This window comes from Cynocephalus volans, chromosome 2 (assembly GCF_027409185.1).
Source record: "Cynocephalus volans isolate mCynVol1 chromosome 2, mCynVol1.pri, whole genome shotgun sequence".
Taxonomy (NCBI): Eukaryota; Metazoa; Chordata; class Mammalia; order Dermoptera; family Cynocephalidae; genus Cynocephalus; species Cynocephalus volans.
This window is the reverse complement of record NC_084461.1, coordinates 141,727,891-141,872,069: the sequence shown is the minus strand read 5'-3', so window position 1 is coordinate 141,872,069 and position 144,179 is coordinate 141,727,891. Positions and strand designations below refer to the sequence as shown.

The 144,179-nt window shown below is 39.9% G+C and overlaps 2 protein-coding genes and 1 pseudogene across 4 annotated transcripts; 1 reads left to right on the top strand and 2 right to left on the bottom strand.

Moving 5' to 3' along the window:
* Positions 1–38,602: 38,602 nt before the first annotated feature.
* PWWP2A (PWWP domain containing 2A) lies at positions 38,603–73,311 on the top strand. 3 transcript variants are annotated; one of them, XM_063086339.1, is made up of 4 exons: positions 38,603–39,286; positions 57,395–58,359; positions 68,368–68,487; positions 70,995–73,311. In XM_063086339.1, exons 1-4 carry the CDS (start codon positions 38,703–38,705, stop codon positions 71,006–71,008), a joined length of 1,683 nt encoding a protein of 560 aa, XP_062942409.1. In that variant the 5' UTR covers positions 38,603–38,702; the 3' UTR covers positions 71,009–73,311. The 3 variants fall into 3 exon arrangements, with proteins under 3 accessions (XP_062942409.1, XP_062942410.1, XP_062942408.1); XM_063086340.1 differs by lacking the exon at positions 68,368–68,487; XM_063086338.1 differs by lacking the exons at positions 68,368–68,487; positions 70,995–73,311 and having other exon boundaries at positions 57,395–59,075.
* LOC134371252 (U2 spliceosomal RNA) lies at positions 54,749–54,955 on the bottom strand (annotated as a pseudogene).
* Positions 73,312–81,417: 8,106 nt separating the features above from the next.
* TTC1 (tetratricopeptide repeat domain 1) lies at positions 81,418–125,419 on the bottom strand. Its single transcript, XM_063086755.1, has 8 exons — positions 125,320–125,419; positions 123,886–124,251; positions 104,245–104,305; positions 102,535–102,647; positions 98,841–98,877; positions 94,566–94,714; positions 92,178–92,232; positions 81,418–82,047 (listed from the first exon to the last, which is right to left on the bottom strand). The coding sequence occupies exons 2-8, from the start codon at positions 124,216–124,218 to the stop codon at positions 81,914–81,916; spliced, it is 882 nt and encodes a 293-aa protein (XP_062942825.1). The 5' UTR covers positions 124,219–124,251; positions 125,320–125,419; the 3' UTR covers positions 81,418–81,913.
* Between the last annotated feature and the right edge of the window lie 18,760 nt (positions 125,420–144,179).

The following is a 144,179-nucleotide window of genomic DNA, read 5'->3' as shown; positions in this document are numbered from 1 at the left end:
GCCTTAGTCCATTTTCTTTTTGTTTTGCTTTGGGGTTTGGGGGTTTTTTGTTTTGTTTTGTTTTGTTTTTGACAGCTGGCCAGTACAGGGATCAAAATCTGGAACTTGGTGTTATCGGCACTAAGTTCTAACCAGTCTAACCAGCTGAGCTAGCCAGCCAGCCACAGTCTATTTTCTGTTGCCTATAACAGAAACTGGGTAATTTATAAAGAAACAAAATATATTTTTTACAGTTCTGGAAGCTGAGAAGTCTCAGGTTGAGGGGATGCATGTGGTGATGGCCTTCGTGCTGATGGGGACTTTCTGCAGAGTCCTGAGGCAGTGCCAGTGCGGGGCATCACATGGCCAGGGGGCTGAGTGTGCTAACCTGCTAACATGCTAGTGCTAGCTCAGGTCTCTCTTTCACTTTTTATGAAGCCACCAGTTCCACTGACATGATAACCCATTACACCATTAACCCATTAATCTAAGAATGGAGTAATTGCCCTCATGATCTAATCACTTCTTTAAGGCTCTACCTCTCAATACTGCCACATTGGGGATTAACTTTCAACATGACATTTATTTTTTTATTTATTTATTTATTTATTTTTTTTTAAAGATGACCGGTAAGGGGATCTTAACCCGTGACTTGGTGTTGTCAGCACCACGCTCAGCCAGTGAGCCAACCGGCCATCCATATATGGGATCCGAACCCGGGGCCTTGGTGTTATCAGCACCGCACTCTACCGAGTGAGCCACGGGGCCGGCCCTCAACATGACATTTAGAAGGGACATTCAAACCATAGCAACACCCCTCACCCATTCCAAACATCCCACTGGGGAAAGTGAGGCCCACCGTGAGCAAAGAACTTGAGCAGGGACCCAAGAGTTACAGCCCTGGAACCGAGAAATCCCTGGTTTCATATCACAGGGCTGCTTCTTATGAGCTGTGTGATCTTGGGCAAGTAAGGGAAGAACCCCACCAAGCCTCAGTTTTCTCATCTGTGAAATGGAGATAATGGCAGTACCTCATGAGGAATAAATTAGATACTGCACATTTAATATTTAGCACCATCCCTTGTATGTTTACAAGGAAAATACTCTTAATTTTGAATAGGTAGTACGTGTGGTAATATAAATGTTCTAGTTACTATTCACACACACTCTCTCTCTCTCTCTCTCTCTCTCTCACACACACACACACACACACACACACACACACACACACACACACACACACACACACACACACACACATTCCCACCCCAAAACTCCATGGCTTAAGACAACCATGTATTATTATCTCTTGTGATTCTGTATGTTGACTTAGCTCTGATAGGTGGTCCTCACCTGGGATCGTTGGTGCCGTTGCAGTCACATGGCAGCTGGGGATGCAGTCACTGGAACATCTGACTGGTGCTGAATTTCCACGATGGTTTCCTCACATGGCTGGCAGCTGGGAGCTCAGACAGGACTGTGGGCCATAGTGTCTCCATGGAGCCACTTCATGTGGCTTGGGCTTCTCAGGTTATGGTGGCTAGGGTCTGAGAGAAAGCATGCCAAGACCAAGCAATTCAAGTGAATGAACCAGCAGTAGCTGCATGGCCTTCTATGACCTAGCCTTAAAGGTCACATAATGTCACTCCCACCGTTCTTTATTGGTCTGTCTAATCAGTTGCAAACCCACTCATATCCGATAGGAGGGGACATAGGCCCACCTCTCAGAGAATTCTAGGACTGACCATGTTTTAAAACCAGCACAACATATATGTAAACAACTAAAAAATGTATTTCCCTTCCCATCCCCCCAGGGTTGAAATCCCCCTCCCAGCCCAGGCTGTGCCCCAGCAGCAATCACCACTAGCCAATTTCTTGTGTAGTTCACCAGAGAGAGTACACACACACACACACACACACACACACACACACACACACACACACACACGAGAGTTATACAAATATTCCTACTATCTACTCTGGCTATCCAAACACTATTTCAACGCAGAACCAGATGGATGCAAGATAACCTCTTAGATGAACTATTTGCTATCCAACCCTTGCTATTCGCTATCTGAAAAAAAAATGCAGGAGTTAAAGGTTCCAATAATATAGCATCCCTTGCTTTCTGAATCCTCGCTATCTGAATTCAAAAACTAAATAGATTTGGATAGCAAAAGATGTTTGTATAAATATACAGACAAACATCTCTTTTCTTCCTCCAGAATGTGAGTATACTGAGATACACTGTTCTGTGCCTTGCATTTTTCACTTAATAATTTATCTCAAAGATCAGCCTGTTTCAGCACACGTAGATGGGCCTCATTTCTTGTAAGAGCAAAGAGCATTTCATTGTTCAAACACACCATAATTTCTTTAATCCAATCACCTCTTATTGGCCACTTGGTCTTTTTTTTCCAGTCTTCTGCTAATCATAATCCATGCTGCAGTGAGTAGCCTTCTCCAGAAGTCTTTATGCACTTGTGCAAGATTATCTGAGTGATAAATTCCTTGAGACAGAATACTGCATCAAACGGAAGGGTTCTGTGACTATATTCTGCCAGAGCAGACTCAGACCCCACATCTCTTGTGTTCTGAATGAGATCTGTTGCCCTCATCACGCTGTCCTGTGAGATCCTGCCTGCTTCCTGGGCAGCAGGTGGCAGCTACTTCCTGGCTACTTACTGAGGTTATGCAGAGGCCTGCAGGGGTGAAGGGAACAAGGGAACCCAGCAGGGGGAATGATGATGGCTTTTGCAAAAGAGGACATGAGGACCTGGAGGCCCCTCACTTCACTTAATTGCCTCCTGATTTTTAGCAACTGCTGCATCTCTTTCTCTCAGACCCCAAAGCAGTTGCTGGAGTGATTCAGCCTGCTCCCACTTTCTTTAAAGAGAAGAGGAGAGAGCTTGCTTCTTGCAGCAGGTCTGCACCCAGTTGTGCGGAACTCTCCGTAGCAGCCTCCAGATGTGCAAAGGCCAAAGACAGGAGGCATCATCAGGGGCCCAGTTGCCCCTTCCCCTGCCTTTCAGGTATCACAGGATGTGCCATTGCTGGGTTCTACTTCTGCGCACATTGACCTCTCTGTGTGCCTCAATTCCTTCATCTGTAAAGTGGGAAGAATCCAGGCTTGCTGTGAAGGTTAATTGGACTAATAGTTTGCAAGATGCTTAGAATAGTGCCTCGAACATATTAAGCACAATATTATTGTTAACTTTATTTATTTATTTATTTTTCTCATTTAATCCTCACAACTTCTCTTGGAGAGACGGGGGCTATTATTGTCTGGGTTTTATGGATAAGGAGACAGAAACCCAGAAAGATAAAGTGGCCTTTCCGAGGTCACATAGCTGTAGCAACAGGATTCAGACTAGGTCAGTCTGCACCTATTCCTGTACCATGCACAGATCCAAATCCCATTCAGTGAACAGGCTGGGTGGGGACTTCCGTAGGGCTGCTGAAGCTCCCCAGCTGACAGGTGGGCAGTGGGCCGTTTGGCCTGCCTGTCACTGTACCCTAATCCCCAGCTCATTCTTGCAAATAGGAAGCCCACATAGCCAGCAGCCTGTTCCCCAGGTCAGAAGAAAAAGGGGTGAAACAGTTTCCTAGAGAGAGAGGGATGGTGGTGAAGGGGGGTGAGATCATTTTCACCCTCCTCATTATAGTGACTGTTCCTTGAGCCCCCTCCCTCCAAGGTCAAACATTCAGATCCCCATACTAGCCAGCCTGCAAAAAAATACAATAAAATAAAAAGAAAGGGTCAATGAATGAATTCATGACTGTTTTGCTATATACATGCATTACTTCCTTTAATCTGTACTATTTATCTTCATTCTGCAGAATGGGAGACAGATACATAGAAATCAAGTAAGAAGGTCACGCTCTTAATAAATGGCCCAGCCAGGAGTGGAACCCAGGATTGTCTGACCCACAAAGCACCTACTTTTACCCATGGTAGTTACCTATCCTCAAAGACCCTGCAGAGCTCAAGGACATGCACGGGGAAGGGAGGGGGAGGGGATCTAGGAGGAGTTAGAGACTGGGAGAGAAGACTGAAAATCTTTTCCAAGTGTAGCTGGAGCCTGACTTCAATGGCTGACAGTAATTTCCAACAGGGAAAGGTCCAAGCTTTCTCTGTGAGGAAGGAGCTTACCAGTGCTTGTGCTCAAGGGCTCTGTTGCACCCCATTGGCCTGGAGCCCTGCCTGGGGATCCTCCAGCTTGTTTTCTCTTCTTTGGGTATGAGTCGGACTTTGCCCTGGGCTCAGGCTTGGGACTGAGCTGTGTTGCGGGCCATCTGTGTGTTCTTACATGCAGGAAGCAGCCCTCATCAAAGGCGGCTTCTCAAACAGCAGCCCAGCCACCCTATTCCCTGAAGGGAATCCCCTGAACCTCTCCCCACAGCACCTTTACCCCAGCCAGTTCCTCTTACAAGCCACAGCCTCTCCCATCCCCTCGGTCTGGTAACTCCTGCTGCACCTTTGTTCTACCTGGGAAGCTCTTCCTCTATCCTCCCAGCTGACTCCTCGTCCCCTGGAATTCAGCTCAGAGGTCAGTTCCTTCAGGGAGCTTCTATAACATGCCTGCTGCTCTCCCCCAGGTCTAGTGGCCCCTTATGTGTATTTATTTCTAGTACAGCACTAATCCCATTCTCACAAAATTCTCTTTACTGGTCTGTTTTCCTCACCAAATCTTAAGGCCTCTGAGGATAAGATCTTCATCTCTGAACACAGTTGGTGCTCCAAAATGAGTGTTGAATTGACAAATGAATAAATAAAGGACACCACTGGGTCCTGTGACATCCCCTTTGTAGGTCTAGGCAGAAACCAGGGCTGCCTCGGGTGTATGTTGAGGGTGTGGGCAGGACAGGAATGCAGCCAGGACACTTGAAGCAGGGCCAGTCCTGATTTCAGAGAACTAGGGCAAGTTTTGTTTTATTTGTTTGTTTGTTTGTTTGTTTGTTTGTTATGGGGGGGCTGGCCGGTATGGGGATCTGAACCCTTGACCTTGGTGTTACAGCACCACGCTCTAACCAAATGAGCTAACTGTTTAGCCCAAGGGCAAGTTTTAAGCGGCCCAGGTCATTGCTGATTTCTTTCTTCTCTGAAGAAAATAAAGTAGAATTCAGACCTTAGGTAAATCATAGACTTGTGTGGAATGTTGGAGTCATGGAAGCTTATGTCGAGAGGGGATTTTTTGCTTATGTAGCTGATATTGAGGAGAAAAACCTTTTCCTCTATCCTCTTAGGTTTTGTAATTGGGGGCCTGTGAATTAAACTAATAGAAGACAGATTAGCAAGAGAAAAGACAAATTTAATCATGTACCTACAGAAATTCACAGAAAAATGTGACTTAAGGAGGTGGTTAGAATTTTGGGCTTATATACCATTTTAATAGAGGAAGGGAAGAGAGAGAAGGACACTTACAGGAAAACAACTGACTTTTAGGAAAGATAAATTTGTCCTTAGGAGAATAGATGGGAGATATGATCATTTTGTGACAATGTCTATTTAGGTGTGGTGACTTCTAGTCTCCAGTGATAAGAGTCAATCTTCTCTGGTTGCTCCTGGGAGAGGACTTATGACAATCGAGTTCTTTAGGGAGGCTCTGCTTTTAGGCAGATAAAAGATTTCTTTCTTTCTTTCTTTTTTTTTTAAAGATGACCAGTAAGGGGACCTTAAGCCCTTGACTTGGTGTTGTCAGCAGCACGCTCTCCCAAGTGAGCCACAGGCCGGCCCTCAGATAAAAGATTTCAGGAACTCAAATGCCTTCTGCTCAAAATAATTTTTGTGCTGTGCTAGTGTATTCTGGACCAGGTAGCTGAAAAGTCCAGGCATTAGATACTGACTGTATCAGTTAAGGCTGGATCCAGGGGCTCAAACCATGTCATCAAGTCTCTCTGTGTCTCTATCTCTCTGTCTGTCTCTCTCTCTCACACACACATCAATCCATCCATCAGTCTGTCACCCTTTTCATGCCTCCCTCCCTCTGCTGTCCTCTGTGATGGCTACCTTCTCAGGCAAGCTCCTCCCATGTTATAGCCAGATGGTCCCAGCACCTCCAGATATGCATCAAGCCAATTGCTGGCAATTTCACTTTTCCCAAGAGTTCCAGCAAAATTCCTTGGATAGGGTCTCATTGGATTCTGATCTGCACACATGCCCACCCTGGAGCTGTAGGGTATAAAGGCCAGGTCAGCTTCACCCAAGCCACATGCACTGAGCGTGGAGGAGGGGTGGCTTCCTGAAGGATAACTAGGGTGTGCTCACAGAAGGAGCAGAACAGATACTGGGCAAGAGGAAACCACAGATGTCCTCTACAGAGAGAGAATTCTGCAGTGTGAGAAAATCTAAATTATAACATGGTGGAATCACAAAGTCTCAGAAGGCTGGAGCTGAAAGATCCCTTAACTGTGGGCTCATCCAGCCCCTTATGTGACAGCTGCTTGCCTGTGCCCCGGGAGCCCCATCCTGTCCCTGGCGATGCCTGAGTGCTGGGCAGCCTGGGGGATCAAGGGAAGGGTCCCCCTGGCATTCCCCCTCCGTCCTCTCTGCTCTTCTACTGGAAGATTCTGGGTCACAGCTGCCCACCAGGCGCCTTGTTGATGCTCCTTCCCAGTTAGCTCCGGGCTCTGGCCATCTGCCCAGCTGGCAGTCAGCCACGCTGACCACGGGCTACATACTCTCTCTATGACACAAGCCCAGTCAGAAGAACATCCGGGGTTCCTCGGTGCACAAGCAAGCCAGGGAGCAAGAAGCAGTCCACTCTGAGGCCCAGGCCCAGGCCCAGGGCCCTCCTCTGGACTAGGATGCCGTATCTCCCCTCCCTGTCCTCCACCAGCCCCAGGAGCCACGGCCACACCTCTTCAACCACCAACTGGAGCTTCCTGTTCAGACCTGCTCAGACACTCCTAAGGCCTGGGGCCATTACGTTTCTCCCAAGTGAGAGCCGAAAGCAAAAGGAAAGGAAGGGTTAATCTGAACAAAGCCTTGTGGGATGGAAAGGCAGGCCTTCATCTCCTTCTCCCCCAACCCTCTGCCAAACCAGCAGATGTTCAGAGGCTCAGCAGAGGCTGAACCAGGTCTCAGAGAGATTCCCCAGTGGCTCCTGCCACCCCTTCTTCCTTTCCTCTTTATTTCCCTTCCACAGAATGTTCCAGCAGAAAGGGTGCTTTAAAAACACCTAATCCAGAGATTGCAGACTAGCGGCTCACAGTCCAGAACGTGTTGTATTTGGCCCTCCTACTGTTGAAGAAAAATTTGAGCCAGCATTTAAAAAGTTAGGAGATTTCACATAAAAATTCACGTGTCTGGCTTCTCTAGAAAGCTCGGATCTGCTAATGCTGGGCCTGCTTGTCTATGTGGCACCAATTAGCCAGTGCTGAGTGTCAGCTGCCCCTGAAGACAAAGAAGGCACCTACATGTGCCCTTACAGTCAGGGAGTGGGATACAGGCCCCTTTTCTTACCCTCGACTGAAACTAAGTGCCAGTTGTCATTTTCTTTCACCCTGGCATTTTCGTTTTTACTTTAGTTTGACTCTAGGGATCCATCAGAAACAAGAAATAAAAGACTGAAAGGGTGGCAAGTTTCAAGACAATCAGAAGAGAGTCTACCTCTTCATAGAGAAAATGAATATTTCTAGATGTTTCTAGCATTGGCTTGGCCCAGTAAACCTTTGGGTTTGCAATCCAATCTAATCAACCCCCCTAAGTTTTGCAGAAGGACTTATCTGGGCCCAGAAAGGTACTGTTCAATCTCTTGACTGAGGTTGCACAGCAAGCCAGGGAAAGGTATCTGGACTTGCACTTGAATAGTGAGGGTTTTAGGTTCCCTCTATCCCACCTGTTCTCAGCAGGGACATTTCTGTGCCGCTCACTTAGGAGGGAGCCTTTACAGAGGAGACAAGTCTCAGGATGAGGGGTCTTGACCCCTTGCCTATCAGAGCATTCAAGGAAGGAGGGGTGGGAGGGACCAAGAGCCATCATCTGAAGAGCTGTCTGGGACCTGGGAGTTGAATTGTTCTCTGGGGCTCCAGGGCCTGTGCAAGTCTGGGTTGAGCTGGGTTATTTTTTGGAGGTTCTCCAATAAATATCAGAAGCTTTGGGAACTCCCTAAAATCACAAAGACTTGTGTGTCTGAGGAGAGCATTTATGACTTTTTTCAGATTCAAAGGGTCACCTGAGCCTGCAAAAAGCTTATTGAAGTCTAGCCAGTTAAATGGATTGGTTAGAACGCCGCCATGTGACACCAAGATTAAGGGTTCAGATCCCCATACTGGCCAGCTGCCAAAAAAAAAAAGAAATAGAAAAGGTTATCAAGCAACTGGGTGAGTAGACTGCCAAAAGGCAGGACAGTGCAGACTTAGAAGCACAAGACTGCCTGTGGGCTGAGTTGTACTCTTCATTCCATTGATTTGCCATCAGCCATGTCATTCCAGTGGCCAGCTGCTTAACCTCTCTCTGCCTGTTTCTTTTTTTTTTTTTAAAGATGACCGGTAAGGGGATCTTAACCTTTGACTTGGTGTTGTCAGCACCATGCTCAGCAAGTGAGAGAACCGGCTATCCATATATAGGATCCAAACCCATGGCCTTGGTGTTATCAGCACCACAATCTCCCGAGTGAGCCACGGGCCGGCCCTCTCTCTGCCTGTTTCTGCACCCACAAGACCAGGATAATGGTACCTACTTTGTAGTCTTGTTTACAACAATACTTGGCACAGCATCAGTTATTATTTCTAATATTCCTTTCAACCCTGAGATTCTACTATGAACAAGTTCACATAGTTTGAATGTGTGCATAATTGGCAAGGCTTAATTGCATTTTGCAGGGGATGATGCTATGATCCATAGGCAGGACTCTCTACTAGTAGACTTCAATCTGTGGTGGGGCAAGGAGGGGAAGCTGCATAGCTCAGTTAAAACTTTTTTTTTTTTTTTTTTTTGTCTTTTTTGTGACTGGTATTCAGCCAGTGAGTGCACCGGCCATTCCTATATAGGATCCGAACCTGCCGCGGGAGCGTCGCCGCCCTCCCAGCGCCGCACTCTCCCGAGTGCGCCACAGGCTCGGCCCTAAAACGTTTTTTAAAAAATTAATTAATTTATTTATTTTTTGCTCCAAACCCTTGACCTTGGTGTTACAAGGCTGTGCTCTAGCCAACCAAACTAACTGGCCAGTCCAGCTTAGACTTCTTTTTAATATGGCTTTGAACTAGCTGGACTTCTAATGACCTTTGTTGCCACATCTGTAAAATAGGTGTCATAACAGCTACTACTTCCTAGATTTGGGGCACTCAACCAATGTCTTGCATACAGCCAGCACTCAGTAAATGTTATTTGTCACCATCATTCTGGGTTAGTGGTGTTCTTCCTGGAGATCTTAAAATCACAAAGCACAAGTCTACTTTATCACACACACAAAGCCTCAATCACCGTCCCTGTTTCTGAGATTTTTTTTTTTTTTTTTTAAACATATTCAGACTCCTCTCTTAAACTCTAAGGCCCTTGGGAGACAAGAAATGGCAGACACTACATAGAGTGGAAAAAACACTGAGGAGCCCTGGGTTCTAGACTAGGCTCTTCTACTAACTGGCAGTCATGTCTCTATGCTGGATCTCAGGGTTTCATTTGGATGAAAATATAGCTAAAAATTATTGGGCTGTTCTTCTGCTCCAAGTGCTGGGCTGACTTTTGTATGGCTGATCTCATTTAACCACAGGAGAACATTGTAGACTAGTTTGTATTATTACCCTCTTTTACAGATAAGGAAACTGAGGCTCAGAGAGGAAACAAATCTGACTCCAGATCATCCAGGAGGTAAAGGATGGAGCTAGTTTTGGACCCAGAGCCTATGTACTTTACCACTAAGCTACTCTGGTTCAACAAGACAATTTCTAAGAACTCAACACTTCAGCATCCTTCATGGCCAAGCATTGGAATCCTAGGAAAGCTGATTCAACTTTGGATCATTGTAATATTCCCTACCCTGTCTCTCTGTTCCACCCACTTCACATCCAACTTCCTGCCATCTCTCCCCCTAAAGCCCCAGTGCTTCTCCTCGGTCACCAGGACACTGGGTACTAGCAAAGGAGGTACAGGTATAAAAGTCTCTATTGTATTTACTCTTCTTTTCCAGGTCCTGTAGGTATGAACTGCTTCTTGTTCCACACAGCTAAATATCTCTCTCTTGTGCTGATGGCTTCTCAACAGTTTTTTTTATTTTATTTTATTTTTTAAAAGATGACCGGTAAGGGGATCTTAACCCTTGACTTGGTGTTGTCAGCACCATGCTCACTCAGTGAGCTAACCGGCCATCCCTATATGGGATCCGAACCCGGGGCCTTGGTGTTATCAGCACCGCACTCTCCCGAGTGAGCCACAGGCTGGCCCATCAACAGTTACTGAAATAATTCACCTAAAGTGTCCAACACGGACAGTTGCATGATGATTTGAAAAAACAAGATTTAGTCTCACCCTTGAGTGACTCTAGAGTGTCATTTATTCCACAAACATTTATTAAATGCCAGTGATATGCTGGACATGGCCCTCGCTGTTGGGCCAGAGTGGGGCAGAATTGCTTTGTAGTGAAAGATGGAGAAAAACTAAACCCACAATTACACACATAACCAGCTTCCGTTAAGGACAAATGTCAGGGTTGAGTGACAGTGAAGAGCCGGAGCTGTCGTAGACAGGATTGTCTGAGGTGGGGACAGCTGAGCTCCCCTCCTGCTAGCTGCCAGTGAGTTGAAACTCTACCATGGCCTTTACTCTTCAGAAGATCCCCAAGAGGAAGGTATTATTCTCCTTATCTTACTGTGGGGGAAAAAAGGCTTCCAGAAGCTAACCAACTTGCCTGGGTCTCAAAGCTTGGAAGTGGCCTGTTGGGATCCAAACCATCTCTCCCTTTGTGTTCCAAGTCTGTTTACTCCTCCGGCACTGTGTTTTGTGTGGTGTAAAATGAGGGGGCTGAACTAAGAGACTCCTAAAGGTCCTTCCTCTAAGATCATAGTACAAAGAATGTACAAAGGAAATCTGCCGGCAACTGACGCCTCTGAGAGCAGGTGCTGGGGCTATTTTCTCTCTACTCAAGGAATAAAATACTAATTATGACACAAAAGCTGGCAGGGCCAGGCTTACAGCTTTTCTATCTGCCCATGGGGGTTTCAGAGAAAGCATAGCAGTGGTTGAGCAGCTGCGGGAACAGGTCAGCAGTTAAGATACCAAATGCAAATACCTCAGGCCTAGAAATTCCTGCCCAGTTAAAACAAAGGACAGGACCTCGGGCGGTCTGGGAAGGGCTCAGCCAGGTGGACAAGCTATTAGCCCGGTGCTCAGGGTGTGGCAGCCTCCTTCTAGATGTTTATAGTGGGACGGTTTCAAGCTCCTGGGACCTTCCTCCTCCAGCTCTGCAGCACGGTCACACTTCATGTCATCTCAGCTGTGAGGCAGCCTCTGACCCAGACTACAGACAGCATCAGCCAATTTGCGTGTGCTGCTCTCCTGGCTCTTGGATTCTCCCTGTATCAGACCACTTCTAGGGAAAAAGTGATAATAATGAGTATTTTGCCCCGAGCTAAAACTATCTCATTTAGTCCTTTTTTATTGTAGTAAAATATAGGTAACGTAAAAATTACTATTTTAAACCTTTTTAAGTGTACAATTGAGTGACATTATTTACATTCATTCATATTGTTGTGCAACCACCTTCTGGAAACCACCATTCCACTTTCTGTCTCTGATTCTGCCTGTTCTGCATACCTCTTATATGTCCTTACAATATTTGTCCTTTTGTGTCTGGCTAATTTCACTTAGGATTCATCCATGTTGTTGCATGTATGAGAATTTCATTCCTTTTTAAGGTTGAATAATAATCCATTGCATCATTGCATGTGTATACTACATTTTGTTTATCCATTCATCCTTGATGGACATTAGTGTTGTTTCACCTTTTTTGCTATTGTGTATAATTCTGCTATGAACATGGGTGTACAAATGTCTGTTTGGGTCCCTGTTTTTAATTCTTTTGGATATATACCTAGAAGTGGAATTGCTGGATCCTTCATCTAATGTTATTTAGTCGAGAAGGGAGGTACCTGCATCATATGCATTTTACAGATGGGGAAACCAAGGCTCAAAAAATTAATTTGTCAAAGGCCAGGAAGTAGATGTCTGTCCCATTCGACAGAGCCTCAAGGGCCTTGTGTTTTTCTGCAGCTGGATGGACTTTTCCCCTCCTTGGCTGCCTCTTGTCTTGGGGACAGCAGCAACATCCCAAAGCCCAGGGCAGTTCATTTACTCAACAAACACTGCTGTGTGCCAGGCATTGAGTGATGCTGGAAATGAGGCTGCCAGAAAAGCAGCTGCCCCTGCCTTCTTGTAGCTTACAGTCTAGTGGGGAGAAGGAAGATATTAAGCAGCTAGTTATTAATTAATCAGAGCTGTGGCAAGTGCTAGGGCTTCCCCTGTTCCAGCAATCACCAAGCCCCACAGCTGCTCCATAGTTCTCAAGTCCACCTTCTTTTCTGTGTCTCCATGGCCACTACCATCAACAGCCTCCCCAGAGGTCTCCCAGCTGGGCCCTCCAACTCATTTCTCACCCAGCAACCAGAGGGGCCTTTTTTTTTTTTTTTTTAAAGATGACCGGTAAGGGGATCTTAACCCTTGACTTGGTGTTGTCAGCACCATGCTCAATCAGTGAGCTAACCGGCCATCCCTATATAGGGATCCGAACCCGGGGCCTTGGTGTTCTCAGCACCACACTCTCCCGAGTGAACCACGGGCCGGCCCTCAGAGGGGCCTTTTTAAAGTGCAAATTCAGTCCTGCCAATGAATTGGTTAAAATTTTCAGTGTCTTCCTGAAGACCTCAAGGAAAAGTCTAAACTGGCTTATAAGTTTCCTTGTGTTCCTGCTCATCTTCCCCTCTCCGTGATAGTCAGACTGAAGCTCAGGAACTGTAGATCCCCAAGGCAGCCCCTAGCCAGGGTTTCTCCTCCTTGACACTATTGACATTTTGGGTGGGATCATTCCTTGTTGTGGGGGGTCATCGTGCACATTGTAGGATATACAGCAGCGTCCTGGGCCTCTACCCTCCAGATGCCAGTAGCACCTCTCCCCTACCGCACCTGTAGTCATGACAACCAAAACTGTTTCCAGACACTGCTAAATGTCCCCTCTCACTCTGTACCTTCTCACTGTGTCCTTGGTGGCTGAGCACTGTGTCCTTGGTGGCTGAGGAGCGTTTTACCTACCTGGAAAAATCACACAGATTCTTCAGGTTTAACTCCTAGGTGCTCTCAACAAGCGGTACCTCGTGTTTCCACCCTAGCCTGCAAACATACTGAGGGCAAGGGCCACGTCTAACTCATCTTGGTATGCCAGCTCGTAGCTCAGAGCCAGGCTCTAGACTGAACGCAATAAAGATTTGTTGAGTAAATGAATACATGAAATATGACTATATTTCTCCTTGCAAGTAAGAACTTTTTTTTTTTTTTTTAAAGATGACCGGTAAGGGGATCTTAACCTTTGACTTGGTGTTGTCAGCACCATGTTCTCCCAAGTGAGCTAACCTCGGCCATCTCTATGTAGGGATCCAAACCCGTGGCCTTGGTGTTATCAGCACCACACTCTCCCAAGTGAGCCACGGGCTGACCCTGGACTTTTTTTGTGTGTGGTTGGCCAGTATGGGAATCCAAAGACCTGACCTTGGTGTTATCAGCACCACACTCTCTCAAGTGAGCTACCCAGCTAGCCCATGACTTTTTTTTGAGGAGAACAATCCTTCTCTGGGTCCCAAGTAGTTCCAGGAAGGCTGGGACATGGGTACTTCTGTTACCATTCACCTTTTCAATGCCCTTCATATCCCATGTCATAACTCACTATCACTGCCCATTGACAAATGGGTTGCTAAGGGAAACAGAGATGTTTGGGGATGACCTAACTTTTGAAGTTGATGACAAAGGGGCACCATAGGGTGGTGGTTCTGGGGCAGTGCTGCCCAATAGAACTTTCTGCAATGATGGAATGGTCCTATAACCTGTACTCTTCAATAGCCACCAGCCACAGGTGCCTATTGAGCACCTGAAATGTTGCAAATGTAACGGAGGAAGTAAACTATTTTATTTAATGTTGATTAATTAATGTTTATTATTAAATCTGGACAGGTCTAGAAAATCTGTTTCAGAGTTAAGGGACTTGGATTTGAGTCTTGACAGCCTTTAATTCACTTGGGCAGGTGTCTCCCCTTCTCTTGAGTCTCAGTTTGCTTTTGTTTTTTTTTTGGCTTCTGGCTGGTGCGGGTATCTGAATTGAATGTCAGTTTCTGACTGTGTAAAATGAAGGGTTAAGATTAGAAGAAGGTTGACAAATGTTTCCTCTAGCGTGCATGCCCTTATGGATTGCTGGTGGCAGTCCCGGCAGGGAGGAGGAATGCTGTAATGGGTTGGCAGTGTCTGCATGAGCAGTGTAGTGGATCCTGTGCAGTGCTACAGGTTTACTGCTTCAGGTCTGAGGTGTTCATTCCATTAGCTGCTGGGAATGTTGTCAAGGCAACTCAGCTGAGTCCCTCTCCAGGACTTACCCTTGACTAAAGAGAGCCACTGCCCTAGTAAATACGGGGGTGTACAGCAGGAGACAACTCTGCACAGGTCATTCCAGCTCAGAAACCCTCTGTAGGATCCACCACCAGGGTCTTTGTTGCACCTACAGCATCATTCAATCTCTCCTACTGCCCCATCCTGCTTCCTTCCCTCCGCACAGCTGTTGATCCTGAAAGTGTCACCAGTAATCTTCCTGCATGCAAATCTGTCTCTCAGAGTATACTTCCCAGGGAACCTGGCCCTAAGACAGCATGGTGGGGGTAGTGTCAATACTTGGGCCGTGGTTTTGCTGTCTAGGGCCTAAAGAAACTACAAAGCAGGGCTGGTGGGTTAGCTCAGTTGGTTAGAACATGGTGCAGTGGGCCGGCCCGTGGCTCACTTGGGAGAGTGTGGTGCTGAGAACACCAAGGCCCCGGGTTCGGATCCCATATACAGATGGCCAGTTCACTCACTGGCTGAGCGTGGTGCTCACACCAAGTCAAGGGTTAAGATCCCCTTACCGGTCATCTTTAAAAAAAAAAAAAAAAAGAACATGGTGCAGTGTTTGATCCCCATACTGGCCAGCCACCAAAAATAAGAAATTATGAGCCATATTTTCCCACAATAGCCCACGGTACCTATTCTGAGAGACAAAAACCAGCCCAGCTACAGCACTGTTTCTTAGGAAACTATATTCAAAGAACAAAATTGCAAATTAATTGAAGATCTCAATTGGTTTTACTGTGATTCTAGAATCAGGCAACACATTATTCCATAAAACAGAATAAGTGTTGCAGTGAGCCAAGCAAAGGAGATCGGTTTTACAGATAGAAAAAAGTCTAAAGAAAGCAGAAACAGGGCCCGCCCGTGGCTCACTTGGGAGAGTGTGGTGCTGATAACACCAAGGCCACTTAGCTCACTTGGAGAGCGTGGTGTTGTCAACACCAAGTCAAGGGTTAAGATCCCCTTACCAGTCATCTTTTATTAAAAAAAAAAGAAAAAGAAAGAAACAAAGGGCAAAAAGAGGATTGGTGCCATTTCAAAGTTACTTTCCCTGTTAAGGTGGGGACAGGAAGACAGAACAATAGAAAAATAACATAAGGTTACTCCAGGCTATCTCTTTTGTGTAAGAATTAAAGCAGAGGGAACTTCATTATCATACCTATCGAATCTAAACTGGCCTGTTCAGGAAATTGGCTATTATCTTTCTCCTGACTACTCAGAAGGTCAGACCACAGCCTAAGTGACATGGAGCTTAGCAGGGGTTACTCCATTTTGAATTTTAGTCTGGTCTTTTGGGACCTAATGCAGGAACTTAGTCTAAGACAATGGCCTCCTATGATTTTTATTTAACACTGTATTCCCACCTGAATCCAGTATTTGGTGCCTGCTGTTGCTAAGCAGAGGCTGTAAAGTAAGGCAAATCATAACTAAAGCCAAAATGTTTCATTATTTTAGTTATTTTAGTTATACTAAGTTTCCATTTATATTGTCAGAGCTAGGGCTCAGACCCTCCAAACCCGTTGTACAGACTGGGTCCCCAGACCCCTAACATGCAGGTCCATGCTAGGCAATTGGAAAAGATTCCAGGAGCTGTTGGCAGATGACATGAGCTCGGTCCTCAGCTTTCTCAGTGGCAGCAGCTTACAGGTCCACTAGCTTACAGGTCCAGCAGTGGCAGTGGCCTTGCAGAGGGTCCCAGGGGCACTAGCAGCAGCAGCCTCCAGCAGCAGTAGTGGCCTCCCCATGTCCCCCCCCCATGGGGGGGCATCCCGAGGATGTGAGGCTCCGTGGATCAGAGCCACTCATCCTTATACTTAGGTCCATAACCCAGGACACCTGGGTGCACATGTGCAATTACACTAGACGATAACCAAGGAACACCTGAGCACATATGCCTGTTTACATCAAATGCTCGGCAAGATTCTGAACATCTGAGGGGTCCTGACCATTTTTCCTATATTTTCCCAACAGAGGCCAAGCATGAAAGCCAGCAGGAAAGGCCATGGTTCACTAATTTTGGAAATTCTCTAGGGCTTCTACCTTGTCCAGAAAGCTGGGAGGCTGCTCTGAGTTCCCTGAAGTGCCAGCAGGTCCCAGAGGTCTCAGAAGGGCAGAGAACAATCTAACATCGGCAGTCTGCCCAGGGAGAAGGAGGATCCAGGCAGCACAAATCAGAAGGCACTTGTCAGGGCTCCTCTGCTCTGTGGAAGGGGGAGGGTAGTGGGATAGAAGACAAGTCTCTTGGTGTACACATTTGCTGGGTGTGTCTGTTTGTGTTTCATTTATGGAGTTCTTGCTATGTACAAGCAAAAGGTACGTTATAATCATTATCTAATTGAATCTGTACAGCCCCTTATGTGTTAGAGATTCTGATCCTGTTTTGTAAAGAAGACTAAACTGAGGCTCAAAGAGATATGACTCCCGCAAGATTGCATATAGCCAGTAAGTAGCACTACTGGAATTAAAAACCCAGGATTTTCTGATTCTAACGCCCATGCTCCTCTCATTCCCCCACCCTCCTCCATTGTGACTACAAACCTAGAAGCTCAAATAAATCAGCATATTAGAGTTGGAAGGGCCCCCAGAAACGGTCCAGTTCAGGCACATGGTTAGTATGTGCTAACCCATGTGCTAACTCTCATCCATTGATGGTAGCTGATTAGAAAATTATGCTGAAAAAGATTCTGAGGCTGATTACTAGGAGTGACGTGATCAATTAGTGACACCTGGGGCTGGCTGGTTAGCTCAGTTGGTTAGAGCATGGTGTTGTAACCCCAAGGTCAAGGGTTTGGATCCTCACACTGGCCAGCTGCCAAAAAATAAACCCCCAAAATAGCAACACCTGCCATGCCAGGGAGGTGTGTGGCAGAATGTAGGTCTGGTCTCAGGCATCTCAGAACTGATCCAAACCCCTCACTTCACAAGTGGAGAAACCAAAAGGGCATGAGAATTAACTAAGATATAGGGTTGGTTGGTGGCAGAACCAGGACCAGAACTTGGGCAACTGACATCCACTGCAATGCTCCTCTTGTTGTCTCCCGAGATCAGTCTGCCTCAGGTCCTGGCCAAGGGGCTTCTCACTGTGCTTAAGCTCAGCAGTACCCACTTCTGGTGGCATTCAAATTGGTGGTGACCTCTTGGGAGGTAGGGGTCTCAAAACCATCTGGTGCTATCTATTACTGGTTCTGCTGCTGACTGGGATCAGAGTTCTGATGGGGAAGACCATGAACTCATGAAGAAACTCAAAGAACTGTTCTGCACCTGAGTTGGGATCCCAGTGCCCACCGGAACTGCTGAGCAGAGGCCACCGCCTGACCAGCAGTTTCACCCTCTAGGACTCCATTTCTCATCGGTCAACCAGGTTTATACAGGATGAGGGAAAAGTCCCAGGAACTTGAAAAAAACCTATGTGTTTAGTCCGTGGCAAAAATGATGAGAAAATGTGTGCTTTATATTGTGCTTTCTTTCTTTTTTTTTTTTTTTTTTTGGCAGCTGGCCAGTATGGGGATCCAAACCCTTTACTTTGTTGTTATAACATCATACTGTAACCAACTGCGTAGTATGGTTTTTCTCTATAACTGTTGAATGATTTTTACTTCATCGTCCTAAGGGGAAGCAATGTTTGCTACCTCCCTTCCACCCACCCTCCAGACCAAGAAGAGAAGTCATGAAGAGGTTTCACAAATCACCCATTTGAGCAAGAAACAGACAAGTCAGAAAGGGTACTGGTTGCAGCAGAGAGTGAGAAATGGCATGAGTTCTATCACAGTGCCTGGTGCCATGTAGGAAGCCAGAGGCTGCTTGCTTAATGAATGAATGACTCAATCTTTTTTTTTTTTTTTTTGACCGGTAAGGGGATCGCAACCCTCGGCACGGTGTCGTCAGCACCACGCTCAGCCAGTGAGCGCACCAGCCATCCCTGTATAGGATCCGAACCCTCAGCCTTGGTGCTCTGAGCGCCTCACTCTCCCGAGTGAGCCACGGGGCCGGGGCCAGCCCATGACTCAATCAATTAAATGCCACCGCCTCAAAAATGCCTTGCTTGACAACCCTATTTAACCCTCTCTTCCCCTTTTATGCAGCCCCTTTTTATCTTAAAACCCTCATTTAATGTTGCTTTTTCCTTGGTGTTGGCCAATGCAGGGATCTGAACCCTTGATTGTGGTTAAGCATGTTACCATGTATCAATACCTCATTTCTTTTTTTTTTTTTTTTTTAAAAAAGATGACCGGTAAGGGGATCTTAACCCTTGACTTGGTGTGGTCAGCACCACGCTCACCCAGTGAGCGAACCAGCCATCCATATATGGGATCTGAACCCGGGGCCTTGGTGTTATTAGCACCGCACTCTCCCGAGTGAGCCACGGGCAGGCCCCATACCTCATTTCTTTTTATTGCCAAGTAATATTCCATTGTATGCACATATCACACTTCATTCATCAACTGATGAACATTTGAATTGTTTCTGGGTTTTGGCTATCAGAGTTAATGCTGCTATAATTTTTCACATGCAAGTATTTGTGTAGACATATGTTTCCATTTCTGTTGAGTATTTACCTAGGATTGGAATTGCTGGGTCATGTGGTAACACTATGTTTTAACCTTTTGAGGAATGGCCAGATTGTTCTCCAAAGAGGCTGCACTATTTTAGATTCCCACCAACAGGGTTCCAACCTCTCCACATCTGGCCCAAACCTGTTATTATCTGTCTTCTCTATATTATAGCCATCTAATGTGTGTGAAGTGGTATCTCATTATAGCTTTGATTTTCATTTACCTGATGGCTAATGATATTGAGCATCTTCTTGTATGCTTATTGGCCATTCACATATCTTCTTTGGAGAAATGTCTACTCAGTGTCTTTGTCTGTATTTAAATTAGGTTGTCATTTTATTATTGAGTTGTAAGAGTTCTTTATATATTCTAGATACAACTCCCTATCAGATATATAATTTTTAAAAAAATTCTCTCATCTGTGGTTTGTCTTTTCATTTTCAAAACATACTTTAAAATCAGAAGTATAGGGCCGAGCCCGTGGCGCACTCGGGAGAGTGCGGCACTGGGAGCGCGGCGACGCTCCCGCCGCGGGTTCGGATCCTATATAAGAATGGCCGGTGCACTCACTGGCTGAGTGCCGGTCACGAAAAAGACAAAAAAAAAAAAAAATCAGAAGTATAAGGGCCGGCCTGTGGCTTACTTGGGAGAGTGCGGTGCTGATAACACCAAGACCGTGGGTTCGGATCCTGTATAGGGATGGCCAGTTAGCTCACGGGCTGAGTGTGGTGCTAACAACACCAAGCTAAGGGTTAAGCTCCCCTTACTGGTCATCTTTTAAAAAAATAAAAAATAAAATAAAATCAGAAGTCTTAGGTTCCAAGTTCCAGTTCTCCTACTTACTAATTTGTGAACTTAGACAAGTTATTTAACTTCTCTCCTCCTTAATTTACTTATCTATAAGTAGGCATAAAAATACCTATCTTCGGGCCGACCCCGTGGCACACTCGGGAGAGTGCGGCGCTGGGAGCGCAGCCGTGCTCCCGCCGTGGGTTCGGATCCTATATAAGGATGGCCGGTGCACTCACTGGCTGAGCGCGGTACGGCCGGTCACAAAAAGACCAAAAAAAAAAAAAAAAAAAAACCTATCTTGCACGCATGCTGTGAAGATAAAAAAGAGGTAAATAGTACAAACCAATTGGCACATGGATAGATGCCATACATGGTAAATACTAGCATGGTTAAGTGTAATACGGAATCAAAGAGTAAATCAGAAAAGCAACAATACATCAAACTCCCAAAGGCTTCTGGAGCAATAATTCCCAAACTTGATGCAGGGACACTTAGAGAGATCTCTAATGACCTAGGAAGATTCTGTGAAAATCTCTCAACAGAGTTCATATCAATTTATTTTAGATCAAAACAAAACCCAATGCTGCATGCCATAAAACAGTTAGGAGAGTGAAGTATGTCCGTATGACAGGAATGAGTAGTGAGGAAGAGAGAGGAAATGATTAAAAATTAAGCGAGTCTAACAGACATCCACAGGCAAAAAAATGAACCTCAGTATAAAACTCACAGGTGCTTGTTAAAGTAACAACTCTGGATATCTTTAGGCTGGTTGCTGAAGTTTCCAGACTGCTGAGTGAGTAGGCCCTGCTAGCCTGTGCTCATCACATGTCCCTCTCACTCTGTGCAGCCACACCTGCCTTCTCTCAATCCTTCCTGCCAAATGTCTTCCCTCTGCAGGGCCTTTGCACATGCTGTTCATGCTAGCAGAAAAATCCTTTCCCTCTTGTCTTATTAATTCCTACCCATCCTTTAGGGCCTCAGCTTAAATGTCATTTCCTTAGCCGGGGATGTTATATGTAATTTCCTTTATGGCACTTTTCACAATATATTTAAATAATTATGCACATGCAATAACTTGTTTATTGACATCCTTCCTCACTATAGGGCAGGCTCCCTCAAGCCGGGGTCTGTGTCTATATGCTTATCATGACACCCCCAGTGCCTAGCCTGATGCCTAACATATAGAAGGGGCTCAACAAATATTTGATGGGCTGGCCAGTTAGCTCACTTGGTTAGAGTGTGGTACCCTAACACCAAGGTCAAGGGTTCGGATCCCTGTACTGGCTAGCTGACAATAAATAAATAAATATTTGGTGATTGAAATAATTCAAGGGAATGGAAATGTTTGGACTAGGAGAGCTGAGGTTATGTAATGCATGGGGGGAAAAGGCTTTAGTTGTACCAAAGAACCTGAGAACTGGGATGGGAAGAAAGCTTACTTTTCACTCTACTCCCTGAATAGTCTGAATTGTTCATTATGTGCACGCATTCATTGGAAAAAAGTGGGTTTTTTGTTGTTGTTTTTTTTAAAGATGACCAGTAAGGGGATCTGAACCCGTAGCCTTGGTGTTATCAGCACCACGCTCTCCCAAGTCAGCCACGGGCTGGCCCTGGAAAAAGTTTTAATCAGAAAAAGAAGAAAAAAATCAATTCTGTTTATAAGGAAGGACATTTAAACCTAGATCTTTTCCTAGATGCTCTTCCTGTACCCATTCCTCTAGTCTCACTGTTCCTTGGATGAGTGACTTCAGAAATCTAGTGGTCCATGGCCCTAGCAGGTGAGGTTTTGCCAGCTGCTGGCACTGACAAGCAGGAAGTTTACTGTCTCCCAAACAAAGACCCATGGGAAAGTACTTTCCATTCTAATTTTTTCCTTATGTATAAACATGCCACAATAGCCTTCCCCTGCCAAAACACTGTCCTTCCTGGCTTGCCATGGGTCCCAATCAATATCAGGTCACCTGAAGTCCCAAATCATTCAGTCCTTTAAAAAATACTGACATTTATTTAGAAAGAAAGGAAGAAAGGGAAGGAGAGAAGGAGGGAGGGAGGAAGGAAAAAAGAAAACTGAAAAAGAAAGGAGGAAGGAATAAAGAAACACTGCCCAGCTTAGATCACAGGATAGGGGTTGCTGCTCATTCCCAGCTGCCCTTTCCCTGGGACTCAGGTTTCTCCAGCCTGCCTGGTTCATCTTTCTACTTCTGAGCTGCTTAGGAGAGAAGGCTTTATGGGCCTTTCCCCAGCTCTCGGGACAAATTTTTCCTATTTATTCTGCCCTTTTCAGCTTCCCCATGTGTCTACCTGTCCAAGGCCTTGCCTTGGCCACATCAGGGGAATTCAGGGCCAGGCCTGAATAGCCTGTATTCTAGCTACCTCAGAAAAGGGGAAATGACCTTGGTGAGAGATAAGCTAGAAATAGACAGGTAGGAGTGTTTAGTGAGGGAGCAGCAGACACAAGCAGAGGCCACAGATGCCTTTGTACCTCAGCTGCAGAACAGTCGCTGGAACATTAGAGCCTTATTAGAATAGCCTTCAGATTGAGGTGACAGAGAGAGAGGGATTAATTAAAGACAGGAAACAAATGTGCTGTGTGCCTGCTATCAGGTATGCTGCATCATGGTAGGTTGTTTCAGGTCAATAATCTCAAGGATAGGAATTATTAACCCACATAGCAGATTGAAAACTGAGGCACAGAGAGAGCCCCAGAGAGGATATATGATAGAGCCAGGATGTAACGTCAAAGCTGCCCCCAAAGCCCATTCTTATCCAGGGTCCCCTGCATTTCTCTTGGGCCATGTTGCCTGGACACTCTCATCAGTTCTGCCTGCTCAGGCATTAGCTCTAGTCTCCTGTGGGTAAATTGGACCCAGCTGCTGCATAGGTCTGCTGCTTCTCAGACCATTCATTAAACCATCGATCAATCAACCACTGTAATATGAATTAATAGAGAGTTTCAACTTTAGATTGTCTGGGTTTAAATCTAAGCTTTGCCATTTACTTTGTGCCATTTACATAGTCTTTCTATGCCTCAGTTTCTTCATCTGTGAAATGGGAATTAGGCTGTTGTAAGGATTAAGTGAGATAATATATATGAAGTGCTTAGCACAGTTCCTGTCGCATAGTAGGAGGTCTACAAAGGTTAGATATTACTGATTGAGTGCCTACGATGTAGTAGGCATGGGGCTGGGGTTTAGAGATGAGCAAAACAAAATGTGGTCCTTGTCTCTTTGGTCTAGTGAAGGAAGAAACAGCAACTAAGTAATCACATGTAAATAGAAAAAGCTATGTTGGGAATACATAGCTAGATCTTATGACTTGGTGAGGAAATTGTGATCTGAAAGATAGATGGGTAGATGAAAAGGAGTGCAGGAGAGGGCACAGAGCTCCAGGCTGGGTGAAAGACATGTTTCCTGGCTTGGAAGGTATTACATCATCTGGGTATTAACACCCTTCCCATTAGAATCCTCTGAGTCTATGCACTGGTTTCCATGACTCCAAGGACAAAGCCAATGTCTTGAAAGCTGATCATTGGACCAAAGTCTTCACAAAAGCCATCAGTGGCTCTACCAAACAGATTCTTTTGGGGACAGTAAGAAAATATGATTAGTTCTGGGTCAAGGCAAGTGAGCAGGAAAAGGGTGTTTGGGGTTAAGAGTAAATTTGGACCACATCTTCAACTTTTGGTGGGCTTTAGGTCACCCATAGAGACTTTCTTTTCTTTTTTCATGTCATAAATTTATTTACAAACATATCTAGTAGGACATACGAGTTCAGGAGTCTGATCCATTTTTCAAAGAGATTGTACCTCTTAAAAGTGCTGTTCATATCTGTTAAATGAATGAACTAAAACATGCTTAAGCAGTTGGTGTCTTACTGTTAAAGAAAGGTGAAGTAAATCCAGATCCAAAGTACAAAGTCATCATAATTAGTAACTGCCACTGTTTTCCACTGAAAATGGCAAATTCTTCCCTGTGCCCTCCTCATGGTGGCTCCTCTGGGCCACAGAGGTTGTTTTTGTTTTTGTTTTTTCAGTTTTTGGTAATTTTAATTGTAAAACCCAAGACATTTATATAAATAAGACCACTGTGAAAAACATGATTCATCTTTCTGCTAAAACCCTTCTCCCTGGACTGCAGTGGTTGTGAACCTTGGGACACTCTATCCCTACGTGGTGCTGTTGGAAGCTCTTCAAAAGGCACAGAGACTGAAGACGGAATAAATGACCTGTAGAGACTTTTCGGTACATCGTAGGACCACACTGATAGGTTTTGAACATAACCAGTGCCATTTTGGGCAAGGCCAAGCACAAAATGGCCACCAGCCACCACCCCCCTTCCTTAAGAGAAGCATCAGGACCTCTGCGAAACAGAAACCCTTTTGGCTCCCACATAGGTGCAATTTTCCACCCAGTTGCATCAGCCAGGTGGAGCTTCCACACTAGCATAATGCTCTTCCTCGATTGCATCAGCCAGCCCTGGCATCCTACAGCGTATATAAGCTCTCCCACCCCAATACCTGGTGCTGTTCTCCACTTTGAGGGCAGCCCAGCAGATTCCTTTTCTTTAATGAAGCTTGATTGGTACCCAGCTTTTCAGCTCACTTTCTTTCACACACCTTGGGAAGTCTTGAGTTGGTGACTTTAGATGGAACCTGGTATTTCTATTTTCTCATGCTTAGACTGGGATGAAAACCATAGCATTCTCACCTTGAGACCTGCCTCCACCCCCTACCATCTGGGAGACCTTGGGCAAGTTATTTAACCACTCTGAGGCTCAGTTTCTTCAGGTATACAATGAGAATATCTACCCACAGGCGACTGTGAAGATGAAATGACACTAATACATGAGAAACGCTTATTAATACACAGTCATTGGCATGTAGTAAACATTCTGAATATGATAGCTATTTGTGTTAGCTTTTTTGTCTCACAATAGAATATTCTCTTGGTAAAAGTGACAATGGGAATTGTTTATTATGGGAATCCAGACCCATTGCAGGCTGCCAAATATTTCTTATACCAGATGCCAGGTAGAACAGAGATATTTTCAAATTAAATTCTTGTCCATCCCTTCTTGGGTTCTTTCCTTTGAACTACTGATTTTAAGAGAACATAACAGCACTTTGGCCTTAGGGGAATGTCAGGGTGAGAGTAAATTCATTCCCTCTACAATTATTGAGGCCGACTGAATGCCAGAGACTGCTCTAGAAGCAGGGGTGGGAGAAGTGAGGGAGATATACAGCAGGGACAACAATTAGGTACATAAGTAAGTAAAAGCTGTCAATTCATATAGTGATCAGTGCTGAAAAAAAGTCAGGTAAAGGGGTAGAAAGGAAGGGAAGGGAGCACTGTAGACTCTAGATAAATTTTTAAAAAATTTTCTTTATTTGGAATATAGTTGATTGTGCATATCTGTTGGAATCTAAATAAATTATCATGTTTCCTTCAAATTAGACACTTTGAGCTGCTTTATACTTATTCCAGAGACATTGTTATTATTCATTATAATTTTCCTTCTTATGGAATAGTTTTCAGAGACCAAAACACGTACTTTGGTATCTTTTTTTTTTTTAGGTGGCTGGCCGTTAGTTACAGGAATCTGAACCCCTGACCTTAGTGTCTAAGCACATACTTTTGAATATTTTGAATATTCATTTTGATGATCAATATTTATCTCCTAAGGGATATTCTTATGGAAAATCTTAATCATGCAGAAAAATAGAAAAATTAAAATGGCTCCATATCTAACACTCAAACATGACCATTACTAATATTTTAGAGTATTTATCCCTAGGATTTTTTATGCACTTTAACAGTATTGTAATACTTTCTATCCTTTAGCCTTATATCATAAATATTTTTCACATTAATGCAAACCTTAGTAAACATGACTTTTATTTATGATTTTTTAAAAAAAATTTTATTATTATTATTTTTTAAAAGATGACTGGTAGGGCCGATCCCGTGGCGCACTCGGGAGAGTGCGGCGCTGGGAGCGCAGCGACGCTCCCGCCACGGGTTCGGATCCTATATAGGAATGGCCCGCGCACTCACTGGCTGAGTGCCAGTCACGAAAAAGACAAAAAAAAAAAAAAAAAAGATGACTGGTAAGGGGATCTTAATCCTTGACTTGGTGTTGTCAGCACCACGCTCTCTGAAGTGAGCTAACTGGCCATTCCTATATAGGGATCTGAACCCGTGGCCTTGGTCTTATCAGCAGCACCACAATCTCCCAAGTGAGCCACGGGCCGACCCCCAATAAACATAACTTTTAAAAGTTGCATAATATACCATTGAGTGGCTGTACTATAATCTATTCACCAATCCTTATTGGTGAAATTTAAGTTGTTCCTTTTATCCCCTCTTTATTAAAGTATGTAGTGATAAACATCTTTATACATAAGTTTTTTTCAATTATTTCCCTACAAATGGAATTGAGCAATTAATATCCTTCTATATATTATCAAATTACTTTTCAAAATGGAAATATCAGAGAGCAGAGATTTGAATGCCTGAGAGAATGTTCATCTCGCCTCACCCTGACCCGTAATTGGTATTTGCATCTTTCATAATTTTTGCACTTTGCTGGGGAAGGCATGGTCTCTCATTTCTGTTTTAGTTGGGGTTTTGGTTCCGTCACTTACTAGTTATGACATGACCTTGAAGAAACTAGTTCACAGTTCTAAGCTATGGAGTCTGACAAATCATGTTTGGAATCTTGGCCATTACTAGCTGTGTGACCTTGGGTAAGTCACTTTCCTTTCCTTAGCCTCAGTTTTCTTGTCTGTATGATTTATAAGGTTGCTATGAGGACTACATAAGGCCATGTTTGTAAAGCACCTAGAAAGTAATAGTCATTCTTCTAACAAAGCCCAGTATGACAAAAAGGCATTATTATTATGGCCTCTCCTTATACTTATGGCTTTAAAATGCCAGCTCCCCTAATCCCCTCCCCTGCAAATCTGCACCTTCAGAGTTCGAATTTGGAATTGGAGAAGGTTAATACTAAGCAGGTTTCCCTTCAGCTTTAAAAGTCAGGAGTGACCTCCCTGAGGGCTGAGCTTCTGAAAGCCAGGCAGGAGGTGGACAAGTCAGAAATCAATAGTAACTCAGGCAAGGGAAACTCAGTCCCCAATCCCCTGTCAGGTGGCAAAGAGGCTGAAGTGGTGTGGTAACCACCTGGCAGAGTGGACCTCGCACAGCCCTGGTATCTGCTGGATGTGGGGACTTCTGGGTGGACTGGGTTTGGTCGCTAGAGCTTTCTGACATTACCCATCAGAAGTGAAAATGAGAAGGGCTGGTTAGATAGAAATCCTGCTTCCATATCCACGCAGGAGGAAGGCAGATGTGTAGATTTCCTTTTTTAAGTACCTGTGTCACTTCAACTTAATTACCTTTTCCAAATTCAAATACAGACTCGGGGAGGGTGAGGAAAGGATGTGAAGCTATAAGAGGATTCTACAAAAATGAAAACCTCATCAAATTTATTGATTTATTTGTTTATTTATTTTTGGCAGCTGGCCAATAACCACATCAAATTTATAGCCAAATGCAAACTTCAGGTCGCTCCCTGGGACAGTTATGAGAAGGCAGAACTGACAGAGAACAGGCTTTAGAGTTTCCCAGATGTGGTGCAAATCCCACAGCCCCCACTTATTAGCCAAGTGGCTCTCAGAGCCTCGGTTTTCTCATCTGTTAAATGGAGATAATAATAGCACTGATCTCCTGGCTTTTACAGAACTGAATGAGTTAAAGCATATATTAGTCCAATAACAGCAGAGTAGTAAGGTCTTAAAATTCCAGCTGCTTTTATTATGAGAGACAGTTGTGGGGGCAAAGTACTGTTTTTCATAGTTGAAAGTTTTAATTTTGTTAGTATTAAAAATGGTCTTTTTAATGAATGAATAGTACATAATAATCGGGGTGTTTTCGTGACCTTACCTGGCAAAATGAAGAGTTGGCATCCCTAAGCTTGTCTTCCAGGAGTAAAATGTAGATAACAATATCTTCTAGACAAAATTGTTGTTAAGAATTAAAGGAGACAAAGTCAAAGGTTTGGATCCCCATACCAGCCAGCCGCCAAAAAATAAAACCAAAAGAATTAAAGGAGAGAAATGTGGGAAGGTGCCCAACACAGGTTGGCTGAGCTGAAATCAGATTTTTCTACACCAGCTCTGTACTGCAGCAAAATATTGTGAGCCACATATGTAACTGAAAAATTTCTGGTAGCCATATTAAAAGCATAAAAAGAAATGGGTGAAATTAATTCTAATAATGTATTTTATTTAAAATATTATTCCAATATGTAATCAATGTGAAAATTATCCATATTTTTTTCCACACTAAGTATTTAAGGTCCAGTGTGTGTTTTAAATTTACAGCACATCTCAATTTGGGACAGGCATATTTCATGTGTTCAATTCCACATGGGGCTGACAGCCATCGTGTTGGGCAGCATAGCTCTGGAGGGTATCAACCACAAAGTTGTAGAGAGAAACCAGTTTCAGCTATTTCCTTCCCTTCCCTTGTCTGAGTCCTTTAAAAATTCAAAAATCAAGGTATGAAAGGCATCCTTCAAATTCACTTTACTCACCTTGGAATGTCTTTCTTTTCAAGCACTTATTTCCTTGCCTGACACAAAGGCCTTGGGCTGTGGGTGAGTCTGGAAGTAGGATGCAGATTTTGTCTTTTTGTCTTTGAGCAGCAGGTCAAGCCTGAGACTACAGGTACTTTCAAATCTTGCAATAACAGAAACTACTTATTAAGTGTCAGGCACAATACTAAGTGATTTACATACATTACTTAATCTCTGCAGTGATCCTGTGAAGTACGTTCTATTATTATTCTGTTTTTCCACAAGTATGTTTAGAGGCTCAGAGAAGTTAGGTAACTTGTTCAAAGTCCCACAGCAAGGAAATGGTAGGATTGGAATTCCACTGAGTCTGAAAGCCAGTGCCTATACTAACCAGTGATTTAGGCCATTATTTATCATTAGTAAATCTCATAGTTAAAATTCACATTCACTTCTGACTCCAAGTTGATCCATTCAACCACTCTCACTTTAAAAGGGAATAATAGTCACTTTGCATGGGAGTTTTGAGGATTAAATGAGCTAATTTACTTGCAAATCTATACTGGAAATGGAAGTCTTTTGACTGGCTACAGGAGTTCTCGTTCTTACCTTTCACTAGGGGCTCATAATCTGGCTACCATAAATTTTGGTAACGTTTAGTGACAATACTAGGAAGTGTGAGCCTAGCGTTTGGCACAAAAGGCCAAGAAGTTAGAAAATCTGGACCGAGACCATGGACCTTGCACGTCTCTGTGATGGAGTGCAGTTAAGCCCTATGCCAGGAGCCAGGCGGCTCTGGTTCCAGTCCTGGCTGTCCCTTGGGAGGGCTGAGAAACTTTGGGCAAGTCCCCTCTCCTCTGTAAAGTGAGGGGACAGGACCAGATGGGATGTGAATTCCCTCCCAGCCCTGACCCTTCCACTCTGACCAGCATGGGACCACCCCATCCTCTTGGACACACACTGTTTAAAGGCCCCAGTGCATCAGCTTTGTGACTTCCAATGCACACAGTGGTCTGTTCCCCAGTGGGTGGAAAACTCAAGGGTGGCCTTATTATGAATGAATATCGCGCAATAACCACAGGGTTGAGGCTTCAGAGAGAAGTCACTATGGTGACCAAAGCAGAACGAAAGAGTGCGGGCAACGAAAGAGTGCGGGCTCCAAGAGCCCTCCAAGGTCTCTTGCCTTTTATTTCAGAATTCTGCCAGGCTCCCTGCACAGTGAGCTCTGCTGAGCTAAGTGCCTCAAGGTCAAGGGAACAAAGAAAGGACAACTAAATTGGCTTCAATGGTTCCCTTCTTTGTCAGCATCCACAGACCTGGATGGAGAGGGCTGAATCTGGAAAGAATTCAGATTCAGATTCAGGAGCCAACAGAAGGGGGTCGCCTCTGAAAGTTCTGGGGGCTAGTGGGCTAGGACTGAGGGCAGGGACCTCAACTGGAGGCACCACAAAGACAGCCAAGACCCACGCCTCACCTCTGCTGGAAAATGAAAGCTCTTTGTGAATCATTCAGAGTCTCTGAAAAACTCTTCCGGGACTTGCGTCTCTCTTTCACTCAGCAAACATGCCAGACCAGAAAATGATGCAATGTGACCCACAGGAGAACAGGAAGGGCAGGCTGGTGGAGACTGTCCCTCCAGCCCATCAGATTCTGGGTAATCCCATCACATCCTGTGGCTCTGCACTCCCCTGGGGTCCAGAGAACCCTCATTTGGGATCCTCCTGTTACAAGGTGACTCAGGCCCTAATTTATTTACTTATATATGTATTTTTTTTTGCTGAAGAAAGAACATTTCCTAAGAAATAACTGTTCATTGTAGAAAAATGAGAAAATTAGGATAATGGGACATGTAGGTGTGCCAAAAAAAAAAAAAAGCAAAGCCACAGTGATCTTACCACCTAGAAATAACAGTTCACTTATTTAGTCATTTGTTTATGAATTCTACAAGTATTTTTTTGTTTTGTTTTGTTTTGTTTTGGTAACTGGCTGATAAGGGGATGGACCTTCGTGTAACCAACACCGCACTCTAACGGACTGAGTTAACTGGCCAGCTCCTAATAATATTTTCTGATGGCTTACTATATGCCAGGTACTGTATAAGAGGTGCAGTGTGAACAAGACAGATCTCATAAAGGCTTTTTTCTATGTACAGGTGCACACACATATCTTCCTAAAAAAAATCTCTGCAGTTTTAAAAACAAACAAATACAAATAACACAGAGAATAGGAATTTGGCATAAAAATGAACCAAAGCAACTTAGAGCTGAATATTCTGGCCATTTTTATGTTTGCCCATGGACAAGTCACTATATAGTCAGAGGAATGACTGGGGTTAAACACTGAACTAGCTGCTTGGGAGTGAATGGCTACGTTTGAATGCTAAGACTAGTACCCCCACCCAGTTCCTGGATTGGAATCTACATTGGGTGAACCAAATGACCTCCACACTCCCAACCCAGGCCTCAAGCCCCTTGCAAAGGAGAATAAGAATAGTTACTGCCTCACATGGATGGTCTAATGAAATGTACACTTCACAGCAACTATTTGAGGTAGAAATGATTATCATTTCCATATTACAGACGAGGAAACCAAGACAGAAAGAAACCATGATAACACAGAAGCAATTCTATCAAACTGATCTCGGGTTTCTAGTTTCTTTTTTTTTTCTTTTTCTTTTTTTTTGGCGGCTGGACCTTGGTGTTATTGACACCATCATGCTGTAACCAACTGGGCTAACCGGCCAGCCCCCCGAGGATGACTCTGTAGCTGAGGTTTCCACCCATTTCTTAGAATGCTTTGCTTAAGGCCTTTGCCTATCCTTCCCAGAGAAAACACAGAGAGCCCTTTGTAATCAATTAGCAAAAATGTATTACCCTCTGGTACCCATACTTACTAGCTGTGTGACCTTGGGCAACTTACTTAACCTCTCTGTGCCTCAGTTTCCTAATCTGCAATGGGGATAATTATGGGTTGTACCTCATAGGTATGGTGTAATAGTTAATTTATTTAATCCTGATATAAAGTAAGAACTTTATGAATAGTAGCTATTATTACTAGGCCCAGCACTATGCTAAGGAAACTATAAAATAAAGTCTTTACTTTATAAAGGTATAATAATCTAATAGTTATCCTTTATAAGGATTTTATAATCTAATAGCTGAAAGGAAAGTCAAATCAATAAATGTTCTTAGAATTTTTTGAGGGGGTGGGTACAATCAAGAGTGTTTAGAATCTAAGATCAGGTTTAACCTGCAGGCTTGGAACTAGAAAGTTTGACCAAAAGTGCACACCAATGAGCCATTTGTCCAAGGCTTATCATCCCTGTCTTAGGGGAATGGCTAAAGAAATAAAGAAACAGCCAAAAGATAAATGTTGCCAAGAGTACATTCTTTGGAGACTTACAGGCCTAGTTCCCATCCTATCCCAGTCTCCAGCTTTCAAAGTTTTCTTTGACTCCTGCTTTTTCTTGCTAGATTTGGCGTTCATTTCTGCAAGATATGCAGCACGAAGCCAGGTCAACTATCACAGTTTGTCCAGGACTGTTCCACTGTTAACACTGAAAGTCCTGCATCCCAGGAAACCCCCTCAATCCCAAGCAAACCAAGATGGCCAGCTTATAACCACTTCCTCCAAAGTAGTGACTCTGGGGTCAAGTTTTAAGGAATTATGTTGACATGGCAATTGTTAAAAATATACAAAGAAGGAGGGAGAGCAGTGTGAAAGAACACCCCAAGACTGTGGAATAAGATGTCTCAGGACAAGCTCATCTGGTTACTGTCTCTGCCTGGCACATAGTAGGTGCTCAAGAAGTGGTTGGATTAGTGGTAGCTCTCATTATGAGTATTGTTCTCAATATTGGGATTTACCTTTCTAAGATGATGGCCTCTTCCACCTGCCAGTCTGAAGTGAGAATCTGTTATCAGAGGGCAGGTTGTATGGGGGTGTATGGCATCCACACAGAGCATTCTTTCTTCTTCTTCTTTTTTTTTTTTCTTTTTATTTTAGAAGGTTTAGAAGGAAATTCCTTTTTTTTTTTGATGGCTGGCCAATATGGGGATTCAAACCCTTGACCTTGGTGTTACAAGGCTGTGCTCTAACCAACTGAGCTAACCAGCCAGCACAAACAAGAGGTTTTAAGAGAGTCTCTAGATGAGTACGTAGGGGGTGGGGAACCATCTGAAATACTTTTCCTTTTCACTTTTTTGAACCTTTAAACTGTGTGGTATCAGTTTCTGAAGTTGCTATTAATGATCTCTGCCTCTTGGGGCTTAGTCCTTTGTGGAATCCTCTTCTCTTGTGAATGACTGGACCTGGTAACTTACCTGCTTAGAATACAGCAAAAGTGATGGGATGCCTCTTCTGAGATTAGGCTATAAAATACTGTGACTTCTCTCTTGCTTGCACCATTTCTCTCTGGCTCTTCTCGTATGCTTGCTCTGATGAAGTAAGCTGCATACTTTGAGGTGTTCTATGGAACAGACTCACATGGCTAGCCATTAGCTGAAGACAGCCTCTGGTCAACAGCCATCAAGGAACCGAATCCTATCCATAATCATGTGAGTGAGCTTGGAAGTGGACTGTATTATTCAGGGCTCTCCAGAGAAACAGAACCAATGTGATACATATATGAAGAAATTCATTATGAGGAATTGGTTCACTTGATTATGGAGGCTGAGAAGTTGTATGATCTGCCATCTGTAAGCTGGAGACCCAGGAAAGCCAGCAGTGTTATTCCAGTTCAAATCTTAAGGCCTGAGAACCAGGAAAGCTGATGGTGTAAATCCAAGTCCAAGGGCAGGAGCAGACCAAAGTTCCAGCTCAAGGAGGCAGGCAGGAAGCAAAAGGAGCAAGTTCCTCCTTTCTCCATCGTTTCTATTCAGGCCCTCAATGGATTGGATGATGCCCACCCACTTTGGGGAGGGCCAGCCACCTTACTGAGTCCACTGATTCAAATGTTAATCTCATCTGAAGACATCCTCAAAGACACATCAGAAATAATGTTTAATCTGGGCATTCCTTCATTCAGTCAAAATGACACATAAAATTTATTATCAATGGATCCTTCCCCAGTTGAACTTTTAGATGAGACCATAGCCCCAGCTGACACCTTGATCACAGCCTTGTGAGAGACCCTGAAACAGAGGACCCGGTTAAACCATGCCTGGATTTCTGATCCACAGACACTGTGATAAATGTATGTTGCTTAAAACACTGAGACACTAGTATTTATAGATAACTAATACAAATCTACCTACAGAAAAGTGCAAATAAGTGCACAGCTTTATGAAGTTTTTAAAAATATTTTTTATATTTTTTTCTTTCTCTTAATTTTCCTTTTTTTAAAAAATTGATTAAGCATATTCATGGGGTACAAAGCTGACCATCACCACCTGTGATGACTTTATGAATTTTTATTTATTTATTTATCTATCTATCTATTTATTTATTTATTTAAAAGATGACCAGTAAGGGGATCTTAACTCTTGACTTGGTTTTATCAGCACTGCACTTTCCCAAGTGAGCCACAGGCTGGCCCTAACTTTATGAATTTTTAAAAGCTGAATGTACCTGTGTAACGAGTACTCAGATCAAGAAACAGAAATTATCAGAATCCCAGAAAATTCCACTCATATTCCTTTTTAGTCACAGGCTATATTGCTCCCCCTCATCCTACACCAAGAGTAACCCATATCCTGACATCAAAGAGCATACATTTGTTTTGCTTGTTTTTGTACTTTATATAGATGAGATCACACAATATGTACAGAATAGCTTTTTAGCAGATTCTCAGAGAGATCTCCTAATACATTCAGAACCACTGAGACACACACAGAGAAAGCCAATGGTTGACATACTTAACAATAGTTATCCATCACAGTCTTGGTCTGGGAGCAAGTGATCTGATTCTGGAAGAGAAATATTGGCTACTGAGACAGAAGTAGGCTAGCAGAGGAGGAGCAATTAATTCAGCCCCCATGGCTTGGCAGCCATGTCCTGCTGGTAAGTGTTCCCTTTGTCCTGAGTTGTTGACTCTCATGTATCTTCTGTCTATAACTCAATTTCCTCAAAGACCATGCCCAGAGAAAATAACCACTAAGCAATACTTAGCCATTATCTATCCCTCTCCATGAACCAACACTCTGGTATTTTTTTACTTAGTCTTTCACAAGTTTGGTTATTGGGGGTCACTGGCCCTCGAGTTTGATGAACCCCAGTTCATCAAAATAAAACTGAGATTCTGGACCTAGTTGCTAAGAGTTATTGAGCTATACTTACTGTGGTTGAGGGTCTATGTTAAGCACTTTATATATGTTATATAATTAGCAAACAAACAAACACTATTGGTAGGCAATTATTACTAAGATATTTTTTAAATAAGGAAACGGGTTAAGCAACTTGCCTCAGATCATGTTCAGATCATTTAGCTAGTCAGAAGCCAACCTGGGGGTCAGATACAGGTTTATTCACTTCTACTGAATTTTCATTTTTTAAAAATTTTAATTATTTATTTTTGTTGGTTTTTGGTGGCTGGCCAGCATGGGGATTTGAACCCTTAACCTTGGTGTTACTCTCTGAGTTTCTAGCCACCAAACTACAGTACCCTGCAGACCTTGAGATCAAAGTCTGCCTGTGACAGCGAGGATCTGCTTGAGCAATGAGCTAGATTTCTTATTTTTGCCACTCACCCATCCATCCATTCAATCATCTGTCTAATTCTCCAATTATTCACCCAATCTATCAACCCTCCATCCAACCCTCCATCCATACATCCATCCAACCATCTAGCCAGCCACAGATATCACAGGGCCACCTATTACACAAATATCAAGGGCCTCCTATATGCCGTTCCATGCGAGGAGGAGGGTGAATGCAGAGGTGAGTAGGATATGCAACAGCAAATGTAAGAACAAAATTCCCTACTAGATTTCGAGCTTCCTGAGGGCATAATCCCTTGCTTTTGTTTTGTTTTCTGAACACTTGACCTTGGTGTTGTAACACTGAGCTCTAATCAGTTGAAGGATCCGGCCAGCCCCCTCCTAGCTTTTGTATCGGCAGTACATAACACATGATTTGGGTCCTATTTTTCTTTCTATCTTCATCTCACCTACTGTCTTCTTGCTCATTCCTCTTCAACCACACTGGTCTTCCTTCTGTTTCTGGAACAAGCAACTCCCTCTTTTGCCTCAGAACTTTAAGCAATTGCTGTTCCTTTTGATCCAAATGTTTGTCCAGCAATGTCAATACCTGGTTCCTTTTCCTTTGCATCTTAGTTAAAATGTCCTGTCCTCAGAGAGGTCTTTTCTGACCACCTTATCTGAAGGAGATGCCCTTCTCCCCTCCCCCAGCTACTCTCTTATCATCTCACCCTGTTTATTTCTCTTATTCCATTGCTCACAATTTGTCATCATCTTGCTTATTCATTATTTGTTTATAATCTAGTTCCCCAACTAGAAAAATAAACTCCAGGAGGGCAGTTACTAAATCTTTCACGTTCTTTATTGCATGCCTTCTGCCTGCCTAGCTCAGTAAATGACACATTCTAGGCCTTCAATATTTATTTGTTGAATGAATGAATGAATGAATAGATGAAGGATGCATGAACAGATCTCCCCAGTATCAGGGGGCCTGAAGAGTAGTGGAGAATAGATCTTGAAAGATAGGATGCTGGCTGGACGGTTCGCTCAGTTGGTAAGAGTGCAGCCTCTCAACACCAAGTTCAAGGGTTCAGTTCCCCGGCAAGCCATCACCCAGCCAGCTGCCGAAAAACAAAAAAAAAAAAAACAAAAAAAGAATGATAAGGTGAGAACACAGAGAGGGCCTTGAAAGCCAGCAGAAGATGGTACACTTGATGTGAACATAGGGAGCCAGTAGAGGCTCTTGAGTTGCAGGATGAAAATGTTGGTTTAGGAGAGTGACTTGGAAATTAAATTTGATGAAATTAGGAGGGTTATTTGAAATTTAAATTCTTCACTGAAGCATCTTGCTATGAATTACTGCAAGAGGTAATCAGGTCCCAGGACCAGAGCTGTATTTTTCTCTGTGTGGGAGATTATACAATGTGGGAATTCAGGGTCTAAGGGTTATGTTCAATTAATTGATTATGGTAAACTATAGACAAAGTGCCATGGTGAAACCTTGTGAGGCAGGAGCTGCATCTGCTTACACAGGCATCTAGCGTGCTGGAGATGCCCTCCTGCATTCCCTCGCTGCTCCTCCCCTCGGTCCCCTTACCGGTATTTATTGAATGAAAGAATGAGTGAAACAGTCATGCACTTGGAAGGACTTGGGTAAGATAAGATCTGCTGCTAGCTAGGTGTGTGACCATTAAGATCTTTAACATGGCTAAGGCTCAGTTTCCTCATCTGTAAAAGAGGGAGAAGCCTTAACTCACAGGATTTTAAATGTGAACTTATGGGAAAATCTCTGGTATAGAGTGACTTTCTGGTACATTTGTTTCCTTCAGTCATTTTAAAGTGATTCCGAAATTGCCCTGACTGGGATCTCTTACTGGCCTTTCCCAAGAGCCACCTGGCTGAAAATAGGCAGAACATATGGTGATATTTGCTTATTGCCATTTTCAGTGTTTTCTATGTAAAACTGGAAATCTGGGACTAGCCAGTTTGCTCAGTTGGTTAGAGCACTGTGTTGTAACATCAAGGTCAAGGGTTTGGATATCCACACTGGCCAGCCACCAAAAAAAAGAAAAGAAAAAGAAAAAACCAGAACCCCCCCCCCCAAAAAAAAAATGGAATTCTGACTATGCAACTTACCAGCTGAGTGACGTTGGCACCCTTTTCGAGCATCAATTTTTTAATCGATAAAATGAGTATAATAATAGTACTTGCATGGCCGGCCCGTGGCTCACTTGGGAGAGTATGGTGCTGATAACACCAAGGCCGCGGGTTCAGATCCCTATATAGGGATGGCCGGTTGGCTCTCTTGGGAGAGTGTGGTGCTGACAACACCTAGTCAAGGGTTAAGATCCCCTTACCGGTCATCTTTTAAAAAAATAAAAAATAAAAAATAATAGTACTTGCCTTATTGTAAAGACTAAATGAGATGATATAGCATAGTGTTTGTACTAGTGCCTGGTACATGGTGTCGAGAGAAATGAGTTCAGCAGATGCTTCCAGACATTAAAAAAACCAAGAGACTTAAAGTAGGAGTAGAGAAGTGTGGGCATCAGGACAACAAAGAGTGAGAGACCTTTCGTACCGATAGCATAGGAGAGGACAGGAAAGAAACAGGCTTAGGCACGGAACCAGGTTCGTCCACTTTCCAGTGGGCGTGGCGAGAACAAGCAGGGTTCACACAGCAGTCCAGCTGTCTCAGGACTGTTCTCTGCATCATTCAACAGCTTAATCCAGTGTGCGTGGTGTCTCTTCTCTTTCATTAGCATTTTCCTTCTTTGAAATAAGTAGGTGCTGTGTTCCTAGAAAGTGGAGAGAAGGAAAACACTCCTTGTGTGGAGGCTGGAGTGGCTGCCATGAGGTTATGGGGAATGTCTTGTACATTATTCTATCCTCAGCACCTAGCACAGTGATTAGCACAGTAGGCGCTCAAAAAGTGGCTGTAGAATTATTTTTCAAACTTTACTTGTCCTTCCCAAAGAAGCTTGTCATGCCCACACGCGGCCGCAAGCAGGTCCGCGCCTAGAAATAACATTTATTCTAAGGATCTCTGCGCAGGGATTGTTGGGAAGCGGTTCCCCTCCTGCATTCCCTCGCTGCTCCTCCCCTCGGTCGCCTTTGAAAGAATTGGCACGCCACGTGATTCCCTCCTTTCTCCCACCTCCAAAGACGTGATTGATAACGGGCAGGAGCGTAGACCAACCATAAAACTTTATTTTCTATTTTAGCCAATAGGAAGAGGCGATAACTACATGGCTCAGCTTTTGTGACTTCCCCCGCCCTCTTTGAGCCCATCCCCCCCATTCCTCCTCTCAAATTCGGCATTTGACAACTCATCTGGCCAATGAGAAGTTCCTACTCTGTGTTAGAGGGCTGGACTGATTAGATTGATAGACATCACCGACTGGCCAACGGAATAGCATAAGTGCGGGAGGGGGTGTAGGACGGAACCAATGGCGCGGTGCCAATAACGAGCATCAGAGAAAGGGCGGGACGGAACTGTTCGCAGGAGGGAGGGGAAGGCCTAGGGAGCCAAGCAGCGCTCCCGCTGCCGCTGTCGCCGCCGCCGCAGCTCGAGTTGGAGGAGGGAGAAGCCAGGGAGAAAATGGCGGCTGTGGCTGCAGAGGCGGCAGCGACTGCAGCGTCCCCCGGGGAGGGGGGCGCCGGCGAGGCCGAGCCGGAGATGGAGCCCATCCCCGGTAGCGAGGCCGGCACTGACCCCCTCCCGGTCACGGCCACTGAAGCGTCTGTGCCGGATGGCGAGGCCGACGGGCAGCAGTGCGCTCCTCAGGCCGACGAGCCGCCGCTCCCGCCGCCACCGCCGCCGCCGGGGGAGCTCGCCCGCAGCCCGGAGGCGGCGAGGCCGGAGCTGGAGGATGAGGAGAAGCCGCCCGTTCGGGTGGCGGAGCCGGCGGCAGCCGCGCCTCAGGGAGGGCCCGACCTTCCACTGTCTCCTGCACCGCCGCCCGAGGAGCCCCCGGCCCCCGAGGAACGCGAGGAGACACAGCTGCCCCAGCCCGCAGCTCCGGCACTAGTGCCGCCGGCGGGCGGGGATTCCGCGGTGTCGCAACTGATCCCGGGCTCGGAGGTGCGGGTCACGCTGGACCACATCATTGAGGACGCGCTCGTCGTGTCGTTCCGCCTCGGGGAGAAGCTCTTCTCCGGGGTGCTCATGGATCTGTCCAAAAGGTACCGCGCCCGCCCCTTGCACGCCCGGGCCCGCTCGGTCCCTAGAGAGGGAGCGAGCCCGGGTGGCCCCGTCACCCCGGGCTCCCACCTCCTCGGCGCCCGGGGCCCGGTCGCCCGCACCGTCCTCCGGTGCTGCGCGGCGCGTGGCGCGCGAGGCGGGGATAGGGTGGTCCCTGCCCCAGGTGGGAGCCTGCGGGGCAAATGTACCATCGGGTGGGGGTCGCGCGGGTGCACATGGGCTCTGGGACTCACCCCTCTTCCCCGGCCTCCTCCTACGACTTGACCCTAGGTCACCCACATTGGGACGGGTGGGTTAATGCAAAATGCAGATGGATTTTTGCAGAGAATGGGGTGCTGGGAGGGGACTATGGCTTGTGAGGAGGCACTTGTCTGTCCTCAAACTAACCTTTAACTTTAACGGGGCTGGAGAAAGGGGTGTGTGCACTGGGGTTCCCAAAAGGTTACCTGTCACTCCTTACAAGGGGGAAAGCATTTGTTAAAATGAAGCTTTTAACTGTTATTACTACTGCTAAAAGTAATTTCCTTAGGTAATTGTTCAGTAGGGAAGCATATTTTGCTAATTTTAATGACAGTTTTAAGAAAAGTCTAAAGAGATCGGATATGTATTACTATTTTTTTTTAAATCCTTAATGTCGAGGTGGTGTGGCATAAAAGTGTTCAAATGATTTCTAATACTGTAGATACAATTTAAGTGTAAGTATTAAGGACAAGGTTGAGTTCACCTACAAACCATATTTTCATCTTTTGATTTGATTTAAAATTTTTACGGCCACTGCTTTAAACAGGTGAAGAAGATAATCTGTTCTAAATCTAGAGTTAAGTTAACGTTTTTATTCTCTTCTTTTGCAGATATGAAGTGCAGAGACTCCCATTCACGGCTCTTGGTTCTGTTTCCTCCAACAGCACACACATGGTATCTCACCTGTTTGGAAATGGCTTATTAGTATGTTTTACTTTTAACTTCTAGCCCTCCCATTTGGGAAAAAATCCTTTTAAAATTCACATTAAGGGCTGGCCTGTCGCTCATTTGGAAGAGTATGGTGCTGATAACACCAAGGCTGCGGGTTCGGATCCCTATGTAGGGATGGCTGGTTAGCTCACTTGGGAGAGCATGGTGCTGACAACACCAAGTCAAGGGTTAAGATACCCTTACTGGTCATCTTTTAACAAAAAATAATAAATAAAATTCATATTAAAATATGGTATTTGGGGGAAAAAGATGGGAGCCTTTACAATTACTCTGTATATTGTTTAATTTCGAAGCTTTTTGCGTTTTGTTTTAAAATTTTTGAGAACAAATTTTTGCACATTTATTTTCATAGTTAGAAAACAGTATAAGATCAGCGTGCTTTCTGATGTATTTAATAGCGAGAGAGAGACACTAGTGTGTGTGTATGCTGTTGAATGAAACAGAAGAGAAGGCCAGTGATTGTGTGAGAATCTGGATTTCAAATCTGCAAAAGGAAGGTGCAAAAAGGTAAGTTATTTTCAGAAATGGAGGGGATAGTGCTTTTCTGTTTTGAGGTGCTCATTGTGTCATTGTTTATTTTTTGAAAATCTTTGGGAGGGAATTGCAATTTTGAGTTTTTGTTTATTTTGCTAACTGCTTTTTAATATTAACAATGGTTGAAGAGCTGTTCCTAATGTGCACCTTTTACATTAGAATGTTTTGAAGTGAACGTTTCCTATAATGAAAGCATTTTTTAAAAAAGCCATTAAGAGAACTGTATCAACTTTTAATTCAACAAATATTTATTGAGCACATCTGACACACCAATTATGGAAATGGTGAGGAAAAAAAAGTCACAGAGTGACTTTAAAATTTAACCAATTCAAGGAATTATTGTTAGTGGCTAGACCCGTTAGCTCACTTGATTAGAGCATGGTGCTGATAGCACCAAGGTCAAGAGTTTGGGTCCATGTACGGGCCAGCTGCCAAAAAAAAAAGGAATTATTATTGGACCAATGATTTATTATTTGGGTATCTTTCTCATAATTTAATAAAATGGACCTGCCAGTGGATTTTGTAATCTGCTCTTACCTCAATTGCATACTTCCATGTGCAGTTGTGGGTTAACTGATGGATCCAGGAGATACTTGTTATAAACTGTACCAAGGCCATAACGATACTCATCAGTTGCTTTAAAAATAATTTGTCCTATTTGAATTGGGCATTGAATTAAAACCTGAGTAAAAATAATGAGAGTTTCCTATTGAGTGCCTGTTTATGCCAGGTATTGTACCACATGTATAGGAGGAAATTCAGGTTCATTTAATTTGGCCAGTTAGCTTGTAAATGGCAAAGTAAGGATTCAAATGTAGGTTGATCTGATTCTAAAACCTATGCTTTTTTTACTTTCATATTAGAAAATTAGTTGCGCTAGCAAGTTTTCTTTTATGCAGGAAGTGAAGAATTGTGTATTTCTGAAATTTAGTGCTTATCTTGATTTCCCTGGCTGTATGGGATAAATCAAAGGATATGGGTGTTGGAGGCAAGTAGATTCTTTAGTTAGTTAATAGCCATGGAACCTTCTGCTCTGGACACTTCCCATTTCCTTAGCTGAATATTGGGGAACACAGTTTAGCTCTGAAGTTTTGGTTTTTGCCTGTCTAGTGAGATAGGAAAGAGTTAACATTTGGAGACTAACTGCATCAAAGTATGTGAACTTTTCTTCAGTCTTCAAAAGGGCTAGGTTTTGCTTTTATTAATTTCTTCAATATTCTGCTATTATGCATGGTACAGAAATGTCTTTTAAAGTTGATCCTAGAGCACAGGGTTGTTAATCTATTTATATGGGTGCTTTTGTAAGCATTTGAAATTCTTCATCTCCCTGTCATTGGGTTATTTTTTTGCCTTATTTTCAGCGTTATTTGGTTGAAGAACACATTTTTGAGGAAAATCTTTTTGTGAAAAAAGGAGCAAGATAATGTAACTCAAGAAAGAAAAGAAAGAGATACTAATAGCACATTATTGACCTGGACAGCATGTCAGGGTACTTGGGTTCTGAATTCTAGTATTGGCCTCTTCCATATACACTGTGACTTTGGGCAAATCACTATGCCTGTCTGGGTTCCAGTCTCTCTAGTTCATATTAGATTAATTTGTTTGGCTTTGGGAACACAAACAAGCAAACAAACTTTATGCCTTAGTTTATATATTTATGTAAAGTGAATAGAGTGTCCAGGTGGCCTGGTTTTCCTGTACCATCCTGGTTTGATTGTTACTTCCTTCTGTCTTCTAGATAGCTTACTTTGGCCAAAAAATAACACGGTCACCCTAAAATGAGGGTATTTTGATTATGCTTTGTTTAGCATAGTACAGAACTTCTCTGTCTTAGGATGGTTTGATTTACAATTTTTCTTCTTTACAATGAGTTTTAAGTCACAAGTATCTTATTTGAAGATGAATGCTTTTAGGTGAAGTATGCATTCTCTAGTTTACTGTAAATTTTTCCACTATTGTTTTATACCCAGCCCTCTTACCTACTATCGATCCTCATTAGCAATGTCTGATGACAATAATGTAATACTAGCAGATGAGAATACTCAGTTAATCCTACAAATTCAGTTTTGGTTTTCCTATTCTCTTTTCTTTAATCTTATGCTTTTGTAATTTTGACATGCTAAACTGTCTTAATGATTACTTTAGACAGTAATAAATTAGTGGTTCTCTCATACTTTTTGTTGAACATTTTGTTATGGGAAATGAATCTTCCTTCATGTATGTATTGCCCAGCTTCAACGTTTATCAACTCTTAGCCAAGTTTATTACATCTTATAATGGTCTCCACTGGGTTATTTTGAAGCAAATCCCAGGCGTATCACTTTATCTGTAAATATTTCCATATAGATATCTAAAAAGATAAGGACTTAAAAAAACATAACCATACTACCATTATAACACCTAAAATGATAGCAACAATTATATCATCAAAGATTGAGTGTTAAAATGTCACAATGTCTCAAAGTTAACATCTCAAGACTGTTAAGTTTTGTTCAAGTTAGGATCCAAATAAAGTTCATACATTCAATTGTTTGATTTTCTTAAGTATCCTTTCATCAGTATTTCTGCTGATCAGTATTTGTGGAACTTTCACATTCTGGATATTTTTTTCCTTTTGCATCCCCTTGGATGCATTTCCGTGTATTAAAATAGTTCTTTTCCCTCAGGAGCAAACTGAAGGGTCAACACTGCAGTCCTCTGGGCCTCTTCTGAAGGCCTCTCTCTTTTGTTTGGGTCAGTAGAAATGATTGTGGATATCTCTTATCTGTCTAGATTTTTAGACCTATCTCTTAAACACACCTCCACCTGTAGTCATTCCAAGCATAGAAAAAGTTAACCAGTCAAGATTATCTGCAAAGAGCAAAAGCCTTCAGCCCAGGATTTTGAAAAAGTAGTTTCTCAGCTTTTTCAATCCATATCTGAAGAGGCATTATTTACAATGGTTTCTGCCTACATAGAGGGATTGTAGGATTAAACTTTATTATTTGCCACTTTGAAATCCTGAAAAATCTTTCTGAATCCATTTTTTTTTTATCTGACATGAATTAGGGAATCCTGAAGTAAATGTTTGTGCTTAAAATGCTTGTGCATTTTAATTTTGTGATACATGCATATTAAAGGTAGTAGTTGTATTTCAGAATTGGTCTTTTTATAAATACTGACTTTGCGTGTATATGTGGGAATAGTGTTGCATTAAAAATAATTGAGATGATTTCTTTAGAAAACTTCAGATTTCACTAATTTCCTAAAATAATTTGTAGAAAACTTACTTGTTTTTTAAGGAAATATAAACCAAGACAATGATTTCTTTTCTTTACAGAGACCATGAAACGTATGGTTACAATAGCTCTACTTTTGGTGGGAAAAAAATACAGCCATTCTGGTGAAGCAGTGAGTAGTGGTATCAGTAGCTTAAAGTGTCCAGGTTGAGAATTTAGGTCCTTAAAGTAGTATTCTTGAATGATTGTTGAGTTGTACATATTTAAAACACAAATTTTTTTTGGTGATTATTCTGCTGATTTCCCAAGGTGTCAATAAAGGGATCCCACAGTAAAATAGCAGAGGCCAGTGCCAATCACATTCTGACCCAGTCAGCTTTAGGATGTCCATTACTATACTGTATTGAGAGTGTGCTCTTTCATTGTTTGTTGCACCAATCAGATTTTTTTTTTTGGAAGTGATTAGTTGTTGAGCAGTAAAAACCTAGGTTGAATCTGAACATAAAGAATACTGTAACATGGTATTAAATAAATTTTATAAGTATATTTTATATATTAGATAACTAGATGTGTTATATTCCCACTATGCCAGGCATGTTTTTTATTGGGCTTGGGTTTCTGAGGTAATTTTCACCCTTTTAGATGTATATAAGACTTCTTCACTGTGTGTTGTTTTAAAGTAAAGCCCTTGATGAAGCTAGGTCTGATCTTTCTAAGATCACCTTTTCTGTGGGGGTTAATTAAGAGTTTGCATATTTTGTGCTTATCTTCACTGTTTTGGTTGAGTTAATTTCATATTGGTAAAAAATAAGACATTCTTAGTTAATTGTGCCTATGAAGTGCATCATTATTTCTTGTATTTATTGGCTGCCTGTACTGCCTAAACTGCCAAATTCAGACACACACTACCAATAGATCAGAAGCCTGCTGCAGAGGAAGATCTTGCAAGAAAGTAAGTGGAAATTGTTATATTCTGGGTGGATTTAATAAACAGATTTCTGAGCTGCACTCCACCAATTTATATTTTAAACAAGATGATTCTGATGCGGATGATTGTTGTACCATATTTGGAGAGAACTGATTTTTAGGGAGTAGTTTTGCCAATATAGTAGAATGATAAATTTGTTAAACTTGTTTTTAAAGTTACTGGTTAATTTAGAACAGAACGTAATTACAAACTAAGCAATGCATGTCAGTCAGGATGGTTAACTTAGGTGGCAGATCCAGATCTTGATCCTAATTATAGAACTGGTACTTAGGCTTGCAAATGGTTTCTTAAATCTGGTTGCCCACTGCAAGTTTAAGTAGTTCATGATTTTCATCTCTTTCCCCCTTGAACCATTCATCTCTTTCCCCTTATATGGTCGCCTTGCTGTAGGATAGTGTTTTTAACTTTTTAAAACTTATACCCCCTGTGATACTTAATTTCACTTTTCTAAAGCATATTTCTTCTATCTAAGAAAGTTGCCATGCTTTACTTTCTGTACTTAATAATAGCTACTGTGTATTTCCTATTCTATTCTAGGCCCTGTGTGAAGTACTTCATATACGTTGTTTCGTTTAAGACTGGAAAAACCAATGAAGTAAATTCTGTTAATCCCTGATTCACAGATAATGACACTGAGGCTCAGAGATTAAGTAAATTGCCTGAAATTATTATTATTATTATTATTTTTTAAAGATGACCGGTAAGGGGATCTTAACCCTTGACTTGGTGTTGTCAGCACCACGCTCTCCAAGTGAGTGAACCGGCCATCCCTATATAGGATCCGAACCCATGGCCTTGGTGTTATCAGCACCGCACTCTCCTGAGTGAGCCACGGGCTGGCCCTGAAAATCACCCTATTCTAATTAAAATGTACCTATATTTTATTATTACCACTTAGTTTATGGTTTTGGTGGGGAGTTAACCTGGTAGCTAGAAATGATAGAGCTCTCTGTTCCTGACTCACCTGGGTGACAGCCATTTGCTTTAAAAATATTAATTGCTCTCGGGCTGGGCCCGTGGCTCACTTGGGAGAGTGTGGTGCTGATAACGCCAAGGCCACAGGTTCGGATCCCCATATAGGGATGGCTGGTTGGCTCACTGGGTGAGCGTGGTGCTGACAACACCAAGTCAAGGGTTGAGATCCCCTTACCGGTCATCTTTAAAAAATAAATAAATAAATAAATTAATTAATTGCTCGTCAGTTCAGTTCTGTGAACTGTGGACATTTTTGGAAATTGGGTTTCTTTATACATGGTCCTGGGTCTTACGTTAGATTACATTCTGTTTTACCTTGATTAGCCTGTCCCTGGCAATAGTGAAGTCCACTTGTTCATAGAGAAAGCATGAACTGTCAGCTTTGAAGTATATTAAGCACAGATCAGTACTCAGTTGGTGCTGGATGACTGAATTTGAAAATAATTTAAAGACTAAAATACAATAAGTTGTTAGGCAACTGAAATAGGAATAGCAAAATAAATTGAATAAATTGCCCTTTTAAAAAAGTCTGTTGAGAAATGCTTAGACCTTTGTGTGGTGGATCCCATTAAACATAGTACAAATGAAATATTGAAAGTACGTAGAAATCATAATGGAAACACAGGAAACTTAACACTGCTTATTGGTATCTTAGAGCCAGGACCACAAAAATTTTGTTCAAGTGTTTGGAAACTGTGATGAGTATTTACATTAATAATTTAAAAAGGGGGCTGGCCGGGTTAGCTTACTTGGGAGAGTGTGGTGCTGGTAAAACCAGGGTCTCATGGTTTCAGATCCCCATCCCAGCCAGTCACCAGAAAAAAATAAATAAAAAAGAAGATTGTTTTATACTGGCATTCATTTTCTTGGGAGAATGTCAAGTATTTTCCTAGAAGTGATGTACAAAAGTGAAATCAATATTTATCTGATCGGGCGGGCTGTCTTGTTCAGTTGGTTAGAGCATGGTGTTGTAATATCAAGCGTTCAAATCCCCATACTGGCCAGCTGCAAAAAAAAAAAAAAAAAAAAAAAAAAAAAAAAAAAAAAAAAGAATGATCTTAAAAATACTTTGCCACTGTGCAACTATTGTAATATTCTTGAATGGTTATTTTATTTTATTTTTTATTTTTTGTTTGTTTTTGGATAGGTATTTTAAATGGAATTTACTATTAGGGAGTTAAATAATTTGAATGCTGTACAGATGTTATTACTATTTTTGCTTTTGTAAAGACTGAAGCATAAATGTTTTCTATATCTATAGTTGTTTCAATTTTTATTTCCAAACTTAATTATCCAGGTAAGGTTTTTTAGGGGATTGTTTGAAGGTATATGATTGAGAGTTTAAAATCTTAAGTTATTGTTTAAACCTTTTTTCCCCTCTTTCAAATCTACCCATGAATTTATAAAAGATAATTGAGTAGATTTTTTTGGGGTGGCGGGGGGTGGGGGGGGCGGTGCGGGGGGTGGTGCTTTTGGCTGGTACAGGGATCAAACCCTGGACCTTGGTGTCAGCAGCACCATTACCTAACTGAGCTAACTGGCCAGCCCTAGACTTTTCTTTTTTTAAGATAGAGTAAATTCTTATGGATAGAAAGTTCTTAAGAATTTTTTCATGCATCCCCTCTCCCCACCAGGTAATGTTAAAAGATATTTCTTGGGATCCTTGTTTCATTATCGGTACATGTTTTGTTTTTAATGTTGCTAAAGTCATCTTTCCTCCCCTCTTCTTCACCCATTTGGGTACCCTGCAGATTGCCCTTGTAAATACTTCGGACTAATAATGAAAAACATTATCCAATCACATACAGTTAATAAAAATGAGTACATTTTATTTATTTATTTATTTATTTATTTATTTATTTTGTTGTTTTTTCGTGACCGGCACTCAGCCAGTGAGTGCACCGGTCAGTCCTATATAGGATCCGAACCCGCGGCGGGAGCGTCGCCGCGCTCCCAGCGCAGTACTCTACCAAGTGCGCCACGGGCTCGGCCCAAAATGAATACATTTTAATTTTAATATAAAAATAATAACTACTATATATTGTGCCTCCTTCCTGTGTACTAGGCCCTGTGGTAAGCACTTATGTATATTCTTTAACTTTGATGACCATTGTATTTTTTTAACTGCAATTCCAAAATTCAAAAAGCTCTGAAAACTGAACTTTTTGTTTTGGTGGCAAAAGCTAACCTAACATGAAATTATGTAAGGCTATTTATCCATCCCATTTAGTGTGAATGTGCTTTCATTTCATGTCATTGCTGACATTAATATGCTTGGTGATAGGGTGCTTATTATCTTCTGAAAATGAGAAGAATTCTGAAATCTGTCTACCTCCACAGGATTCAGAAAAGAGCACGTGGACCTATTAGTTACTTCGCTCTCTTAGTGGAAAAGCAGATGTTGAGGGGAAAGAGGATAAGTAACTTGATGAAATGAGGGGAGGCAGTAGTTAAGAGCCTAACTTTGGGCTGACTGCCAGGATTCATATCCTGGATCTACGGCTTACTAGCTGTGTCATCTTGGGAAGGTCACTTACCCTTTCTGTGCTTTAGTTTCCTCAACTATAATATGGGGATAGTAATAGTACTTTACTAATACGGTTGCTGTGCTGATTAAATCAGTTAGTGTAACTAATTACATATTTAGAGTAGTGCCTGGCATATAGTAAGTACTATATAAATTAACTACTATTACTTTTATGAAGTAGTTACTAAGTGGAAGAACTAGGATTAATGTGACAACAGCCCTTGCAGTTCAGTCATTTAATATGGGTTTGCTTGAGTATCCACTCAATCTAAATTTTATTGTATGGTGGCCTACAGTATAATCTGCATCTTTAGAATGCTTTGAAAGTATCTGTAGATGATTCAGAAAATACTGGTGAACTATATATAACTTTCCCTTTTAAGAAGGAAGGATGACATTTATGTTTTACTAGGGAATGAGATAACAGAGTTGCTTTCATAATACAGCGTTAGGGGCTTTTCTAGATCTTTTTTTTCCCACTGGCACCTTGGGGCAGATGGCATAAGAGGAAATTAAGGTATTTGTCAGGAAGAGAATGTCTCATTAGGGAAATTTAGTACTTATAGTCTGCTTAGTATATGCTTTTTAAACATAACTGAAAAGGGCTCACCTTTGAGAATGATACATTTGAAAGTCAGGAAAAGGAAGATATTTTTCTGCTCTCCTTTGTACTTACTAAATTATGAGATCAGACAAGTATAACTGAGCTTAAGTTTTTAACAAAGCAATTTGGATACATCACTATACCATCAGAAGCCTTCTGTCCTCATCTGGTCAAGACACTAGTTACTATTCTCCATCTACCACAGTCTTAGCCTAACAACCCCCTACCCTTAGGCCCACTCACCAATATGCTCTCCCCTCTTTCTGCCAGATGGATTATCTTTATTTTATTACTTTAAGCCAATGAAGACTTGACCAACGTACTGCGATGAGTAACCAGTCTTTACAATTCACCACTCCCTGTTTTGCTCGTCATTAATCAGCTTGGGACATTCAAGGTCCTATTCGCTGCAAAGCCTATTTCCTGATTACTCTGATTACTAATCCACAGTGATTTCTTTCCTTCTGAAGTCTGTAATCTCTTTTGGCAATGACTGTTGCATCTGGGGTCATCTACTAAAGCTGAGTCCTAGGGCTGGGACTATGTTGTGTACTATCAGACTAATTAGTGTATTTGGTTTTGAACTTAGATTGTTGCTTAGTGGTACTTGAAGTGACTTTGCTGGCATTTACATTTAAGTGGGAGAAATTTTCTTTTATATATACTTTCTTTGCTTAAGTTTTGGTGGAACTGAGGTAAACTGAATTTAAGATTATACTTATAAAACAATTATTTTTAAAACTTTTTTTGAAATAATTTCAAACACAGCAGAAAACTTTTAAAAAGTCTTTAGAGTCACTAATTTTTAACATTTGCTTTATCATTCTTTTTTTTTTTTTTAAAGATGACCTGTAAGGAGATCTTAACCCTTGACTTGGTGTTGTCAGCACGATGCTCTCCCAATTGAGCTAACTGGTCATCCCTATATAGGGATCCGAACCCATGGCCTTGGTCTTATCAGCACCACACTCTCCCAAGTGAGCCACGGGCCTGCCCTGCTTTATCATTCTTGATGGAAACATATTTTTCCCGAACTGTTCCAGAGTAGATTGAAGACATCATTCTCCTTTACCCCCCTAATACTTGAGCATTTATTTCTAAGATAAAATATATTCTCTTACATAGCCATAGTACAGTTTTCAAGTTCGAGAAACATTGACAGAATTCTTTTTATCTCATTTGCAGCCCATACATATTTCATTATTTCATCAAATTTTCCAATAAAAATTTCCTTTAAAGCTTTTTTCCTCCTCTAGTAAATGATTTTGTCTTACATTTAGTTGCAATATAATGTAGAAATTATGTAATAGGGACTGTTCCACAGTTTGGGATTGTCTGATATTTACTCCTGAGAAGTTTGCGTTATATTGGCAAATGTGTTCTCAGCCTACCACATCTGTAGGCACGTGACAGCCACTTGCCCTCATTGGTGATGTTCACTTTGATTTTCCTGCGGTCAGGGTGTTGTTCTGTTTCTCCACTGGACACTGAAAATTCCTTTACTTCCTTTGCACTAAACTACATTGCAAATATACTGCTTCTTATTAAAGCTTCCCTTGTATATTTAGCTGGATATACATCTGTAAAAGTTTATTTATTTAAAAAAATGACTGGTAAGGAGATCTTAACCCTTGTCTTGGTGTTGTCAGCACCACGCTCTCCCAAGTGAGCCAGCCGGCTATCCCGATATAGGGATTTGAACCCATGGCCTTGGTGCTATCAGCACCACACTCTCCCAAGTGAGCCACAGGCCGGCCCTGTAAAAGTTTTTTTTAAATTGTGGTAAAAAACATACATAAAATGAAACATCTTAACCATTAAGTGTACAGTGCAGTAGTGTTAAGTACATTCATATTGTTATGAAACACGTACATATCTAGAACTTTTTTATCTTGCAAAACTATAACTCATTCCTCATTAAGCTCCCCATCCTCCGCCCTGGCAACCACCTTTCTACTTTGTTTCTATGAATTTGACTACTTTAGGTACCCTATAAGTGTATTCACACAGTATCTTTTTGTGACTAACTTACTTCACTTAGCATAATTTCTTCAAGGCTTATCCATGTTGTAGCGTGTGACGTGATTTCCTTCGTGTGACGTGATTTCCTTTTTAAGGCTGAAAAATATTGCATTGTGTATGTACATCACATTTTGTTTATCCATTTAAATGGGTAGCTTCCACCTTTTGGCAGTTGTGAATAATGCTATGAATATGGGTGTATAAATATCTCTTGCAGATGTTGCTTTCAGTTCTTTTGGATATATACCCAGGAGTTGGATTGTATGGAAATTCTATTTTTAATTTTTTGAGGAACAGATGTACATTGTTTTCGATAAAATTTACTATTGCATTTAGCTGACTATTGAGTTAATTTTATTTGTCCTGAGATTAAACTTTGACATCCCAAGCAATCTGAGTTGAAATACGAACCAAAATAATCTTGCTTCACAGTTTTCCCTCTTTTATAATTTAACCTGTTGCTAATTGTAAGGAGCAGTAGTTTCTAAAAACATCTTTTTTCTTACTGTAGTTCTTTTTTTGGGAGGAAAAGGAAGGAGGTTTGGTTCAGCCAGAACACTGGGATGTGTCTCAACTAACCCTCCAGAATTTTTTTCTGAGTGTTGAATTCCTTAGGACCTCTGTTTGCTTGCTCGAAGTTAGTAATACTTTTGCTTTTTATTTCTTTATATATTTCTTAAATGGGCTGGCTGGTTAGCTCATTAGAGCACAGTGTTGTAACACCAATGTCAAGGGTTCAGATCTTGCCAGAAAAAAAGAAAATTCCCTCCTACAGTGCAGCTTGGCAACTCGAATTGGAGGGAAGAAAATGAGAATCAGTTGTGCACTGTTAAACTGTTGTAAACAGCAAGGACTTGGTTAGAGTATGGTGCTGATAAACACCAAGGTCAAGGGTTCAGGTCCCTGTATCAGCCAGCAACTCCCACCCCCAAAAGGATGTAATCCTAGGTCAGAGGTGAGTTGATTGAGGTTGCTGTAGGAATTATCTGACTTTTAAAAAAATGGGTAGCTGTTAGTAAACATTTTACTTTTGTTTGAAGTATTCCTTTGGAAAGGAAATTTGGTGTGTGTGTTTGTGCGTGCGTGTGTACCTGTGTACCTGTGTGCGTGCGTGCGTGTGTGCGTGCGTGTGTGTGTGTTCATTCAATCTTGGCAGCTGGCCAGTATCAAGTTGAACCCTTGACTTTGGTGTTGTCAGTGCCACGATCTAACCAAGTAAGCTAACTGGCCAGCCTGGAAAGGAAATTTGGGTGATGATTATGAGCTTCACGCCGGAAGTGATGCATATTTAAGTATAGGATTGATTGGTAATGCTAGAAATCTTGAGCAAATATGGTAATTTTATAAAGCTTATCAGGAGGTGAGAAAAGGCTTATTCATTTAGTCAAAACTAGATTCATCAGTAAAATTCAACATCTTAAATGGAACCCAAACACTAGAAAATATTTTCATACTTCCTACAATAGTCACATTTTGAATTTTGACTAAAATACTCCACATTTATATTTGTTTCACCTTTGCTTGCATTAGGCTAAGGATTCTTTTTCACAGTGATTATCTCTTGCCTTGACAAAAAGTAGAGATTAAGCCCCAGTATTCTGCCCCCTCCAAATTTTGGCACTCATTACTCCTAAGTTATTAAGAAGATAGCTATTTTTAGAAAACATTTATTTTGAAGTAATTATAGTTTTACAGGAAGCTGCAAAGGTATTGTAGAGAGGTCTCTTGTATCCTTTACTCAGTTTTCCCCAGAAGCTATTTTTAATTAAGCCATAATACCTGAATATTTTCCTTTAGAATTTTTGGGTAGTGGTTAAAGAAGACTGAAAATAGGTAAGGGTTAGGATGAGTCACTAATATATTAATAAATGCCCTAATGTTGTACAAAAAAGGAATAGGGGAAACAGGGGAGATACTTTGCATCTTATTCAATTCTTGTAAAAAGTTCTTTTAGAAAAAGGTCAAGCAGGGCCGGCCTGTGGCTCACTCGGGAGAGTGTGGTGCTGAAGACACCAAGGCCACGGGTTTGGATCCCATATAGGGATGGCTCGTTCGCTCATGGGCTGAGTGTGGTGCTGACAACACCAAGACAAGGGTTGAGATCCCCTTACCGGTCATCTTTATAAAAAAAAAAAAAGAAAAGAAAAAGGTCAAGCAAAGGATACCAGTCAGCCTGTCACCTATCTATTTGCTTATTAAAATCTGTTTGCTTATAACAAAATATCTGGAACTGGGTGATTTATAAAGAAAAACATAATTTATTGTTTACAGTTTCTGAGGCTATGAAGTCCAAAGTCCATCTGGTGGTGGCGACAGTGAGCCAGGGAGGGGTCTTACATTGCAAGATGGTGGAAGCAGAGAGAGCAGAGAGACACTCTCTTCTTTTAAACCCCTCAGAGCCACGCCCCTGACCACCATTTTTAATCTGTTCACTACTGCAGGGTCCTACAATCCAATCACTTCTTCAAGGCTTCACCTTTCAATTACCATAATAGGATTTCTCACCCTCTTAACAGTCAGAGTGGGGGCCAAGTTTCTAATACATAAAACTTGGGGGACAACAATTAAGCTTCAGTGAGTTTTGGGGGGACATAATTCAATCCACCACAATCTTCTCTCCTCAGGTCATCCTTTGGTGAGCATTCACATGGGACATAAATGTCCTCACCTTAGAAAAAGCTAAAAGCAAAGGCGCTTGCAAAAAATTCAGACCCTGGGTTCCCCCATAAGAGTCTTATGATTCAGTGTTAGGGCAGGGTGTAAGAATCTCCATTTTCAAACACCCCAGGGTGCTGTGATGACAATTTTCACAGAATGTACTTGAGAAATTAGGATTTAGGTTTTCTTTTTTTTAGTTTAAAAAAAAATTGTTTTTTAAAAGATGACCGGTAAAGGGATCCTAACCCTTGACTTGGTGTTGTCAGCACCACGCTCTCCCAAGTGAGCTAACCGGCCATCCTGTGCAGGGATCTGAACCCATGGCCTTGGTGTTATCGGCACCACACTCTCCCACACTCTCCCAAGTGAGCCATGGGCTGGCCCAGGATTTAGGTTTTTTTAAGAGCCAATAGTCTTGTTGCTACTTTATGTTCTTATTAAGGTTACAGTTTCATAGACCAGTGGCTTTCATACTTTTGAACGTAGTTACAAATATATTATTACATATGGCTTCCTATATACATATATACTTACGTGAAACAGATTCATTGCAGTTACAGATATTTACTCTTATTGTTCTTATACACTCTGATTTTGTGACCCTTGAAATTGATTTTACAGCCAATGTCTCCAACCTGTTTGATAACACTGCCCTAGGTATTTACTGTTGTCCATGTAAGGGTGATAGCATGATTACTTAGATGAACTGAGGACATATGACCTCACTTTTTCTCTTAAAGTGATTTATCTTTCTGGTCCTTCAAGAACATTTTATTATCATTTAAAAATATTTTTCTGCTTTGCCAGTCATTAATCACTCACAGTTACCAGTTTTGTTTTGGTTTTTTTTGGTAGTCTACAATTTTCATTCATCATTATATAATTGAGTGCTTCCCTATGTTACTGAAAAACATTTAATGCTTGTTATTTTATATGCTTTTGAAGGAAAGGCAAAGAAAAAAATCCAGATGTGAAATGTTAATGTACTTATTGAACTCCATGAAAGTAAACATTTCAGATTCCACAACTTACTTGATATAGATAGCTTTAAAATAATCGGCTGGGTCATCCTCACATTATGAGTATGTATTAAAGATATGGGAAGGACCCTAAACTCTACACTTGATCTTAGCCAAAAGGCCGAGAAGCGATAAGGACCCTAAACTCTAATAAATTATTAGTTTGAAAATAAAATCAAATTACTTAAATAAAGTAAATTAGTTGAAGTAGATTTTAGCCAAGAAAAGTGGCTAACATTTATTCACCTTTAATTCTTACCTGAACGTTACTCATTTTACACATGCAAAAATTGAAGTTTAGAGGATTCAAGCAGTTGATAGAGACAGCTGTGAAACTTCACCTCAAACATTAAGATAATTATGGTTTAGTTATTCTTAATAAAAGGAAGGACATTTTTACTCAGCTGTGGAAACATATAAAAGTATAGTGGAAGCAAAGTGATGGCTTCTTATGAGTTAGAACATTTTATTGTTAATACAAATAGTTGTCTTACCTCAGATAAGTCATTTTATGGAGCTCTACATTAAAACACAAAAATCACCTCTTTTGTCCTGTTATCTTGAAAAAGTGGTTATTGAGCAACTATATACAAGAAAATGTTAAATGCTGAAAATACCTTGCAGTTAAGGCATTAGGAAGCAAGCACTTAGTTACCAAATGCTATGCTACAATAGGAAGCAACTTTCTGCAAGGTCTGATACAGTGAGGAGGATGCCTTTCCTTTTTGAATTAGTCTAGGCCCAGACTTGTCCTACCATAGGTAAAAAAGGAATTATTTTTCTTTAGGACTTGTAAATATTTGCTGTAAATTGTTGATTTCTGGTAGCCAAGGTCACAAAGACTTTAGGAAGAAAAGTATTTAGGTGTTAGAACCAGATACCTGGTGTATGTGGACTATTTCTAAATCTCTGCCCAGGTTTAGGTGTGTCTGTAGCCATTAGTAACTAATCTCAAGATTTCTTCCCAGCAAAGGTATTCTGAACCTTTTGGGGAGCATAAGAAAGAACATTTTAGAGAATCTGAGCATCACAGACTTATTCTCCAGAAAAACAGACGTATGTAAAACATTTGCATCTGGTTTCAGAGGTTCTACCTGACTGACTATCGAATTCTGTCCTTGGGTTCCTAAGCACCTTTGCCTTATAGGTTTGGCACTGGAATTGTATTGTACTTTTGGAATCAAATAGTTTTTAAGATTAACATGTTAACATATATGCTGAAATTATTTGGTAGTGTGATTTCATTTTTGTGTGAAGGAAACTGAGTATGGTAAGTTTAGTTTAAGGGTTGGGTTCTTGATATTCAGCCCAGGCAGATTAAACCACAGTTATTTCTAAGTATATGTGAGAAACAAGGTTATTGACCACTGTTTTATATAGAAACTGAGAATTGTAAAGATTTGTGTTCTGTACCAGTGTTTTGCAAACTGTAGGTCTGGACCCATAAAGGAGTTTTGAAATCAATTTAATGGGTCTCACTAGTATCAAAACAAATGAAGTAGACCAGAGTAGGCAAAAACCCCCAACAAAACCCCCATCATTATGTATCACATATATAAGGTTAAGTATTTGGTGAGACTTTTGCTTAAGTGTGTGTATGTATATGCATGCAAGTATATATACATAAATGTTTTTATTGGGTTGTAGTGTAAAAATAGTTCTTAATGTGGGGTATGATTTTAAAAGTTTGAGGGCCAGCCCATGGCTCACTTGGGAGAGTGTGGTGCTGATGATACCAAGGCCATGGGTTCGGATCCCTATATAGGGATGGCTGGTTAGCTCACTTGGGAGAGCATGGTGCTGATAACACCAAGTCAAGGGTTAAGATATCCTTACTGGTCATTAAAAAAAAATAAATAAATAAATAAAAGTTTGAAAGCCACAGCTCTATACCTATCATTTTTGGAGATAGTTTGAGTACCTGAGTTCCTGGTATTTTCGTGTTTTTTGGGGGTGGAATTTGGGGGTCTTAAGAATTGGGACACAATAGTAAAGGAGCAACTTTCTTTGACTTTTTAGTGGTTAACCAATAAAGTTGAGATGAAATTTTACTGATTCAGTATTTTGCGGTAAAGTTGAATTTAGCTTTGTGAAGCTTTTGAAAGCTGTTATAACCAGAGGAAGATACATGTATGTACATTATAAATTTGTAGTTGCATTTACTGAAAGTGTTGTATATAGTTCAGTGAATGTAAAGTCATATAACATTTAATATTAAGGTATCTGATCGAACATTCTTTCTGATTCAGGACTGGAAAGGTCTATTTTAAGTAAAGTCAGCTATTCTGGCATTGCTTAGGGCAACCATTTGGAGTATTTATTTCTGTTTTTGCCTAAAATGCAGGACCAAAAGAAATGGGGAGGTCTTTGGGATTTTTGGGGGTGGTGGTCAGTCAGTAAATTTTTGTTATTTTGGTTTTGGCAGCTGGCTGGTAACAGGTGTTTTGTTTTTTAATATGAAATAATTTTCAGGAAAAGTCATTAATAAACATTAGGTGTTAATAGGTAAGAAATTGAATTATAGATGTTAATTTAATGGCTTTTTCTTTTTTTTTTTAAATTTCTTTCAAAGGTTTGGGCCCCATGGGATCCCTGTGACAGTATTTCCCAAAAGGGAATATAAAGATAAGCCGGAAGCCATGCAGCTCCAAAGTAATACATTCCAAGAAGGGACAGAAGTCAAGCGTGAAGTGAATGGTGCTGTTCCTGATGATCCTTCTCCTGTCCCGCCTCCCGAGCTGAGCTTGGCTGAAAGCCTATGGACTTCCAAACCACCACCTCTCTTCCATGAAGGAGCACCTTACCCTCCCCCTTTGTTTATCAGGGACACATATAACCAATCTATACCTCAGCCACCTCCTCGGAAAATTAAGCGACCCAAACGAAAAATGTACAGGGAAGAACCCACTTCAATAATGAATGCTATTAAACTACGACCTAGGCAAGTCCTGTGTGATAAATGTAAAAACAGTGTTGTTGCTGAAAAAAAGGAAATTAGAAAAGGTAGTAATGCAAGTGACTCTTCTAAATATGAAGATAAGAAACGGAGAAGTGAAAGTATAACTACTGTGAACAAAAAACTGAAAACTGACCATAAAGTGGATGGGAAAAACCAGAATGAAAGCCAGAAAAGAAATGCCGTGGTTAAGGTTTCAAATATTGCTCACAGCAGAAGCAGAGTAGTAAAAGTTTCTGCTCAGGCAAATACATCAAAAGCTCAGTTAAGTACTAAAAAAGTGCTCCAGAGTAAGAACATGGATCATGCAAAAGCTCGGGAAGTGTTGAAAATTGCCAAAGAAAAGGCACAAAAGAAGCAAAATGAAACCTCTGCTTCCAAAAATGCACATTCAAAAGTCCATTTCACACGTCGATACCAGAATCCTAGCTCAGGTTCCCTTCCGCCCCGGGTTCGTTTAAAACCACAGAGGTACAGGAATGAAGAAAATGACTCTTCTCTGAAGACAGGACTTGAGAAAATGCGGAGTGGCAAGATGGCACCCAAGCCCCAGTCTCGCTGCACCTCTACCCGCTCAGCAGGTGAGGCCCCTTCAGAAAATCAGAGTCCCTCAAAAGGCCCCGAAGAGGCCAGCAGTGAGGTTCAGGACACAAATGAAGTGCATGTGCCTGGTGAGCAGGATGAACCACAGACATTGGGCAAAAAGGGCAGCAAAAGCAATATCTCTGTTTACATGACCCTAAATCAAAAGAAATCTGACTCTTCCAGTGCTTCAGTGTGTAGTATTGATAGCACAGATGATTTGAAATCTTCCAACTCTGAGTGTAGCTCTTCTGAAAGCTTTGATTTTCCTCCAGGCAGTATGCATGCACCTTCCACCTCCACTTCCTCCTCTTCAAAGGAAGAGAAAAAGCTCAGTAATTCCTTGAAAATGAAAGTCTTTTCCAAAAATGTCTCTAAATGTGTCACACCAGATGGCAGGACCATATGTGTAGGGGACATTGTTTGGGCCAAGATCTATGGCTTCCCTTGGTGGCCAGCCCGTATTCTTACTATAACTGTGAGCCGGAAAGACAACGGCCTTTTAGTCCGGCAGGAGGCCCGTATTTCATGGTTTGGGTCTCCAACAACATCTTTCCTTGCTCTTTCACAACTCTCCCCCTTTTTAGAAAACTTCCAGTCACGCTTTAATAAGAAGAGAAAGGGCCTGTATCGCAAGGCTATCACAGAGGCAGCTAAGGCTGCCAAGCAGCTGACCCCCGAAGTGCGGGCTCTGTTGACACAGTTTGAAACGTGAACATGGACAGTAAGGTAGGCAAGAACCATTGGAAGGCACCACGGATTTTCTAGTCTAGTTAGGAATAATTTCTATGAAATAGCTTGGCCAAATTGGAGAGAGAAATTGCACTCAGTTGGCTGGCTTTTTATACTTAACCTTATAGCCATTTTTAGACTGAGAAGCTTAAACTGTACATGCAATCAAATTTTGTCTTAAGGAAGTGAAATTTTAGCAGTATCTTTCAGTTTTGAAGTCTAAAACCATCCCAAGGCATAGGAGCCATAGCCTCAACTGAAAATGAATTTTTACAGGGACTGTTAATTGCCATTGGTACCTAATACTGTAAATATATATATATATATGTACACACATACACACACATATATATAAAATATAGCCTGTCACTATGTGACACAGGTTGCATATTTGGGATTTTAGTAAGGGCTGGTGAACTGGGGGAATAGTGTGGATATTTAATGACCGCTTGTTTTTAATTAACGAACACTTACCCTTTCTATGCACATAATGGTGTAAAAGTTGGAACTTAGGTGTTCCACAAACTGAGATGCTTGCTATTCAGTTACAGACTGGGGAAATAGCCTGGTATTCGGGATTAAAACTGTCAAGACTGGATAGGTTTCTCTTGTCCAATGGGGATTTCACAAAAACTTTCAAGCTTCTGGTTTGGGAGTTCAGATAGGTTTGGTTTTGGATATGTAAATAGTTGATTGATGAATTTGGTCAGATTTCTCCTGACTGGCTATTCCTAAATTCTTAGGATACGTCCTAGTAAATTACACTTTGTGAATTAATTGTCGTATGTGTAATTGTTGCATTTTGGATGTACCTAATTTGACAGTTTTTAAAAAATATTTCCGTTTAAGGTATCTGTTTGCAGGTCAGAAAATGAAAAAATGTAATTGTGTAATGCTCTGAAATGTAAAAAAAACCAACAAAAACGCTGTAAATAAAATCAACTAAATCCAAATTATTTGTGTGTGTTTCTCAAAAAGCTTTGAAAAGTTTCAAGGTGGTAGAAAATTCTATGCAACAGTGTTTAGAAGAGGTGGAAAAAATCAAAACTTTTATTTTGCTATTTGCCCTCTCGGAATATATTATCTGAGAATAGTTAAAATTCAAGTAACGAGATTAATCAGTATTTTCTTAATATGAAGTATTGTAGTATAGAGGTCTAATATGCTTTTAGATTTGATACTGCCCTTCCTGGCAATCTCATAGATGTGTGGGTTTTAATATTTTCATTTTAAGCCTTAATATTTCATTACATGCTTCGTTTTTTTACATTTGGGTAATTATAACTGGTCTCTCATCTGTTTGGTCTTCTGCCTCAGGTATCACTGCTTTTGGGGCTAATAACTTAGTTTACTACTATTCTACATGGTTCATCTCTCCCTAAGATTTGATTTCTTATTTTCCATTTTTAGCTTTGTATTGTTAGTGAAAAATGTATCTGTTTGCCTGTGGAGGCATGGTTATCCCAAGATTTTTTAAGTTGCTCATACTTTTTGTGTCTAACTTTTAAATTTGATGTAATTTCAATTTGATACTTTTGGAAACTTGAAACTTTTAAAGAGAGCAACTTTTTGTGGATTTCTGAATAATCCAATTTGAAATATCTTAGTTAGATATTTCACAATATCTGTGCAGTCAATAATGAAAAGATTAATGGAGATTGAAAATCAACAGGCTTCTGTCAGCTTCCTTAAGGTTATGGACTTTGATTAATAATTTCTGCAAAAGCAAGTAGGATTTCTTCTGGGGAACTCAGTCAATGCTTTTTGATTATAATGAACACACAATTAAAAAAAGGTGTTTCACTTGAATAGAACATATTCTTTCCTGCAAACAGAAACAACTATCCTATTTTTAAAATTCTTTGTTTGATTATAACAGGTTGAAAGTTCACAGTGTGATTGAGGGATAAGAAAGTATCTTCAGAGATTTTCTGAGTACTTGTTTCAGGTTAATGAACTTGTTCATTCACGTCTTTTTGAGAGTTTGAAACCTAAAGTTCAGAGAGATCTAAACAAAAGTCAACCAGGAACCTAAGATAGATAATACCAAGGCTTTGTGTAATGATCCGGGTGAATTTTATCTTAACATAGTGGTTTTGAAAGTGGATATTGCTAATAGTCAGATGCTTTGGCAAATGTGCTCTCATGGCATAAACCAAATTTGGTTTGTTTCAGAAGCCATGGGGAAAAAGAAGAAAGAAAACAATAAAATCATGATTGTGTAATACGAAAATAATAATTTTTTAGTTCATACCTTTGAGGAAAAGGTTGAAGCATAATAAATTTGCATGATCTACTTATCATGTCAAATGATCCCTCAATTTTAAATGGGCAGTCTGGCATGTTTCATCTGAAGTTTCAATAGGCAAACAAGTTGAAGTATTTTTGTAATCTTAAAATGTATATTCTAAACAGTAATTAAATAGTTGTATATTAAACAATGTTTTATTCAAATAGAAATCTCAGGCAGTTTGATAAATTTGTCCCGTATCTACTGCAGATGGAAAGAGTTGACTTGAGTAATTGTAGTCACCTTTATATTTCTCTTTGAAATGATAAAAGGAGGGACTTTCTCTTTGTATAGAGATAACCCAAATGGGTATTTTTCCCCCCTTGCAGACAGAAAATTAGGCTTAGACCAAATCTCTAATGGTCTAACAGAAGTGACTAAAACAAAGGATTAGTGAAAGGGAGAAAACAAGTGAAGTAAAGAGCTGTGAAAGCTAAGAATGTCTTTATTTCTAGAAATTCTAAGAAATTTAAAGCATCAGTACAGACCAGGAATCTGACTGGTCATTTGGAAAGGACATCTATTCAACTTTCATTTACACATGTGGAGGCAAAGACTTAAAAGATATCAGTGAGATATAGTTAGGGAAATGAGGATTCAGTTGTCAAACTGATGACTAAAATCAGCTATATAAATATATTTATGTTAGTGTTTGAGTTTCTAAATTACAAAATATTAAATTTAGTTGCACCCCTATTTAAGGAGGTTGTACCTTTCTAAAAATTGGTTATGTTGAAGGAAAGATACACATTTAAAGAGATGGCCAGTTTTCCTTTATATAGAATAACTGAATTGGGAATTGGAAATGACCTTAAGAAATCTATAATTTGGGTCTAAAATAAGATTTTTGCTTTTTAAATTGTGAATTTTCTACGGTTTGTACTGCATTGGTCCACTTTTGTTAGTACTCAGCAGAGAAGAGATAGGCAAATGTCTAGAAAAGTTGATGTTTTGGCTTTCGTGCCCGTCAGTGGTCTCCAGTGGGGAATTTGTCAGACAGAACTGAGACCCAATTTGTATGTTGGGGCAAATTTAGATTTTGCTTTGGAATTGTACTAACATTATAGGTTAAACATCCCTAATCTGAAATCCAGTATGCTCCAAAATCTGAAACTTTTTGAGTGCTGATGTGATGCTCAAAAGAAAATAAATGCTCACTGGAGCATTTCAGACTTTTGTATCTTCAGATTGGGATGCTTAACCTGTTCTATTACTCTCTGCAAATATTCCCAAATCCAAAAAAAATCTGAAACACTTCTGGTCCCAAGCATTTTGGATAAGGGATACTTAACTTGTATTGCTATTAAAACAATCTCTAATAGAAATGCCCGATATAAGGGAATTCAGAAATAGAACAAGAGGCTGGTGCCATTCCAATTGCCAGGAGAAAATAAAAGAGCTAAGCAGCATTACTTTTACATGGTTCTTTTTTTTTTGACTTTTTCGTGACCGGTTCTCAGCCAGTGAGTGGACTGGCCATTCCTATATAGGATCCGAACCCGCAGCGGGAGCAACACCGCGCTCCCAGCGCCGCACTCTCCCGAGTGCGCCACGGGCTCGGCCCACTTTTACATGGTTCTGACTTAGTTAATAGGCTGTTCCTATTCTGTATTTATAGTTTGTATACACTTATTGTATTCCTTCTCTCAACAAAGTGAATAGAATTAAAAAATGAAAGCATTAGCAATTAATATGCTCATGCCATTTTGAATAAAGGAATAGGAAGTTTAATGTCAGTGATATAGATGATCTATATATTTTTAGTGTTCCAGGTTATCTTGGTGTCTTTACAACGGATAATTGACAGTAAGATCAGAAGAGAAACAACTCTTTAATCTGTACTCAAGTAAGAGACTTAACATTTATAGATACAAACAGGATTTTTTTCCTTTTACTTTTCTTGTGGCATTAGGTGGAAATCATTTTCTCCTTGTCATTAATAGAGCACTGTAATTTTTCTGTGGTATTTTAAAAGTTGTGGTTAAATAGACATAACATAAAATTTACCGTATTAACTTTTTAATTGTACTGTCCTGTGGCATTAAGTACATTCACATTGTTTTGCAGCCATTACTACCATCCATCCGTAATCTGGTTTATGATAGAGATCTCTTGAATTTGGGGTGGTATTGTTCTAGAAGCTATTTGGGAATTAAGTCACAGGACTATTTTTCTTGGTCAGCATTGTGATTGGAATTTGCTACTGGTAGTGCCTGACTTCCAGGATTCTTTCCTAATCAGCCTGCAGTCCTGTACAAGGAAATATTGTCGCCCACAATGCTAATGGTTCCCCCAATTTTAAGAACTGTACTGCCTCTTGGCAAAATTTTTAGGTGAATTACTGTGACTGCATTTAGTTAAAACTATCCCCTTACAGTGACAAAAACAATTTTTTGGACAATTTTGTGACTGGAAACCATTTAAATTATTTTGGTAATGGAATTACTTTTTAAAACGTTTACATACTATACTTTTTGCCATATTTTCTTAATACATGTAGTGTTTTCTTTGAATCATTCACTTTTCTGACTTCTTATGTCAGTACAGTTAATGAAAAAACAAATATGCCTTGACATAATGTGGATAACCCTAATAAAATAAAATCTGAAGATCATCTGTATCACCTTTTGGTAGGGAATACTTAATTTTTATCTCATGCCTTTAAATCCATCTTGGAGGGGCTGGCCAGTTAGCTCAGTTGGGTAGAGCTCATTGATAACACCAAGGTCAGGGGTTCAGATCCCTGTACCCGCCAGCTGCCAAAAAAAAAAAAATCCATTCTGGGAAGGTTGAATCAGATTTTAATGTCTTAATCTCTGAAAAAACTTTGCTGAACTTGAATTTTTTTCTTAGAGATATCTGCGTTATTCTGGCACAAATTGAAGATTGCTTGGGAGGAAGTGTAAAAGGAAAAGGAAACACTGTAGACTGAATCATTTTCAGAATACTGAATTTCTGAGTCAAATTCTCATTTTTCAGCTGAATAACTTAGATGGCAGTAGTGTATCATGTTTAAATTAATGGGCCTTCTTTTGTCTAATACAACTTTTGTTCATAAAACAATTTCATAGAGCTTTGATGTTAAAAACAGGTTAGTCTTAAAAAAACTTCGTTTAAACATAAATATTTTTTTCTTCAAATTCCTGATATTTTTGTAAGGTCTCATTAAAAAAAGGTTGAAAACACAGTTATTATTTAAATATGGAATTTTCCTTCTATCATAAGAATGTGAGTTACCTCATTTGCCCTAGAAATGTGAATCTTAACCAGAGACCATGATTACAACTTGGTATTATAATTTTTCTATCCCAGTGTTATTATCTAGAAGGAACACCAAATACTTCATAGCTGAAATGTTAGGCTGTTACAATCACACATTTTTCCTTGTAAATTAAAAAAATGTGTAATTATAATGCACATCAAGTTTTGGCCAGAGCTTTTTTTTTTTTTTAAACTAAGATAATTTTGTAACTCTGACCCTCGCTTGGCTCTCTGGCACAGGCACTCACTTATAAAGCTATTGATAAAGCCTAGAAGGAGTATATATATATTTTCCCTAGGTAAAATGTAATAGGATTTTGTGGTTGCCTGGGGAGAATGTTTTTGTGGAAATGTGTCATACCGTTGAGTGTAAAAAAAAATGGCTGCTTGGGGCTGGCCTGTGGCTCACTTGGGAGAGTGCGGTGCTGATAACACCAAGGCCATGGGTTTGGATCCTATATAGGGATGGCCAGTTAGCTCACTCGCTGAGTGTGGTGCTGATGATACCAAGCCAAGGGTTAAGATCCCCTTACTGGTCATCTTTGGGGAAAAAAAAAAAAAAAAAAAAAAAAAGGCTGCTTATAAGAACATAACCTGCCAGTGATGCAGGTGAGTTGGGGTATTCATTAACATTTTTGAACCAGTAGTGCTCAACAGAGGGCTTTTACTGAGCATAGAATCATTCTCTTAACTTTTTAGGCACGTGGTTGAAAGTACAAGGTACTGAGCCAAATTTCCTAGATTCAAAGCCTGACTTGGATTTGCCACTTACAAGCTGTGTGATCTTAGATGGTTACCTCATGTCATCATCTGTGAAACTGGGGAAATAATAGTACCTCCTCATCAAGTAATTGTGAGAATTTAAGTGAATATTTAAAGCAATAAAATAAGTACCTTGCACAAGACCTGTATAAATAATTGATGTCATTACTATCACTTTGTGTATGTGACATAAAAATTTCATTGTGGTAGCTTTTGATATCTTTCTGAAACATGCATTCAGTGTAAATGAAAAAATGGTATAGCTATATTATTTTTACTTGAAAATTCCAGTTATCATAGTATGATTATCCACAAATATCTGGCAGTAGTATGAACTCACTGGTTTTAACAGGAATTTGTGGAGGGTAACCGGGAGGTCATGGGGATTATGGAGAAGGGAGACCTGCATTGACATTATCTTTCAACTCTTGCCACATTCATTTATGTTACTTATAAATTGTAGGGATCTAGTACTCACTTTCCGATTTCTACTCTATGCCAAGCACATGGCCTGTATCGCATACTGGTGAATACATGAGAACGAGTAATTCTGGTTCAGACACTTGTGTACTAATGACCATTCATCATCTCAGATGCCCCACATATCCTAAATCTTTTCCAAGGGACATGAGAAGTGTCTGAGCTGGTAGGGCTCAGTATAGCGTAGGTCCTGTTAGGAGTGCTTTACAAAAGTGTTAGAACCACAGAGCTTCACTTGTCAGCTTTTAAGTAAATTAGCTGATTTGCCAAATGCTGTGTTCCCCTGGGACCCTGGATTTTATTATTTTAGTGTTGTTTTGCCAAATGTTGAAAAGTGGACATTAATTTGAAAATTTCCTTTTTTTAATTGCTACTGGTATAATTGGGTAGGAAATTGTTTCCCCTTTCGAGGAGGGAAATACCTCACATTCCCAGGCCCTTAGTCTGTATGTATTGTTGCCCTGCTTTGCAGAGGATAGTTATTTTTACCCATGGTTCATTTTTGAGATACTGTTAATTACAAACCTATGATTTCTCTCACAGTTTAGTTTTCAGCAAGGAATCTGGCTGGGAGTGGCACATCTTGGTGTGAGTCCTGGTATGCAAGGAAGAACTATGTATAGTTTGTCTAAAATTCTAGAAAAATGGTTAGAAAAATCGCACTAAGGCAAGAAAACCAGAATGTCTGTTGTAAAACAAGGTACTATTTATGCTTTTCATGCTTGTTCATGTTGCATCATACTATACTGTATTAAGGAAATTTATATGAGTGTTCAGTGGGGTAATAGGTACATCTATATGATCTTAACTCTTTAGTTTTTAATTCTAAGCTTTGCTCTAAAGGCATGACCTCCTGTACTTCCCTCTTTCATACATTGTAGGAATAATCTTTTTTTTTGGCCGCTGGCCAGTATGGGGATCTGAACTCATGACCTTGGTGTTATAACACCTCACTCTAACCAATTGAGCTAAGTGGCCAGAGCTTTCATACACTCTAAAAGGAAGATTGAGTGTTTACTTACCCCGTTCCGATTTGCCCCTTTAGATCTCTGCTGCCTCCCAGGAATACTTGCCATTGTTGCACTTAAGTTTTCTCTTAAAGGTCAAAATAAGCATCAATGAAATCACCACCTTTTCATGGGGTTTCCCTTCATTCCATCACAGTCAGGGCTCCCTGGCTCTTCCTAACGGATATCCTGTACTAGTGGTAAATTTCTAAAGAAAAACCAACCGTGAGACCCTAAAAACATTGAGGGGGACTCATCTTCAACATTAGCATAAAAGACAAGCCAGTCTCTAGACGGGGGAGTGGCATGTTAATATTTTGAGTAGCAGTTTAGGCGGTTGCAAGTGAGGAAATGCATAGGGAAAGATGAGATCATTCTTCGATGCCTCTTCTTGACTCCTTGCCTAGAATTGAAAAGGAGTATTCTTTAGAGTGATCGTTGAAAACTAACAAGTTTTACTTATGTAGGGAGAGATTCAAAAGATAAATTCTTTAGTGCATTCAGATCCTTTTTTTCTTGTGTGATTGCTGTTGAGTTATAGTTAATTATATAAAATAAATTTTCTCATGAACAAAAAGGGTAGATAATCTCATTTTAAAAAGCTGCTTTCCTGTGAGTTAAAATTCAGAAGTAATTATAGATCAGGTGTATACAATATTTCTCCTTTTCAATGTTAGAAAACTCTTTAAGTTTTTATTATATGCAACTGCTTTTGATTTAACTTAGCATTTAAAAAAAATTATTATAAGGACTAAATATTATCTAAATCAGTGATCCCAGAGTTGCCTACAATGACGTGAAAGATGAATTGGTTCTTATGCTTAAACTAGGGAAGTGGGCAGACAAGCAAATGTTTAAAAATAAGGCTTAAAATAGAAGTTCATTTGAATTAGGCTTAGTATTTGAAGTCTCTGTTCTGGAAGCCTAAAAAGGAGGCTTATGTTGTAACTTATTTTAACCAGGTATTGCCTTACACAACAAGTTTACATCCTGATTAGTATGAAAGGGTGGTCGTCGGACAGTTTTTGGTCATTGAGCTCATTAATGATGTAATATAGATAGGGATGACTACTTCAGCCTCATCCTTGAATACTGAGAAGATCAGGACTCCTTTGACACTAGGCTAGTAAACAGTTTTTGTCAGGAATATTAAGTCTGAGTTAGCATTTCCACTTTCATTTTATAAGTTTGCTTGGAGGGCAGCATCTTGTGCCCGATGGCATTTTGCCCTTGATTTGATTTGGGCCAGAGAGTGCCCTCTCCTGGCCAAGGCTGATGTGTCTACATGGCTCTTGTTTGTTTTCCTTTAATACCAAAACTTCGCATTCTGTGAAGCCAGCAAGTTATCCAGAATAAATTCATTATGAAAATTCAGCTGGATTTTGGTCTTATTTTTAAATTATTTTTTTGGTAAAGTAGATTAAAAAGAACTCGAATGACTGCTCTTTTTGTTAACTTGGTTTTTTCTACCATAGGTCTCAACAAATGGCAGCTATTACATCAGACAGTGACGAGTCCTGCTGCTCCCTTACAGTGTCTGACAGACCACTGTGGATTCAGACTGGGAGCATTGAAGTTAACAGTGAAACGGGCAGGTCTGTCTGTTTTAAGCCCTGCCACAAAGTGAAGAGGGCATCATGTCATCACTTGATCACTCCTGAAGTAGATTAGGCTAGACTTGAAAGAATTCATTAGTTCTTCTTCTTTAGTTTTCATTGACCTTCGTAGCTGGATGTACATCATGTAGGTGATAGTCTTAAATGAGTGAAAATAACTTTCAATTGACATTACCTACCTTGCTAAAAAAAAGGTAGAGCCTCCTGTGAACTTCTGTGAATTGAGAGCAGTTTCTCCTACGGTGGTGGAAGTTGGGTGTTGTGTTGCTGAATTATGTCAAATAGCAGCTGAGTCCATGAAAAGTCAAATGCTGGATTTCTTTTTATTCACTATCTCAATCTCTTTGTCACTTATATTCATTACTTCTTAGTCATTTTTACTGCATATATAAAGAATATATATATATATATATATGAACATATATATTCTTAGTGACTTAATCTTAAAACCATGGTCATTTATATAGGGCAAGTCGGAATGCCAGAGGGTGGTAAAAGATAAAGCTGAAATGTAGTTGTAATCTGTTTCTTTAAGCACACTTATAAATGACTCCTTGGATAATGCCTAAAAGGCCTATTTTGGGCTCTTAAACAGTAGGAAAGGTTTTGGGATAGTTTTTGTTGTGCTGCTTTTAAACTTACAGTCCTTTATTACTTATTTGAATTAAGGCTATTTAACTGGCATTTGTGCAGTTAGTAAAGAGCTGTATAGCAGCATATAAACGGTAATTTGCAAGTTGCAACCTGGGTCAGAATGGCACATTTTGCATCAGAGATTGTGGCTGGGATTTTGGACATTTTATAGGGATAGTAGTTACCCTAAAGGTGATCTCTTGAGGGAATAGTGTTTTTTAGTTTTCGGCACCTCTCATAGGAATAGTAAGATCTGCTTGAATCCTTGACTTTCCTGCCCTAGTCATCAATGAACTTGAATTAGGTCTCACTAGGGTTGAAGCCAAATATTGAGAGAGTCATAAATAGCAGGAAATGGAATTGTACATGGGGTTGGCTGTTTACTTTTTTTTCTCTTTCACTTTATAAAATGGGAACGTTTGCTTCCAAAATGGTGTGAGTCTAAGTGTATTAGTATTACAATCATATTAGTATAATAACGTAGTTTTAGGAAGTAAAAACTTTCCATAGCTCAGTGTCAAATTTTAAAACAAAGTTAATCATTCTGTTTCTTTAGAAACAAGGACTTGGAAATAAAAAAAAAAAACAAGGACTCCACCTTCCATCTTGATGTGTGTAATATTTATGACCAGAAGTCATTTTTAATTGCTTGAGAAAGATACATGATCGAGTGCCCTGTTAAATTTATTGCATAGGCCTTGATCGAGTAAGCAAACGAAGCATGGCAACACTGGGAAAGTTACATAAAATCAAGAGTTCTGTCAGATCATGGGAAACACACCTACTTTGAAATGTTTGGAAGCTAAATGTTGGGAAGGATGATGGTTTTTCTTTTTTCCTTTTTGCATCCTTTGTTTCGTCTGTTATTATTCCACTGAAATACCATATCTTTGGTTTAAAAATTCATTTGACCAAAAATAACATCTTTCTTTCCACGGATCACCTCTTTCTGAATTCAAACTCTTATTAGTACTTTGGCTGCAAGGCTTGAAAGGCATAATCCGGAATTGTAAAGGGTTTTAGTGGGATTCTTACTACTTTGTGGTATTAGAGAGAGGTTGGTAATGTTGGGAGTTGTGGTCATATTACTTGGCAGTAATTTTTATAAGCCTTGCCCTTTATAAATGTTATGTTTGGAGTCCTGCTCTTTATTGGAAGTATGGTAAAGAATGTATCTGCTTGATACTTAGGTTTGCTGGTGTAACAAGAGACACATGATCAAGTTGTCTTTCAGTATCAAAATCATGCTCTTAATGCCTTCTGATGTGCTGTGCCTCTGGGGGGGCACTTTCCATTCTCCTCTTTTTTGCTCTTTGCACATATGTAGACAGTGTGATCTGCAGCTGATTTTTACATAGTCTGATTCTGTATATATATTCACTTCTTAAGACTGTAGGCTAGCCTGTGTTAGAGGAAGGCTGCTTGCTGGGTGTTTCATAGTAGTCCACCATGGCTAAACTGACTCTCAAAGTTTGGTATTGTTACCTATGAAATGGCAGCATAAAAAACAACAAAGTTAAAATTCCCCTGTTATTAGGCAAATATTCATAAGCAAGTATTTTTTTTTTTAAACACTCAAGTGGAGATTGAATGTGTGAAGGTGATAGTCATTATTTTGCTTATGTTGGAATTTGGCCAGATATACTTCAGCAATAACATGAGTGTTTCTGGTTTGCAGTGGAGAAAGTTGTTCTCTCAAAAAAAACATTGGTTAAGTTTAACTAATTTAAAAGAAAAATAAGGTGTGATCCCACAATCTATGAGGGCTTAATTTAAACAATGAGGACTTCATTTTTCTCATATAATTACTTGTGCTTAACTACATTTTCTTCCTTTTCTTTACTATATTTCAGCACAAAGACATTAGCAGGCTGCTGGTTTCATGGACCTGTACCACAATGACACAGAACACCAGAGCATCAGGACTGAATGAAATTGGAGATTTTTAAAGCTGCACTAAGAAGTAAATGTTAAGGCATTGATTAAAACCAACAGTCTACAAAGGGGCACTTGGAAATTGTGCTATATTAAACTGAAGAAAAGGTATTAGGGAATATTTTATAAGAAATAAACTATTGCAATAAATTATGCATGAGATGAGGAGAAAAGTGATATGAAATACACATACAAAAAGCTCACTTGACGGGTCGGCTTTAGCTCAAGCGGTTACTTCCTCAAGCCAGACTTCAGAAAGCTCTCTTGAATTTTATGTATGAAGAATCACTGACAGTAACTTCTTTTGAATGTGAAGTTCTTACCATTATGGTTTGGACAGGCCTAAGACGCATAGGTTGATGCAGAAGTGTTGAATTATTTTTTCATACTTAAACTTTGTGCTTTCTCCAAAGTTTATGTTAATCAGTTCAGATATGAGAAAACGTGTTTCAAAAATGGCTCTCCTCTGAAACAGCAATAGTCATATATGCCAAGGCCAATGTTTCCTTCACGGTGCCAGCAGAAACAGCAAAAGATTATGTAACATCCTGCTGAAAGGATGGCAAAGTGCCCCACCCCACCGCACCAACAAAATTTGGATCTTTTCTTTCTTTAATAAAGCAGGGCTGTATTATCTTGAATATATGTTTGCTCGTTAGAACATATTAAGATGTATTTATTTGCCACTAGTATTTAACATTTTGTGCACATTTTCATAACTACATTCTTACCTTTCGCATTTTGACTCAAAGTGGATAGGCTAGTGTTGACCTTGGAGTGAAAACACACTTCAAGAACTAGTTCTTAATTCTACCGAGCTGGAAAGGCTTTTATTATTGTCTCTATCCTTACTGATTTTATCAAGTTCAGAAAAGGTGACTTCTGAATTTTGATGCAGACCCCTTTCTATGGAGAGCCTCTCCTTCTAAGTGCAAGAAATTCTCACAGGTGTCAGCTAGGACTTGGCCCTGGGGGACAAGCAGCAGGAACAGATCCATAGACAACATCAAACTTTTCATGCATGGAGCATGAATTCTTATTAATAGAGACTGTAATTTTTTTCTTGTCTTTGGTAAATACATATTAAGAAAAACCTTAATTTCTCTTTTTTAATGAATGGAGAAAACATGAGAAAACCAGATGGACCTGTTAGTACTACATTTTTAAGGCATTTTATATTTGATGGTGCCGTACTTTTAATAATAATAAAACAAGTTTTTTAGTGGCAATACTGATTTATTTTTTAAACAAGAAAGATATCCATATTGATTACTTATTACAAAAAAAAAAAAAAAGGAAAAAAATGCCAAAAAATAAAAAGACACAAAATTCATTTGAAGCAACAGAACAGATAACTGAGCACTTGGCTCAAGTGTTCAACCTTTCCATAATCTTACTCTGTAGGTTTGGAATTACCTAATAACCCCACCCATGCTCAGGATTAACAAAAGGTTCTAGGTGAGAGTTTTAGAGTATTTAATATACCTGACTATGATTTGTTTTATTACAACTCAAGAAGAATAGTCAGGCAGTCTTGAGTCCAGTGAGCTTAATGCAAATCGTAATTATACTGCAAGTAATTAAAAGTTTTGACCACATTCTAAAATTGTCTTTTTGGAAAATTCTCTATCATGAAGACATTTCATATTTTATACAATCAAATAGCTCAGGAACTGTAGCAGCAGGGAGTTCTAAAGATGACATGTACTAGAGGGCACCCTACTCTGTGTGGCCCTGAGGCTGTGGCTTGGGTCAGTCTTGTTCTTTCAGATACATAACATGAGCACTACCTTTCAGGCTTACTTTGAGAACCAGATAACTCCCAAGCCATGGTGGAATTACACATGGATTGTATAATCAAAATTTTTAATTAGGCTTTAGAATTCTTTATTTATATAGAGTGATGGAAATGACCAAGAAGTAGTAATACAAAGGCAAACGAATTGGGAGAGATCAGGTTTTAAGTATCTAAATATTTTTTTCTCATGACATTCTCAAAGGTGTTTTGTTAAAATCAGATTTCCATTTTTTAAAAAATGAAACTTGGTATTTAAAATCTAGACCTACCATGTTGCTATTTCACTTTCATTGCTTTAGTTGCTTAATATTTAAGCTTTGCTTCATGCTACCTTTTGTCTGTATTTCAGTCTTCACAAGCCTATTTTGTTTTGTAGACTTGAATGATAAAAGTTGTTTCTCATTTTACGTATGCTCAGAGTTAAATGTTAAAGAATGTTGTGTAACATTTAATCCCAATAAAGTCTTTGATTTTTTAAAAATTTAGTTATTTTAAAACTATGCTTACTTTTTAGGAGTTTGTTTTTAAAGATTATTACTTTTTTATCTATTAAAATTTAATCACTACTTGATCTTTAGGGAGCTGTTTTGAGTAGCAATTCTTCCTAAGGAGATCAGCCAGTAGGTTTCTAATCACTAGGAGATTTTGTGGTACCTTTTTATGATCAAGGATAGAGAAAAGGTGAGTAGTTTAATTAGGACCCTGTGCACAAACAACCTTTTCTGATGGAAACAACTCACCCTTCGGAGTTGGATGTAATTAAACATCTACTGGTGGGTTTGTTTTGTTTTAATTTTAAGGAGTCCTGCCCTTATGGGTAAATGGTTGCTTCTTTAAAAGCCTAGCATGTCTGATGTGAGATCAAGTATTCTGAGAACCAGAAACACTTGTTTATCAAGAAAAAAATTAGCCTCTTAAAACCTACCAGACATTGAACGTTTTCAGGACTGACCAAGAAGTGTAGGTCAGTGTACTTTTTTTTTTCCATTTCAGGAAAGCAGACCTTTAGAAGGCTACTTCTTATTCCAGAGTATACACGGAGTCTTTAATCTCAAACATTCTCCTATTTTAGTTTGTCTAAATGAGTATAAAAAGGCCACTGGAATCTGGCTCTGTTAATCTTTTTCTCAAGTTTCTCACTAATGAAAATGGAACTAGAGAGAACCAAGCCATGTGCACATTATCTGGGAAGTCCTACACGAGACCTGATCATGTGCACATATGTTGGTGTAATTATAGATACAACTCCTATAAGAGACAAGGGAATGAGTGATGAAACACATAGTTGCAACTTAAAATCTTATTGATGCTGGTCTTCAGATAAGGAAGTATAAGTTCATTTTCCCTCTTTCAAGTTAAGATTCTTTTCTCAGTGCTTTGAATAAAGCATACTTTTATTTATTTTTGACTGGTAAGGGGATCTCAACCCTTGGCACGGTGTGGTCTGCACCACGCTCCACCAGTGAGCACACCGGCCATCTCTATATAGGATCCGAACCCGCGGCCTTGGCGCTATCAGCACCGCACTCTACTGAGTGAGCCACGGGGCTGGCCTGAATAAAGCATACTTTTAGGTGTTTTTTTTGTGTGTGTGGCTAGTTGGTACAGGGATCAGAACACTGCACCTTAAGTGGTTTTTTTTAAAAATTTTTTTTTAAAGATGATTGGTAAGGGGATCTTAACCCTTGACTTGGTGTTGTCAGCACCACGCTCTCCCAAGTGAGCAAACCGGCCATCCCTATATGGGATCCGAACCCGTGGCCTTGGTGTTATCAGCACTGCGCTCTCCTGAGAGCCACAGGCCGGCCCCCACCTTAAGTGTTTTTTGAGCATACTTTTCTCTAGTGATGAGTGTCCTGCCAAATTTTTGCTTATTCAGAATGAAATTTCATGGCGTTTAACAACAACTCCTTTGCTTTGGTGTCAAGAAGGTAATGAACCTGGGGCGAAGGAGAGTAGGGTTCAGGAATACTGAGCCAGAGGAAGAAAGAGCTGGCCAAGCACAGTGGCCAGGTCATTGTCTTTAAGGGTACTTCTAGCATTAGTCCTTTTGTGTTTCCTTGTGATGCTAGTTTGTAGAAGCAAGCTTCTAACATAAGGGAGGATAAGTTGGTGATGGTAAAAGAGAAATGTTTTTATATGAATAACCTGCCACAGCCTAAGAGGTAGGAGACATGGATTCTAATCTTAGTTCCGTCAGTGACCTTTCTGATAGCAAAATCACACAGTAGCTTCACTGGCTAAAATGGGATGTAGAAATTCAGTTTCTCATTTACCAAGCTCTTCAGTTCCTACTCAGCCAAGGATAAAAACACTGGGGAGACATCAGAAAAAAAATTTTTTAATAGAAATATTCTGTAATCCATTGTTTCTAAATTCTAAGCTCAGTGCCAAATCCTCTGGATTCTGAGTAAACAGCTCAAAACTTGTATGGCCTTCTAAATATTGTGAACTATAACAGCAATGTGAAGTGCCTTGAGGTTAAAGGGGAGCCTGATGTGTCATTGCCCCAGAAAAGCACAGCCAGAGCCTTCAGTAAGACACAAAACAGCATTACAGAAGACAGTGATGGGTTTGATCCATCACATGTTTAAATGCAGCTTTAACACTTTTAGAAAATCAGGTAGGCTGGACAAGGTTTTGTGGCACAAACTATAATCCCTGGCTTTTGATGCTGACTCTGCCAATGTAAGAATCCAATCAAAGTGTCACAGTGCCCTAGGAAACTATCACACCTTTTCTCCCAATTAAGTTCATGAGGCATAGCTGCAAACAGTATAGTTTGAGGCAATCAAGCCCCCCCTACAAAACAGTCTCATGTACTTGAGATCAAGTACCAGATATAGCCTGCCAAAGCCTATATCCTTCAATGTCTAAATACTGTTCTCTCCATGTCACTGTTCCTTTACTTCCCATCCCTGCCCTCCCTGAGGACTCTTGTCTGTAGTTGGCTTAAAGAGTTTCAGGTTTGGGGATTTCTGACTGAGTTGGAGGCACCAACTGGAAGCTGTGTGCCTGTGTGCTCAGGTGGCATGTGTTGGCTGCCTCATGTGAGTCCAGGTGGATGTATGATGTAGACAGCAGTCTGGTACTGCACACTGCAGAGGGACAATAAGATTCCAATGTCTTCAGATCCAGCTCTTCACATCTGGAACTAAGGGTTTCCCAAAACTGGGTTGGTTCCTTCCTATCTGTCATGATAGCTGATGGCCGATGAGCCCAGTGCCTGATAGCAGTTCCCATCTTGGTAGGCCATATTATTCAGCAAGCTAGAAGTAGCAGCTGGGACTGACAGGAATGCTGACTAGCTGACACTGGGACACCGCCACAAATTGTTAGTTGTGGGCTTCTTTGGCAATGAGGCAGCAGGCTCTGCCATGCCTTGGCACAGGGGGAAATGAGTTTCCAGTTTCCCCTTCAGTGAAAGGAAAAGAAGGTAAGAAGTCATACCTTTAGTTCTGGCTGACAGCTTAACTTTTATGATGGAGCCTATTCCTAGCTTGGAGACCTCAGAGGGTTGGGAAGTTAGAAGAAAATTTTATTTTTTATTATAGAATATCTCAAGTATTTGTAAAAGTAGACTAACAACCCCTTGTGTCCCCATTCCTAGCTTCAACGATTACCAACTTGTGGCCAGGAAAACTGGAATTATTGATGCTTTGAAATATAAAAATAGAGGACAACCTCACTAGTTTTCATAAACTAATTTTATCATTAGTTTCTTTGATTACCCCTTGAAAGGATTTAAGCAGTTGTTCTGATGCTCTGTTATTTTAGCCCTGCCTCTTGGGCTGGCTGGTAGCAAATAATCCATTTTTCATTTTCAGGAGCATTAATGGGCTCTTGATCTAGTGTGTGCTCAGGACAGCTCTACACACAACCGAAGGAGGTGACTGGAAACAATTGCCTCCTGTCCCTATACGGCTTTTTGTTTGTTTTTTCAAAAGATGACCGGTAAGGGGATCTTAACCCTTGACTTGGTGTTGTCAGCACCATGCTCACCCAGTGAGCAACCGGCCATCCCTATATGGGATCCGAACCCGTGGCCTTGGTGTTATCAGCAGCACCACACTCTCCCGAGTGAGCCACGGGCCGGCCCCCCTGTACGGCTTTTAATAACACAGTTGACTGAAAGAACAGATTCTCCAGCCACCTCTGGTGGAATGTGCACACACTTTATTTTTTAAAGGAAATCCAGGTGATGGAGGATTTAAGCTTGTTACTATTGAGTACAGAGATGGCAGGCTGAAAAGGATCACAAACATCTAACTGAAATAACTTTGAGGAGATTTACTAGGGTTGTGTAGGTGTGTATCAAGTACACCATATATATAGATAGGAACGGGTATTAGAGAAAGAGTTCAATGCTTTAAGAAATAAGGGAGGAATGAGGGTAGGGAGGGGAAAGGCAGGGTAAAGAGGGAAAGTGATCACAGAAAATAGCAGGAAGAAACGTGTGGTGGGGGCTCAACTGAGCTCCAGCAGCTCTAGCCTTTCCTTTTATGCCAAGGGCATGCTTAAGAGAAAGCACAGATAACAGGAAACAGGGACCAAGGGCTTGTTAGATATTTACCATCATGTGTGGCATCTCAGATTTGCACTCTGGTCTTGGAGGGTTATTGGACTCTTCCCTTTAAAGATCTTTCTCAAGGAGATTAAAGCAGCCATTAACATGCACAACTGCCTCAACAGACCTCCTCTTTGGTCTCCTATCATAGCCTTCCCCTTTGACATTCCAAGTTTTGCTAAACTGGTTGTAAAAGACAGGATTTGCAGGCCTTCTTAGCTCCTGGGGCCAGACAGACAACCCTTGCAAAAATACGTCTTCCAATCGGGTTTACACTTAACACCTGCTGCCAGCTCCCATCCCACAGTCTATTCAGACAGTAAAATGCCTCTACAAAAGTTCCTGTGTCTGGTCTTCCTAAATCAGTTTAGATTCTAGCTTGAAAGCTGTGTGAAATGTTATTCAGGAGCACCAGAAATAATCACTAAGCCCAGCAACATTTCCTAAATCAACCGCCTACCTTCAACTACACAAAATGTTGTAGAAACTACAACACTTGCCATTTATGGACTAAACAAACATTCATGTCTTTGACTATATCCAAGCAACTCTGAAGAGCCAATGTAGGAGGTCTTGTCATTTTGTTGAAGCTCAGATGTAGGCCCAGTGCTGTGATGTTCCTAAGATCATCCACTCTTTAGGCTCAGCCACTTCCCAGCCTCCACATCTGGACATGGTGTGATGTTTCTACTTATATGCACAGTTACTTGTCAAGTGAGACAATATGGCATTTTAGGGGAAGTCTGGCAGGGAGCAAGAGGCTAAAGAAAAAAAATAGCAGCAGTGCTTGTGATACAAGGGAAACACACATGGGAGGGTCCTGAACAGGTTGGGATTTTAAGAATAGAAGGTGAGTTTAATGATAGCATGGATCCATGACATGATTAAAATGAACTAATCCACTGTGCACTCTATGCAAAAAAATGCCACACGAATGTGAATTTGTTGTAATAGTCCTAATGTCCTGGGTAAGCCACCTTCGGAGTCTACAGCCAATGGAAAAACTGCTCATGTGAAAGTTGGAAAAGTAGTTGCGATATTTAGTGAGAATACATACAGAAAACACAAGACTCGAAATATGATCTGGAGAAGGTGGAGAGGCTGAAACTAAAGGGCAAGTTGGGGACTTTTGAAAGTCTCAAGATAAGTTGTTGCAAATATCCAAGATGCAAAAATGAAATCTTAAAAACCAGGAGACAAATGCTTACAGGCTAGGTTGAACATTCAACATCTGAGGACACTGTGTGGCTGCACAAAATGGGCCAGATTGGCTTAACATGGCCCTTTTTTCAGTGTCCTTTTGAACTTCATGGGTACAATTGTTGGATTCATTGCTGGGAAATCCTAGCTAAGCCCTCCAAATTTGCTAAAACCGAATAACACTACTGCAGAAAGTTTGAGTAACTGCGACCAGAAACTCCGGGTTCTTGAGGACATTCTGGGCAATACACAGGGAAGTCTCAGATCAATTCACTTGCCTTGATTGGGTGAAACCAAGCTGTTGTCTTTCACCACCTCCCACCACATTCTTTGGAATGTGAAAAATAGCATGTAAGCCTTCTAAGCTGACATTTGAATTACTTGCTGGGTCTTAAAATTTATGGAGATGAAGACTAGTTTCATCCTCTTTACCTCATTCTGTCAGTTCATTATCTTGAGGTAACAGATATTTGTTGGTAGCAAAGGAGACATTTTAAAAAACAGGCACTAAGGGCACAGGGCTGGGCCAGGTAGCTGAGTTGGTTAGAGCACGGTGTTGATACACCAAGGGCCAGGGTTCGATCCCTGTTATTGGCCAGCCGTCAAAAAAACCAAAAAAACCCATTGTTGTTAGTGAGCCCACCTCTTGTGGAATGTCCTTGAACACCAATTTACTAAGTCTCTAGTACACCAGTAGGTGGTGGTGCTATTAAGAATAAATATGGTCTTTTCTTTCTAGAAAATCATGGTCTACTCATGGAGGCAGCTAGGGAAACAACAGATCATAGTATTTTAAGGAATGTGTCTCAGTCTTCAAGGCAATTCTAAAAGGAGATCGAAAATTATTTTGATCCACTGCAATATTGTTGAAATAAGAACATATACAACGTCACAATGTGATTACCTTAAAAATAAATTCTGGTATACTTATTTTGGGGAGGAGGAAGACATCACATAACTTTAAAATTCTACATCTTAGCAGCAGGAGGCAAATGCAGGCCACCTTCCTCCCTTACACACTTCCTACTTTGAATGCTTTTAAGATTTTTCTATAGTCAAACATTTCCAAAAGGTTTGAATCTATCTTTTCTTCCAGATTTTGGAAGCAGAGAAGTAACAGTGATAGAAAAACCTCCTTGGCCTAAGCAAACTCACACCTATGGAGATCCTTTCCTTTCCTTTCCAGAGGCACTGCTTGGCCAGTCACTGGAAACATGTAGTGTTGGCCTCGGTTGGCTTCCTGTAAGATTTCAGTATGGCGGAGGAAGAGGAGAAGGAAAAAGAGAGAAGGAAGGGGGAAGCCTAAGAAGCAAAACCTCTACATCCTGCAGCAATGGTAGTCCCGAGCATCTTCTCCTAATGAAGGGTGTTTAGGCAAACAAATTTACTTTCTATTCCTTGGAGGCACAAACAGTCTTTTAGGAATCTCAGCCCTGACCTTTGCTTAGTCTCAGCCATTGAGCTCGAAAGTCATAATCTGACAAAGCAGTTCTCAAAATATATTCCAAGGCTCCCCAGGGGTTGCCGAGATCTTTCAGGTATCCATGAGGTCAAAACTATTTTCATAATACGAAGGGGCTATTTGCTATTTACTGTCAGTCATCCTGAGTATGCAGTAGAATTTTCCAAAGACATGAATGTGTGATACCACGACAAACTTAGTATAGGAGATGTGAGAATCTTGCTGTCTTCAGTCTAGACACATATAAAAGAGACTTGCAAAAATGTAAAATGTTGTCACTGTCTTTGTTTTGGAAGATATTTTTCACAAAAGTATTATTTATATTAACATGAAATATTTGTTATTTACACGACCTAAATATTTTAAAATATTTTTAATATGGTGAATATGAATAGCTAGAACCCACATAAATGGAAATGCTCTTTAACTCTTTTCAAGAGTGTGAAGAGGTCCTGAAAGCAGAAAGTTTGAGAACCACTGCTCTGGCATAATGCTGGCTGCATAGGAAGCACAGAACACTGACTGCCATATGGCTTTCAGCCAAGGTTTCTGCACATCTTGTATGATTTTTCACAGACACCTTTTTGGGAAAATTGGATGACGGATTTCACATAAAAATAGCAAAGCAAAATTAACCACTTTCCCCCCTCTCTCCTTCCCCTTGTAAACTCCATGAAGAATTATGTTTCAATTTGGGAGACAGATTTGGCACATCACAAAGAAGCAGCACTGCATATCATTGCTCTATCAACATACTGTAAGGGACTTTTAGGAACAGATCTAAAGTACCAGCAAAGTCCTTAACATGTGGAGTGTGACAACTGCATGTCACAGAATTATACATGTAACTCATTCCCAAGATGAAACTTGTACGTCGCTGCTTTTGACACTCAAACCAGAACAACTGAAAGCTTTTCACTAGCATCAACTGATGACCAGAAAAAAAAAATCTATCTTTGAAGCCTCTAGGTTTATGTAGTCTAAAAGAATATGGTTTTGTTCTGGGATTCACATACCACTATTCTTGATGAAGCTATTTTAGTTGAAATTATTAAGATTAATGCTTGGTCAAAAGCACTGATTTCATAATTATCTCCACAAACCTGGAAGGGCCTACGCCAGCTCATGAGATGGAGTTTCAGAATTTTAGTACATGATAGAATGGTCTTCAAGATAAATCCTCAAAGTGGCAATGAAAACTTTGGACATATTTGTGGAATTCAGAATCAATAACCCTCCTTGAAACCAATATTACTCCTAAAATCAGAGAAGTATTCTGCTTTAGCAGTTATGGGAACAAAATTCACAACCTAGCCCAGACCATCACAGAAAGCCTTTATTACCACAGAAGAAATCGGGAAATGCTGGAGACCACGCATGGTAGCCTTGTTAGCATATATGATTAGGGAGGGGGATGGCAGGCAGGAATCCCATCAGTCATGTCTGGGCAGTCTCCCAACAGATTTGTTCGGTTCAAGAACGGCTTTTGCTGGGCTTGTGTGTTTGTGTGGCTAAGGGAGGTCAGCCTTGATAAGCAGGCTTCCTCCTGAACAAAGGACAGCCAGAATCAGGGATAACAGCTGCACAGACACAACCTTAAAATGTAAATCAAATTAGGCTCATTACATTAGGAAGTACATTTCACCCTGATCATAAAACAAGAGGGAAAAGGGAGCACTAGGCTCTACTGGATAGCCTTTCTTTTGGATAAGATGCTTTTAAAGTTATAACACTGCCAGGGCCTTTCCCCTTGCTAACAGCAAGCAGCACACAATTTCCAAGTCAGCTTTTAAAGTGATTGTTATCTTTGTTATCTGTTGTTATTTGGATTTTGAACGAAATTGATGGAGTAAGAGCCAGTAGAGGAATCCTGTTTGATCTGGAAATTTTCTGTGGAGAGCCCAAAAGGTCGGAGAACCAAGTTCCCAAGATCTTTTAGTTTACCTGCAATGTAAAAGCAAAAACTCAAATGAACAGAGGAACGAACAGAAGCAGGAAGGTTGATCTTGCCTTACTATCTGATTATGTGATATAAACAGTATCTTTCTGCAGTTACAGAAATGCCTGCTTTTAATAATATGAAACCTTCCAGGAGAGTTCCCAGTCCCTATGCCCCACTCAACGACAGTCACTTCAATGCCACCCACCCCCGAGACTGTGCTTGCACACATAAGAGTGAGGGAATCCTGCTGGCTCCCTCTGGGAGATCAAAGCCTCCCTTCTAAACTGGCCACAACTACCACAGGACACAGGCTTCTGGGGTGAGTGCTGGGAAGATCAGCTGCTGCTCACGGTGGGGCTGAAGGCTCCCCGCCAAGCCTCATCTGTGAGGGCAGAGGTCCGTCCAACAAATCTGTTGTCTATAAAACAGCAGCAGCCACTTGCTAAATTTAATTCAACTTAGCTAGTTTCTATCGAGCCTGGATTCAGACTCCAGAGCCTCCTACTGTTCTAAGCAGATCCTTAGCTCTGCAGCAAATGCATCATTTTTGGAGACACAGGATTTTGTTCACTTTCACAGTGCCATCAACTAGTCCAGTTTCCTTCCCAAGTTTCAGGCTTTACATATTTATCACTTGGGTGATCTCATGTTCTAAAGTCAAAACACGATATATAACCAAGGATTCTTATGCAATAATTTTTAGATACTAGAGGACCATGGAGTTTTTATGTCAAAAGCTGGAATTTCCAGGACATTTCAGAGATTTATAGGGATTTATGGGGCAAAGGATGGAATATTTAAAAGTAAGACTGTTGTGGAAAATCTTGGCTGGGATGGGCAAATAAACAGTTTCAACCCTTTCCAAACTGTTTTAATTTTTCTTTCAGGTCTGCTTCCAATGGAGATGAGAACAGGGGTAGATGAGAAGAGAAACCCCTAATCATCAGAGGCACAGGTTCCTTCCCACCTTCGCATGTGTTAGCAGCTTGTGTCACTTGGAGGCCTCCCATCTTAGAGTAAAGCCCAGGTAAAGAACTTAAAGATGCATGATCTTTAAATTTTAAAGGCCTTCCTAATAACTCATAGTGATAACTTTTGGTTTCAGTTCAGCCCACGGACACTCACTGTGTTCAGAGAAAGGCCAACCCATTCTTGGACAAAACATTAATAGAGAAAGTGCCCAGAACCCGGCATGAAAATTCTCCAGGCAGGTTTCCCAAACTTAAATCCAGGACACACATGCTCAGTGCTGCTGTCTGGGGAGAATCAGTGGCACAAATCTTGGGTGTCTGCACACAGGAGCAGCACACACAGGCTAGAGCACAGCCCCAGGTAGATGGAAGACTGGAAGGGTATCACAAAAAGCAAAGACAAGACAGGGCGTCCTCAGGAAAACTTGAGGTAGCAACCCTGACCTAGAACTTCGGCAGTCTGTCTGAGGGTTGGGAAAAGAGCACAGGGAGGAAAAAAACATTTAAAGAAGCCCAATAAAATGTCACTGCTGGGACAATCCTTGGCTCTTGTGACATAGATCGAAGGAAGTAAGAATGAATCTCAAGCGTGGCTCACATCAGACTCCAAGGAGGGCATTTCCATCTTGGAGAAGCCTCTATTCAAGGGCCACTTTGGACTGTCAACGGGGCCACTACCTGGATGGAGGAGGGATCATTGGAAGCCCATCCCAAGTGCCAGAAAAACCATTTAAAGTACAAATTGTACATTTTACATAGTATCTACTATGTGAGGCACTGGGATCTAAAGAATAAAAGTCATTTCAGCTTTTGAGATGCTCTAGTGCGGAGACAAACACAGAAGACTGAGGTGTGCCCAGAGGAGGTGCTCACAGACCCTGCAGGAGCCGAGGAAGCCTATTCAGGAGAGGCCACGTGCTGCAGTGCTCTGAAGGATGGTGAGCAGCTGTAGCATGATGGCGTGCCAGCATGCTCCAGAGATGGCAGAGTCATCAGGCAGCAGTGGCCTGGCTTTAGGCTGGTCTGCGCTAAAGGAAGAGTTTTCTCAAGTGCAAGACAACTGTTAAGCTAGGAGCACAAGTATTCAAACTGAAACTACAATCAGCAGTCATACAGTAATAAGCAATATACTAGGTTCTGGGGGTGAATGACGAAGGGATCTCATATTCCTGTCAGGAAGCAAGTCATCTCAAAAGCATTTATTAAATAATGTGATATAAACTGAGAAAGAGACATGTAAACAGATTTCCAGCTTTCTTTCTCTGATTTCCTTTTCAACACTTCCACTCTTATGTCCAATTTGACATTTGGAACAAAACTTCTCATTCCCTCTCTTGACTCTTGACTTATGTGAGTGGTCACCCTGGGTCCCCATCCCAATAAATGCCACCATCTTCCCTGGATTATCCTCTCAATTTATTTGGAGATGACATGTACTATTCCTATTTCATTAGTAGTTATCCATAAAACTGTAACAGCCATACTTCTCTAAGTCTAAAGTCAGTCAACATCTCCCATCATCCTGTTAAATGATACACAGATATTAGGACATTTAGATTTTAACTCCGTGAGCAAGGGCCTTGTTTATTGCTCATGGTGGATCCTAGCATCTTCACCAGGTTCTCAACAAATATTACTTGAGTGAGTGGAATACTAGAACCAGAATTTCTCATTGGCAGGTGGACTTCAGATGTGTAAACTCTAATTACTCAAACCAAAATTTATGTATCTATTATATATGAGACAGTTAGTCATGGAATGTGACAGCTTTGTCTTCCTGAGCCCAAATCATTTTTTTTCCTTTTCTTTACTCAAAAGGAAGTTCAGTGTCTTTGTAAATGAAAATAAAAAGAACTCTCTTTTTGGACTGAAGTACCTCTCAAGTGTGAAATAAGATCCTTAGCAGGAAGATCTGTACACTTCACAATAATTTATTCCACAATAAATAAAAATATTTGGGCAGGAAAAAAACAAAAAACCAAAAAACAAGGGGGGAAAGGATTAAAAAAAAAAAACAACAAAAAACCACCAAAGCATTCAAACCGCAGACAAGGAGAAGAATTCTCTTTTGCAGGCCCTCACTTTGCCTCACTGGCTGAAGAACCTATCTGCCACAAGAAACCTTTGAACTTTTAGCTTGGTTGATTCTATGGCGTGGCAGTCATGAAAATGTGCTTTTCCAAATGCAGGGGACATAGTGGCTACACTCTGAAATCTACCAGCATGCTTGTGCCAGGGCCAGCTTCCCCATGGGCTGCTCCCAGCCAATGCCCGAGCATGGTAGGGACAGACCAGGAACTCCACTGATGGGCAACTTTGGCTCCACAATGGCTTTGCTGAAACTTTCTCAGCACTGCACTGCAGTGCATGGCTCTTCCTCCCCACCCTCCCTTCCTTCTCCACAGGGGTCTGACAGCTCTGCCAGCCTCCTTCCACATCCCACCACATTCTTCCTTGCAGGTGTTTCCCCAATAAAACTCTTGTACTTCTAATCCTATCTTGGCTTCTGTTATTCAGAGGACCCAACCTAACACAGATGCTATCATTTTCTTTCCTTCTATTCCAATATCTCTTTCTTTGTAACATTCCAAAAGAGTTTCACCAACTATCACTTCCACAACAGTAGAACAGAAAATGGGCAGTTCTGCTTGCTAAATGAGACAATGTGTATGAATTATCTGGCAGATAGCAGACACCTAATAAAGATGCATGATTAAATAGTCTCCATGTTAGAGAAGACCTGAGGCCTCCTGACTTGAAGTAATTAAATCAACATGCACTAAGTGCCCGAGGGTGGCACCTTGCTCTGTGAAGTGGGGCTGAGAAGATGTATGACATGGTCTGTACACCAAAATACGTTTAGAATGTGATGGGTAAGACAAGACATACGCATAATAGCAAGTTCATATGTAGCTGAGATATAAAATGCTATGAGAGCCAGTGAGAGGAAGATTCTTTCCAGCTTTGGCAGGGAGGGGAGGAGAGGAGATCTGGCTACTCTTTGTGTCCAAGGAGGAGGGTGCCTCCCGCCAGGCTCCTAAGGGGCCTGTGCTTCTTGTGCCACAGGAGTGCTACTGATGGCTTGAGAACTGAGCTTTCAGTGTTAATAATCCTGTGACAAAGTAAAGAATGAACCAAAAGCAGAGAGCCTGGGGGTGGTTCTGACAGAAAGTTGGTACAACGTTATGGGAAAGAGGCCATTTATTCACTGAACAAACATTTGAGTGTCTATGATGCTGGCTAAAGAGGCTCTGAAAACAGAGTGTAGCCAGTGGGAACATAAAGGAACAGAACAAAACAGTACGGTAGAATCAACAAGTTTCTGGTGTCTGAAATATTCACCTTTTGCTGTTTATGATGATAGCAGAGAAGCAGCAGCCTTTACTGGAGACCATGCTCCTAAATATACACACAATCACACACGCACAAATTTTCCTGCCTGCTGTTTAGTCGGGTTGGGTGCTCAGAGATTAAAGCAGCTTTTTTGTACCCAAAATAAGATCATTTGCCAAACTAGCCTATCTGCCACTCTTTCTACTAGCCAAATTCTCTGCCTCTCCTATCTGAGCAGTAATCAATTAGGTTTCTTTGTTTCCACCTGGAGCAAATCTGACACCTTCACTCAGCCTCAATATGTCAACAAACCTCTAACTATCAGGATCTCATCTATCAGACCACATCCATGGCAAAGAGAAGAGTCCAAAACTGCTTGTGCTCAGATAAGAATGTTTAGGACCGGAGATCAATGCTTGCCACTGGATCCAGTCCTGATAAATGTTAATTTCTCTGCCTCCAAGCAAAATTTTATCACAATAATCCAATTCCTTCATTATGCACAATTTCTCTTCGGAGAAACTGACTGTACACTAGGCAGTAAACCCCAAGGATAACCAGGAATGCCACTTGTTTTCATGTCCTAAAGATCACTGGGTTTGGGTACAATGGAATAGCTCCTTTGGGACTTTCTCCTCTATTTAGAAGAACCAAATTACATACAATTGAATCCTAATAGTACATTTCTTGTTATGAGGCAGTAAACCAAGCCACACAACTAACTCGTTTTCCTCTGAGCAAAAGGCAAATCAAAAGCTAGCACAGCACAGAGAAGATAAAATTCACACCCCAACCATATTCTTATAGTATTAGCTCTTGGGTGAAAGTGGAGGCCAAAATAAGCCTTACCAAGAACAGTCAAAGAAGAAGCTATTCTCTCGAGAAGGAGCAACTAGGAAATGAAAGAAACAAGCAGGGCACTGAAAATCTACTGACTGATATTCTCTACTGAAGGGACAACAGCAACAAGAAATTGGATTAGAGAGATACTCATGCGGCCAGATTGCAAATTTGCAAATACACAATCTGTAATGATGAATGCTAGGCATGAAGAGAAGTGTTTTTTTTAAAAAAAGACTGGCTTTCTGTGCTCAGCAGTTTTAAGAGGGATAGTTAAATTCAGTCTTTCTTGTGATCCTCAGTGAGGTATCTGATTCTCGGGCCCTCTACTACTTGCAGGGCAGAGAAGCATGTAATGCAGGCAGAGTCAGGAGAATGTGTTGAATCCTTGCAATGACAACAAACAAGTTACTTCTTTCTCCATATGTAGCTCTTGAATGAGGGCACACACACAAGATGGCATTCTTTTTCTTTTTTTGGGTAGCTGGCTCGTATGGGGAACTGAACCCTTGACCTTGGTGTTACAAGGCTGTGCTCTAACCAACTGAGATAACCGGCCAGCCCTAAGATGGTATTCTTAATTCAGTTCACAAACATTCCCTAGTGAGGTTGCTAGTGGCCAGAAGTGAACAACTGAGTGACTTCAGGAATCAGGAGACCAAAAATATCTTCCAAGAAGGTGGAGGGAGATAATGGCATGAGTGGAAAACCCGGGCTGGACTGTGAGCAGGGCCCATGTGTGTGCCAGAGCAGCTAGGGCAGGGAGGCAGCAGTAGGTGCTAGCGAAAGGAAGGCAGGGTTACCCGGGCAATGCCCTGACCCGCCCTGTGTCAATGGTTTCTTTGGGGGAATAAATGAGTTTCGTGTAAGCGCTCTGGATATTCAAGGTGGAGACAGGAAACCAGCAGCTTTGGGTTAAGGCAGGAAGAGCAGCATCTCATGGAATGGTTGGAACACAAGCTGTACATACTATTAGGACAAATTCCCTCCCTCAGGACGTGGGCCAAGGGAAGCTAACTCGCTTTTGCAGCTGGTGATTGAGATGCTTAATATTAAAAAAATAATAATAATTATAAACACATATCTCTAGTGATTAGAGGGATAAAGCTGCTGGGCAGAGCTTCCTTATATGTGAAAAGTAGCCCACATGGCTTATGCTACTTTTTGGAGAAAGTAGATGACTTTATCTTCTATCAAATAGTTCTATAACCTTGGATGACAGTAGATCAAGGAAGACCCACAAACACACACATACAGATGCTTAGCAATTCCACTTGTTTGAAAGATTTCTTGGCTAGGTCAGTGTACAGTATAAAACAGTTTGCAAACAGTGATGACAAATGTCTTTAGGACCTCATATTCTTTTCTGTTTGTAATCAAAGCTTATTCAGAGATGCTATATTAGTATCATCATCTGGCCTCCAAGCACACACTTCTTGTCCTCCCAGTGTAGCTGCCAAGAATGGCTCATGTCACCAGCTCCTGTGTACAGAATCAACCCCCAAGGTGCTCATCCTACAAGGTTACACAGCCACATTTCTCGAGGAGCTCCTGAATGCAGAGCAGTAGCACTGGGAATTTGTTCTCAATATTCTACAGTTGAGCAGAGGAGCTTCAGGTAGTCTGAAAATATCTGATCAGTATTACTTTTAAATGTTTACTATTCAACTATTTATATGAGCAAAAATTTAATATTGTGAAATTTAAACACAAAAATAAAGTAGATATAGATACTTATAAAGGCTGTGCCTGCCATCCAAACCCCTCTGACTTCAAATCTTTTTTTGGCAGCTGGCCAGTACAGGGACTGAACCCTGCACCTTGGGGTTATCAGCATTCTTTTTTTTTTTTTTAAAAGATGACCTTGGTGTTGTCAGCATCATGCTCTCCAAGTGAGCTAACCGGCCATCCCTATATAGGGATCCAAACCCGTGGCCTTGGTGTTATCAGTACTGCACTCTCCCAAGTGAGCCATGGGCCGGCCCTCAGTATCACATTCTAACCAACTGAGCTAACTGGCCAGTCCGCTGACTTCAAATCTTTATGTTCCTCAAACTCGCCTGACTTTTCTGATTATAAATGCTATACATTTGATTTTATAAATTATGCAAATAAAATACCACTTCTTTTTTTTCCATATTGTGTTTTCACATAAGATTTTTTTTTTAAGGTCCCCCTCCCCACCCCACACAAAGAGATTCTACTGTTTTAAAAAATATGAAAATCACTAGATTAGAGTAAAAGCAAATAATAGCACATCAATTACCAATACTACCAGTTGCTCAAAAAAGCTCTGAGCCTCCTGGGGTACTATGTGCAGGGCATCTGTTCCCCTCATCACACCATCAACCATACCACCCTTATGTCCTTTTAAACCTTATATTCCTTGGTTATTACAGCTGCAAGGCTAATCATCCCAGAGCAAAGGACAAAAGGAAACTCTCCAGCTGCTGACCCCTTTCCTCACATGATCTTCTCTGATCAGCACCGACTGTGCCCCCATGACTAATGGCCACCCTGGGTCTCCTGTTCTAAAGATGATATCTATAAATGACAGGATAGGAAGGGTAGAGCAAATGTTCTACCCATCAATAATTCCAACTAAGATTTCCCCCTAAGAAATGGGGCACATAGCTTTCTAACAAAAAGGAAGTCAAGTAAGAGGAAAGAAAAAGCAAGTCAAAGAATATTGAACAAATCTAAAGAAAAGCCCATTTTGTTAAATAATTACATAATTTTGGAAATGCCAATAATAAACGGTGTTGAGGTGTTTAAAAAAAAAAAAATATATATATTTTTAAAGATGACCGGTAAGGGGATCTTAACCCTTGATTTGGTGTTGTCAGCACCACGCTCTCCCAAGTGAGCCACGGGCCAGCCCCCCTCCCCCCAAAAATCTTTAACTGCTAATCCTCCAGCAGAAGCCATTACTTCCACAGGAACTAGCACTAAAAATCATGCAGTCTACTGCAAAAACCTTGCTCAGAATTTCTAAGGAAGTTGATATTAATTTGTGCTCATAGTGTCTAGCCTCCAGAGATCTCACAGCATGTGAACCGCAGTCACCTCCTCTGAAACAAGGAGGGAAGAACACCAAAAAGCTCTTGTGGGGCTGAAATTCCATGTAGAGAGGTGGGATAATATCTAGAAGCAATATATTTTATTCATGATGCTTATACTCATTAAGGAAAAAAGGAGTCTAGCCATTCAAACTACTGATGTGTAATAACACGTATTATTTACCAAGCAATGTAAGTTACTTAAGTCTAATGGGAGGTGAATTCATTATAAAAGCAACTGACAGAATGAATACAATTTGAATATTTCAAATAAAGGGAATGATGTAAGTAAAACCCAAAGCCATGGAGACAGGAAACCTTGGTTCATTAGAATTTAGAGTGACAAGGACAGATGGAAGTTTGATTCCATCTGGAACTGACAATGGGCAGTAAGATTAAGTTTGCACTGGTCCCTTTATGGTTTTGGATTGGCTCAAAAAAATGGACCTAGAGACCAATACCTAAGAGAAATGTCTTTCACAAAGGACACTATGGGAATTCACAAAGTCATCTCTTTCAGCATGAAATCCAGCTCAGTTAAATGCAATTTTTTTTTTTTTTGGGTAAAATAAAGCATTACTGGTAGTAGAATAGGTGAGAAAATAATCTCTTCCCTATTCTTTGAAGAAAGAATACCTCAAAACTAATTTTTCTGCTCAAACATGGTGTCAAGTTTAATTAACTACATAAATTAGGGAAATAGCCTTTTCTTTAAAAAAAAAAGGAAAAACGGTACGGTTCCAGACATATCCTGAGTCTGAAGCAGCTTTCCTTGGAGTCTGAGTCTACCCAGTAGGGGGCAGAGGGCTCTGGAAAGTCTAAGTTAATGGCCTCCTTTCAATCGACTCTAGTATCAGAACGATCCTTTCAATTTTGGTATCAGAATGATCCTTTTGGAAATTTGTTCTTATTCTCTAGATACTGATGCCCAAAGGCCATAAATTACCAGGCCTAATTTATTTTAAGTGACTTTTCCTTTAGGCCCACATGATTACAATAATGAAATGTAATTCACATGAACAGATGTAGATTTAGAAAATAGTCATAAAGAAGAACACATAGCAGATCTCGGCCAGGGAAATATCAGACAGTTATTAGCATAATATGCTAGGTCTTTGTCCAGGAGCCTTCACAACTACAAAATGTTTTGGCACAGCCGCCTTAAAAAAAAGAAAAATGCTTTGGCAAATAAGAGAACTAAAACATGGGTCCAATGAATCCATTTGCCCTACCCACATCCCCAGTCTTTTATCTCCTTACTATTTACTCCTAATTCCTGCTCTCTGATGTATTCTACACTAAAAGGACTCTCAGTGCCATTTTCAAAACAAAAATTCTCTTTATTCTGATATGCGATTGGTTGTAGTGACTGCATCTTAATTAACTTAAAATCTTAAGGGGTGGTTACTCAATGGAGAAACCCAACTGTTTTTATGAAATTACCTGAAATAGAGATTGGTGGTATCCCAGGTTAGGAAGTGAATTATGTTTGCATAATTTTTTTTTTTTTTTTTTTTTTTAAAGACTAGTGAAGTGCAGTGGTGAGAAGGGGGGAAAGAGTAGAACAAGGATATGTTTGCATTCTTGAAGGCAGGAAAATTTTTCATGAAAAACAAAATAGAGATTTGGTTTCCAAAAACACTGATACCCTCTTTAAACTATGATGCTCCTTCTGGGGTCAAAAACAGCTAAGAAGTCACAAGCCATGAGCTGGCCAGTTAGATTACTTGGTTAGAGTGTGGTGCCAGGCACCAAAATCAATCAATTAATAAGTCACAAGCCCCATGGTATCATTGCTGATAGCCAAGAAAGTGTCCCAAAGCTATTTCTAACTGTTATGTTTCTCTCTATTGAATAAAAATAACGATGTCCCCCACCCTAGCTTCCTAGCTGTTTATAGTCAAGAGAAAGTAAGGGAAACAAACGTACCCAACATTTCTTCTTTTAGCTTTTCATTACGTTCTTCAATTTGCTTAGGTAATCTCTGGGGGAAAAAGAGAAGAAACAATGGTTGGTGAAAAATCCTTTGCCTTTATTTTGAATTTGAGAAACATTAAAAACCTAATGTGACAAGAGGATTGGCTTAAGTATAAATATATGATCCCCTTAAAGGAAAAAACAAGGGTTTAGGTTTGTGAGTGAGCTGCTGTATTCCCAGTTCTTAATAGAGAGCTTAGACCAATGCAGGACCTTAATACAAATGTAGAGAATAAATACACACAGAAAAAAATGTCTGATACATACCAGATGTTTTCAGTGGTACATTCAGGTGGTAGAATTATGGGTGATGTTTATATTTAAAGGTTTTTTTTGCTCATTTGTATTTTCTTTTCTTTTTCTTTTATTTTTTGGCAGCTGGCTTGTACAGGGATCTGAACCCTTAACCTTGGTGTTATCAGCACCATGCCCTAACCAAGTGAGTTGACCGACCAACTGTTCATATATATTTTTTAACTTGAAACCTCTTCTTTACACAATCTAATTTGAGAAAGGGTAGATCAATCTTGGATGTTCTTAGATGATCATTTAGCTCAGGGTTTCTCAACCCTGACATTTTGGACTGGATCATTCTTTGTTGTGGGGGCTGTCCTGTGCATTGCAGGATGTTTGGCAGCATCTCTCGCCTCTACCCTCTAGATACCAATAGTACCCTCTCAGTCATGACAATCAAAATGTCTCCAGACATTGCCAATGTCCTTCGGAACCAAAATTGACCCAGTAGAAAACCAGTGATCTAGAGTAGTCTTTCATGGCCACTTTTAGCTTTGTAATTGGCCCCAAGTACTCTGGGAATCCAGTAATAACTCATTTTTTAAAATTCAAAGTGACAAATTCTTTCTGCATATAACAACTACCGTAAAGGGCTTCCTTTCACAGAAGACTTAAAACTAATTTAACAAGGATCAAGGCAACCAAGAATATACCCAAGATTTTATGAACTCTATTCCCTTTCCTCACATCAAATTTAAGTTAATCCTACCAACATTTACAGATAGGTTAAGAAGTCTGATTAAGTTAGATTAAAATTAGTTTCAAATTGCTTACTTATTTTAATTATCCAAACCAACCTGTCTCCCACTACTTAATTTCTAGATAAATAAAAGTTATGTTTTTATTGAAGGAATTCACCTCATGTGTGAAAAGAAAAAATCACCTCCGATATTAATATAGGGAGACCAGTCAACATTCTCAGGTTTGCTCTGTGGAAAAACAGTCCCATGAAATAAGTGGGAAATCCTACACAGAAGGGATTCAAAAGCCTTCAGGAGTCAGAGAGGAAGGGTAAGTAAGAACAGGAGTTGGTGGAGGGCAATGGTGAGGTCAATGGTAGAACTAGAGAGCTCTAGCTGAATGCCAACATGCAGGAGTTCAAGAAGGACCACATCTTCCAATTTTCAAGAGGAGTCAGACCTAGATTTTTATACAGTAAAATCTTCCGATTTTTAAATGTTAGCAGGTGGCCCTCAATTTGAAAAAAAAGTCTGACTTAATAAAACATGTCTGTAGCCTTCCTTTGCCTGCCTGTTGGTCTGCAATCTCTTCTGCATACTAGGGATTTATGATAGACATCCCCATCCTAATGGCTCTCTGAGAAGTCTGGCATGAAGAAACCTGTTTAACTTGTGAAAGCCTGTGTTTCTCAAACTTACTCGAATATCCATTATTTTTAGGCAGTGACTTGTACACATCCAACTCTGTAGCCCCTGCTGTAGAGAAAATGCTGCTCTATGAATTAATGATAATCAAAGAGTGATGGTGATGGTGAAAGCGCAAATCTGGAGTTATTTTTTAAAGAGAGGAAATCAATAACATTTAGTTAAATTACAACTGGGATAAAAATAATTATGAGGTTTAAAAGCAGAAGGATTTGTAGTACCAATGACAAGAATAACAGCCATCTTAAGAAAGATAAGAAGGTCAGTTTAGGATATATTCAATTGGAAATGTGCTGGGCATATGACAAAAGACTGGAAACTTGGTGACTAAATAAGGAAAACGATGGATAGAAATTAGTTTATCACCTATAATATTAAGAATCACTTTGGATTCAATGGATAGAATTTCCCTAGTCCAACAATGAAATATAGCTATTGTCAACCCTAAAATTAAAGGTTTACATATGCCACCTTTAGAATGGTACACGGTCACAGTGGGTTTGTGGCCACCACTTCAAAGATCTATCTCCCACTTATTTTGATAAGTTCCTCAAAAGCATACAAACAGAATTTAGTTGTGTACCAAAGGATTATTTAAGACTCACTCAGTAGCAACACAAGGAATAGAAGAAAAAATATTTTTAAAAATTTAGGTCTTTACCATACAAGCTTCTCTTGCTTGATGTACTGATGGATCCTTTTCTAATATAGATTTATAGTCTTCCAGGGCTTCATCTAGCTTGTCCGTTTTCTCGTACAACTCTGCTCTCCTCAATATTGCCCTAATATAGGTGGGGTTTAACTGAATTGCTGTAAAAAGAGAAGAAATAATTGGTTTTTTGTTGAAAGGAGTATGTAAACATTTCTTTATTCTGCTATATATATATATATATATATTTTAGTTTTAAAAGTACTAATAATAAGAGGTGAATTTGAGAAAATTGATGGATACATAATACAAAAATTAGTAATTTGCCCTCTTATATGAATATAGATAAGTATAAATAGAAAATCATTTCTGCTATAATTTGAAATAAATCCATTAAAAACTTAGAAACAAACACGGAGGGACTAAACTACAAGGTTTTTGACGGATAAAAAACAGGAGCTAAACAAATGGAACTTTATGTCACTTGAGAAGAAATAATTGTTACCACAAAGAAAAAGGACCTATATATCTTTGGCTGTATGAAATTCCTTCATCAACTAGCCGCCAAGGGTATGAAAGGAAGTAATTTGTCAAGGGTGTGAAAGGAAGTCATTTGTCAAAGGCTATACCTGAGGTCAGCAAACTTTTTCTGTAGAGGGCAAATAGTAAAGATCTTAGGCTTTGTGGGCCAGACACACCATCTCTGTCACAACTTCTTAAATATGCTGCTGTTGCATGAAAACAGGCATAGATAATATGTAAACAAATAAGGGTGGCTGTGTTCTAATAAAACTTTATTTATAGACACTGAAATCTGAGTTTCACATTTTCACATATCACGAAATATATTTTTCTTTTGATTTCCAACCACTTTAAAATGTAAAAACCATTCTAAGCTTGCAGGCTGTACAAAAACAGGTGGAAGGCTAGATTTGGCTTGTGGCTATAGCTTGTGGAACCCTGGTCTATACCCCAATTCTTGGTTTTTGCCTACTTGTTCTTTACCTAGTCCACAACAAGCCAGAATACACAGCTCAAGTGCATGATGAAAAAGAGAGAATTTGAAGGTATAAATTAAAGAGTTGAGTGAAGATAGTCTGGTGGCAGACTCTATCATTCTCTTTTTTCTAGGCCTCAACTACCAAGGTTACATTTCTAGTTAAACTCTCACTGGTCCTTCACACTACTGCTCTAGAAGCATTAGGTCATTGGTGCATACTATTATTTCTGTTATCCAGCTACAACAGACCTTCTAATCATCCTCTGCTGTGCTTTGGTTCAAGCACACTGCATTTCTCCTATTCTCTTCCGAGTTGTTTCTTTTTCTATTAGGAAGCAATATCCTGGCTCTAGAACTTTTTTCTCTTCACCTAATATACCCTTAATTTTTATTCATTCAAGCTTTCAGTAAACATTTATTTAGTACCTAATATATGTTTCTAATGTAGTATATCTCTGGGCTATAGTGGTAAACAACACAGACAAGGTCCTTGTTCTCATGAAGTTTTATGCTATTGTAGTGGGCAAGTGGCAGCATACAGGTAAACAATTTCAGATAGTCATGGTGCGATAATGAAAAATAAAACAAGGCACTGTAAATGTAATTGAACAGGGAAATGAAGTAACTTCAGAAAGTAGTCAGAGAAAATGAAGAGGGAGTATTTGTGGGAGGCACCATTTGATAGGCTAAATACTGTACCAGGAAGAGGGAATAACAAGAGTAGTCTCTAAAGCAAGAATAACCTTGGCATGTTAGTGACTAGGTTGGGGGCTGGAGAAGAGATGAGATTAAAGATACAAGCAAGGACAAAATCATGGAGGGCCTTCTTTGCTGGGGAAAGGAGTTTGGACTGTTTCCTAAGTATACCTTTGGAAGGATTTCAAGCAAGCTTAAGACATAATCTGACTTACATTTTTAAAGGATTGCTTTGGCCGGGGTGGCTGGGGGTTACAGGGGGTGGTGGTGGGGGGGTGGCAGTGGCAAGAGTGAAAGCATCAAGGTCAGTTGGGAGGCCACTGCAGTGGTCCAGACAAGAGATGTTGGCTTGGTCTAGGCTGGTAAGGGTGGAGATGGAAAGAGGGGACCAGATTAAGTATGTCTTTGCATTTGAGCCCATAGATTTGCTAATTAATTAGACATGTGGAATGAATGAAAGAGAACAATCAGGGATGACTCCAAAGGCTTTAGTTTAAGCAAGTGAATGGATGGTAACGTCATTTATTAGAATGGAAAAAACTAATTTCAAGTTGTGTTGTGTATGGGGACTGGGTGCCTTAAATCTAAGATGCCCACCAGCCATTCAAGAAGAAATGTCAACTTTGTAATGGGATATAAGACCTCAGACCACAGGAAAAGTCTGCTAGCCTCCTCTTAGTTCAGTGCATCACAACTTTTTATAATATTCCCAGTTACGATGTCACAATATCCACAGGAAAAACCCTCCAATAACCTCTACTACATCTTTTAAAAAACTGAATCTCCTAATTTACGTTTTAGGCTAGATACCACAACCTTCCCAATTAGTGGGTAGCTTCTGATTACGCAAATATGTACTGAAGAGAATGAACTTTCCCCATGATTACTTTATAAAAACCTCTAAAATCAACCTATCACTCTAATGTGATTTTCCTTCTCAATCCACATAAAGGGAGTGAATTTAAAACTTTATTTATGACAAAGTTGAAAACCCTAAGGTGACCAGCATTAAACAGTTTCATATGACTAGCAGTAAGGAGCTCCAGTATGACCTCAGAAACAAGCTGTTAAGTTCTTTGCCAAGGTTCATGAACCGAGAGAGGGGTGAGACGGAGTGAGTGAGTGTGTGTGTGTATGTGTTTGTGTGGGGGGGTGTCTTAATACAAATAATCTATATTATCACCAATGTACTTTGCCAATGGGTACATGCATATGTCCATAATGACTGAGTCTAGGCACATGAATATTAGTTTAAGCAAATCCAAAACCAAATCTGGAAAATACTTTCCTTCCTTTCCCCTCATGTTCTTGGCAAGGCTCCTACACTTAGGGTTACAGCTGGAAATGAACTGTTTCCTAGGGTATACCCAGCTAATCAAGCTTACAAGGCATTTTCTCCCCATTTGGTTACAGAGAAAGGAGGTCTGTTATAGATAACATACAGTTAAAAAAAATAAAAATAAAATAAAAATATAAACAAAAAAGAAAGGACATTTGAAAATCAGCTGCTTCTTCCTAATTTAAGCTCTTCAAACCTACACATCTCACACAGAGGAAATAAGTTAAATACCTTCTTCCAAACAAAAGAGTACATTCAGGAAGTTCCAGTCCAAGATGATGATAAACTGGAGTGGTCTGCTAGATTTTAACGTAGTAACAGTTTCATTCAGATAAAGAATACTAAGTATAAAGTAAAGAAAGCCAGTAGAGAGGGTGCCAAATTAATTAAAGGAAAAAAAATAGAAGAAAGAATTTATGCTTAATGTGAGAAGTAAACTAGGTAACATATAAGGTTCTTTCCAACTCTATGATTCTCTCAGAAAATATTATCCAAAGAAGGAAAACTAAAAAATACAAAATACAAAAATAGTATTTAGCTAGAAAAACTCATGAGACTAACATGATGCAAGGAAGAGTGATTATGTGTGCTCTCCACATCAGGTTGGTTAGAAAGGCAAGATAACTGTTAGCCTATCAGGAAATTTTTGGAAAAAAAAAAAAAATAGTGATCCTATGTCTGGGCATATCTCTATAAAAGTTGGTGGGATGAAAAGGCCTTAATGGAATTCAGATATTACATAGCAAAGGCTTGCTTTATTGTATAGAACCTGAAAGGGTAATTAAAATGCCAGGAAGTAGGTTTGGAGGAATTATTACATCTCAAGAGACCACCAATTCACTAACAGAAACAGTCCCTCACCCCAGCTGCCTCCCATCCCCAAACACACAGATCCAAATGCCCTAATATCAGCTAACATCTTTAGTTTGAATCTCAAATGAAAGTAATTTGGAAACTACAATAAGTAGATTCTGTTCCATGAATTCTGTTGCCAAGGTAGCTTTGACTTTTTCTTCACGTTTCCTAATATAAGAGAAACAGACTGAACTATCCATACAAGAGCATGCTTACTCTAAGATGACTACTACACAGTATCTGAAAATACTGAACCATAAAGCTTCTTCTATAAAGGCCCTAGAAAAAGGGAACACGTGTGCAGGTGTACATCTGATTAAAAGCCCCTGTATCTGTTTGTCTAGCTAAGGTAATGCTCTTGTACGTTAACATGTAGTAACACACAAAAAAGTTGTACCTTTGCTGCAGTCACTGATGGCCATCTCTTTCTTGTCCTAAAAGGAAATACAACATTAATATGTGTCATCCTAGTTTTATCTTAATGGCTCAAAGGTTCAATGACATGATCTGGTCATTAATAACTGCTTATGGAGATACAGAATGTTTTTCAAAGAAATCACAAGAAAATATGCACATTACTTTGAAGATAAAATTCACAATTAACATGAGCATGGCTATGGCCTGGAAAGCCTCCTGGTAACAAATTATTCAAATAGCTTCTTTCTTAATTGTTTAATTGACCTATTACATTTGGAAGACACTTTACATTAGAACGCTGACAATGAGAAATCTTTCTGATCAATAAACAGGGCAAATAACTAATACATGAATAATGAAATTAAATACCATCCTTTTTGGCTAGTTGTTATACTACCACACCCAAAGTGGTATCTTCCAGAAAGTATTCAGATGGTCCACCTATAGACACACAGTGTGGCTTGTCATGGAGTTTCAGTAATAAGCTTTAATTATCCACTGACAAAACAAAAATATATAACAATTCACCAAGTAAAATATCTAACCAATTTAACTTGCTGAATCTAGGAGCATGGCATAGTGGAAAGAACACTGGATGTCAAAAGAACTAGATTCTGGTCCCAGCTCTTACACTAACCTTCTGTTTAATACTGGCCATGCTGCTTTCCTTCTCTAGGGCTTAGTTCCTCATCTAAAATATAAGAAGGCAGGCCGGCCCATGGCTCACTCAGTAGAGTGCGGTGCTGATAACACCAGGGCCACGGGTTCGGATCCTATATAGGGATGGCTGGTTTGCTCACTGGCTGAGCATGGTGCTGACAACACCAAGCCAAGGGTTGAGATCCCCTTACCGGTCATCTTTAAAAATAAATAAATAAATAAAAAATAAAATAAAATAAAATATAAGAAGGCTGGACTGAATGCTACATAAGATGTCTTCCAGCTCTAAAATGTGTTTTTCCTATATTAGAAGTTTTGTGCAATATTACAGAAATGTTCAAATAAATATTCAATACTCTTATAATGCCTACTGTAGCAAATACTAAATAATTTGAACAAAATTTTAGAGCAATGTTTATTAAATTGTGTTTCAGGATTCAATCAAAAGCAGTTCCAGAATGGGGCTTGTATAATGAGTGTGATGTTATCCTTTTAGGGTGATGGAAAAGTTCTGGAACTAGACGGAGGTGATGATCGCATTGTGAATGTATTTAATGCCACTGAATTATATACTTTTAAGTGGTTAAAATGATCAATTTTATGTTATGTGTATTTTACCATAATAAAACAAAAAGGTTCCAAGGTCATCTGGGAAACACTAACTATATTCTATTTCTTCCATTATTCATCATACTAATTCACATATTAAGAGCACTAAGAAATCCTGCAGTAAATCTGTATAACTTCGTGTAAGTCAGTATTTCTTCAACTTATTACATTTCCATAAATCAAAGAGACACAATTTCATAAAGTTTCTGGAATAGAAAATCTTTACAATTTATGTGTGCAACTGTTGTAGTGGTATTCTTTGTGCCCGTAGAAACTATTATTAAGTTGCAGTGATTCTTATCATTAATTGGTCTCTTCAAATCAAGGAATTATGGTATTTTACTGCAGAATCCTTTCTTTGAGGATTATAATCTAACACCTCAGGGACCCAGGTGTTGTAGTCTCTACAGTAGGGTGTGTGGAAAAAAATCAGAACTTAATTACCATCCTTTCATAATTTTTATACATAGATATCTATCACATGTATATAATAAATAATGTACATAATATGTAAGAACAGTAGTTTAAAAATCTAAAGCCTATTCTTTTAGGGCTTTGTCTGTTCTTCTGTAGCTAGCTAGACCTAGAGCTGAAACTCTGCTCTAACTCCAGATTGCTTTTCCTGTTTCCAGACATGAAATGTGAAGTTTGGCCAGGGGCATTCAGTCAGGGATGCTGAGCCTGCAAACCCACCTTTTAGAAATTCTTAATTTCTTTAAAGTAATTAAACCATCATTTCATTAAAAAATTCAGAATATGCGCCTTAAATTGTGTCAGGGTACTAATCCTGGAAGTTTTCAAGTCTCTAATTTTAGAGTCTTCTTGAAGTAGTAAGAACACATCTTAAAATAACAAGCAGAAAACTCCACTAACAAACTATCCTTTGCATAGGAAACAGTCACAGAGCAATACTCTTTTGAGTTCTCCTCAGATGTGATACACAAAAGACTAGCAAGACCACGCATTTTCCTAATTCAAGAACTAGTCTATTATGCTAGCAAACCTAGAAATATCAGTAAGTTGGGCAATTGTGGAAAGAATCCCAAATCCCATGAGCCAACTGGGTATGGAGCATTTTCTCTGACACTGAATGTATCCTTGATCCCATTGCACAATGATAATGTCCTGTCTGACAATGTGGCAAGATGGAGGAGCAAATGCAAAAGATAAAAATTTTCCAGCTAAGTGTAAAACTGTTAGGTGTGAATTCTGATCACTAGTACAATACTTTAATTAATATTGTTTTAAATAAACTTAAAACAATTGTTTTATATTCCCTAATACAAAATGTTGGTTCATATACTCTGTAAAATTACTTCTTTTCCCATGCCACGTGAAACACTCCCAAAATACTTCATCTTGAAGATGGAATCCAATAATAAAATATACATGTTCTGGTTAAAAATAAAATAAAATAAAAACCTTTCTGTATGTCCAAACATTCACGACACACACTTCTCCCTATCCTGGGACCTTCTGGGAAAAAAAAAAACAAACCTGGACACCAAAAGTGACTTTGGTAGAGGAACGAGAGTTTTAGGCCATATCGAAGAGAAGGTGACGTAGATAGATGATCTAAATAAATAAATAAAAAACCACTTCACACAATCTCGAGCCAGCTTCATAGTTGCTTAAAGGTATGTTAAACAACCTACCCTTTGCACTCTTGATGTAAGTAGCCATAGTTAAACAAATGGCATTGTTTTTTTAAAAAAACTCTCGTCATTTCAATCCAGTGAGACTTATTAGGTTAGCAGCAATCAGACAGATCAGCAACAAATCTAACTATTAATACCAATAAGGTATAACAAACATATTTAGACTCTCATCTACTCTACATTCACCCTGCTATAATAGGTTCTTAATCCTTTGGAAATGCAAAAAGCTTCTGAATTTTCCCTGACATCTGCTTTGCATTTAAGGGCACCTTTCATCCCAACTGTTGGACATCTCTCCTTGTGTCCATACTTTCAACAGAAAAATCAGAATTTTAGGAATAAACATCTTTAAGTCTAAAGTTTTTTTTATCAGTTTTTCCCTGTGCCTTTGAGTCTTTATCTAGAATTCCAGAGGCCTAAAATAAGCAGCTGTAGCTATTCTAGGACATGTGCTACTTGGCTCCTTGCTTCATTAACCTGTCCCAGTTTACTGGAAACTCTGCCAGCCTTCCTTTCATGAAAAGTATTTACTCAGCTACTTTAATGGGGAACTTTAATAATAATATGATTTAAGTTTGTCAAAATATTTTTCTATCCTCTTTGTGCCCTTTACATCAGGGAAATATATGGGCAGGAAACGGGAGACAGCAACTGTAAGCCCCTATGCTAGTTACTGGAGAGAAACTACCCTATGAAAACACGGCAAATCCATGTGCTTCTTAAAAAGAAAAGATTGCAGATTCATACCTGTTTCATCCTTGCAGCAGCTCTATTTGAAAACAGAATAGACCTGTCTTTTTGGAAGTAAGATGGGCACATCTGAAGGGCTTGACTATAAGAACTTTCAGCTTCTATATAATCTGAGGATGATAAGGTAAAGAGTGAGTGGTCATTATGATTTTATTCCTGATATTACTGTGTTCTATAGGATCTCAGAATGAATAGCTCTGCATTCATAGGATAAAGGTTTCAAATAAAAAAACAATAACAGTCTACAAAGTTTTGGGCAGTAAAACTCATCTCCCCCATTCCTCTCTCTTTAAAGAAACAGTACTTGCTTGTGCCAATCTCACAAGGTGTGCTTGGTGAATTGACAGCTGAACACATTGGCAGTGGAGAGGCCTCAATGCTCAAGAATCCTAGCATGCCCTAGATGGTCAGCTTTCATTTGGCTGCAATTTAGAAAAGAGTTTTCAAAAGGGGTTAGGGAACTGGACAGATGAAAGAGACTAAAGTCTGGGATCCATGGCCTGGGACGAAAAAAAAAATTCTATGTATATGTTTTGTGCTTTCATACTGTCAACCTGGCAAAACCTGTACCCATAAAATGTCTTTTCAAACAATGTAAAAATCAATATTTAACTAAAGACATCGAGAGAAAATGGTGATAAATTTATATATTCACTACTATGTGCAGAATTATGGTGAGGATACTAGGAGAAAAGTGCTTATTCATTCCTTTCTCAGGTTTGAAATATTTAATACAGACTGAGCATCCTTAATCAGAAAATTCTAAACCCTAAATCCAAAACTTTTGGAGTTCCAACATGACACTCAAAGAAAATGCTCATTGGAGCATTTCAGATTTCAGATTTTCAAATTAGGGATGGGATGCTTAACTGGTTAGGTATCTGTAAACATTCCAAACCCCCAAAATCCAAAATCCAAAACTTTTTGTCCCAAGCATTTAAGATAAGGAATACTCAACCTATACTAACATACAAAGAGATATGCTTCCAAAATTAGAACCATTAGTTCTATAAGAATGAAAGAAATGATTACTAAATCAAGATATAAGAAAAAAACTTTTAAGTGAAAATAACTAGTGGAAACTAGTTAACACTTCTAGATTTCTAAAGCATAAACACTTTGATATGTGACAGAAGGCTGTTATAGAATCAAATAGTTTCCCAAATTACTGAATGAACCCCAACTTATGCCTAAGCAATGTAGAAAATGCAGAAGGACATGAAGAACATCGCTCTAGTTAAGCCATCCAAATAAAAAGGCATCTGAAAGGACAACCAAGGAACAAGCAAAGTACTTCCCTAGGCCATGCTGGCGCAGCCAGGTCCATTTTCACAGCACCATAGCGAGTGAGAAATGGGGACCCTGCTTTTACAGTAATACAGCAAACAGCTTTTTCACATTCAAGGTTAGCGTTTTCCAGAGCAAGAACTGAAGAGTTTTACCCCTGATTTCTGGATTAATAGATAGTGGATTACAGAAAAGAATAATTATTTCTGTGCCAAGAGACACATGATAGCTGGTCACCGTCAGCTGAGAATGATTTGGACCTGCTAAAATAACAAAATTCCAAGGTGTTGGCAAACAGCACTGTATTGTGGGCAGTTTAGGTCTGCTAGTTGTTTCCAAATGTTCTTCGGTGTTTCTTCAGACTCTAAAACAGGATGAGGAGTCAAGATGACCAGACATCAGTGCTATAGGTTATCTTACCTCCTTTCTTAAACTGTTCATTTCCCTCCTCCTTTAGTCTAGTGCTTTCTTCTCTTCTTTTCTGAAAAAGATCAGAAAATTACATAATTTATCACAGCATTATTATAAGTGAAAAAGGTCACCTTTCTTTACACACAAGTCAATTTAATAGGCAGCAACTTGACTTTTGAGGACTAGGTCAGTTTTACCTAAATCTCTAACAGTGACACAGAAAAACACATGACCATCTGGCTAAACATCAGTTGCACTCTTCATGTTATTTAAAACACTAACCCTAGGTTTTGTTGACATGTCCTCTGCTTGCTATGTTTCTATCATTTGCATGGAATGATAATTCAGGTATCATTTAGTTTCTATTCACTCAAAAATGAAACTAAACACGGTTACCCACTGGTTTGCATACCAGCGTAAATTCAAATTCTGGCTCTATGACTTATTAGCTGCATAACCTTGGAAAAGTTTCAGAATCTTTCTGAGCCTTAGTTTCTTCATTTAAAAAATGAATCTTTAATAGTTTTATGGACTAATGTTTAATGAGTTAACGTGATAATGTATGTAAAAGCTTCCAATATAGTGACTGGCAAATAAGAGCTAAATAGGTTATTATTTTTCTGTAAAATAAGTAATTTAATACTACTTAGCTATAACTGTGGTTTGTGTCATGAAGGAGACATACAGTATGCTGGATGAGTACATTGCAAGGACAAGCCATGTTTGCAGGGTCAAGGCAGCAGGCTAACACGGGGAAATCTGAAGAAACCTAGATAAATAAGTCTCTCTTTTCTTAGCTTCTTCTGACATCTCAGAAATTCACACAGATGGCCAAACACCTATCAAACACAAAGGCAGAGCGAATGTTATCCTGCAAAGCAGACATGTGCTGAGTCTGGAACATCTTAACAATGTGATTGGCACAAACTGAACTGGCAGAAGTATCTGCCTGCATGCCACCTTGTGACAGCACTTTAAAAAAATTAAACAGAATTTCCAAAAATCTCTCTCTTCATTCTTGAAACTTCTAACTAAATAAAAACTTCAAAGCAAGGAAATATAGTTAGCAGGGTATTTCATGCACAGGAGAAGCTTGGAGTCAAACAACTGGTACTTTTAAGATTAGGAACCAAAGTAAAAATATTATTTCTCTGGAGAAGATTTGTAAATACGCTACTCATGAGACCGCGATGTTTCCCAAATGCCTCATTATTACACTCTAGATGAAACACAGAACTTGCCATATCTCAATAAAGAAACTAAAAGGCATGGGCCGAGCCCATGGCGCACTCGGTAGAGTGCTACGCTGGGAGCGCGGCGACGCTCCCGCCGCGGGTTCGGATCCTATATAGGAATGACCGGTGCACTCACTGGCTGAGTGCCGGTCACGAAAAAACGACAAAAAAAAAAAAAAAAAAGAAACTAAAAGGCAGGTATAAACTGGATTTAATTTTTACGGTATCTACTATGCAGCAGACATACAGCAGATACAATAATAATTCATTTTAAGATATAACATATGTGAGAAAATCCTATTTTAAGGACATACAGGAAAAAAAAACAAAACAAAAGAAAGGTTGGTGGTGAGAAATAAAACATAAGAATATGGCTGTATTTACCTAGTACTACTCATAAGAGAGGTGCCTGGATTGTAATTTTCACTATTGCATTGGTTAGGGTTTTGGGATGCAGACAAAAGACTATCTCAAGCAAAAAATTTTAGGGGACAGATTAGAAAGAGATCGGGGGTTCACAGAATCAATGGTAGGCTTAAAGAAAAGGTTTAGAAAACAGGTAGAACTCAAAGCAACTCTGTTAAGTCAAGAAGCAGAGACATCCACATGTAGAAGAATAAAACTAGACCCGATCTCTCACCATATACAAAAATCAACTCAAAATGAATTAAAAACTTAAATGTAAAACCTGAAACTATAAAACTGCCAGAAGAAAATGTAGGCGATAATGCTCCATAACATTGGCTTGGGCAAGGATATTTTTTTAAAGTTTATTTATTTATTAGTATTATTTTTTTACATTCTATGATGCTGTGGAGCATTTTGCGGGGAGAGGGAGAAGGGAAAGGATAACGAAATAGGGTGGGAGAAGGAGGAAGGGGGGGCAGGGTGGAGGCCTGTGGCACCCCCCTCATTCCTGCAGGGGAGACCAGGGGGCTTCCAGAGGCATCTTGGTCACTGCTGGGCTGGTTGCGGGTGCTGGGGGGCATGGCTGAGGCACTCAGCCCGGGCAAGGATTTTTTGAACAAGAACTTAAAAGCACAGGCAACAAAAACAAAAACAGACACATGGGATTTCATCAAATAAAAAGCTTCTACGGCTGGCTGGTTAGCTCAGCCGGTTACAGCATGGTGTTGATAACACCAAGGTCAGTGGTTTGCGTCCTTGAACTGGCCAGCTGCCAAAACAAAACAAAACAAAAAAAGCTTCTGCACAGCAAATTAAAAAATCAACACAGTCAAGAGAAAACCTATAGAATAGGAAAAAATATTCACAAAGCATACATCTGACAAGGGGTTAATATCCAGACTATATAAGAAATACAAACAACTCAATAGTCAAAAATACAAATAATCCGATTACAAAATGGGTAAAAGACCTGAATAGACATCTCTCAAAAGAAGACATACAAATGGCCAACAGGTATATGAAAAAAGGCTGAACATCACTAATCATCAGGGAGATGCAAATCAAAACCACAATGAGATAACACCTCACCCCAGTTAGAATAACTATTATCAAAAAGACAAAAGATAATAAATGCTGGTGAGTATGTGGAAAAAGGGGAAACCTTATACACTGTTGGTGGAAATGCTAATTAGTACAGCTCTTATGGAAAACAGAATGAAGTTCTTCAAAAAAATAAAAACAGGGCCGGCCTGTGGCTCACTTGGGAGAGTGTGGTGCTGGTGACACCAAGGCCATGGGTTTGGATCCCTATGTAGGGATGGCTGGCTAGCTCACTTGGGAGAGCGTGGTGCTGACAACACCAAGTCAAGGGTTATGATCCCCCTACCAGTCATCTTTAAAAAAGAAATAAAATAAAAACAGAACTACTGTATTATCCAGCAATCCTACTATTGGGTATACAGCTGAAGTGGATTGAATTATGTCCCCTCAAAACTCCCTGAGGCTTAAATTGTCTCCCAAGTTTTATGTATTAGAAACTGAGCCCCAACTGTGACTATTAAGAGGGTGGGAAACCCTATTACGGTAATTGAAAGGTAGAGCTTTGAAGAGGTGATTGGATTGAAGGACCTTGCAGTAGAAAATGGATTAAAAAGGGTGGTCACAGGGGCATGATTCTGAGGGCTTTAAAAGAAGAGGAGAGTCTGTCTTTGGCTCTCTCTCCTCTCTCTGCTTCCACCATCCTGCAATGTGAGACCCCCAGGTCACTACTGCCACCACCAAATGGACTTTGGACTTCTCATCCTCAGAAACCATAAGCAATAAATTTCATTTTTCTTTATAAATTACCCATTTACAAGTATTTTGTTGTAAGCAACAAAAGCAGACTAATACAACAGCCAAAAGAAATGAAATCAGTATGTTAAAGAGATATCTGTGCTCCATGTTTATCACAGCTCTAGTCACAACAGCCAAGATATGAAATCAACCCATGTCCATCAACAGATGAATGGATAAAGAAAACGCAGTACATATACACAATGGAATACCATTCAACCATAATAAAGAATGAAAATCCTTTATTTACAGCAATATGGATGAACCTGGAGGACATTATGTTAAGTGAAGTGAGCCAAGCACAGAAAGACAAATTGCTGCATAATATCACTCATATGCAGAATCTAAAAAAAAAAAAAAAACTGATTTCATGGAAGTAGAGAGTAGAATAGTGATTACTAGAGGCAGAGGAAGGGTGGCGGAAGCAGGAACTGGGAGAGGTTGGTTAACAGGTACACAGTTAGATAAGAGGAACAAGTTCTGGTGTGCTCTTGTGCAGAACAGTAGTCAGTTAATATTGTATGGTATATTTCAAAACAGCTAGAAGAGAGGATTTTGAATGTTCTCACCACAAAGAAACAATGAATGTTTACGATGATGGAAAAGGTAAATACTCTGATTTGATCATTACACAATGTATATATGTATCAAAACATCTCACTGTACCACATAAATAAGTACAATTTTTATGTGTCAATTAAAAAAAACTGGTAGAGTTAAAGTATCCATCTGCATATGAATGAGTATGTTTCTTCCTATTCTGAGTAATATTTAATCACAGAAACTGATATCACTGATATTACTATTTATTTATATGTTGTAAACTATGCAAGCTGAACTTCTCTTGTGATTTGTGAGGTTTTTTTTAAATCTTGGGTTTGGTATAGAAAAGATGTTAAGAGTTTGGATTTAAAGGAAAAAAAAAAAAAGAAGCAGAAATCCTAAGTGTCATTTAGTGAAAGAGTCTGGCCAGAACAGGGCCGCAATGGTAGCAAATAAATTCTAACCATTTTCTTTTCTTTGCTACACTTGATCTAGATTCAAGGTTTTGGTAGATGCACCCAATAAGCCAACCTTAGGTCAATGCTAGGTTACATGCCTTCGCCTTCAGAGAATGGGGCCTGGGGTACTGCTACGCAACAAGATTACAACATAAGAGACTTCCTCCAAATAGAAAGGGGGGTTGGATGCTAGAGAGCCAAGAAAACCCCACAACGAATCCAGTTAACAGTTATTTAAAATACAGAAATTTCCAAGGTCAAGGGTTCAGATCCCCGTTCAGTCCAGCTGCCAAAAAAACCTCACAAAATAATAAATAAGTAAAATGAATAAAATACAGAAATTCTCTAGAGAAGGGTAATTCATTAAGCTATTAGCACTTAATGTCCATCCTTTAAGAACTTTCCATTTCCCCTGCTTTAACTCTAATCTCAAACTATTTTCTAATCCATAATCTATTCTTCAGAGCCAACTCATCAATATTCTATGAAGACAGATGAATCACTCAGATTGGGCTCTTGTGAAGAGAGTGAGAGAGAGAGAATGTGTGTGTATTTTAAAAGACCAACCATTCTTTGGTAAGTTTATAACGTCAAGTTTCCAATGGGAAAAGCCTAGACTCAGCATACACACAGAAAATAATTACTGATGAGGGCCAGCCTAAGCAGCCAGCCCAAGAAAAGCTCACCATGTCTTTCTAAGTAGGAGGACTAAAAGTTGAACTAGCAAAGAGAAGGGCTCTAGAACATAATTCTGAGGTCAATTATTCTAAGGAAGGCATTTTATTATTTTGGCTGATAAATCACCACCTAATGACCCATTAAGCAGTAAACACTAGAAAAGAACTGCTGCTTCCCTCTCCACAGATTGTATAAATTGAGAATTAATGCAATTATCAATATCATCTCCTTGGAAACAGCTAAAAATAGCACTCTGAGGAGAAAGCTGCACCATCTCCCAGCGGTGCCAAGAGACCAACTTGATCCCAGTACAAAAAGTGGGTTTTATTCTGCTGTCTGACTATATACTTTCTCCAAAGGATAGCACGCATATTGTGTAACTGGGACCCAAGGACAGATTTTACAGATAGTGTATAGGTCTTGCTTAGCATGCTAAGTGCCAGGAGCATTCACACATACATTAGCGGCTATGTGCTATCCTGTGCAAATCTTTCCAGGTCCTGTTCTATGAAGAGAAGCTTCTAATGTGGGTAGAAGCCCTCTCACACACCTCCATGATGCTTTTTAACACATTCCAGAGAGGCCTCATGGGGAAACATCTGCTCTCGAATTATATTTCCATAGAAATGGAAACCAAAGAAATTTTACAGGGCTCTTTACTCAGCACTCCTCCCCGTCAATGAAAACTCAGGAGGAAAAAAGTGACATTATCCTGCATTGCAAATCATTATGGTAACTGCCAAGGAAAACCCCAAACAGACAATGCCCTAGATGTATGGAAGATTATTTCAGTAGTTACTACAACTGCAAGTTTCTCAGCTTGGCATTCAAAATTCAGTACAATCTACACTAGTATAGTATTTCATTGCTTATAATCTGCTGCCACATACATTAGCTCATTTACTTTTCAAGATGATTCTGAGAGGTGAGCATTTTACAGAGGAGAATGTCAAGATTCAGAAATCTGTTATTCTTTACACTACATCAAACTTCAATTCCAACCTACCCAAACTGATCTTCCATTACTACCTATGTCCTCTCTTCTAGACAGTCTAACCTCATTATCGTCTATCAAAACTTACCATGTTTATTCTTCATCCCATTTTGTTTTGTTATACACCCCCCACCTTGGAATACCCTTCCATGGAACAACTCTTTCATACCTTCCACCCAAGTCCCCAAACCAAATTTTCCTTGGTTTTCAAAGTCTAGCACATATCTCCTCCCCAGGGCTACTTTTCGCTTCCTTCCCCACATGATTTTTCTTTGAATGCAGACTGTATATACTGCTTTTAATTGGGGAATTCAATTCTGCCTTATAGGTTATGTTAAAAAAAATTATAAAGACAATAAAAGCATTGCAAAAAGTTTGGAATGTTACTTAATGCTTAAATGATTTCAAGGGTTGTAGAATGCTGTATAGTACTTAGACCTGGGCAATGGGGCTCCTGTCAATGCCCTCCTCTGGCCCTACCCATCTCCTATGGGGCCATTTTAGACCAGGCTCCAGGTATGCAGTTCCACAGAACTTCCTGCCCAACCCTCCCTAGCCCACTTCCAGGATCTGCCTGAGACTTTTACCTTGGTTTGTCCTCCTGAGGGTGGACTTTGCTGCAAGTATGTGTAATATTCCAGGTGCAATATTTTGTACTTTGCCCGCCCTAGACCTGGAATTGGCCATTATTCCAAGGAGTCCTGGATTTTTTCATTGCGGGATGAACTTAGCATGATGATGATTTGAAAAATAGAGAACCACGATAAAAAGACAAATTATTTAAAAACAAAACAAAACAAAAACAAAGTGGAAAAGTTCAATATCTGAAATGAAAAATTCATGGTGGGACTTGACAGATCTGAACTGGCATAAGGAAGAATAAATAAACTTGAAGTTAGATTAACAGAAATGATCCAATCTGAAGAATGAAGAGAAGAAAAAAGATTGAAGAAAAATGAACACAACTCTTACCATATATGATATAAGTCCCAGAAGAAGGGGAGAGACAAAAGGACAGAACAAATACTTGAAGAAATAAAGGGTGAAATCTTCAAAACTTTGATGAAAAATGTTAATCTAAAGATCCAAGATGCTTAGTGAACTGCAAGTAGATAGAGAGAACCACATCTACAGTTACCACAGCCAAACTGTTGAAAGATAAAGATAAACATTTCAAAGCAACAAGAGAAAAACGGTATAGGGAAACAACAAAACTATTAATTTTTTTTCTTTTTTTTTTTAAAGATGACCGGTAAGGGGATCTTAACCCTTGGCTTGGTGTTGTCAGCACCACGCTCAGCCAGTGAGTGAACCAGCCATCCCTATATGGGATCCGAACCCGAGGCCTTGGTGTTATCAGCACCGCACTCTCCCGAGTGAGTCACGGGCCGGCCCAAAACTATTAATTTTTTATTTCTCATCAGAAAACGATGGAGGCCAGAAGGCAATGTAATGACATACTTAAAGTGGTGAAATAAAAAAAAAATTTCAAAACTATACCTCAAAATGAAGGCAAAATAAAGACATCTACAGACACTGTACTAAATAAAGCTCTTCAGGCTGAAAGAAAAAGACATTAGATGGTAACTCAAAACCACAGAAATGAAGAGCACCAGAAATGGTAAATACATAAAATACTCTAATATTTTCTCTTTTCTCTTAATTTCTCTAAAAGACAAAAGATTATAAAATGCAGTAATGATGACACTAGATGGTTGGGCTTACAATATATACTGACATAATGTACATGGCAATGATAGTACAAAGCCAGGGGAGGAAATGGAGCTATATTAAAGCAAACTTTCTATATTTTTTTGGAATTAAGTAGTATTAAACTAAACTGTAGTAAGATGCATATTATACAATCCCTACAGCAACTACTAAGAAAATACCAAAAAAGCAAACATAGTTAATAAAATCCCAAGTATTAAAATGGCATGATAAAAAACTTATCTAATACAAAAGAAGGCAGTAAAAGAGAGACAGGAATAAGGAAGACACAAGACTTGTAAAGGACAAAATGACTGATGTAAATCCAACCATACCAATATGGACATTAAATGTAAATGGACAAAACACTCCAATCAAGAGGCAGAGGTTGGGCTGAGCCCGTGGCGCACTCGGTAGCGTGCTGCGCTAGCAGCGCGGCGATGCTCCCGCCGCAGGTTCGGATCCTATATAAGAATGACCGGTGCACTCCCTGGCTGAGCGCCGGTCACGGAAAAAAAAAAAAAAAAAGAGGCAGAGGTTATCAGGCTAGATTAAAGAAGTAAGATCCAACTATGTGTCTGTAAGACACACACTTTAGATTCAAAGATACAAATAAGTTGAAGGAAAAAAGATAGAAAAGGCTATGCTGTGCAAACAGTAATCTTAAGTGAAGAGGAGTGGCTAAAGTAGTATCAGACAAAATAGATTTTAAGGCAAGATATATTAGTGGAGACAAAAAGGGAATATTTGATATTTCTCTTAACACCAGGGTCAATGGTTTAGGTCCCTGTACTGGCCAGCTGCCAAAAAATAAATAAGTAAATAAAATATAAAAAAGTAAATAATGTGTCTTAAAACATATATATATATATATATATTTTTTTTTAAAAAGGGGATATTTCATAATGGCAAAAGGCCCAACAAATTAGAAAACTATCACAGTTATATATGTGCCTAACAGCAGAGCCATAAAATACATAAAGGAAAAACTGACAGAATTCAAAGGAGAAATAGACAATCCAACATTAACTGTGGGAGATTTCAATACTATCAGAAATTTAACACAGAACTTTAGTACAGTCAGGCATCACTTAACGATTGGGATGCATCCTGAAATATGTGTTGTTAGCTGATTTCATTGCTGAGCGAACATCATAGACTGCACTTACACAAACTTAGATGGTATCGCCTACTACACACCTAGGCTATATGGTATATCCCTCATAATCTTATGTGACCACCATTGCATATCGTACTTAAAAAAATTTGCGGAAAAATAAAATTAAAAATATGAATCTTTCCATGAACTTTTTTGTTGTTAGTTTTTGTGTGTGTGTGGCTGGCCGGTACAGGGATCTAAACCCTTAGTGTTATAACACCATACTCTAGCCAATTGAGCTAAATGGCGAGCCCTTCAGGAACTTTTTAAAAAATTTTAAAATTAAAAAAAATTTTTTTTGTCGTTTTCGTGACTGGTACTCAGCCAGTGAGTGCACTGGTCATTCCTATATAGGATCCGAACCCACGGCAGGAGCGTCGCCACGTTCCTAGCCCCGCACTCTACCGAGTGCACCACGGGCTCGGCCCAGGAACTTTTTTTTTTAAAAGATGACCGGTAAGGGGATCTTGACTCTTGACTTGGTGTTGTCAACACCACACTTACCCGGTGAACTAACAGGCCATCCCTATATGGGATCCGAACCCGTGGCCTTGGTGTTATCAGCACCACACTCTCCCGAGTGAGCCATGGGCTGGCCCCCCTTCAGTAACTTTTGAAGTACCCATGTATGTGGTCTGTCGACTGAAATATCATTATATGGCGCATGACTGTACATATGGAGAAACATACATGAAACAAATGTACAGTTTAACACATTGTTGAAGAGTATACATCTACATAACCACTACTCAGATTAAGTAACAAAGAGAACACTGCCAGAACATCAGAAACTTCCCATGTGCCCCTTTCAAATTCTCTCACCCCAACATCCCCAGCCAAACGCTCAATTTTTTTTCCTAAATTAACTTGAGGAAGCTGGATAACTGAATGAGGTTGTCATACTTCTAAAAAATTGTGGAATTCATGTATGCTTGCAACACTGAGGGAAATATATATATAAAAATGACCTTTAAGAGATCTTAGAAGTTCCAGAACCTGAAGTATTTTTTGGTTTACACTCACCTTGAATTTTGACTTAAGAGTTATAGTTAATATCTTCTGATTGCTTTTAAGTGCTAGTGGTTTAATCCTTACAACAATTTTATGAGATAGGTACTATTACTATCCCACTTTACACCAAGTTAAATGATGGAGCTAAGACAGATCTAACATTTCAAAGTTCATGCTTTTAACCATAAGACCATATGGTCTTCCACAGGTGTAGAAATAAAGAATTATTTGTAGGAAGTAGAAACTGAGTAAGGCACAGGAACTCCTGTAAGAAGGTTAGCACAGAGCTTATATGCTTCATACTCAAAAGAAAGTCACTTCTAATTCCCTTGCTGCCAAGAATTAGGGCATCTGAAAAGAGGATGACACTCCAGAGCATGTTACTGAATCCCACAGCTCTGAACTATAGTCATCTTGAAACCTATGTTAAAAATAAACCTCTTCCTCACTGAACCAAGGGCTTGAACCACAAATACAATGTACAACAATGTGAATGTACTTAGTGCCACTGAGTTGTACACTTAAAAATGATTAACATGCTAAATTTTATGTTATGTATATTTTACCACAATTAAAAAAAAAAAAAAAGACAACTGACAAACAGGGAAAAGATATGTACAACATATACCACAAAGAGCTATAATCTGTAATATATTAAAAAAAAAAACTCTTAAAAACGGAGGGACAAAAAATGTAAAAATTTCATAGAAAAATGGGAGGAAGATATGAATAGACAATTCACCAAAAATAATATAAAAATAGCCCTCAAATATATGAATGTTTGACCTCGCTATAATTAAATAAATGCAAATTAAAATAATACTGAGATACCATTTCTCTATCAGGCTGGCAAAAATGTAGAGGTATGACAACAAAGACTATTGGTGAGGCTGTGGGAAAGCAGGACCCGTCATATACTACTAGTGGGTATGCAAACTGGCACAATGCTTCTGGAGGAGAATGGGACAATTCCTAAAAAAATTACTTATGCACTTACCTTTTGACATGGCAATCCCATTTCTAGGAATTTACTGTAAAAACACATCTCCGACAGTATGAAAATACATATATGAGGTTATTCATTGCAGCAATGTTTGCGATTGCCAAAACATCAGAAATAATCTAAATGCTCACACATAGGAGTGGTTGAATAAATGATGGTACCTCCATATAATGGAGTACTATTCAGCTGGAAAAAAGAATGCAGAACCCTATGAACTGACATGGTTATTTCCAGGATATACTGTTAAGTGAAAAAAGTGAAGTATAACAAAGTATCATTACTATGTTATCCTTCACATAAAAAAGAAGAAAATATAAGAAAACGTATACATATCCACTTATTATGCAAAAGAAATACAGGAAGAACAGACCAGAAACTAAAGAGACTGGTTCCCTACAAGAGGTAGATGGGAAAGGGGCAGAAGGAACACGAATGAGGTAGCAGGGATGAAGGAGTGATATTTCTTTGAATATACCTTTTTGTATAACTCTGACTAGCAGAACCAGTTATTTCATTCATCCAGAAATAAAAAATTAAAATAAACTAGGAGGTAAGGGGAACCAAAAATGTAATACAAACAGCAGCAAATCAACCTTACTGTATTGCACACTGCTATAGTTGGGGAAGAAAAAAACCTAACTTAAATAACTCTCAAAGTATCCTTCCCAAGATATTAATCACAAAGAGAAATTTACTACAATTACTTTACAGTAGAGAAAGAGGGCAGGTGCCATCCTAACCAAGCTATCAAGGTTAACATCACCAGTAGTAGGACATAACACCACGCACCCCCAGATAGTATGCAGTGAAAATGGCACATCATTTCTGGGATATTCTTGCTATAAATTTGTGACTTTTTGTCAAATCACACACACAAAAATCAGACAAGCCCAAACTGAGGGACATTCTACATAATAACTCAATACTCTAAGGACATGAAAGACAAGGAAAGACTGGAGGATACTAAAAAAATATGAAAACTAAATGCAATGCAGGATACTGGATCCTGGAACAGAAAAAAAGAAGTTCATAGAAAACCTGATGAAACTTGAATAGGTCTGCAGTCTATAGTACTGTATCAATATTTATTTCCTGGTTTTGATAATTGGGAGCTGGAATCTGTAGGATTCTTGCTACTTTTCTCTAAGTCTAAAATTATTTCAAAATAAAGAGTTAAAATGGAACTCTCCACCTTGAAAATAATTTTCATCCTTCAAGGGCTAAATACAATATCTCCAGTAAAGACTTCAAATTCTGTCCTCCATAGTGACAGTTAATCAATATATTTATGGCACCTAATATGCAGGAACTGTGCAAAGTGCTGGGGAATATAACAGCACACAGGGCAGAGATAGTTCTACCCATAACCTCCCCACGCTTATATGCTAACTAGAGTACTTTCAAAAAATATGAAAACTACCTAAAATAAAAATATAATAAAATATAAGACATGCATAGTTACATGTCTCCTTAGCTGGACTATAAATTTCTTGATGGGAGAAACCATACTGTATAAGAAAACTAATTTTGTCTATTTATTGTGGCTACTAATAAATGTCTGCTGAATGAATGACTCAGTTTCCAGAATTACCCTGAATTTGTTGCACATGTGGGTTAATTTTCACTTATCTGAAAAGGAGAATGGGGATGGAAACTATCACAAGTGTCCTTTCTGAAGAATAAAATTAAGGAATCAAGGATTAAAAAATTATATATCAGGGCCGACCCCGTGGCGCACTCGGGAGAGTGCGGCGCTGGCGCTCCCGCCGCGGGTTCGGATCCTATATAAGGATGGCCTGTGTGCTCACTGGCTGAGCGCGGTGCGGCCGGTCACAAAGAGACAAACAAACAAACAAACAAAATTATATATCACTCTGTATAGTTCTGTAAAAATGAACTATTTTATAATACTGGTTAGAATAAAAAACGATATGATAATATTAAGTGAAGACTCTTCCTATGAAGTAAATAACCATGACTTGGCTATAATCTATCTGACCTTGTAAATTCATATTTTCTAATATAGTAATCCTATTTGCTTAGGTTACCCACACTAGATGTCTGATTCCATGGCTGTGTAACTCACATCATTCAATGAGTTAACACTCATAAAAATACATAGCACAGTATTTCCACCCAGAAGCAGCGACTTAAGTATCAGATGAATGTGTAGTTCTTACATCAGTACTTTATACAAAACAGCTTAAGAATACAGACTACTTACTATGTGTCAGACTTTGTGCTAAGAGCTCTACATGGATTAATTCACTTGTTTAACATATTAGAAAAAGCTTAAATTTTATTTTATTTTTTGATGAAAAAAAAATAAGCTAGACAACCTCAACTGCTACAATTTAAAATCTTGGTGTAACCTGGCAAAAATGTCAGAAAGTGCTCCTCTATTCCCTTATTAATCATGAAATGACCACTCTCCAATGGAGATCCTCTGCAGTGCAGTAATTGGCTAGAATACTTCTTCACGTTCGGTCAGTGAATACAACATAAAGACACTTGACTTGGAGTTTACAAGTATATATTCCTTCTATCATTATTAAATAATAAAAACTTGCATTGAATACATTTAAAAAACAATCTCTTAATTAAATAATCCTGTGGTAAGCATATATTTAAGAAATGACAGGGAGAAAACCAAGAGCTTCACACCAGCAAGTTAATTTCCATTTTATAAATCTATCAGCGGCTCTCTGCTTCCCTCTTCAGCTTTGTGAAGTAATTGCTACAAAATAAATCTTGGCATAAACTTTAAGTCAAGCCCAGTACCCAGAGATCAATTACATTACTTTGAAGGGAATACTTTGTCATAAATAAAGAAACAAAAGCTTTCAGTTTTTTTCCTTTGAAATCAGACATCACTTGCTTTACACACACACAGACACACTTGTTCTTTCCAAAAGTCACTGTTACAGGCCCTCTAAGAACTCACAGGGGAGGATCTTTGGATCTAAGCTATACTTAGAACCTGACTCTCATTAAGTTTTATCCTTATAAGGAAAAATGATTGATCTATGAGGAATTAAACCTGGAAGTATTTCCTTGTTTTCTAACTCAGAAAATTCTATTTCCCAAAACTTAACAGAAATAAATTTCCTGTTTAGGTACTGCTTGAACTCTGCCCAAAAAGTCATTTTTAGACCTTGAGCACAGATGTGGGTAAAAGAAAACATTCTATTTACTAGCAAACCATTCTTTGGATGTTGGATGCAGTCAGTGTACTGGTTAGATCAATACTTCTTGCTTTGGAAGCTTAGTCATCTGTGTCCTGAAGTGTGGTTACAGTTCTTCCTATATCAAAATTACCTGGGGATGCTTGTTAACAAAGCAGATGCCTGGCTGCAACCTCACAGTTGTGTAGTATCAGATACTTCTCAGGGCTCTGCATGGTTAATAAGTTTCCTGTGATTCTTAGGTACAGTATAGTTTGAGAACTACTGATCTACACAAAGTGATCTTCCTTAATAGACACAGGAATTACTGATTCATCACTTGAAAGAAAAGGGAAACAACAAAATCAGATGGGGTTTGCTCATGAGGTTAACAGGAATACGCAAGGCTACTATGGAAGAAATAACTGAAAACCTTCTGGAAGCAGGTAAGAGAGTATTCTCTGCGAACATGCCCACAGTTACAACAACATTGATAAGATTATGAAAATGATGCAATGAGGTGGCAGAAATGGAAATCAAAAGGATTAAGTAATGTGGAATTTAGGGAAAATGAGAGGATAAGGAAAGGACTGAAATACTTGTATAACTTCTGTTCTAAACTGACACTTTGATAATGGTTCCTGGTTAAAGAGAAAACAGTCTTAAAGAAAATAATCCTTTCAATGTTCAGAGCCTAATGAATATGTTGTAAAATCCCAGATACCATGCATTCTGAGTCCATGTTCACCAAACTACAGACTTTCGGATCCCTTATTTAAATCGATCTATGTATATGTGTACATATGTATGTACCTGTAAACAAATATCATGTACGAACCATTGGTGACAGGGAGGAAGCCCATTAAAATGACTAAATCTGCATTTCGGCTTACAAATGAAAACTTCTGTTTGCAAGCAAGAATTAAATCACCAGAGCTCTGATGAACTCAAAGTCCCTTCATCTTCTCCATACAGTCTTCCCTCAGTATTTGAGGGAGATGGGCTCCATGACCCTGTGGCTGCCAAAATCCGAGGATGCTCAAGTCTCTTAAGTAAAATGGCATATCTGCATAACCGATGCAATCCTCCCCCATACTTTGAATCATCTCTAGATTACTTATAATACCTAACACAATGTAAATGTTATATAAATAGCTGTTATATTGTATTTTTTTAAATTTGCATTTTTAAAATTGTTGTACTGTATTATTATTCTGGGGGTTCTTTTTGGATATTTTCCATTTGGAGTATTGACTGGCACCACCATCCACCCAGTAGCTGAAGCCAAGGAATCATCCTAAATTCTCACTCCATCTCTCCAATCGAATCTACCGCTGTGTCTTATTAACTTTATCTCTAAAATACATCCTGAAAATATTCACTTCTCAAACCCACAGTTCAAGCTACTATCGTCTTTGCCTAGGTCACTGCATCAGAACCTAATTGGCCTCAAATGTTCCATTCATGCCCCTCTCCTATCCTCTGCACAACATTAAGATGCAAATAACTTCTGTTTCTCCTCTGGCTTAAAATCACCCAACTATTTCCTATTGCACTTGGAATAAACTTCAAGTTCCTTACCATGGCTTATCGGTGTTCCCTGCTTACTTCATCACCTTGCTCTTCCTTAATCACTATGCTGCAGCCACTGGCCCTCCCATTTCTTGAACATGCCAAGAACATACCAAGCTTGCTGCTACCTTAGGGCCTTTATACTAACTGCTCCCTTTGTCTGGAATGCTTACCTCTCAAATATCACACACTTGGCTCCTTTTCCTCCCCGCCAAGTCTCTACTAAATGCCACTTTTATAACTGCTTAATTCTTTTAACACTACATTTCAGGCATCCTTCCATGAATACTGAAGATTTATCTTTCAATAACTGCACTGCACACTGTGCAAGTATGACAAAAAAATTTAAATAATACTCTGGGAAAAACCACACTCTGTTTCTCTCCTACCATACTATACCCTAATGACACTTCTGACACCAGATGTGAGGGCTTTTCCATACCAAGCTGTTCTTCAGAGGACACCAACTGAATGTTCTATAATTCAATTCAATTCTGACACTATTGGAGATGATGTCAGCTCTCACAGTTTAAGGGCTCAGTCTCACAAAACTGCCCCCAGTTCAGACACCAATAGCAAATCCCAGGTGTGTTATCAAAAGAGGTTCACTTCTATTAGGAAACTCCAAAGGACACTGTGCCAGAAAGCAAGAAGAAAGACCAAATAAATCTCTTGTTATACCACACATGCCCTCTCTTTAACATTTCCTAGTGTTCCAAAATTATGAATGATGCTGCAGCACATCTTTGTAAACACATTTGTGCATGTCTCTAATAATTTTCTTAAAATAAATGGCTAGAAGAAAATCAGGAATTTAAAGCTACACTCTCCAATATTTATCCATTACCTACATGTGACTATTTAAATTAATTAAAATACAGTTCCTCAGCTGTACTATCCATATTTCAAGTTCTCAATAGCCACATGTGGCCAGTGGCTACCATACTGGACAGTGAAGATATAGAACATTCCCATCATGGCAGGAGTTACCATTGACAACCCTGGTCTAAAGAAATGTTCATATAAAAATTTGATATCTGTATCCCACAGAAGTGAAGTAGCAATTTAAATTACCAATATTATTATGAGTTCCTATGCTCTCTTCTTTTTAACATTAGATCAATGATCTGATTTAATAAATGAAACATAATGTTTTAATTTACATTTTTTATTAGTGAGGCTGAAAGTCTTCACATTTTTTTGCCATTTGTATTTTTTGTTGAACTATCTAAACTTTGTCTATTTTATTTTATTTTATTTTTTAAAGATGACCAGTAAGGGGATCTTAACCCTTGACTTGGTGTTGTCAGCACCACGCTCAGCCAGTGAGCAAACCGGCCATCCCTATATGGGATCCGAACCCGGGCCCTTCGTGTTATCAGCACCGCACTCTCCCGAGTGAGCCACGGGCTGGCCCTAAACTTTGTCTATTTTAAAAGAATCAAGTGTAACGCTATCCTGTTCCCGATGACCTATAAAAACCAAATCACATATACAGTGAAAATACTACCTCATCTATTTTGCTAGCTTCCTAATTTCACAAAGATATGTGTCAAAACAGCTTAAAATAGCTAATAGAGTAGTACCACAATTAGCTAAAGGCAGCCTGCAGTCTCCCAGGTTGTTTTCTTAAGATGAAGTTAGTGGCTTACATTTCTATAAATAACAGGACTATCACTGCAGTTATATTGATGCTATGATATATTCTTACACATTTTCAAATTCAGTTATAAAAACATTTAGGTTGATATGCAAAACATAAAACAATCAAAAATGGTTACATTTTAAAAGTGAGTACTACTGTATGATTATATTTCTATGAAAGTCTGAAACAGGAGAAAACCACCAGTGGGAAAGGAATCAAAACAGTGGTTCCCTGGGTCTGTGGGGGAGAAGGAGTGGCTGGTGAAGTGCACAAAGGAAGTTTGTGACATGATGAAAATGTTCTATCTCTTGATAGGGATGTGAGTTACACAGGTATGTACAATTGTTGAAATTCATTGAAATGTACACATTAGATCTTATTCTGTTTCACTATACGTAAATTATATCAATTTTTAAAAAGAGGAAAAAAATGAAAAAATATTGAGAAATCTACAGCATTAAATTATAGTCAATAAAAGTATTATCCTAAAAATATTTATAGAACTTAAAATATGATTTCCTGGCATAGAAGACCAAAAAAAAAAAATTTTTTTTTACTAAACTGGGAATGGGGAACAGAGTATGTCACACTTTGAGCCAAACTATTCAACTGTCAAACCCAGATGCCACTAGAAAATTCACTGTGATATCAGGGCAAAATATATTAAGGTATCAGAAAAGCACTGCTAACTTTTTACATAGATGTGTAATCAATGTTTCCAAAAAGCCTGCACTAATGACATGAAAGCTGAACCTCAAAAACACTTCCTGGAAAATCATTTCTCTAGTGCTATGGAACAGTACGTGATTTAATTTTGCAAGCCTTTTCTGTTTAGGTAGTTTATGAACTTGGCTCATTTTTGCCTTTTATCCTCCTTTCTGGTGGCACAAAAACTAACACATTCACATTAAAACCAACAGATTTGATAATGAAAAGTCCCTAAGGACAGAGAAAGATGATCCTCCCCATCCCATACAATCTCCCAACCCCCACTGTTACATTGCACATTTATTATCTCATCCCATTACCAATCTATCATAACCTATTCAATGAGTGAGCTCATCGGTGGCATAAACTACAATCTCATTCAAGTTCTTTGCAGACAGGCTCAGACATTATGGTAACATTCCAGACAACTATGCTTGTCAGATCAGAAGGAAGGATATGTGGAGAACACCAAGACTTCTGTCTCCACAAGTGAAGCCTTGCCCAGTGAAGGATGTGGCCCAGGGGCAAAGAAGCAGGAGAGCGTACATTTTATTAGTGTTTCTGTTTTGTAGGAAGATATGTTTTTGTTACTAAATTCCACATTATACTTTGGCTTTGGAATAAAACAAATCTGGGTTTGAGAATCAGTTCTGCCACTTACAAGGTATGTGATCTTGGGCAAGCTACTTCTCCACTCTAAGCTCTGTTCTGTTACGGGGAATGATAACAGCATATATTTCATAGGTGTGTTGTGAGGAGTGAATGAAAACACAAGTAAGATTTTAAGCTAAGGGGCTGGTACATTGTAAGTGCTAAACAAACGATAGCTACTATCATACACAATTCTGTTGGGAGCTAGCCACTGCCATTTGTAACCAAAACACCACCAACATATTCAGGCAGTCATATTTTACTAACAAGGGATTAACACAAACAGGAAGCATATCATAATCCTAAATAGTCTTACAAAAGATGTTCATTACAGAAATTTTGGCAGCCAATAATAGAAAGGTCATTTAAAGAAAGCTAAAAAGGTGTGTGTGTGTGTGTGTGTGTGTGTGTGTGTGTGTGTGTGTGTGTGTGTGTGTGTGTGTGTGTGTGTGTGTGTGTGTGTGTGTGTGTGTGTGTGTGTGTGTGTGTGTGTGTGTGTGTACACACGTTAGAAAATGTTAGAAAACTCCTGATAGGAGTTCACAGGGAAAAAAAAGGATAGTTCTTTGCTAAGTAGGCACACTCCTTCATTGTCATGCTATTGATTTATGTCAGATCCATCACTATGAAAGCAATAAGGACGCAAAGGGGCAAGTTACTCTTTACCACAGATGAAGTCTATGATATGCTATCAACCACACTTATTCATTTTTAAAAGCAGTTTTGGGCTGCCCGGTCAGCTCATTTGCTTAGAGAATGGTGCTGATAACACCAAGGTCCAGGGTTTGATCCCTGTACTGGCCAGCTGCTGAAAAGAAAAGAAAACAAAACACAACTTTCAGGGGCAGATTGTACACAATTAAGAAAATATTTACCTGTTTCTCTTCATCTGGCATGTTTTTTTCCAGTTCTACTAGGTATTCTTCATCTAGTTCAGAGGAATTCACATCATCATCAGGTTTTTCCTCAGTCTTAACCATTCCTGGCTCCTCTTCCTCAAATGAGGCACTGCAGTCATGAAAACACTCCTCTTCTCCCTGGTCCTCCTGGGGATGGGTGTCATCATCCTTGAGCAGTTTGCTCTCGAAATGCTGATCTTTGGGATCAGGAACTGGAAGGCTGGCACACTCTGCTTCCTGGGGATCTGTAACCTTCAAACCATTGAGCAGATCCTCTGGAACTCTATAGTTCTCTGATTTCTCCCCCATGCTGAAATCAGTGAGGGAGGTGAAGCTGAAGCTCTGGCAAAGAAAAAATATCTGCTATGGAACGATGCTTATACTAAAAAAAGATTCTGCCTTTCACACGTAAACAAACCTCAGCATCGATGCCCAAAAACACACCTTAATTTCCTTTCACTGGAATTCATTATAAAAAAATAGGTTATCATAATTCCATAAATAATGCCAAATGTCATTTTAACTGATACTTCTCTCCTGGTCAAATCTGGTACCAGAACAAAAAAGACTGATTTTAATGTGACTCTTCCATGTTCCACTGCTCGCGTTTTGTCCAAGTAGCCAAAATAAGCAGAAGCTAAAACAATTGCAGGAAAAATGAAGCGGCCCTAATCTTTGTTCAGAATGAATAATCAAGTCGTGAATAAGAAACTGCAGTCTGTCTTTCTAGCACCACCATAGGAAGCCCAACAATAAGTTTCTGGTGGAGCTCAAAATGTAATCCGTGCCAAACCGTGATCATCTACTTAACCCAAATGCATGTGGTAGAGCCCACGCAGCTTCAAGTGAAAGGGGAGCCCTGGCGAAGGTGGTTTTAAACAGGATTCCCGTGGGGGTCAGAACCACTAGAAGGATGGTTCTCAATCCTAGCTGCACAACACTACACTTGGGGTACTTTAGAAAATACCGCTGCCAAGACCCTGCCCAGACGCTGATTTACTGGTCTGCGGACAAAGGCATCTGTAGGTTGGTTGGTCTGTTTTAAAGAAGCATCCCAAGTGATTCCTAAGCGCAGCCAATTGCGAACCACTGCTCTAGAAGCTGAGTCAGACCGTCAGCAGGCCCGCCCCTCTGGTGGCAGCAAAATCACGCCAACGACCCTTGTGTTGCGACAATTCCGAATTCGCCCTAGCTCGTCCCAAGAAAAGTTAAAACAGCAACATCTTAAAACGGAGACTTCTCCTCCACAGCAATGTCTGTTTCTCCCTGCTCCCGGGTCTAGTAGAAGAACGCAGGAATTTGAGCCCCCACGGTTACAGAAGTGGCAGTCCTCGCTTCCCAGCAGATTATCCCCTACGGGCGTGCCCCACTGCCAGTCCGCTGGACCCACCGACCCATCGAGATACTCACAGCCTGACTGCTCCTTGCGTGTCCACCTTCCTAGCCTCTGAGATCTTCTACTTCCGCTCGGTCAGGTGCACTTCCTTTGGCGCCGACCACTGGCGTCACTGTTGGCAAAGCATCCTGGGAAGTGTAGTGCAAACCTCAAGACGAGGTTTGCTGTGTGACGTCATTGTACGCACTGAAATGTGAGAGACGGTTGCCATCTTGTGTTTCGGCAAGACTGCGTTACTCAGCACAAGAGCAAGAAAAAAAAAAAAGAGGAAAAGAGCCTGTCCCTATGGTGTTTGTTTTACTCTTTCACCCTGAACTCTCTCGTGCTAGCAATGTATAGAGGAGTCCTAAAGCATAAACTTTGACAAAAATAGAATTCTCCCTCCATCGGTTCTCAAAGTGTGCCTTTTAAGGGGTAAACAATTTTCATAATAATACTGATGTTGGAGAAAGGGTCTGGGGATTCCCAGGTAGCGTGCCCTAACCCACCCTGTCCTCTTACCAGGTTCTTGACTCCGCTTCAGGAAAGAATTCAAGAGCAGAGTCACAGTAGAAAGTGAGAACAGGTTTAAGGTAACAAGAGATACAGACTTCACAGAGAAATTGCAGCATAGCTCCAAAGACTGAGCAGGGCCCACTCCAAGTTTAACACACAAGAGATACACACTTCAAGTTCAGTACAGAGTGCAGGCTGGCTCAAGAGAGTGAGCAGCCACCTGCTAAAAGTAAGTTTGATTCAAAAGAAATTATACATACCTCAGCCAGCAAAGTGAAGATAGTTTCGCTATCTAATACATATTCATGATATCTAATAAATATTCAATTATGGGGGTGGTTCCCTGTTATGTAACATAGTCTTGCACATGGCAGTTGGTCTCTTTTTAGGGCATGTTCCCTGCTGAAATCCTATCACACGCAGCAGACATAGTCAAGAATATTCTGTGCTCTTTAGTGCCCCTAGTGGAAGGTCATTCAAAGGATTAAACTCCCTTCCACGGAGCATTCTCGGCTACCAGGGTTATATAAACCTTAACTACTGAGCATGCCCAGCCACTGGATTTGCATAAGCCAACTCCTTGCTGTCTCAATTTCGCATAGTTGGTGCGAGATATAGGTCTAACTAGCAAGGGTAACGCTCCTTTAGGGGAGGGAACTGAGACCTTGGAGAATGGCTTGAAACTGAGAGATGTGTTCGGTGACCCCAGCGCATGGAAACCAAGCACTTCCTATCTCACTACTGTTGTTATTTGCCTTTATCACACTAATTTTCTCATGAGTGTACAGTGGAGTTTTCCAGAGGCTATAGGTCATATGATAGTGCGATTGAATGAAGAAGGAGCTATGTGAATCCAGCTGTCTCCTATTAAGTCAGAGATTTGTAAAAATGTAAAAAATGTCACTCTTTTCAGTATATTTTTTGTTTTGGAAAGTATAATCATTACTCATAAAAATATTTATGTTGGTATACAATGACTGTATTGTTATCTGGAATGAATAACATTTTTAAAAGTTTTCAGTTCTAATTTCTACTATGGTAAATATTAATAGGTATAACGCATGTAAACAAAAGCTTTTTGTGATCCTCAATAATTTTTAAGAATGTGAAGGGGTCCTGAGACCAAAAGCAAACTATCGCCCTAGACATTCATTCAAGAAATGTTTATTGAATGCTTATTAGATCCCAGGCACTATGCTGGGAATACAGAATTGAAATAAAGTGTTCACACTCAAGGTAACCAACCAGTAATCAGAGCAGAGCATTAATTAGTTTTGGGTAATTTGCAAAACCTATTGCAGAGATAGATGGGAAAGACTTTTTTGGGAAAGGTATCAAACTTGTGTTTTGAATTTATGTTGAAAGCTTTAGTATGTTTAAAGTAAACATCAAAAACATATCAGATTTTCGGAAATCTTTTAATATTAATTTTTTTAGTACACCAGAATCTTCAAAAATATAAATGGTTACGTCTCTTTAAGAGGTCCTGCTAATTAAATTCTGGTATAAAGGGAAGGCTGTGAATTTTGGAGTTAAATTAAATAAAACAAATGAATTACAATGTCAGCTTTCTTACCTTATTTTTATTTATTCTTTTTTTGGCAGCTGGCCAGCTCAGGGATAGCTGTCTTACTTTATTAGCTGTCCAACTTTGAACAATAATCCTAGTTGCTAATATTCATTGACTATGTGCTTATTAAGAGCCACCTGCTGTAAAAAAAATCTTTAAGTTGAATTATTTGATTATTTGAGTTCTAATTCTGGCTCTGCTGACTAACTGTGTGTCTTTGGGCAAGTTGCTTAATGCTTCTAAACTTTAATATGTAAATTTACTACATATGGAAAAATTGAGATGAATAACAATGGTGCCTACCTCATAAGTTTGTTGAGAGACAGAAATTATATAATGCAGAGTGCAAAGATCACAGGGCATGACACATAGTGTTTAATGAATATTAGCTACAATAATAATATGTGACAGGCCTTGTGCCAGTAGCTGGGGACATGAAGCCTATTAAGAGAAAGTCCCTGCCCTCCCCCAATGCCAAGAGCTCACAGGCTAGTGGGAAAGCAGAGAGAAGGATAAAGGAGCTACTGAGCGCAAAGGAAGAAGCATTCTGTTCTTCTTTTTACACCAAGAGGAATCAAAATCCAATTGGCCAAGTTTGGTAGGTCTTCATTAAAAAGATATTTGAGTTAGGCTGTTAAAAGAGGAATAATTCATTCAGTGGAAACCGGAGATGCTAAAGAACATGGAATCAGGAGCAGGAAAATATCAGGAGCATTACTGGGACCATTTACTAGTTGAATGTTGCTGAAGTATAGAGCATGAAGCAAAAACCAAATTTTTAACAATGGAAGCCCAACCACCAACTCCTGGAACCACAAAAATTTTGTCTCTTAGTCCTTACAACTTCCCTGTAAAAGGAAAAGATATGTTTTTCACTTAGAGGATGGTTCTGTTGTTGTTTCCACAGGACAGAGACCAAGTCTGACTTGCTTTCAATTGTGAGGGGTCAGTGAACATCCTGTTATCACATGGGTGAATGATCTTTTCATGAATTTATGGCCCAAATACTGGGTACTCAGTTCTCTGAGTTGAGTAAATAGATATCAAGACATTTGGAATTGCATTATAGGATTGTTGTAAGAATTAAATGGTGTTATGACTAACCTAAAACACAGAAAATGAAGTGTTCAAGACAGAAAAAAATACTTTAATAATAATAGCACTTAACACAATAAGTACTCAACAAATGTTTGTTTTTATTATACTCATTATTATAAATGAAGCTCTCACAAATATTACCACTATTATGATCAACTACTGATAGTAATAGTAATTTTGTCAATTACTACTACTGTTACTAATAATTATTAATAATATTATTAATACTGGTAATATTTGCAATGCTTCCATTCACTCTCCCCAGACAGGGTGCTGAGCACCTAAGTATGTTGAGAGAATGGATGTTGAACGTGAATGAATGAGCAATGAATGAGTGGTAGGCATCATACTAGGTCCAGTGGTGGGTATAGCAATAAATAGAGAAATTAGCAAAGGAACCAGGTCCTCCTCTGCTTTTCTTCCTGGGAGAGTAATTGGGTGGTTTCTTAATGACATATGATCACCTTTCAGTCAGTAAGAAGCTGTCCACTTAATCTGTGGCCAGATCTGGGAGAAATAAGCAAGTCTTAGCATGACTGGGAATAATACAGGATACAAGTGAAGGAGTGTCTTCCTCGAGGGAGGTCCTTTGGGTCACCAGCATGACAGCTAGGTTGCTGTCCAGTGTGGTGGTTAAGAGTATAGATTCTGGAGTCAGTCTGCCATGGTTTGAATACCTGCTCTGCCTCTTAGCAGCCGTGTAGTCTTGGACAAGTCACTGAATCTTGATAATATAGTCTGGACATAATAGTGATATCTACCTCATGAAGTTTCCTGAGGCTTAAATGAGATAACAAATGTAGAGCACTAGTGCAGACCATGGCACATAACCTTAACTTAAATTGCTTTGTAGACAATCCACAGGCAGAGGCAGAAATATCTCCTGCCTCCTTGGTGACTTATGCACATGCTGTGCTAAATTTTGGGAAGGTCTGTGCATTTAATTCACTGGATCTAGAGATTTAAATTTATGCTAGACTGACTCAGTTCTTCCTGTGCTCAAAGTGGATGTACTAATACCATGAGGCTTAGTGAGCCCAGTTTTGGGGGTAAAATCTCACACTCTGGGGCTCCATCTCTCCCCTTCCCCCAGAGTTGGGGTCCTCAGCTTGCCAAAGCAGGGTCCAATGTCCAGGAACTGTCAGGGATGCCAGAAGAATTCCTTGAGAATGAAATGTATATAAAATTTGTAATTAAGACACGGATCCTGCATTCCCTCTGTGTTTCCAAAATATGCTATTGCTGTTTATTTTTTCAAGTTTCCAATGTTCAAATTGAGATTTCCGATAGAAGACATACTCAAGAGTTAACATTCTGTGCACTTAAATTTCTAGGTTTCTGGCTTCCAGTCAAGATGGTAGAATAGACAGTACCCAGTGTCACTCTCTTCCACAAATCAACCAATTTACAACTATTAGAAAGCAACGACAGCCAAGCTGGGGCCACTAAAGCTCAGGGGAAGAGGAGGAGAGACCTGTGGAGTTCATGAAGGTGGGAGAAGCCACAATGAGAGAAAGAAAGAACTGCTCCAACCATTTTGAGCCCCAGCTGCTTCAAGTCTGGAGCTGGTGAGCACACAGAGCAAGAGCTGACAAAAGCCACAGCTGTGCCCTTTGTATGAAGTTGTTTGGAGGTGGCAGGGGAGAAGAGGGCCTTGGTGGCCCCCAGGACAGCTAGACCACTAACAGGGTTCCCATGGACCCACATAGGAACAAGGGGCCACAGACAACTGAAAAAAGGAGCCACTCAGAGGCCGGTGAGTCATCACAAGAGACCAGCACAGGGCCGGCCCTATGGTAAGTGCTTGGAGTGCAGGCGATGGGGGAGACAGGCCCGCTGGGGAACATTGGTGTACAGCATAGACAGCGGATCTGTCCTCCATCAGTGTAGGACCACTCAGTGGAGTCTGGTCAGGAATATAGAACTGCAGGGGTGCAGTTTGCTGAAAAGCCTCAGGCCCAGACTAGAGTTTATACACAACCCAGGTGTACCGGACCTCACAAGACCTGGAAGTACATATGAGGTCACCAATTGAAACCTGAGCTGCACAAAAGCCTTCCCCAGGGAATCAGCAGCAATGAAGCAATTTAGCTCAACCATAGGGCTCATGTGCTGGTCCCCACAGGAAGTTCCCCCATTCTGGAAGTAAGCAAAGGACAACAAATTAGTTCCAGTACAGAGTTTAATGGGTGGGAATAGTGAATAATCCAACACATAATTGAAAGAAAAAGCAAAATACCCACAGATCAGAGACAAAATTTCATATTAACTAGTAAAGGTCTCACATCACCAAAAACCACCTATAAAACCTAGAAAGACTGGAAGCCCCCTGGGCTCCCAAGCCAGGGAGCAGGGAAGGCTGAGGGCCTCAGCCATACTCCCCTGACATCCACAACCAGCCCAGCAGCACCACCAAACTGGGGCATAAAGAATAAGTATGATTTGTAGCAATGAATATGCTAATAAAAAATAAATTAAAATAAATAAATAAATTTCTAGGGTTCTGTTTTCCCTTAGATTAGCATTACTGACAGAATGCAATATGAGCCACATATGTAATTTAAAATTTTCTAGTAGCAGTATAAACACAGTAACAGTAGAAAAATTAATATAATATTTTATATTATTAAATAAAATTAATAACATTTTATTTAACCAAATATGTCCAAAATATCACCCTCTGAACATACAATCAATATAAAAATTATTAACAAATTACTTTACATTCTCTTTTTCATACTAAGTCTAAAGGATCATGGGTGTTTTTTACTATTATAGCACATCTCAATTTGGACATCCAATTTTTTTTTTTTTTTTGTGGCTCGCCAGTACAGGGATCCAAATCCTTGTTACCCACCATGATGATGGGCGTCTCCGAGGTGCCAATCACCCTGCAGGGTGAGGAAGGAATCTCAGAACTGTGCCAGTCTCACAGCCACTTGACTCAAAGAAGGGCAGGCAGGCTGTGCCTGGTCAATACAACTGCTACCATACGTTCTGTTCCAGGCGCAGCCCTCAGCCCTTGGAGATCTGCTGGCAGATGGTCTTGATGTACTCAAAGCTGTCAAAGCAGCAGATGTCATAGACCAGGATGTAGGTATGGACACTCAGGAGTCCCCTGCACCAGGCATCTGCCCACTCCTACAACATCCCCAGCCAGTAACAGGGTCAGAGCAGCCATGAGGGCTCCTCTAGCCTCCAGCCACCTCTTGTTGGACTGACAGTGCTCTCACCTGCCATTGCACCTGAAGCCTCCCACACCCTCGCATCCCCAGGAGTCTAGGCCCAGGGAGAATGGAGCTCAGTGCTTCAGCTTTCTCAGTCAGAAGCCAGGATAGAGCAGGTCACATTGTCTGGCCTCCAGGGCCACTGCACTGTCTTGTGCACATCTGGAGCTTAGATCTTCCTTGTTCCAATTCCCCCTCATCCACCTGTCCATCCATCCATCCAATACTTTGTTCAACAAGTACATTTATTAAGGGCTTTAAGAGCTCAGCCCTAGGCTTGGACCTGTTGAAATCCTCTCTGTCTTCCAAGGCTTAACTTAAGTGCCTCCTCCTCCAAGAAGCCTTCTTGATTTCTCACCCTTTTTGCATGAAGGGGACTACTCCCTATCTCTCCTGCATTCTGATACTCCTCTGATTATACCTTGCTTAGAACTGTTCCATCTCCAGTTCCCCTCTTCGGCTGTGAGCTCCAGGGAGGGCCAGAGGCAGGCCTTCCTCATTTTTCCACACTCCCTTCTTTTCCCTCAGTGTGTAGCACTATTGGCTCTTAGCCTATGCTACTTAATGGCAGTACCTGGACGGGTGAGCTCTCCATGGTTCTGAAATCCGCCTGACCTAACCTGGGATTGATGCAACTCCTGCCTCTAATGCTGCTCTTGGATTGCTACCTGATGTGCCCTGTCTGTATGCTTCACTTTGCCCTCAGGGTTGAGAAGTAGAATGCCCGTGGAGAAAATGACTGAGACTGGATGTATAATGGGGCACATGTAGAGCAGTGCTCCAGGGTAGCTACAGGGAGATGGAACTTCCTGAGTGTTTGTGGCAACTTCTCAGGGAGGGGCTGCAGCTCAAGATGAATAGGCCCCTGGAAAGGTTGAGTGTACTAAAGAGAAGTTTCCTTAAGAGATTAATTAGCTAATTAACCTGCCAGCAGATAAGATTGCGAGAGCAGTTTCAGGTAGTCAGTGTGTAGAAAGAAAGGGACCCCTGAAGTTGGGGGACAAAGACCTTTCTAGTAGCAGCATTAAACACATCAAATTCTTATTAAAAGTATTTGAATCTATATTCAAATTTTATAAAATTTACAGTTAAAAAGTAGATTCATATATCCAAGTTTTTCCAAATATACCTCCTCAAAACAGAATCAAATATCAATTTTTAAATTTAAATTTAAATGAATTTAAATTGAATAAAATGAGACATTTAACTCCTTCATTACCTTAGCCACATTTCAAAGGTTCATTAGTCACATGTGACTAGTGGCTACTGTATTGGACAGGACAGTCTTAGACTTTCCAGAACAACTATCATTTGTAGAGAACTTACATGTGTCAGGGGCTGTGCTCATTATTTTACATTTGTAATTGTGGGCAATTTTTACAATAAATCTGGTCTCCCTACTTTTATCCTTGCATTTTATAATCCTTTCACCACATAGTAACCAAATAGTAAGCTACTCTTTTAAAAACATAAATCCTGTACAATTTTTTTTTTTTATCCTCGCTGGCCGGTATGGGGATCTGAACCCTTGACCTTGGTGTATTAGCACTGTGCTCTAACCAACTGAATTAACCAACCATCTCCCACTTTCCCTCTTGGATGCTATGCTACTTTCTTCTGTTCCTAAAACACAACAATCCTTTTTCCATTTCCAGATACCTGTGCTTAATATTTTCTCTGCCAGATGCCATTCACAGGTCTTCCCATGGTTTACACATCCTCATTCTTCAGGTCTTCTCTCAGTGTCACGTAAGTAGCTCCTCTCTTACATGCCCCTCTCTCTCTCCTTCATATCTTCTATCCTGTACCAATCCTGAGTATCTACTTACTTGAGTATTATAACTCCCTATACTAGATTGTAAGATCCACAAAGATAGGAATCTTGTCTTAGATGCTGTGAAATCTATATATTTCTAGATTTTCACAATGCCTGGTGCACAATAGGCACTCACATATTTGTTATATAAATGGATGAAGTTGGTAGGTACTATTATTATAAATGATAAAACTGAGGCTCAGAGAGGTTGAAAGTTTTCCCCAGCGTTACACAGCTAGTAGAATAGAGCAAGGGGGTAAAGCCCAGTCTAACCACAGAATCTACGTTCTTCTAAAGGACAAAGAGGTCAGACAGATATGGTAACTCTAACTGCAAAAAAGGAGAAGTGGCTTTGAAGGTAATTTATATGTATATAAATATATATGGATATATATCTGGCTGTAAAACTCTGCAGTTTTTCAGTGTCAGGCAAGTGGCTCAGAGCCTGGCTAAAGATGAGGCCTTTAATGCTGGTGATGGATGGATGAAGGTACCATGTGAAATGGAGACTGATGGTTTTGGAAGGAGTCATCCAGAGGCTGCTGAGGCAGGCATCCTGCTCCCACTTGCCCCACCGCCCAACCGCCCCCCCCCCTTTACCCTCAACCCTGGCCACTGGAACCAAGAAAGGGAATTCAGTCCTCAACCACAAATTAAATAACTGAGCTAGCACATTTTTTCCCCCTGAGACTCATCAACTGGACAATACAATTTATTCTGAGTTAGGAAACATACTTCCGACCCTCACTTTACTGTATTAAATGTCAATATCTGTTTTAAAGCATAAAGCATTGTGTTCACGATGTACAAACCATTGCAAGTTCAGACGGGAGCCCAATTTTGGTCCAGCCCGTGTCAAGGACAGGAGTCCGAAGGAAGAAGGGGACGTTTGCTGAGCACCAACTGGGTGCCGAGCACCAACTGGGTGCCAAGCACCGCTCTGAACACTTTCAGCTCTCATTCCCCTCACGGAATCCGCCCAGGCTCCTTTTGTAAAGGAAGGAAATCTTCTTACTTAAGAAAGGAGACTGTTTTCTTTGTCATCCTCTGTTCAGGTCAAAGTAGAAGTAGAGGTTATTGGGGAGCTGAGCAATCTACAAATTCCTCAGCACAAAGCTCAGTTCAGGGATTGAGATCTCAGCTTGGAAGTCCCTCTCTGTGGGCTTGCATTTCAAAGAAGATGCCTCTAACTACCGCATCCACTCCAGTTATTCTCTTTCACAGAACTCCATTTCGTGAATCCTGGAGCTTTAAAAAAACTATTTTCAGTTATTTATTTTAGTTATCTCTTGGCTGTTTTTCCTGTTGGAGAGAAAGTATAGCAGAATTTTAGAGCAGGGGTTGGACAACATTTTCTGTAAAAGGTCAGGTAGTAAATATATTAGGATCCATGGACCATATGGTCTCTGTTGCAACTGTCCAACTGCCATTGGAATGCAAAAGCAGTCATATATAAAAATATATATGGATATATATTTGGCAGAAAAACTCAGAAGTTTTTCAGTGTCAGGCAAATGGCTCAGATCCCAGTTAAAAATGAGGTCTTTAATGCTGGTGATGGATGGATGAAGTTACCAGGTGAAATGGAGAACCACATGAATGTATGGGAATGCCTATGTTCTAATAAAACTTTATTTAAAAAAACAAGCATCATGTTGGACTTGGCACGTGGGCTGTAGTTTGCTAAGCCCCTGTTGGAGCACGGATTGTGGCCAAGACTGAATCCCAACTGCACCCCTGACTAGTCCTATCACCTTGGGCAAGCTCCTTAACTTCACCAAGCTTCAGAATTCCTTTCTGTGATACGAGGATAATAACAATATTTTCCTACTAACAGTATTGAGAAGCATAAATGAATTAACATATGTAAAATACTCATTCTTTGAGCCTTTTTATAACTGTAATGTTATCAACATTAGCCTTTATTTTTTTTATTTATTTTTATTGAATTTATTTATTTATTTATTTTATTTTTTATTTTGTCAATATACAATGTAGTTGATTATTGAGGCCCATTACCGAAACCTCCCTCCCTCCTCCCGCTCCTCCTTCCCACCCAACAATGACCTTTCTGTTTGCTTGTCATATCAAATTCAAGGAACTGTAGTTGTTATGTCTTCTTCCCTGCCCCGGTTTTGTGTGTGTGTGTGTGTGTGTGTGTGTGTGAATTTATTTTTTTATTTTTAGCTTCCACCAATAAGTGAGAACATGTGGTGGGCCGGCCCGTGGCTCACTTGGGAGAGTGCGGTGCTGATAACACCAAGGCCCCAGGTTCGGATCCCACATACGGATGGCCGGTTTGCTCACTGGCTGAGCGTGGTGCTCACAACACCAAGTCAAGGGCTAAGATCCCCTTACTGGTCATCTTTAAAAAAAAAAAAAAAAAAGGGAGAACATGTGGTATTTCTCTTTCTGTGCCTAACTTGTTTCACTTAATATAATTCTCTCAAGGTCCATCCATGTTGTTGCAAATGGCAGTATTTCATTCACTTTTACAGCTGAGTAGTATTCCATTATGTAGATATGCCACACTTTCCATATCCACTCATCCGATGATGGACGTTTGGGCTGGTTCCAACTCTTGGCTATTGTAAAGAGTGCTGCAATGAACATTGGGGAACAGGTATACCTTCGACTTGATGATTTCCATTCCTCTGGGTATATTCCCAACAGTGGGATAGCTGGGTCATATGGTAGATCTATCTGCAATTGTTTGAGGGACCTCCATACCATTTTCCATAGAGGCTGCACCGTTTTGCAGTCCCACCAACAATGTATGAGAGTTCCTTTTTCTCCACAACCTCACCAGCATTTATCGTTCAGAGTCTTTTGGATTTTAGCCATCCTAACTGGGGTAAGATGGTATCTCAGTGCAGTTTTGATTTGCATTTCCTGGATGCTGAGTGATGTTGAGCATTTTTTCATATGTCTGTTGGCCATTTGTATATCTTCCTTAGAGAAATGCCTCCTGAGCTCTTTTGCCCATTTTTTAATTGGGTTGCTTGTTTTTTTCTTGTAAAGTTGTTTGAGTTCCTTGTATATTCTGGATATTAATCCTTTGTCAGATGTATATTTTGCAAATATTTTCTCCCACTCTGTTGGCTGTCTTTTAACTCTGTTAATTGTTTCCTTTGCTGTGAAGAAGCTCTTAGTTTGATATAATCCCATTTGTTTATTTTTCCTTTGGTTGCCCGTGCTTTTGGGGTTGTATTCATGAAGTCTGTGTCCAGTCCTATTTCCTGAAGTGTTTTTCCTATGTTTTCTTTAAGAAGTTTTATTGTTTCAGGGTGTATATTTAATTCTTTAATCCATTTTGAGTTGAGTTTAGTGTATGGTGAAAGGTATGTGTCTAGTTTCATTCTCCTGCATATTGATATCCAGTTCTCCCAGCACCATTTGCTAAAGAGGCAGTCTCTTCCCCAGTGTATAGGCTTGGTGCCTTTGTCAAAGATCAGATAGTTGTAGGTGTGTGGGTTTATTTCTGGATTCTCTATTCTATTCCATTGATCAGTGTGTCTGTTTTTATGCCAGTACCATGTTTTGGTTATTATAGCTTTGTAGTATAGCTTAAAGTCAGATAGTGTTATGCACCAGCTTTATTTTTTTGCTCAGTGTTGCTTTGGCTATGCGTGGTCTTTTGTTATTCCATATAAATTTGTGGATAGTTCTTTCCATTTCTGAGAAAAATGTCATTGGAATTTTGATGGGGATTGCATTGAATTTGTATACCACTTTGGGTAGTATGGACATTTTCACTATGTTGATTCTTCCAATCCAAGAGCATGGAATATCTTTCCATCTTCTTGTATCCTCTCTAATTTCTCTCAGCAGTGGTTTGTAGTTCTCATTATAGAGATTTTTCACCTCCTTGGTTAACTCAATTCCTAAGTATTTTATTTTTTTGGTGGCTATTGTAAATGGGCAGGCTTTCTTGATTTCTCTTTCTGCATGTTCACTATTGGAGAAAAGAAATGCTACTGATTTTTGTGTGTTGATTTTGTATCCTGCTACTGTGCTGAAATCATTTATCAATTCCAGCAGTTTTTTTGTAGAGGTTTTAGGCTGTTCGATATATAGGATCATGTCATCTGCAAACAGGGACAGTTTGACTTCATCTTTTCCAATCTGGATGCCCTTTATTTCCTTCTCTTCTCTGATTGCTCTGGCTAGTACTTCCAACACTATGTTGAATAGGAGTGGTGAGAGTGGGCATCCTTGTCTAGTTCCTGTTCTTAAAGGAAAAGCTTTCAGCTTTTCCACATTCAGGATGATATTGGCAGTGGGTTTATCATATATGGCTTCAATTATGTTGAGATACTTTCTGTCTATACCTAACTTATAGAGGGTCTTTGTCATGAATGAGTGTTGAATTTTATCAAATGCTTTTTCAGCATCTATAGAGATGATCATATGGTCCTTGTGTTTGAGTTTATTAATATGGTGTATCACATTTATTGATTTGCATATGTTGAACCAACCTTGCATCCCTGGGATGAATCCCACTTGATCGTGGTGAATAATTTTACGTATGTGTTGCTGTATTCTGTTTGCTAGCATTTTATTGAGGATTTTTGCATCTATATATTCATCAAGGATTTCAGCCTGTAGTTTTCTTTTTTGGTTATATCTTTACCTGGTTTTGGTATCAGGATGATGTTTGCTTCATAGAATGAGTTTGGGAGATTTGCGTCTGTTTCAATCTTTTGGAATAGTTTGTAAAGAATCGGTGTCAATTCCTCTTTGAATGCTTGGTAAAATTCTGCTGTGAATCCATCTGGTCCTGGGCTTTTCTTTGTTGGGAGCCTTCGGATAACAGCTTCAATCTCCTTTATTGTTATTGGTCTGTTCAGATTTTCTACATCTTCATGGTTCAGTTTTGGGAGCTTGTGTGTGTCCAGTAATTTATCCATTTCCTCCAGATTTTCAAATTTGTTGGCGTATAGTTGTTTATAGTAGTCTTGAATGATTCCTTGTATTTCAGATGAATCAGTTGTAGTATCACCTTTTTCATTTCTAATTTTTGTTATTTGAATCTTCTCTCTTCTTTTTTTTGTTAGCCATGCTAATGGTTTGTCAATTTTATTTATCTTTTCAAAAAACCAACTTTTTGATTCATTGATCTTTTGTATTGTTTTTTGGGTTTCAATTTCATTCAGTTCTGCTCTGATCTTAATGATTTCTTTCTGGCTGCTAACTTTAGGTTTGGATTGTTCTTGTTTTTCTAGTTCTTTAAGGTGAAGTGTTAGGTTGCTCACTTGCCATCTTTCCATTCTTCTGAAGTGAGCTTTTAATGCAATAAATTTCCCCTTAATACTGCTTTTGCAGTATCCCACAGGTTTTGGTATGATGTATCATTATTTTCATTAGTTTCAATAAATTTTTTGATTTCCTGCTTGATTTCTTCTTGGACCCATATGTCATTAAGTAGAATGCTGTTTAATTTCCAAGTGTTTGTATAGTTTCCAGAATTTCATTTGTTATTGCTTTCTAGTTTTAATCCATTGTGGTCTGAGAAAATACATGGGATAATTCCAATGTTTTTGAATTTGTTGAGACTTGTTTTGTGACCTAATATGTGATCTATCCTGGAGAATGATCCATGTGCCAATGAGAAGAATGAATATTCTGAGGTTGTTGGATGGAATGTTCTGTAGATATCTGCCAATTCCAATTGGTCTAGAGTATTATTTATATCTTGTGTTTCTCTGCTGATTCTTTGCCTAGATGATCTGTCCAATATTGACAGTGGGGTGTTCAGGCCCCCTGCTATTATGGTATTAGTGTCTATTTCCTTCTTTAGGTCTAATAGAGTTTTTTTTATAAATCTGGCTGCTCCAACATTGGGTGCGTACATCTTTATGACTGCTATGTCTTCTTGATGGATCAGTCCTTTTATCATTACGTAGTGTCCCTCATTGTCTCTTTTTATGGCTTTTAGTTTAAAGTCTATTTTGTCAGATATAAGAATAGCTACTCCAGCTCATTTTTCTTTTCTGTTTGCATGGTAAATCTTTTTCCATCCTTTCACTCTTAGTCTATGTGAGTCTTTATGGATGAGGTGGGTCTCCTGAAGGCAGCATATAGTTGGGTCCTCCTTTTTAATCCAGTCAGCCAGTCTGTGTCTTTTGATTGGGGAATTTAAGCCTTTTACATTAAGAGTTGTTATTGAAAAATGTGGATTTATTCCTAGCATTTTATTGATTATTGTTTGGTTGTCTTAGGTGTCTTTTGTTCCTTGCTTTCGTATTTACTGTTTGTTTTCTGTGTTTGTTGGTTCCTTAGGTTGTAGATAGTCTTTTTGTTTGTTTGTTTTCTCTTCATGAATGCCATTTTTATTATACTAGTGGGTTTAGATTTTTCTTGGGTTTTTATGGCAGTGGTAGTTATTTTTCAGGAACCAAACCGAGTACTCCCTTGAGAATTTCTTGTAAGGGTGGTCGTGTGGTGGTGAACTCCCACAGTTCTTGTTTGTCTGAGAAGTATACTATTTGCCCTTCATTTCAGAAGGATAGCCTTGCAAGGTAGAGTATTCTTGGCTGGCAATCTCTGTCTTTTAGTATTTTGAATATATCATCCCATTCCTTTCTGGCTTTTAGGGTTTGTGATGAAAAGTCTGATGTTAGCCTGATTGGGGCTCCCTTATAGGTGATTTGATGCTTCTCTCTTGCAGCTTTTAAGATTCTCTCTTTGTCTCTGAGTTTTGCCAATTTGACTATGACATGTCTTGGAGAAGACCTTTTTGGGTTGAATACGTTTGGAGATCGTTGAGCTTCCTGGATCTGAAGATCTGTGATTTTTCCTATACCCGGGAAGTTTTCTGCCACTATTTTGTTGAATATGTTTTCAATGCAATCTCTTTTTCCTCCCCTTCTGGAATACCTATGACTCAGATATTTGAGTGCTTAAGGTTGTCTGATATCTCTCTCAGATTTTCTTCAATGTCTTTGATTCTTTTTTCTTTTTCTTTCTTTTTTTTTTTGTCTGCTTGTGTTATTTCAAACAGCCCATCTTCAAGTTCAGAAGTTCTCTCTTCAACTTCCACAAGCCTGCTGGTTAAACTCTCCGTTGTGTTTTTTATTTCACTGAATAATTTCTTCAGTTTGGCAAGTTCTGCTACATTTTTTTTCAGGGCATTGATTTCCTTGTACATTTCCTCTTTCAGGTCCTGTATACTTTTCCTCATTTCATCATGATGTCTAGCTGAATTTTCTTGTATCTCATTCAGTTTCATTAGAATTATCACTCGAAATTCCTTGTCAGTCATTTCAAGGGCTTCTTGTTCTATAGGATCTAGAGCTTGAGAGTTATTATCCTTTAGTGGTGTACTTTCTTGATTTTTCGTATTTCTGGTATCTTTTCTTTGATGTTTATTCATTGTGGCAGGGGGTTTCACAGTCCACAGGTTTGACAGTATTGACTGACTAAGATGTTGCTGTGGTTGCCAATTTGGTATGGCTACCTCAGTGACTGCTCAGTTGGCCACTACTGCCTTGCGTGTGTCATTTCCTTGGGTCTTGGGCCTCTCTGGGGAGCCACCTCTCTGGTCAGCTTGGACTCTACTGGGCTGCTGGATCACGGGCTGGTACCTCAGAGTGTGTGATCTCTGCAGAGCTTCCCCTTCCCCTGCAGGATGTCTCCCTGCTCTCTGCGCGCTAGGCCTGGCTTGGGATGGAGCCGGGTGGTGGCCGTGAAGCCTATCTGCTGCTGGATCGCGCGGTGGCGGCCCCTCCACAGGGTGGAGCTTCTAACTCCCTTGCTGGACATCTCTGTGCTCTGTACACATTGGGCTGGGCTGCTGGATCGTGTGGCAGCAGTGTGGTCCCCGTGGAATTCCCGCCTCCCCTGCCTCATGTCTCCCTTCTCTGAGTGCACTAGGCCGGGCTTTAAAGGCTTAGATCAAGCTTCAGCTCTGCAATACTTTCCAGAAACATCCCTCCTCTCTCTAGAATTGTCCATGATACTCCATATGCCCACATTGCAACCTCTGCTGTCTTCTATCTTGCAGCAGTTTTGGAGGCTAGGAAGTCCAAGGTCTAGAGAACACATTCGGTGAGGGCCTTCTTCTTGGTGGGAACTCTACACGGAGTCCTGTGGTGATCAGCTCATCACATGGTGAGAATGGCCTCCTTGTGTTCTTAATCAGTTCCCTCCAGGTGCACTTAAGGTGCATTTTCCCCTTTAATACTGAATTTATACCAGTTCAATCCCAATCTGGACTAGAAAATAAATGGCTATAGCAGGAAACTTATGTGGAAGCAACAGAAAAACATTCGCATCTCTAGGAAGTAGGACTAAAGTTGAATATGTTAATAAGACTCAGCATTCACTCAGCCTTGCAGAAACTGACCCTGTGTAATGAATATGCATAAGCTCTGCATTTGTGTGTGCTACATGTAGATTACTACTGTGGTTCCCCTAATAGTTCTGAGCTAGACAAGGCAAGTATTATTTCCATTTCACAGAAAGGAAAACTGAGGAAATCGAGAGCTGAAGAGACTTGTACAGGATGACCATGACAGCTAGTAGCAGAGTTTCACTTACAGCCAGGGGCACAAAGAGATCTCAGTCCAGAGCTCTTCACCATTTGGTTCATGAACTCTTTTGTTGGGCTACTGAAGCCTATGGGCTCCTTCTCAGAAAAATGTTTTTAAATGCATAGAACAAAATACACAGCATTATGAAGGAAATAAATTACAATTGAAATTCAGTTACTGAAATATTAACAATAAAATTCACAATATAGGTACACACATCTCTTTATTAACACATTAAATAAAGCAGCTCTAATAAATGCTATAATTTTCAAGTAGCGATGATGTAAATGATATTCTAAGATATCTGAAATAGCTGTAATATGCTATAAAATATCTGTGATTCTTTTGGTGAAAAAGTCACAGGCTCTTTTTTTCTCTCTCTGCTTCCACCATCTTGCAATGTGAGAACTGTGGGTCACTGTCACCACCGCCACATGGACTTTGGACTTTGGACTTCCCAGTCTCAGAAACTGTCCCATCTAAACCGCAAGATGGTGCAGTGTGCTGAAAGCACATGAAAGAGTGAGTCCCTGGCCAGCCTCTGAACATGATGAGGGAAGAAAAATAGACCATCCTGGATGCGTTGGTCTCTCAGAGTGACTGAGTGTTGACACCAGTGGTGATCCATATCTAAATATCCCTAAATCTAAGAAGTATTTTTTCTCTTTTCTTAAGAGAAGATTAATCTTGGCTATTTTCCAACTTTATTCTATGATTTTGGGATTCAACAAGAATTTCCTTTTCAAAGGGTCAAAAATGCTGTGTACTCACTGACTGACATTCTTGCCCTCATCTCTGAGGTATATTTCCTAGGTTTGATTTGTGGAATCAGATTTTGAGTCATGTTTTCTTGCATAAAAAAAACAAATGTTAGCAAGAAAATTGGCTTGTTGTTATAACGTATGTTAAAATAAAGACCACCAGTGGTCTTATTCACCAAACTTATTGTCTCTTCCTACTACTTCCACTATTAGGCTTCCCAGCTTCTTTATTCTTAGGTAAGACCACACGAATAGGGTCTGGCCAAGTGAATGTGGGCAGAAACCATTTTTGCTCAGTACAGTTCTGGATTTAAAATATCCATGAGGCTCCATACATTTTTCCTTTTACTATGACCAACAGGAAATACTTCAGGCACCATAGCAAGATTTGAAAACACATGTTGGCAATAACAAATTCACCAATCAATGGTACCTGGGTTCTTGAATCTTCTTTTGGAGAGTCATCAAGCACTGTCAGTTGATATTTGAAAGCCTGTGTTGAGGTAGTATATACAGTAATAATAAATTTAGCATGATGTCCCAACATGTGATACTTCTGGAATTATCTCTTGCAGCAGCTAACTTTACTTTGCATTAACTTACAAAGTCTGTTACATAAGAATATACTGAAGAAAAGTGTGCATTGCAAATATATTTTCTAATTCTGTATCTGGAAAATACTCCCCTATTATTTCAAGTCATAGAGAGAAATATAAGCCTTAAGGTTATTCATATAAGAAAAAAAAAAGTCACAGGCTCTGCAAATATTACTGTGGTCTGCTGCTTATGGTCATAATAGAAAGAAAGGTTAAATTTCAATTAGAGATTAGTGAAAATAAGAATGTCATTTTCTTGCCCATTCAAATTCACAAATCTCTGCCTTGAATTTTATTCATGGTCCCCTTATGGATCTATAGATTCCCTGTTAAAAACACCTTATCTAGTCCAATCCCTCATAAAACAGATGAAAAAATAAGGGCCAGACAGGGAACGTGATTTATCTAAGACTACTTAGCTATATAATAGCAGGGATTAAGCTAGAACCCAGGGGTTGATAATACCTTCCTTAGGGGGCTGTTAAGAAGAATAAGTGTAATAATGTAAGTAAATGCTCAGCACAGTACCTGTGACACAATGGCCATTTGTAGAAAATGACGGCCACATGACACAGTAGAAGCAGACAGATGAGACTTTCTAGAAATCTCCATAAAAGGAGGCAGACTCAGCTGTATGTATCTTTTGCTCTTGTTCCCTTCCTCTATCTGCTTGGAAGAGGGACATTACAGCCACATTTTTAAGGAAGGTGCAGGCAAACACTAGAAGAAACCTGGGCCTCTCCTGACGGTATGGATTAGCCACACTATCCCTGGACT

Bases quoted from the DNA above. Each gene is read 5' to 3' on its own strand.
- PWWP2A (XM_063086338.1), top strand. From the start codon at position 38,703: ATGGCGGCTGTGGCTGCAGAGGCGGCAGCGACTGCAGCGTCCCCCGGG. The intron at 39,287-57,394 runs GTACCGCGCCCG...TTTCTTTCAAAG, and splicing joins CTCATGGATCTGTCCAAAAG to GTTTGGGCCCCATGGGATCC.
- TTC1 (XM_063086755.1), bottom strand. From the start codon at position 124,218: ATGGGGGAGAAATCAGAGAACTATAGAGTTCCAGAGGATCTGCTCAAT. The intron at 102,648-104,244 runs GTAAGATAACCT...TATCATCCTCAG, and splicing joins TGAACAGTTTAAGAAAGGAG to ATTATATAGAAGCTGAAAGT. The intron at 92,233-94,565 runs GTAAAGACCTAA...TTTTTCCCCCAG, and splicing joins AAGCAAGAGAAGCTTGTATG to AGATTACCTAAGCAAATTGA.